At 55.3% G+C, this 136,866-nt stretch overlaps 7 protein-coding genes and 1 long non-coding RNA gene across 14 annotated transcripts; 4 read left to right on the top strand and 4 right to left on the bottom strand.

The window, feature by feature from the left end:
* Positions 1-14,211: 14,211 nt before the first annotated feature.
* IL12RB1 (interleukin 12 receptor subunit beta 1) lies at positions 14,212-32,059 on the bottom strand (the record flags this gene model as incomplete). Its single annotated transcript, XM_080805348.1, has 16 exons — positions 14,212-14,630; positions 15,398-15,479; positions 15,801-15,906; positions 16,835-16,969; positions 18,599-18,754; positions 19,146-19,283; positions 19,997-20,164; positions 21,982-22,225; positions 23,303-23,385; positions 24,574-24,708; positions 25,122-25,155; positions 27,934-28,076; positions 29,180-29,349; positions 29,857-29,971; positions 30,734-30,796; positions 31,999-32,059. 16 exons carry the CDS (start codon positions 32,057-32,059, stop codon positions 14,277-14,279), a joined length of 2,187 nt encoding a protein of 728 aa, XP_080661474.1. The 3' UTR covers positions 14,212-14,276.
* Positions 32,060-47,389: 15,330 nt separating this feature from the next.
* Positions 47,390-76,024, top strand: MAST3 (microtubule associated serine/threonine kinase 3). 4 transcript variants are annotated; one of them, XM_080805268.1, is made up of 27 exons: positions 47,390-47,520; positions 47,809-47,898; positions 56,047-56,135; positions 56,218-56,287; positions 57,023-57,101; positions 57,546-57,706; positions 57,891-57,966; positions 58,256-58,465; positions 58,567-58,668; positions 58,923-59,055; positions 60,646-60,707; positions 61,077-61,162; positions 61,993-62,201; positions 62,877-63,015; positions 65,411-65,543; positions 65,732-65,897; positions 66,452-66,553; positions 67,199-67,321; positions 68,152-68,261; positions 69,086-69,264; positions 69,761-70,005; positions 70,500-70,706; positions 70,981-71,207; positions 71,683-71,805; positions 72,379-72,515; positions 72,634-72,821; positions 73,647-76,024. In XM_080805268.1, the coding sequence occupies exons 1-27, from the start codon at positions 47,474-47,476 to the stop codon at positions 74,177-74,179; spliced, it is 4,026 nt and encodes a 1,341-aa protein (XP_080661394.1). In that variant the 5' UTR covers positions 47,390-47,473; the 3' UTR covers positions 74,180-76,024. The 4 variants fall into 4 exon arrangements, with proteins under 4 accessions (XP_080661394.1, XP_080661395.1, XP_080661393.1 ...); XM_080805269.1 differs by having other exon boundaries at positions 56,215-56,287; positions 74,120-76,024; XM_080805267.1 differs by having other exon boundaries at positions 56,215-56,287.
* A 793-nt stretch (positions 76,025-76,817) lies between these two features.
* Positions 76,818-89,229, top strand: PIK3R2 (phosphoinositide-3-kinase regulatory subunit 2). The gene is made up of 16 exons (XM_080805341.1): positions 76,818-76,966; positions 78,791-79,534; positions 82,238-82,330; positions 82,707-82,757; positions 82,839-82,970; positions 83,060-83,270; positions 83,781-83,866; positions 84,013-84,121; positions 84,210-84,308; positions 84,464-84,644; positions 84,725-84,850; positions 85,823-85,965; positions 86,399-86,575; positions 87,386-87,457; positions 87,629-87,799; positions 88,087-89,229. Exons 2-16 carry the CDS (start codon positions 79,213-79,215, stop codon positions 88,292-88,294), a joined length of 2,181 nt encoding a protein of 726 aa, XP_080661467.1. The 5' UTR covers positions 76,818-76,966; positions 78,791-79,212; the 3' UTR covers positions 88,295-89,229.
* Positions 81,422-106,823, bottom strand: LOC308344259. Its single transcript, XR_013966974.1, has 4 exons — positions 106,631-106,823; positions 104,131-104,236; positions 82,375-82,485; positions 81,422-81,934 (listed from the first exon to the last, which is right to left on the bottom strand). It is a non-coding gene; the product is annotated as an uncharacterized lncRNA (long non-coding RNA).
* Positions 91,746-95,371, top strand: IFI30 (IFI30 lysosomal thiol reductase). Its single transcript, XM_080825566.1, has 7 exons — positions 91,746-92,094; positions 93,108-93,290; positions 93,378-93,452; positions 93,690-93,782; positions 94,607-94,759; positions 94,934-94,987; positions 95,079-95,371. The coding sequence occupies exons 1-7, from the start codon at positions 91,960-91,962 to the stop codon at positions 95,142-95,144; spliced, it is 759 nt and encodes a 252-aa protein (XP_080681692.1). The 5' UTR covers positions 91,746-91,959; the 3' UTR covers positions 95,145-95,371.
* A 619-nt stretch (positions 106,824-107,442) lies between the features above and the next one.
* On the top strand, positions 107,443-113,572 carry MPV17L2 (MPV17 mitochondrial inner membrane protein like 2). 4 transcript variants are annotated; one of them, XM_080797046.1, is made up of 5 exons: positions 107,443-107,749; positions 108,399-108,569; positions 109,512-109,588; positions 109,705-109,833; positions 112,996-113,572. In XM_080797046.1, the coding sequence occupies exons 1-5, from the start codon at positions 107,563-107,565 to the stop codon at positions 113,104-113,106; spliced, it is 675 nt and encodes a 224-aa protein (XP_080653172.1). In that variant the 5' UTR covers positions 107,443-107,562; the 3' UTR covers positions 113,107-113,572. The 4 variants fall into 4 exon arrangements, with proteins under 4 accessions (XP_080653172.1, XP_080653173.1, XP_080653174.1 ...); XM_080797047.1 differs by lacking the exon at positions 112,996-113,572 and adding an exon at positions 110,031-111,234 and having other exon boundaries at positions 107,460-107,749; XM_080797048.1 differs by lacking the exon at positions 112,996-113,572 and adding an exon at positions 110,158-110,463 and having other exon boundaries at positions 107,460-107,749.
* RAB3A (RAB3A, member RAS oncogene family) lies at positions 110,691-115,942 on the bottom strand. The gene is made up of 5 exons (XM_080797082.1): positions 115,698-115,942; positions 114,330-114,557; positions 113,088-113,206; positions 112,452-112,576; positions 110,691-111,544 (listed from the first exon to the last, which is right to left on the bottom strand). Exons 2-5 carry the CDS (start codon positions 114,555-114,557, stop codon positions 111,354-111,356), a joined length of 663 nt encoding a protein of 220 aa, XP_080653208.1. The 5' UTR covers positions 115,698-115,942; the 3' UTR covers positions 110,691-111,353.
* Positions 115,943-119,373: 3,431 nt separating this feature from the next.
* PDE4C (phosphodiesterase 4C) lies at positions 119,374-132,063 on the bottom strand (the record flags this gene model as incomplete). Its single annotated transcript, XM_080805254.1, has 15 exons — positions 119,374-121,523; positions 121,992-122,174; positions 122,430-122,552; positions 124,334-124,488; positions 125,129-125,228; positions 125,315-125,479; positions 125,916-126,014; positions 126,218-126,381; positions 126,906-126,999; positions 127,080-127,192; positions 127,545-127,581; positions 127,873-127,962; positions 128,053-128,089; positions 128,650-128,841; positions 131,918-132,063. 15 exons carry the CDS (start codon positions 132,061-132,063, stop codon positions 121,137-121,139), a joined length of 2,085 nt encoding a protein of 694 aa, XP_080661380.1. The 3' UTR covers positions 119,374-121,136.
* Between the last annotated feature and the right edge of the window lie 4,803 nt (positions 132,064-136,866).

Raw genomic sequence — 136,866 nt, 5'->3', positions numbered from 1 at the left:
CCCCACCTGCTGAATCTATAACTCACTGTTTCCAGTTGGTAAGGGCAAATGTGTTCACCCAGTATTTATAACTTACCATATACCTGGAGAAGGGGATTGGCTGCAAGGGGGGGTGGGCAATAGAGCTTTCTAGGTAATGGAAATCTATCCAGAGTGATTGTTTCAGGATTGTATCCCTTTGTCAATACTTATCCAACTGTACTCTGTTTTATGTGAGCTGTGCCCCAACAAAGCTGACCTTTAAAATAGTTATATGATATTTTATTTTAAAACTGAAGGGAGGGGAAGGCAACATCGTAACAAAATCCAAATGCTTTGATACAAAGTCTTCTGTTTCAGGAACTTGTGTGATAGGTTACAGCCAGGGAAGGATGATAAACATTCCTACTATAGAGTCTAGCTCTCCAGGCGTGCCTGTTCGTGTTCTTTTTCTCACTTCAAAATAAAGCAAATCCGTCTTTTCTTTTCTTTCTTTTTTTTAAAGATTTTATTTATTTATTTGACAGAGAAAGAGAGAGCACAAGTAGGCAGAGAGGCAGCCAGAGGGAGAGGGGGAAGCAGGCTCCCTGCTGAGCAGAGAGCCCGATGCAGGGCTCGATCCCAGGACCCTGAGACCATGACCTGAGCAGAAGGCAGAGGCTTAAACCCACTGAGCCACTCAGGCGCCCCCACATCCGTCTTTTCAATCACGTGAATATTAATGCGATATGTACAAAGCCTTCATGCAATTCACATGCGCATACTATTAGGTAAAGGCGTACACCCCAGCTGTACGATGAGGTTGTAACCCCCTGGCCACATGGGGACCAGGTGGGCTGGGGGTGGTGTAGTAGGTGTCATCGAGGAGGGATAAGTAAACCTTGGGTTGGATTTAATATCTTTTATCCTCTCTGCTGTATGTACTTGCTCTCTGCTGATGGCAATCCACAGAACGGAGATATCGCACATCGAACCATGGCCCCACAATTGAGCTGTTCATCTACAGGACAGGCTTGCTTGTGTGGCCCAGCCATCCCCAGTGTACAGCCGCCCCCGACAAGGTCCACTTGTGGTGCTGCTTCTATTCTAGAACAATCGTGGGGATGCTGAGGAGCCCAAGCCGGCATCCTGAGGCCCCAGAGTCCCTGGGTCATTAGGAGGTTGGACTCCGGGTGACAAATGGGGGAGCTCATGGCCCTTCAAGGGGACCTTTGCAGTGCAGGGTGGGGACTCAGCACTGTGACTGTCAGGATGGGGGTTAACAGGCGGGACAAGATAGGGGGGCCCCTGCTCGGGCACAGCATGGACAACTTTGACCTCATTCAAAAGTCCGGCTCATCAACCATTGACTGGACAGTTGAACAGTATGCCTCTTCCCACTCAGACTAGAGGCCTAGGGGTAGATGCCGGAGTTGGGGGTGGGGGTGGGGCGGGGTGAGACTGGGCACCCAATCCACCTGGGAGAGAGACAGACAAGACAGTGGGAGCCAGATGAGACAGACAGGGAGAGAGGACAGAGAGATGGGGGAGACTAAGAGAGAGATACAAAGAGATAGATGGGGGAAAGAGAGATAAAGAGAGACAGGGAGAGACCGAGATACAAGGAGAGAGAGGGAGAGAGAAAAGGTTTCAAGGGTGACTTAGATTTTGGAGCAGGGCTTGTCCTGTGGGAAGCATCTCAGGTCTCGGGTAAGGAGTGTGACTCTGGGATTAGCGGTACCCTAATAAGGTCGAGGGGAAGGAGCGTCATGGACATGGGTCAGTGCCTCCTGGATCACTGCAAGTCTGGGGACAGCCCATGGGGTCAGTGCGCGTTCTTGACTCCAGGGCATGTTTGAAATTTTCCATAACACAAGCATTTTTAAATGATCTCTGGGCTCCTGGGTCTGATCCCAGGCCTGATGTCAAGGATGGAGGGAAATCTCAACTCTTCCTGGAGACCAGCCCAGAGGCGCTGGAGTGGGGGGTGCCGAGAACAGTCTGAGAATGCCCCAGGCCTAGACAGAGGCACCAGGCAGCCTCAAGGAGGCGGCTCGGAATTCTGCCCCTGGCATCTCCCTGCCATTTCAGCAAGAGGTGGCTCACACCCCCACGCCTGCCGGGAGCGAGGCTGGAATGACCCAGGCAGTGACCGCTCCTTCCTAACCCTGGGGAGGCACTTGTAACATACAGAGTGACCACTCCCCCCGCTACCGTCCTGGGAGAGGCTGGGGGTGAGGGGCGGCCAGACCAGAAGAAAGAGGGGGAGTGAGAAGTCATGGCCTGAGTTTTAGGGGAACTGGGCTCTCATCCCATTCCCTGAGACTGGGGAACTGAGATTGGCCTTATCATTGATGTCCCTGAGGAAATGGGCTAGAATCCAAATGACCAGACCTGGAGAAGCCCCTCATTTCACCAGGAAAAGCCTCTGAACCATGGCCTCCACCAAGAGTGGGAACAGGAGGACAGATAGGCCAGAAGCTTAAAGTGAACTTGATGTGCGCCCCCAAAACTGACAAGGGGAGATGCTGGCCATGTGAAAATGGGTCCCTCTGAAAACAAACAAACAAACAAACAAAACAACTTGGTACTATCAGGAACGTAGTGGGGGAAACCATACCCTGGTCAAACAGAAGGTCAGCTGGAGGACTCCCTACATGGGAAAGAGAAATAAGTGAAATAAATAGTGTTCTCAACCCTTCAGGGAAACAGAAATGGCTGCCTTAAGAGATGCCAAGGAGTACGCCTGGGTGACTCAGTCGGTTAAGCGTCTGCCTTCAGCTCAGTTCATGATCCCAGGGTCCTCGGATTGAACCCCACGTTGGGCTTCCTCCTTGGGGGGGTGTCTCTGCTTTTCCCTCTGCCCCTCTCCCTTGCTCATGCTCTCTCTCTCTCTTTCAAATAATAAATAAAATCTTTAAAAAAAGAGAGAGGAGAGAGATCCTAAGGAAGCAACAGGGAGAGTGATGTACCATATTCATGGACAGGGAGGCTAAGGCTCAAAGGATGCTGATTCTCCCCATCTAAAGGTTTGGGTTTTTTTTCCCCCCATCTGAAGTTTTAACACCACCCCAATTAAAGTCACAGCAGGGGATTTCCCTCTGGAACTTGATAAGATGATTCAAACATTTACCTGGAAGAACAGGCGGTTGCAAATAGTCAAAATACTTAACACAGAACAGGTGGTGTTACCTGTCCTACCAGATATGGGAACCCATGACAAAGCCTGTAATTAAGTCAGAGGGATATTGGCACAGGGAAAGAGAGGTTGACCAATGCTTTGGAATTAGATGCCCGCAGACACCCTATGCAGGTTAAGGATTTGCTCCAAGATAGAGAAGGTCTATCCCAGCAGCAGGGAGGGGAGACAATTCTATAAAAGAATCTGTGAAGTGAGAGTCCCTGTCAAAAACAATTCACTTGGGTCCTCACATCACTTCACACAAAAAGCTCAGTCTTTGGCTCCAGTCTCTGCTTCTGTCTTACCTGGCCTGCTTGGCTCTCAGATCCTCCCCACCTTGCTTTTATCTTATAGGGACACTTATCATTGGATTTGGGGCCCATCCTAATCCAGGATGACCATATCTCGAGATCCTTACCTTACTGACAACTGCAGAGACCCTATTTCTAAATATGATCACATTCACAACTTCTGGGTGGCCGTGTCTTTTGGAGGACACCATACAGCCCACTTTGGGGGACCCCTGATCTTAAGATCACACCCTAACACCCTGAACATCCATCAGCCTGAGGTTCACAGGTCACGTCCCTGGTGCTGCCAATTCTCGCTTGCCTCCGTGTCCCCAGCTCTGGCAAGGACGTGGCCCACAGCAGATGGGAGGTGATTTGAGAGCAGGGAAGTGGACAGATTCAGGCTCCAAACAGCCGGGCTTTAAGTCCTAGCCCTTCACATCAGCAGACTGATCTCTCTGTGCCTCAGTTTCCCCTAAAGTAGCACTGATAATACCTGCCTGGAGAACGTGAGATTGTGGCCCCCAAAAGATATGTCTACCCAGAACCTTGGAATGGGACCATAAAGGGCATTAAAAAGAAAACCACGGGCCTAAAAGGGTATCGCTTGGGCCAAGTCACTAGAAAGGAGCTTAATGCCTAACCTAATTGCAGTTTCAACCTCCCCCAGAATGTAAGTCTTAACCAGTCACCCAAGAATTTTCTGATCAACACCAGTGAGCTGTCTGACATGTGGGCCCTCTCCACCCCACTCCCCTAGGGAAGAGGAGGTAATCCACCTAACTAGACCCCCGTCCTTCTACCTAAGGGAAGGTGGCCTTGCTTGGAATGACCCTCTCTTTTCTTTTGCTGATAACTGTCTTACCCCATCCTCCTTCCTGTAAAAACCTTCCATTTTGTACAACTCCTCAGCTCTCCCCTCCACCTGCTAAGCACCGTGTTGTCCCATCCATTTGTGGCTTCTTAAGGCCAGTGAGATCTTCCGATTTACTTGGTCCAATTTTTACAAGGGTCCCTGCAGATGGCATGAGTTATGGGTCTGGGGACAAGATCATCCTGGACTCCGGGGATCCTAAATCCAATGACAGGTATCCTTACAAGAGAGAAGACAAAGAGAGAGACAAAGGCCACAGGGAGATGGAGGCAGAGATCGGGGTTCTGCAGCCCCAAGCCAAGGAACCCCAAGGGCTGCTGGAAGCCTCCAGAAGCTGGGAGACAGGCCTGGGATGGGCTTTCCCTCTGAGCTCCCAGGAGGAACGCACCTTGCCACCACTTCGATTCCAGACTGCTGCCCAACCCCCCTCCCCCCCCCACCCCCGGCCCCGCCGGCCCCACTGGATTGTGTAAGAATATTGTAGTTGAAACCCAGGCAGGGTTCATGGGCATTTGTTCCAGCAGCCCCAGGAATCTCACACGTTGCCTTAACAGAGCTGTTGGGGGGGATCAAATGAGCCAGCACCTGGGACACAGCCTGCCAAACAGTAAGCACTTAATACATGCTCCCTGGGAGAATGAAATGTGCTAATTCAGCAAAGCATGAAGTAATGGTTGACTGTGGATTGAATGAGTGATCAAAGCTCAGTGGGGAGGAGGGCTCGGTACACTCCCAGGCCCCACCCCTCCCCCAGCTCCACCGCCCACGTGGGCCACCCCTCCGCCTTCTGCCCACTCTGTCCAGGGTTGCCCCGCTCCTCGCTCCCCCTCTGCCCCCCAGCCCACGGGCTGCTCAGCCATCTCGCACACAGACAGTGGTGCTGCAAGCCTTCCCGGGCTGTGGCTGGGGCAGGCAGGCAGACAGGCAGGTGGTTGGAGCCTGACACTATTTGCAAACCGAAACTTGGGCTGAGGCTCTGGCCACCCACTTGTGAAACCAGCCGCCGCTGTTTCCTCCCTGTGAGAAAGTCCCCCAGTGAAGCTGCATCCGGGAGGGGCAAGGGGAGTGGAGGAAGGCTGACTACTGTGCTCCCCTGGGACCTTAGGAAGTGACAGCACCTTTGTGCCTCAGTTTACCCGCCTGCAACTGGGTGGCTCTGGGTGGGTGGAAAGGAAGGAGGGATTTGCAGGCTCCTGGTTGGAGACACTAGATTCGGAGATGCTGGGTAAGTGACTTCATTTCCCTGAGCCTCAGTTTCCCTGCCTGTGAACTGGGGAGACCCACACAGCTGCTCTTTCCTTTTGGAGACATGAATCAATCCTGTCACTTGCCTTGAGACATCCCAGGGTGCCCTGTTGCTCTGAAGGTGAAGAGCAGCCCCCTCCCCGGGCCCCCAGGGCCCCGCGGGTCCAGGCTTGCTGCCCTCCCCACATGCTCTCCCGGCTCTGCCTCCACACAAAGACACAAGCTCATTCTCATCTCAGGGCTTGGGCCTCAGTGCCACCTCTTCCAGGAGGTCTGATCGGAAAAAGACCCTCTCTCTGTCGCATCTGGCCACGTGTCCTCTTTTATTCATTCTGCCCATCTCTCTCCCTGCCCCCAGGCCGTACGTCCCACCAGGGCAGGGATATGTCTCAATTGTCCTCAACTCTGTCCCCAGCCCCCAGCCCAGGGCCTGGCACACAGTAAGCGTCTGGTAAATGACTCATCATGAATGTAATTGCGAGCACAATGATGAAGCACATTGGCTTAACACGGCTGTGAATAAAACACAGACTGCTGATGGCAAGAGAAAAAGGGCAATGTGGGCGGACATCGGAGCTGAGACCCAAATGAAGGAGGCGCTGGAGACACGCGGGTGTCTTGGGGAAGACCGTCCCAGGCAGAGCCACAGCCTGTGCAAAGGCCCTGGGGCTGAGTGTGCCTGATGTGGAAGCGTTTTCAGGAAGTCCACGTAGATCAAGGGGAGAAAGGGTTGCGTTGGAGTAGGCAGCTAGTTAGGCTTTAACAGGATGCCTGGAGGCCAGCAAAGTGTGAGGCCAGTCAGCTATCTGGAAAGTCAGAGGTCTGTCCTGGCAGCTCTCCAAAACAAAGCCACAAAAAGCCAGATTGAACTAGATGGACCCAAAACAAAGAAAAAGGAAAAAAAGCACAAAACCCTGTTCCCCAAAAAGTCTCCTCCCCAAGAAATAAATATTCCACCCCTTAATTAATAACTATCAACAACAGATAGAGACCCAAACCCCAGACCCAAGTGCCTCTCCCTTGAGCTCGCCTGCTCTCACATCCCAGACTGTACTTTTGCTTTAATTATATGTTCCTTCCTGCACCGTTATGTCTGGTCTATCCTTGAATGCTTTCTTGCAGAGACGAAAAGCCTCTGGCAACATCCAGGGTGGGGCTGGGAGGTGGGACCAGCAAGACCAGCAGGGTCCTGTGGCTTCAAGTGAACTTCCGGCTTTTACCCTAAGGGAGATGGGAGCCATAGAGGGTTCTGGAGAAAGGAAGGATAGATAAGTCGGCCTCCGGACACCATGGAGGGAAGATTCTATAGAGGCTGAGAGCAGAAGCAAGGAGATCAGACCTGTGTTGGTCTCAGGGATAGACTGATACTGGGGCACAACCAAGTAGGGAGAAAGGGTCAGATATGTGAGCAGTTCTGCTGGAGAATGGAGAAGAGAGTTAAGGATGTCTGTTTGATCCCATATCACAGGGAGGTAAACTGAGGATTTGGGAACAGAGGGATCTAGGTAAAAGAGAGCCTGAAAGGGACAGTGGGAAGTTAAGAGGTGGCCAGGGTCCGGGAGGGAGATTCGGGGCCACTCCTCACTCACCAGGCCAGTCGGCCTCCTGATACAAACACCGTCGTCATTCCATCTCTGATTTTCTCTATAATTTCAGTCTTGTCAGAGGGAAGCCGCTCACCACTTATGGTTGACGACAGGCCTGACCCAGCTTCGCACAGGTTCATTTACTCCCCTCAGCGACTCTGAGACCAGGGCACAACCCCTATTTTACAAAAGGGGAAACTGAGACCCAGAGAGACAGAGCGGTCATGCAGGTTGATGAGTGGCAGAGAGGGGAATCGAACCCAGGACTTCAGGCTCCAGACCCTATTGTTGGGATGGCACTCCGCCTGGGGGCAGGGCAGCAGCATCAAATGTCCCATCCTAGAATGTACTACTTAGTACCCGGCTTCCGATGGGGACTGGGGTGGGAGCCCCCAGGTGTGTAAGAACTCGGGTTCCCATCTGTACGGCCTTCCAAGGCTGGGGTTGTAGAACTGTTCACTCTTCCATTCATTCATTCTTTACCACCTTCAGGTTCCTGCCTCGAGCAGGGTGAAGTCCAAGGTCCCAGGTTGCGAGGGTTCAGGCCTAGATACTCCTAGTTCCATAGAGCCCAGGCCAGAAGGCGGTACCCAGACCTGGGGGTTCCCAGGGGTCCGGGGGCTTCCTGAAGAAGGGACCCTCAGCCTGAGACCCCCTTTCCTGCGGCCCCACCCCCACGGTTATGATGAAAGGCAGGGAGTGGGGCCAATGAGGCGCTGCGTGGGCCAGAGGCTCCAGCTTCAGACCTCGCCTCCAGCCCCCACTCCTAGCTGGCACCAGGCAGCTTCCAATGCAACCGACGGGACAGACTTGGGCCACCCGCCAGACCACAGCTGCTGGGAAACCAGCTCGGGGAGGTGAGAGTGTCACTGCCCAGCCTTCCCCGGGGTGGAAGCATTTGAAATGACTATTTCTGGGGCAGGCCCAGGGGACAGCACACTTGGAGGATGGTCTGAAGCCACGGAGCCTGGTGGTTGGGCCAGAATGACCAGTGATGTCCCTGGGGCTGGAGGCTCTGGATGCGACTTGTTCCTGATACAGGCCTCAGTTTCCCCATCTAAAAACTTGGTGGCGGGGTGGTGTGTGGATGTTAAGCAGCTGGGTTTCCTAGGTCTGAGAGGGATTCTTACGCAGTCTGGGTGTTCTGGGCGGCAAGTGAGGGTCCCAGGCTTCCTGGAGCTGCCCCTGAGGCCACAGTGGGACAGATGCAGGGACATTAGGATCTGGGCTTTAGGGAGGCGCCTAGACTGACCACTACCCTGCTCCAGCAGGGGTAGTCTGGGCGATCCTCAGGCAGGGTTCTGGGAGAGACAGAAGTAGGGAGAGACAGGGAGTGAGAGAGGTGAAGCAGGAGAGAAAGGGAGAGAAAGGGGAAAGGATGGAGGGGGGTGCAGTCAGGGAGACACAGGCCCATCCCTGTCCTGCAAATCCAGGGGAAACTGGGGGTTCAGGATCAGCCCCCTGTCCCCTCATTGGAACAGGCCCTGAGTGGAGCGTTAAAATCTCTGGTTTGTTGTTGTTGTTTTAAGATGATGATGATGATGATGATTTTAATTTGAGAGATCGAGAATACAGAGGGAGGAGGAGAAGCGGACTCCCCGCGAGGCAAGGAGCCAGATGCGGGGGCTCCATCCCAGGACTCCAGGATTTTGACCTGGGCGGAAAGGCAGACGCTTAACCGACTGAGCCACCCAGGTGCCCACAAATCATGACTTGAATATTATCATGGATGATGTTAACGACAGCTTCATCTTGCTCCCTCTCCCGCCTTCCCACCCTCAAAGAGGACTAACTACCCCCATTTCGCCCATGGAGAAACTGAGGCTCAGAGCGCCCCAGGCTGCACAGCCAGCTGGGGACAGGGCGCAGAGCCAGGGCGGCCCCGGATCCGTGAGGCGGTGTGACCCGCCCCCCTCCCAGCCCCCGACCCCAAGGCACACCCGCGACTGCCCCCTCCCCCCACCAGCCCTCCCGGAGTGTTTTTCTTCCCTCCTCCTGGGTGTTTTGGTTTCGGCAGAAGCGCCCGCGGCGCGGTAGCAGGCGGTTCCCGCCGGCAGGGTCAGCCCAGGGCTGGCGGGGAGCCAGAAGCAGCTCCGGGCCCGGGTAGGGAGGACTCAGGGCGCGACCCACGCCCTCGCCCCAGCACCGGGGCCAGCAAGTCCGGCTCCCCACCCACCGTGTCTTCCTCGGTCCTGGACAGCGGGGCCCAGCCGGGTCGCGGCCCCCACGTGTGGCCATAGGGGGCGCCAAGGGGCGGATGGGTCCGGGCGGGGTTTCCCACGTCCGTGCCAAGGTTCCGTGCGCCGGGTTCGTTATTAAACATTGATGGAGACCGCTGGGTGCCTGCCCGAGAGGCCTCCCGGTTGGGGGACTAGGGCACTGATGCCCCAACGCCAGTGGGAGGGGGGGTTGCCGGCCAGACCGGGGCAGGCGCGGGGGGGCAGGAGGGTGGGAGAGTTGCGCGAGGGCCAGGAGCCTTCTGGGCTAGGACACCTAATCACAAGCAACCAAAGGAACACGTGAATTGGTCTCCATCAAGTTAAAAAAAATTATTATTATTATTTTTTCTGCAAAGGACACTCTTAAGACAGTGAAAAACTAACTCCCAGAGCGGTAGAAAATATTTACAAATCTTGTATCTGACAACGGATCGATATCCAGAAGATCTAAAGAATGCCTAGGACTCGGTAATAAAAGATAAATAACCCAATTAAAAATAAGGAAAGGATTCAAATTGAGATTTCTCCAAAGATATAATAAATGGCCAATAAACACACGAAAAAGCGCTCAACGCCAACAGTCCTCAGGGAAAGGCAGATCAAACCACAGTGAGACCCCACGCCACCTTAGGATGGCTCCCCTCTCCCTAACTGGGAAATAACAGGTATTGATGAGGATGTGGGGAAATCTGAACGCTCACACATTGCTGATGGGAATCCAGCAGCGCCTCGAGAGGGAAAGTTAAACACAGAATTACCCTATGACCCAACAATTGTCCTCGCAGGCATATATCGAGAGAACTGAAAACAGGTGTTCACACCAAAGCCTGTAAACCAAGCTCACAGCCGCACTGCTCACGATCGCCAGCAGGTGGCGCCCACAGGCTGTCATCAAGGAACGGAGAAACAGAGTGATCCAGCCGCACAGCGGAATATGATTCAGCCATAAAAAGGAATGAGGTTCTGATTCATGCTACAACAACGGAGCTGAACTTCTAAAACATGATGCTGTTTCTTCCACAAGAGCACAGACACAGAAGGCCACGTGCTGTGTGATCCCACGGATAGGAAGTGTCCTAACAGGCCAATCCTTAGAGACAGCCGGTATTGGCGGTTGCCAGAGACTGGGTGAGGTGGGATGGGGAGTGACAGCTCATGGGCATAGGGTTTCCTTTTGAGGTCATGAAAAAGTTCTGGAATTACACAAGGCGGTGGTTTCACAACATTGGGAATGCACCAAATGCTACAGAACTGTTCACTTTGCAAGGGTGATTTGTATGGTGTGTGGATGTCTCTTTAAAACAAAACAAAACAGGGGCTCCTGGGTGGCTCAGCGGGTTAAGCCTCTGCCTTCAGCTCAGGTCATGGTCTCAGAGACCTGGGATCAAGCCCGGCATCGGGCTCTCTGCTTAGCAGGGAGCTGCTTCCCCTTCCCTCTCTCCCTACTTGTGATCTCTCTTTCTCTCTGTCAAATAAATAAATAAAATATATTTTTAAAAAAAGACAAAACACGGAAAAACAAAAAAGGAGGCATGAACAAAGGTGCCCAGTTGGGGGCAGGGCAACCCTGTTAAAACCGGGCAGTTATGTGTGAGAGGCCCAGCCACGGCTGTCCTGTGGCATCTCCCACAGCTCAGAGTCCCCAGGGGGCCGCTGATACCTCAGGCCCATCCTGGCTCAAGGGCAGAGACAGAGACAACATCTCTTTCTGACCAAGCCCAGAGGCCACTGGAGAAATAGAGGAGGAATGTATCTGGGGAGGTAAACTGAGGCAGCCTCTCTCTCTGATAGAGACATGCTTCCTGACTCAGGTGGAAGCCATGGTGAGAGGGAGACCAAGAGAGATAGAGACAGAGGAGAGGGAGTGAGAAGGGACCATGGGCTCTGGAGAGGCCACCTTATCCATTTTACAGACTAGAACACTGAGGCCAGCAGGGCTGAGTCACCCGCTCCTCTGAACGGCAGCAGGAAGAATCTTTAAACAACTCAGAAATCGGGTTTCAACAATCCTGCTCTAGGACACCACCTCCCCCAGCACAGGAATAAACCCTCTAAGCCCCCAGTAGGGAGTGATCTCTAACACTCTCCCCTCACCCACTCCCCCATTAACCACACCCACCTCAGGGCCTTTGCTCACTGGTTTTGCTGGCCTCCCCTCACCATCTTGACCCTGGTATCACCCCTTCCAGGAAGCCGTCTCTTGCCCACGTTCTTCACAGGGCTGAAGTTCAGCCCCGTTGTAGCATGAATCAGAACCTCATTCCTTTTTGTGGCTGGATAATATTCCACTGTGCGGCTGGATCTCTTTCTCCGTTCCTCAATGGGCATCCCGGTGGGCGCCACCTGCTGGCGGTCGTGAGCAGTGCTCCTCACTCTCTCAGGAGTTATTGTAACTCCACGCGTGGTGATGAGATGAGCGTCCGCCTGCCCCACCCGGCCAGAAGCCCCTCTTGACCGAACTGATTCCAACCTCTGTAGGACAGGCCTTGGCACAGAGTAGGGGCTCAACACTGACTTCACGAATCAGGGAATGAATAAAGATGTGAAATGGAGTCCACTGCTGTCCTGACAGCCAGAGCTTCCGGGAGGAGATGAGGGATGGACATTCAGAGGGCCCTGGAGTAGTGAGCACACAGCAAGTTCTCAATAAACACCGACCAGGGCTCCACGAAGCAGGATTACCCAACCCATTGATGTAGGGATCCCAAACCAGTGCTCTGAACCCCTTCCTATTATATAGACAGGCAAACAGAGACCCAGAGAGGTAACTCCTATGGGTCATTTCCTAGCAGCAGTAACAACTCAAAGTGACTTCAGTGAAAAAGGAACCTGGTGAATGAATGAATATATATATATATATATATATATAGTCTCCATTCCAGGGTGGTTGGCTTCAGGCATGGCTGGATCCAGGGATAAGGGAGTCATCTGTCTGGAGTCTGGGCTGCTGTCCTCCCTGAAAGCTTCCCTCCCAGGGCAGTTTCAGCCTTCCCCCCAGTGGAAGGAAGTTGTCCATCTTGCCCATTCACAACAGCAGGAGTTCCAGCTGGTGATCAATAAATGTTTATCTCCTTGGACCCAGGGGGTTGTGCCTAGGTGTGGGTTTGTTAACTCCAGGGGCCACCAAACAGGGTTCTGTTGTTCCGTGTGGGTCCAGGACTGGGGCAGCCCACATGGGGGCTTTTAGCTTCCTGGAGGTTTCACAAGGGCAGTAGGGGTGGGTGTGGGGCCCTGGTCTTGAGGGGGTAGTTCTGAGCCCGGGGCTCAGGTCCCTCTGGTTTTTTTCTATGAGGGCGTTGACCCAGCATCCCTTCCTGTCTGCCCACTCGGTCCTGCCACCGAAGAATGAGAACTGATTCACAAGGGAAGGACTGCCAGACAGGGAGGTGGCACATTCAAGGCAGGGAGCATGCGCGGAACAGGGAGCAGTCACTCGTGGTTGGAGCACCGGGCCAAGGCTTCTGTTTCCCCATCTAGATGCATTAATGGAAAACTGGGGCCCCCCAAAGGGGCGGGGCCTGGACCGTTAGTCTCCCAGCCTGTGGGGCCAGACCGCTCTCACCCAGAGGCTTCAGGTCCTTTTGCCACAAAATTCAGTGGCTCTGGGTTCTAATCTCCACCCCCTCCCCGTCCCGTCCCCACTGAACACTGGAAAAGTCTGTTTCGCAAACTCCCTAGCGGGCTGAGAGGGGCGGGGAGGGGGGTGTGCCCCCATGCCCCAGCTAGGCCAGAGAGACACGTGCTGCTGTTGCCACCTGGTGGCCACCGGGGGAATCCGAGACGCCTCGTTTAACAATGGGAGGAGCTTTAGGCAGGAGGGGAGAGGAAGAGGGCAGATTCAGGGTGTGAATGGCGGGGAGGGGGGCGGGCACGCGTTCCTGCTGTGGGGCGTTGGGTGTCAGGAGAAAGGGGGAACCCCGATTCCTGACCTGAGCCCTGGGCGGAGGGCAGATCGACCCCCAAACGGGGCGGAGTTGGGGGGGAGCCGGCGGAGTTGGGGGAATGAACCAAGTCTCCTGTTTTGAGGGAGCCAAATCCCACACCCCCTCGAGCCGTCCCTCCCCTTGCCCAATCCTGACTCTGCCGAGTGATCATCATTCTGTCTCCCCCAATCCGGGTGCTTCTGGGGGCGCCCAGAGAGAGAGATGGATAAATGCGTGTGGAGAATGAATGAACTCCCCTACTGGGGGATTTTGAACATGACGTGCAGGCTTCAGCCAGGGGAACGTTACCCAACAGAAGGCTGATTTATTAAGCCGTACACCCCCTCAATAGACCTGTGAGTTCAATATTATCCTCACCCCCATTCTAGAGGGGAGGAGACTAAGGCTAAGGAGGAAACCATCGCCTCCCTCAGAATGCTTAGGGCTGCCCTTGTTTTCCAACGACCAGACCTTCTGAGCCTGGAGCCTGCAGTGCTGCAGGAGTTCTGGGCCCAGACTCCCCGTCAAGTGCTCCTGGGACACAACGTCCAGCCTAGTGTCCTAGGATTGGCCTAAGCCCCCGTTGGGCCCCGCTCCAATCTAGTCTACCCTGAAAAATTCTGTCCCTTCCCCATGGGTGTCATGGGGTGCGGCAGCTTCCTTCTCTTGGTGGTTCCTAGGGTTCCCACCACAGGACGTGGTGCAACCTGTGTTGGCAGGAGGGGAGGGGCTGGGACCCGGAAATGGGGTATGGGTCTCTCTGCCCAGGTTTGACTCCCGCCTGTGCTGGGTAGCTTCTGGCTACCCACCCTCTCTGTCTGAGCCCCAGTGGTCATATCTGTAAACTAGAATAGCCATGTACCTCTCGAGGTGGTTATGGGGAATCAGAACATCATGGGTGTGTCTAGACGGAACAGGCTGGGTATGCAATGTTTGCTTAATAACCAGCTGCCTTCATTCTTCCTGTCTGAAGGTCGAGGCCGACTTTCCTCTCTCTCACTCAGGCCTCCAAGTCCATGTTCGAAGGGCGACTGAATATGGGGGTCTGTATTAGGTCTCCCAAAGGCAGGGAGAGTCCAGCCCCCTGGGCAAGGTTGCCCTCCAGACCTTCCTGCCTGCCTGGCCCCAGAGCCCGAGGCTCGGGATGGCCTTGCACCTGTCTTCTGTCCTCCAACGGGAGCTCTGTGTCCAAGGTCAGCTCAGGAGTGTCCCGAAGTAGCTGTGTCTTCTCCTTGAGATGCACGGGTGTGTCCAGGTCAGTTCCCTCACCTTTTTCCCAGGACATGTTCACCACCAAGGCCTCTTTTGGGGACACCTCCTCCGGGAAGTCTGCCGGGCTTGTCCACTGCCAAGCCTAGATAGGAAGGGTGGGGCCAAGGCTATGGGCAGGGCCCTATTTTCCTGGGATCAGGTTCCTACTGGCTTAATTCCCTAAAATCCTGAGACCAGAGGATTAACTCTGCCTCAATGACCCCCCCCCCCATTGAGCCCCTTTTAGGAAGCCCTCCCCCCACACACAAACCATTTCTCTTTGGGAAATTATTCCTCCTCTTCTCGTTTTGATGTGATTGTGCACTGACCCCACCACAATTTGACTGATGGATATGTGACATGGCCCAGCCAATCAAAGCACTCTAGCCTCTGATTCTGGCAATGGGCTCAGGGATGAGCATGTGACCCACTCTAGGCCTATTGGTGATGGCCCTGGCACTTTTGCTAAAGTGAATTGAACACCCTTCTTCCACTGGGGAAAGGCTGAACCTGAGTGGGAGGGAAGCCCGCAGGCAGAACAGCAGTCCAGACAAATGGATACCCAGTCTCTAGATTCCTAGACCTAGCCATGCCTGAAGACCACCATCTAGGGAATCCCCCTATCCCCCATCAGTTTCCCTTTTTGTTGAAGTCACTTTGAGTTGTTTCTACTGCTAGGAAAGGACCCACAGGAGGTTCCTCTCTGGGCCTCTTCTTGCCTATCTGTGAAATCGGACAGGTTCTTGGAGTCCCTGTGTCCATGGTTAGGGGAGGATAAAACGAGTTAGTCCATGGCCATTACTCTGTAGAACCCTGGCCCAGAGTATAGACCCAAGAAATAGGACTTTAAATCAGAAAAGGAGTGCTTACCTGCTTTCCCTGGCTGCTAGGGAACTCGATCACAGTGCTGGCGCAAGGCGTGGGCAGGGGCGGGCACAGGTACAGTGCAGCCCTGGGGATGGAAGGAAACTGGTCAGAGAAGCAGCATTTTCTGTTTTTACTTTTTAATTGTTCCAACTTACTCTTTTCATCTCCACTACGTTACAAAGGGAGATTGGATGTGGTTTGGGGGTGGGGGGTGCGGGAGGCTGACAGACCTGGGTTCGAGTCCCAGCTCTGCCCCCCTTGCTAGATACCTGGGCCCTGACTCTCTGGGCCTCAGTTTCCTCATCTGGAAAACTGGTAAACTGGGCACAAATACCAACTTGGCATGAGCGGTTACTATGACCACTATTGGCATTACGGATCATCTTGGGGGAGACATGCAAATTACCTGTTCAGGCAGAGGTACCCAAGGACGCCCAGGAGAAGGATGCTGGCGAAGATCCCCAGAGACACGAGGAGTATGGACAAATCGAACAACCGGGAAACCTGGGCTTCTGGGAGTGCGAGAGGTTGGGTCGGCAGAGGGGCACCTCCTGCCTCTTACTAGGAAGGGGGTTGGGAGGGCTGGACCCTCCATCAACTCACTGCTGACTGTGGCACACCGTGGGTCCCTCTGTGCCTGGTTCCTCATGTTTGAAGCAGGGGACCAGGGAACCCACGTGCCCTGGGTCTGCGGGATAAGTCCTGGCACACAGGGCTCAGGACGTGTTAGCTGCGCATGCCTGCTTATTGTGCCCCTGTGGTTGCTCCCCTGGGCCCGGATCTGCCACCCCATGCCAAGCTTGACTCACACTGGCTCTCTTGAGACCAAACTGCATTATAAGGGCAACAGGCAGAGACCACGGTAGGAACAGGGATCATTTGGTTTCCAAATCTCTTCCGGCCACACACCCCAAGACAACGGAGCCCAACTCCTTATCTTTGTGATAACAGAGATATCCATTCTTTCACTCACTCAACAAATGGCCCCCCCACCTTCATCTCCCCACCACCAGAGCCCCCAGGCCGGACAGAGCCTGGCAGAGTCTGGACAGCCACACCCACTCCCAAGGTGTCAGACCAGGAAGGGAGGATCGTCACAGCTGGGGGGGGGGGCGGCAAGGCACGCGGGGTAGGCACCCTGGAGAAAGCATGCTTGGCTTCCTGGAGGAGGAAGCTTTTGAACTGGGTTTTAAGGTTGAATAGGAGTTAGCAGGGAGAACAAACATCCCAGGCAGAGGAGCCTGCACGGGCAAGGCAATGACAGCATGAAAGGAAGGTTCACGAGGGGACACTGTGTTTCACGAGGGGAGAGCAGAGTGGGCTGGGACTTTCTCCTGTGGGTGCTACATGGGGAGCAGGGCCCGGGTGGGGCTGCTTGCGGAGGCTTGGGATGGGGCAGTGCATGCTGGGTACATACCCAGGCCCTGCCCTCCTGCTCACCGATGCTGAATGGCTGGGGCCGGCTCCAGGCACCCTGCAGCGTCACTGTGTCCGCTCGAACCCGCACGGTATAGGCTGTCCCAGCCTGAAGGCCATCAAGGGTGACCTGGGTCTCTGTGGGCTTCACGGGCAGCTCTGTGGGAGGGAGGCAGCCGTGGGTCCCCAGACTCCCTTTACTGCCAGGAGGCCAGGCTCAGGAGTGGGATGCCCAGGTCCTGGGTGGGCAGCCGCATGCTGAGAGTGGTAGTGGGGACTCAAGGACATTTTGCTGAAAATACTTTTTTAAAAAATAATTTAAGATTTTATTTTAGAGAGAGAGAGCATGAGAGGAAGGGGCAGAAGGAGAATTCCAAGCAGACTCCTCGCTAAGTGTGGAGTCTGATGCTGGGCTCGATCTCATGGCCCTGAGATCACGGCCTGAGCCAAAACCAAGAGAGGGATGCTTGGCCCCTGCTGAAAACTCTGAATGCACCCATTCACCCCAGCTTACTTGGGGGACTGTTCTTCCCTCCAATATTTAGTGAATGATGCTACTTTTCTCAAATTCTGACCTCTGCTGGCTCCTTGCTCTCTCTGCCACCCCACCCCATCCTCCAAGCTCCTTAAAGATACCAGGTTCAGTCGCACCTCAGGGCCTTTGCACTGGCAGTTCCCCCTCCCCCTACCGTGCTCACCCTTTCCCCCAGATAGCCCCATGGTTTCCTCCCTCTCCTCCTTCCCATCTTTAGGGTCAAGTTCAGCATTAACTTTGTCTATCTTGCTTCCTCAGTGTCCCTCGAACCTCAGCACACAGTAGGACCTCAGCACACGGTGTGGAATCGGTTGGTTTTCATTCACAAATAAAGCTCTCCATAAAAGTCCTTAAAACAAGAGTACAGTTGTTGGCTCTTTTCAAGAAGAAAAAAATTCCTAGAACCCTAAGTCTATATGCAAGAAGAATATTCTTCCAAAGAAACTGGAGTGGGGGGAATTGCTCAATTTGGCGAATGGGCATTTGGTGCGTTCATCTTCAACATTTTTGACTTTCAGCAAATCGGTAAAGGGTTGGCTTCCAGCTGCACCACCGGAATACATCCCTGAACCCCACTTGGCCCCACTTACCCCCTCTAAACAGCGGGCGGTCAAGCGGATGGCAGGATGCCTGTGTTTCTGATGCGAGAGTATCCCCCCAGTACCCCTCCCCCACTCCCCGGCATTCACGCCTTGGCCTTGGCCGGTGCTGGGTGCTGGGTGAGAACGCGAAGACACGAACAGGCCAGTCCCGCTGGCCTGGACTGTTGCTGCGGGAGGTGGGCGGGTGAGGCCACAGGAAAAGACTGCATTGGGGGCCCCCAGTGTGTGAAACGACAGGAAACTCCAGCGCTGGTGAGACTTACCATGTACGGTCTGCTCTTTTTCCCTCCCAGGGGGTGGGAAGGAGCATTGACTGAGCCCAAATCCAGGCTTGCTTAACCCTTGGGCAGGAGACCCTCTCCAAGCCTCAGTTTCCCCATCTGTGAAATGGACACCGTCATCCCGCTCCATGGCAGTCAAGTTGCTGATTTGCACGAGGGGCTGACTTCCACACGTGCAAGCTGTGCCCACTGGGCCCTCCTGGGGGTCCGGAAAGGGCAGTCTGGCCTCTTGGAGTCGAACAACTCTTATTTTATGAGTGGGAAAACCAAGGCTCAGAGAGGGCCGGTGAGGTGCTCAGGGGCCCAAAGCCAGGCAGATGTCGATCCCAGGCCCCTTCTTCCCCCAGCAGGGCCCGTGCTGCCCACGTACCAGAGACAAGGTTGCCCTCCTCATCCTCGCAGCGCACGACGTACTCCTTCAGGACACCCGGGCAAGCGCTCAGCGGGGATGGCGTCCAGTCCACGTTCACGGAGCCCTGGCTGAGCTTCTTCACCGACACGTGTTGTGGGCGTCCTGCCCCCGAGGCTGCAACCAGCCCGGTCACCATGGTCAATTCCAAGAGCACGGGCTGAATGTTTCCTGCCTGCCCAGCCTGGCGCTGTCCAAAGACCCAGGGAACCTTGGCAACAGAGTCAGGCGGGCCTGGGTTCGCATCCCGGCTCCACGACTCAGGCCCCATCGCTGCCCCTCTCTGAGACTCACTTTTCTTATCTATAAAATGGGGGCAGTGCCCTTCACGCGGGGGGAGCAGGGTGGGGGGCGGTCTTCAGGATCCCCTGAGACTTCTGCGCATCTGGCTTCTGGCCAAGGCTTGACCTGGAGTAAGTGCCTCTAAGCGTTCATTCCCCTCTCCTGACACCCAAGACCACCACCAAGCCCCTCTGGAGAGACCACCCTGCAGGTGTGGGCTGCTCACCATTGCCCCCGAAGTGGTAGGTGGACAAGACCGTGGACCACGAGATGGGCTTCTCTGGGCGTGGAGAGGCAAAGATCGTGATGTGGTAACATACCTTCTGCTCCATTGCCCCAGATTCTCTGCTCCAGCTGTAGGTTGCTAGAAAGATCGGCGTGGCCCAGGCCGGTGATGTAAATAGGTTGTACCGCTGCCTCTGCCCCTTTGCACTGGCTGTGCCGCCTGCCAGGAACTCCTAAAGCTCTCCTGCTCATACTTCAAAGCCCTTGTGCCAATGTCCCCTCTTCCAGGATCCCTTTCTTATTCCCACCGCCCACAGCCCATCCCCCACCTGCAGCCCAGCCCAGATGCCACAGCGCCAGGTGCATCTGGCTCCAGCTCTGTCTCCCCAGTCTAGGGACCTCAAGGGCCAGGTCTGAGGCTGAGGTTTCTGGGGGCCCTGGGCCAGGCCCCGGGTAGGAAGTGGGAGTGAGAGGCTGCCAGGGCTGGAAGGCTCCCCCTTTTTCTCCAGAGGTCTCATTAGTTTGCCACCAGCATCTTGGGAGCTGTCACCTTCTCTGGCACAGGGACCTGTTTAACAAACACCCTGGGATGTGAGACTCATTACCTATTGGTGTGCAATCTGACCGGGGCTATGGCCCTAACACCTCAGGGTCCTGGCAGGAGGCTTCAGACATGCATGGGCGGCAGGGTCCCAGTCTCAGCCTGTCCCCACCTCTGTGTGACCCTGGGCAAGTAGCAAGACCTCTCTGGGCCTCAGACACCTCACACACACGGCCCCTACGGGCGGGAGCCAACCAGGAGCTCTAAGGGAGGAGGCAGAAGCAGAAGCAGGGCGACAGACATGACGGTACCCATTCCTGTAGGGTCCTGGTCCTGGGACGGAGTCAGAGTGCAGTTGGTGAGGTTCCTGTCCTGGTCTTGGGCCTGCCATTCAATGCAATACGCCTTGGCCCTGGCCTGGGCTGGCCAGTGCATGGAGGTCCCATTGGCTCCGACACTGATATTCAGAGCCCCTGGTTCTGGAAGGAGATGAGGGAGGCAGGTTAGGCTAACAATGGTGGTTTGAATGAGTTAGGTCTCCTGGTCTGACCGTGAGTCCCCTGCCAAGACGCCCACCATCAGGGCTGCCTGTGCTGCTATCCCCTCCCCCAACCCGCTTGGGGAGCATCTCCTGCTCTAGCAGGTGTCTGCAGGGTGGGCCTCCCAGCCAGACAGGAGCTCAGAGGCCCGAGGACACACCCACTCAGTCCCCAGGGCTCCTCCCTTCCTGGGCAACAATCTCAGGGAGGCAGGCACTGCTTCCAATTCCAGGGACAACTACCATTTATTGAGCACCAACTGTATGCACCAGGCCAGTGTGGAGCACTTTACAGGTGTCATTCTGCTACAAAGTGAGAAGGTAATCAGCCCAATAATACAGAAACTGAGGCTCAGAGAGGGAGAGCCACTGGCACAAGGTCACACAGTGGGGCCATGACCCGAACCAGGCCAGGAGCTGACAGACTCGTGGCTGTGCCATCTTGGCACGTGGCTTTACCTCTCTGAGCCTCAGAGGTCTCATCTCTGAAATGGGCATGCCCGTACCAGCCCTGTCCTCACAGGATTGCTGAGTGCTCAGCAGGGACAGGACCAGGGTGAGATGAGTGAGGCACGCATCAGGCACAAAGCTAGAGGCACCAAAGAACTCTGTCGTCAAGACAAACACTGTTCCAATGCCATTTTTTTTAAGAACCAAAAAATGAGTGGAGGGGTGCCTGGGTGGCTCAGTGGGTTAAAGCCTCTGCCTTCAGCTCAGGTCATGATCTCATTGTCCTGGGATCGAGCCCCACATTGGGCTCTCTGCTCAGCAGGGAGCCTGCTTTCCCCTCTCTCTCTCTGCCTGCCTCTCTGCCTATTTGTGATCTGTCTGTCAAATAAATAAATAAAATCTTTTTAAAAATGAGTGGAAAAATATGCCATGAGTGCTCTTTGTGATGGCCCAAAGGTGGAAACAGCCCAAACGTTCATTAACAGATAAACAGATAAACACCACGTGGTCCAGCCACACAGTGGAATATTACCCACCCACAAAAAGGAGGGGAAGCCCTGATACACTCTACGACGTGGGGAACCTCAAAAAACATGACGCTGGGTGAGAGAAGCCGATCACGAGAAACCACAGGGTGTGCGGTCCCATGTATAAGGAATGTCCAAAATGGGCAAACCCACAGAGACAGAAAGAAGATTAGTGGGTGTCAGGGGCCAGGGATAAGAGGCGTTGGGTCTCCTTTTAGGGATGATAGAAATGTTCCGGAACTAGACAGAGGTGACGGTTGCCCGTCGCTGCAAACGTCCGAAACACCACTGAATCCTACCTACCAAACGGGTTCATGCTGAGGTGTGACCTTCACCTCAATAACTTATGTATACGCATTCACATGCATGTATACATAAATATAAATCTTGATTTTTTTCCTCTCATATCTATAAATATAGGGACATCTTTAATCACGTAGATACCTCTACAGAACGAGCAAATATCAAGATTTGAAATGAAGATAGGATCAGGTGCATATTTGCGTTGTCCTGCCTCACTCACCACACCCTGATCTCCGCCCTGGTCCAAGGAAACTTCATTTACAAATGGTTGGCCTGGGCTGTAGTTTGCCAGCTAGAGTTTGGTAAAATACCGCATTCTAACAATATGTACCTTAATTAGTGATTTTGATACATTCCTGAATGAGACACCTACTTGATTTTTGTGCCTCACCTGCCTCACCCTAGTCTGGTAGAGGCTCAGAGGAGGCGTTTAGCTCTGAGAGGCCCTCCCACAGCCCTCCCCGGCCGGAGGAGGCACCTGTGTGGGTGTGGGTTTGGGCAGGAATGTGCCACGTCTGGTTGGGGCCGGGGCCGAAGCGATTCTGGGAGATGACAGCCAGGTCATAAGCCGCACCAGAGAGGTCGAGCGGTTTCTTCAGCTGAAAGTTCATTGTCGACCTGATCTTACACGTGCAGGATAGCATGTGCAGGCGGGCGCGGTAGGTCACCTCCCCGCCAGAGTTGGATCCAAGGCAGCCTTCTGGAAGCTCAACTTGGGGCAGCTGTCGTGAATGTGAGAGATGGTTTGTGGAGCCCTGAACACCGTCATCATCCCCATGGGCCAATATCGGCATGCAGCCCCTGAACAGACTCATCCACGGGCCACAGTCTGTGACATGAGCCAAAAACTTTTTAAAAACAAACAAGCAAAATAACAAAGCAAAACAAACAAACAAAAAAACCCTCGGTGCTGGTGAGGCTGTTGGGAAATAGGCATTGGTGGCCAGTGTCTGCAGGGAGGGAAATAATTTGGCAAAACCTACTGAGTGTCAGGAAAAAAATGTTTTTCCTATCTTTGGACCTAGTTACCTCAAGCCTGGAAGTGTTTCCTAAGAAAGGAAATTCAGGGGTGCCTGGGTGGCTCAGTGGCTTAAGCCTCTGCCTTCGGCTCAGGTCATGATCTCAGGGTCCTGGGATGGAGCCCTGCATCAGGCTCTCTGCTCAGCGGGGAGCCTGCTTCCCCCTCTCTCCCTCTGCCTGCCTCTCTGCCTACTTGTGATCTCTGTCAAATAAATAAATAAAATCTTTTTTTTTTTTTTAAGGGAATTCAAATGAAAGGAATGCCAGGAAGTAAAGCTTCACTGTAGGCTTACTGGGCCAGCCTATTAGGGACCCGGCCAATTAGTTATGGTAAAGCCAGTGGGTGAAATATCTGATGGTTTTGCCCCTGACTTGGGCAAGAGATTTTCCCTCTGTGCTTCAGTTTCCTTCTCATAACTTGGGGGTTAATTAGACTGCTCTTCATGGGTTGCTCGGGAGACTTCAAAGAAATCATCTCCCACCTAGACCAACATTGTCCACCCCTGGCCTGCCCACTTCCACCCTAGCCCCCCACACTCTATTCCCCCCTTGAGAGCTGGGGGAAGTCTGTGAACACTGAACCCAGGGATATGTCCCTCTTCTGCTCACACACCCTTCATTGCTCCCCATTACCTGCAGAGTTAAACTCAAAGTCCTCGGAATCCTCGCCCCCTCCACATCTCTTCTCTCACAGTATCCCCCTTGTGCACCCTGACTCCAGCCTCTTGTCTCCTTCTCCCCATCCCAGGCCACCCTACAGCCCCATGACAGCCCATTACCTGCCCGTGCAGGGTCACCTGCCTCCTCCCATTGAGGCGGAGCTCCTCCACCGAGAACCTCAAGGTGGGCTGTGGGAGATGTTCTGTAATGGGATGGCGAGACAGTGACGCTGGGGGTGGTCCATTGCTCACTGCCACCTCCCACAGACCATGCATGGGGACCCAGGACCTGTTCCTTCCCTCCCTTGAAACACAGGATTCCCATGGGTTGTTAAGAAGTTTTCAAAATCGAAAACATGGAGATCTAGTCTATGACAACGTGACGATACTTAACGCCATAAAACTATCCACTTTGGGGGCTCCTCCTGGGTGGCATTGGACTCTTGATTTCAGCTCAGGTCACGGTCTTGGGGTCATGGAATTAGGCTCCGGGCTTGAGGGGGAGTCTGCTTGGAATTCTCTCTCCCTCTGTCCCTCCCCCTGCCGTGCATGTGCGCTCTCTCTCGCTCTCTCTCTCATAAATAAATACAGTCCTAAAAAAAAAAAAACCAAAACCAAACAAAACCCTACGCTTTAAAATGGTTAAAATGGTAGATCTTATCTAATGCATTTTCTACTACAATTTTTGTTTTAAAGTCTGAAAAGAACTCTGGGAGCTGTTTCGCAGTGGATAATGCACCGGGGGCAGGAAGAGACTCCCGAGTCACAAGGTCAGGGGCAAAATGTTGACAATCACTTCATCCTTCCTTGCCTCTTGGGTCCCACCTCCACTTTGGAGCTGCCCAAACTCCAGCTTCTTGTGCCCTTCGGGAAGCTATGTCTTCACAACACGGCCATTTCCCCCCCTCCACCCGCCGACTCCCTGCGTGGCTTTAAAGAACAAAGCCAACAGGACACACGGGAAGGAAAGAAAGACTGGGAAATGTTCCTTTTCGGATTATGGATTCTCCACATTTTACAAAGTGAAACTCGCTCCACCTCTTTTTTTTTTTTTTTTTAAGATTTTATTTATTGATTTGCAAGAGAGAGCACGCATGAGTGAGGGTGGGGGTTGGGGGATGGAGGAGCCGAGGGAGATGGACAGAAGCAGACTCCCTGCTGAGCAGGGAGCCCAAGGCCAGGCTCAGTCCCAGGACCCTGGGATCATGACCTGAGCTGAAGGCAGACGCTTAGCCCACGGATCCATCCAGGTCCCCCGCCCTAGCACCTTTTACTAATTTCACCATATTTCTCTTGCCGCCTTATTTTTAACACCCGCCGCCTTATTTCTAGTACCCACTGCTGTATTTCTAACGCCTGCCCCGGTTCCAGTGGCTCTGGAGTGCTCTCACCAGGGGGGACACACACGGGGCTGCTCCAGCTGCTCCAGGGGTCTCCTGGGTCTCCTGCGGCTGCTGGCCTGAGTCGCCGCCTGCGGACCTGGAATTCCTGGGCTGCGTCCGCCCGCAGGGGGCAGAGGCAGGACTCTGGCGGGGAGATAGGCCGAACTTCAAGCTGAAGGGCTGTCTCACACCTGGGGGTGCCTGGGGCTTGGCACTCATCATTTAGCCATCAGACACTTAATTGAGTGCCAACTGTGTGCTGGGCCCTGGGACCACTGTGGGACTAGGCCAGGTCCTGTTCTTTTGGGGGACCTCAAGGTGTCCCATTCTTGCCCTGGCCCTAGGTCGGAGTCGTGGCAAGGCCACCCATTGGGATGCGAGCCTGGTCAATGGCTTCTCACTCCCAAGCCTGTTTCCTCACTTGAGTAATGGGAATAATCCGATACGGAACTAAGGATGGGCCAAGCGTACAATGAAGTTAGCACTGGGCCTGGCACACAGTAGGCACTCAATTAATGCTAGCATGCTGCAACTGTTTTTAGTACTATTATTCTCACCGAAGCCAGCATCCTCCTGAGGTCCGCAGTTGCCCTAGGACCAGATCATATATACACAGTTTTACCTTTTGGTAAAAGGTAAAAAAAAGGGGGGGGTTAAAGAAATATTAGCTCTTTTACAATTTTAAACAATTATTCTAAGTGCAATGTGGAAGCTTGGGTTAGAAACAGAAAGAAACAGGAACAGAAAGAGGGCATTTGTTTTTTGTTTTGTTTTTTAAAGATTATTTATTTATTTATTTGACACAGAGAGAGAGAGATTGCAAGTAGGCAGAGCAGCAGGCAGATAGAGGGGGAGAAGCAGGCTCCCCGCTGAGCAGAGAGCCTGATGTGGGGCTCGATTCCAGGACCCTGAGACTATGACCTGAGCCGAAGGCAGAGGCTTAACCCACTGAGCCACCCAGGCGCCCCGAGGACATTTGTTAAAAAAAAAAAAAAAAAGAGGACTTTCGTGGAAAAACAGGTGACTCAGAATAAGCCCAGGGATTTAGTCCCCAGCAACGTGGCAACATTTATCTTGGTTATGGACAGACAGGCTCAAGAATGTAAGATGTTCGCATGTGGAGCAGCTGGGGGCCTTTCTAGGGGAGCTGGCTACTTCTTTGTAACTTTTCTGAAAATCTAAGATTATTCTCAAGGTAAAAGTTGGCTTCAAAGATTTTCAGAGGCAAAATTATTATTCTGTACTTTCCTACAAAAATTATTTTAGGAGGGAAAAGCTGTATGTCAGTGGTGTTGGGAATCAGGAGAGTCAGGTGTAGGACACGGCCTGCCCCCCACACACTGTGTCATGCGGAGAGGTCCCCCAACATCCAGAGCTTCAAATCAAACCAAAAGAGATGCCCCTCCCCCAGCAGGGGTCCCACATCACCTGCCTCTGATGGATCCCATTCACCGGATGGGGTCACTGAAGCTCAGGGGACCCCAACATTGGGAAGGGAGATGGGGCTGAAGCTGGGGTTGCTCCCTGGCCTGAAAATGCCGCCAGTCTGAGGGAGGAGGAGATGCCAGGATTCAGAGGCTGGAGGTCTCTGTCTCTCCCCATCTAGGGGCTTCTTGGGCCCGAAGCAAGGGCTGAGGTTCCTTGCAGACCCAGCTTGCTCTGCGTGGGGGCAACAGAAGGGACAGCAGAAGGTAGCTGAAGAATGAATGAAGGTCTGCGGAAGACATACAGACAGCCAACAGGTAGAAAAACCATGCTCGACAGCACTCATCATCAGGGAAGTGCAAATCAAAACCATAATGAGATTCCACCTCAGTCCGAATGACTATCATCGAGAAGACACAAGACAGGGGCGCCTGGGTAGCTCAGTCAGTTAAGTATCTGCCTTCATGATCCCAGGGTCCTGGGATCGAGCCCCACATCGGGCTTCCTGCTCGGCGGGAAGCCTGCTTCTCCCTCTCCAATTCTCCCTGCTTGTGTTCCACACACACCCCCCTCCGAGCAAATAAATAAATAAATAAATAGTCTTTAAAAAATGTTTACTGCAGCCTCACGTACAATAGCCAAGATACGGAAGCAACCGAAGTGTCCATTCATCGGCGGATGAATGGAAAAAGAACATGGGGTATACACACACACACACACACACACACACACACACGATGGGATATTATTCAGCTGTAAAAGAAGGACGTCCTGACATGTGTGACGATGTGGACAAGCCTCGAGGGCACTATACTAAGTGAAATAATTCAGAGAAGGACAAATGCCATAGGATCTCTCTCGCACACATGGAATCCAAAGCAAAATAAAATGGAACTCATGGACACGGAGAACAGACTGGTGGTCACCAGAGGCAGGGGGTTGGGGGGTGGGAGGAATGGGGGTCAAAAGGTACACACTTCAGTTATAGAATAAATAAGTCCTAGGATGTTATGTACTGCATGGTGACTATAGTTCGTAATACTGTATGATGTACTTGGACGTGCCTAGGAGAGTAGATCTTACAAGTTCTTACAAGACATAAGGTTTGTATCGCAGGTGGTGATGGACAGTAGCTAGACTCATTGTGATCATTTCATGATACATACAAATATCAAATAATGATGTTGTACACCTACAGCCAACATAATGTTATATGTCAATTGTATCTCAAAAAAACAAAAAAACCAACAAACAAAACAGGGGGCGCCTGGGTGGCTCAGTGGGTTAAAGCCTCTGCCTTCGGCTCAGGTCATGATCCCAGAGTCCTGGGATCGAGCCCCGCGTCGGGCTCTCTGCTCAGCGGGGAGCCTGCTTCCTCCTCTCTCTCTCTGCCTGCCTCTCTGCCTCCTTGTGATCTTTGTCTGTCCAATAAATAAATAAAATCTTAAAAAAAAAACAGAAGAAGAAAAAGGAAGGGAGGAAGGAAAGAAAGAAGGAAAGAGGGGAGTGGAAGGGGAGCTTCCTAGAGAGGCTGCCCTTGAGCTAGACCCTGAAGATCAACTGGATTTTCAGCTGCTCATAGAGAAGAAGGCGTGAAGATGGAGGAGACTGTATGGGCAAAGGTAGAGTTCGGAAATTCAGGGCATGGGCAGAGAATGATGGCCATTCAGAGGGTGCCAGAGGAAACATGAGGTGGGTGAGGGTGCCTGGGGCCTGCTGAGGAAAGGATGCTCTCCTGAGGGAAATAGGGAGCTATGGAGGGTGTGTGAGCAAGGGAGGTCCCAATGAGATCTGAGTGTCAAAGAGACTCCAGAGGCTAGCTGCAGGGCAAGAGTGGAGACCAGGCAGGAGGGGTGATGGATGTAGAGATGGTGAAACTGATTTGGGGGTCATGTTCCCCGGGGAGAAGCTTGCATTCTCTCCTGACCTGGGGAATAAACTCACCAACTCCCACAGGCTGCTGGATGTCCGGTGCCGGAATTGCACCTCGGCGCCATCCTGGCGGGCTGGGTTCTCCCACTTCAAGAGCACCTGCCCTGAGGACCTAGACACGGTGATGTCTCCAACCGGCGGAGGGTCGTATTTAACTGGGAACAGAGGTGGAGGTTGGGGAGGGAAGCCAGCATATGTGTAAATTATTGGTCCTGAAAATTCCGGAAAATCTGCCCCACCCAGCCCAGGGTAACCGACTGAGTCTCCAGGATGTGCATCAGGGAAACCCTTACACTTTCCGTCTAAGCCTAGGATTCTATGGCTCAAAGATTCAAGACTGATGCTCCTTGTAGCAACATTGTGGTGAGATGGGCACTTTTGTGAGTTGCTGATAAGAGGATAATTAATTGAATCTATTTTTTAGAAGACTATTAGGGAAATCTTACTAATTTTTTAAACCCTGACTTGAAGAGAAACGTCCATCATTCTTTCTGCATCTTGGTCATACCATGTCTGATTCTACCTCAGGACCTTTGCACTTGCTGTGCCCTTATGCCCTCTGCCTGGAATACACTTCTCTACCCCTGATTCTTGTTGGATCCTTTTTATCCTTCCAGGCTCAGCTTGACCTCCCAGTAACATTTCCTCATATGTAATAGTCCCTCCTGTTCATCACTTCCTCTTGACTCGCCTCCATGAGGGACGGTCGGATCCTGCCTTCATTTTAAAATTTGATACATTGCTCATCATGGATTTTTTTGGCATTAATTTTGATTTTTCAAAACACATCTATTTACAAAATTATTTATATTGACTCCTGAGTTTTCTGGCACTCCTTACAATTTCATGCCCAAGGCAGGTTCCTCCATCACCTTACCCTAATGCCAGCCCAGAGCGGCCAACTTTGTTGGCCTCACTCATGTCTCCTATGACTCAGCGTAGCACACAGGAGCATCTCGAACACTAGGTGTTAAATGTCTGTGGTTGCGTCATGAAAACAGATTTTAAAGACCCAACGAGGTCCCAGAGGTATTACAGTTTCGGGGAGAAACCAGAAGCAACCTAACTGCCCAGCATATGGGGATTGGTGAGGAGACCGTGAAGAACTCTACCATGTCCCATAACAGGGTTTGATGTGAAAATCATTGGCATTATCAAGCCCCTGGCCCAAATCCCTGTGGGTTCTAGGCTCAGGGACCCGAGGCATCTCTGGGTGAGGAAGGGGCGGCACGGAGGAGGAGGAGAACGGGGTGCTGACCTGCACTATGAAGCTTCAGGGTGATCTTAGGGGACTTCTGTGTCCGGTTCTCGGCTCGAGATTCCACCCAGAGCGTGACGGCCTGGAGCACAGCTACGCCGTCCTGGTCAGAGAACTGCAGGCTGGTGGCTGAGCCCGCGGCAAAGTAGCAGCAGCGCCCGGACCTGAGGCTGCATGAGGGGAGCACTGGGGCTGAGTTTGGGGTTGCAGGATCCTCAGTGGGGCTCAGCAGCCCTGGTAGATGGGCCGCGTCACATCCCAGGATCTTCTTCTGCCCCTTTCTGCCCCTGATCCCTTCTGCTCCTTTGACTCCCCCTCCCCAGCCTGCCCCTGATCTAGGGGGATCAGCCTGCCACTGAGGGTTTGGGGGAACCCCAGAATTTCACGATGCAGATGAAGAAATGAATGGTTGGAAGGATGGACAAATGAGTGAGCGGGTGAGGAGGAAGGAAGGATAAGAGGGACCCTAATTGCCACCCGACTTAGATGCCCACCTACGCTGACACGCCCCCCCCAAATAGAGTCCCCACCCTCCCTTCTCACATAAGACACTGAGCCACCAGGAAGGACCTTAGCAAGGACCTTGCTAAGATCACAGCTCTGAGAGCAGAGGCATGGGGACAGGAACAAGTGTGGGATGATGGTTGAAGGTTTGGGGACTGGGGCAGGGTCCTTACCAGCACCTCAGGAAGTGGCTGACCCCAGCCGTGGGGCCCTCATACTGCCAGGAGCATTCATAACCAGCACTGACTATCCGGTAGCAGTTCAGGTCCCTGGGGCCTGAAGCTGAGCCTGGAGGAGATCCCAAAGGTTTTAGAAGGGACCAAGAACTGGGAGGGGGCCCTCCTTGCTGGTGCACACTTGTGATGAATCTTTGTGACATTTAAGTAATCCAGTGTCAACCTCAGCCTTGGCACACTCCCAGGACCCTCCCCGTGCCCTTCCCTCCTGTCTCCTGCCTTCTCCCCTGCTCACCCTCCTCCAGCCACACCAACCTCCTCACCAGTCCTCAAACACAGCAGGCTCACTCCCACCTCAGGGCCTTTGCGCATGCTGTGCCATCTGCCTGGAATGCTTTTCCCACAGATCTTGACATTCTAGTTTCTCCTTCAGCGTCACCTCCTTGACCACTGGCCAACCTGAAGCCGCCCCCTCCTCCATCCTCCCTCCCCTTCCTCTGGTTTCTCATAGCACATTCTGGCATGCTGTCTGTGCATTTGTTTGCCTATTATCCACCTCCCACACTAGGCTGTGGCCCCAGGAAGTCAGTCGGGCTTGTGGCTGATTCTTTCACGCCTAGAACTGGGTCTGCATGCAGTAGGAGCTTGGTAAATAGTTCTTGCACGAAAGGAAGGATGAAACACCTGTTTGGTGGCAGACCCCGGGACACCGGAGCTTGGTGAGGACAGGAGAGTAGGTTATCAGGCTGCTCCCAAGACCTCAGGTGCACCTGAATCTTTGGCTGGGCGGGAGGGAGCTGAGTGAGGAGCAGCTAGGGAAGGGGCAGTCAGACCCCAGCATGACCTCTCCCCACAATAAGGAACTGTTCCAGACCTGCACCTGCATCCGGATACGGCGGGTCCTGAAAACAGCACCCACTGGTACTGCAGGCTTCAGCTGCAAAGACAACGAAGAGAGAATGACGTTTCCAGTCTTTCACTGCATGGCGGAGGTGCTCGGGTGGGGGGCTTGCCAAGAGACCATCCATCCACCCACCCACTCTCCCATCTATGGATCCACCCACCCATCCATCCACACATCCTATCTTCCACCCAGCCACCCATCAGGCATGCACGCATTCATCTGCCCTACGCTCCATCTATCCATCCATCCACCATCCATCCATCCATCCATCCACCGCTCATTCAACCACTCATCAACCTCTGAGGCTGCTCTTCCAAGGCAAGCTAGGGTCCCCTGTCCTCCTCTCAGTCTCTGGTCTCCAGCCCTGCCTGGTCCCTGCAGGCCCTGAAACCTTGCTGATTCTCAGTTTACAGAGACGCACAGAGAGGCAAAGTAGTGGCTTGAGGTCACACAGCAGCAACAGCAGAACTGGAATTAGATTTCAAACCCAGTCACCTGCAGGGGTCTGGGCTTCTTCCCATCCGATCCCATGAGATGGAGAGATTGTATGTACATATATTTTGTCTAGTAATATAATAAAACTATAAACATGTATAGCCATTATATACATACTTGTTCCTTATCCTTTTCTTTTTCTTTTTTTCTTAAAGATTTTATTTATTTATTTGAGAGAGAGAGAAAAAAAACACAATCAGGGGGAGGGGCAGAGGAAGAAACAGGCTCCCCACTGAGCAAGGAGCGTGATGTGGGACTTGATCCCAGGACCCTGGGATCATGACCTGAACTGAAGGCAGACGCTCAACCGACTGAGCAACCCAGGCGTCCCGCTTTTTCTTTTTTTAAAGATTTTATTTATTTTACAGAGAGAGAAAGCACAAGCAGGCAGAACGGCAGGCAAAGGGAGAGGGAGAAGCAGGCTCCCCGCCAACACAGGGCTCCATCCCGGGACCCTGGGATCATGACCTGAGCCGAAAGCAGATGCCCAACCGACTGAGCCACTCAGGTGCCCCTCCTTTTCGTTTTTGGATTTTAGCATTTCTCACAGAACCCCAGGGAGTGGGAAAGATTCAGAGATTTAGCCCATTCCACAGAAGACAATGTCAAGGCCAGAGCAGAGATGCCCAAGTTTGACAGAGGGAAAGACTGAGGCCCAGAGACACAGAAGCCAGGTCCACCGCCCTACACGCACATGCCCCGCAGCAAGAAAAGCCATGATGTCAAGGTGGGGAACTCACCGCCTTGCCCTCCGAGCAGGAGCAGAAGGAGGGGGACCAGCCTGGCCCACAGCTGTCCCATGGAGCCCACGCAGAAGCTCACAGCCCCAGAGGAACTTCTGCCAGCCACCCCGTCCTTGCCCCTGAACATGTTGAAGCTGAGTAAGGAGGACTTAAAAGATAAAAAAAAAAAAAAGAAGTTAGATGTCATGGCCCCTCCTGGCACAAGTCAAACTGAAAGAGAAACTAAGAAGTCAGCGTGGTGGTGGCAGCCTCATCCCGGCCACAAACCCACTTGGAGTCACGGATCTGGGGGTCTACACTGCTGGCCCAAGCCTTAGCTGGACACAAGGTGCCAACCCCTTGAGTGGCCAGTTGCTCTGAGCCCTTGCCCTGGTTTCCGGCCCTTTCTAGCTGACCTCTGAGACTCAGGTGCCAAACGGGAGCCCAGTGTTCTCGGGTGTCTGTGTTCACTCTCCCAACAAACCGTTATGAAGTGTTTGCTCTACGCTGCCCCCTCCCCAAACGCCCACCTCTCCATTTCCCAAACTCCACCCCAGGGCACCCTGGGTCCCGGCTCCTAAAGAGCCCTTTGCTTCCTTCAGACTAAGTTTGGTCCCCTCTCTGCGTCTGTTTCTTGGCATCGGGGGCGGGCGGGTCTCAGTTTCTGAGTCTTTCTCCTCACTGTCTACAAAGTCCCAAAATGTCCATGGAGAAGGACAGACTCATGCTAAAAAGTGGGTGAACCTCAAAAAAGTCCTGCTGAGTGAGAACAGCCAGACACAGCAGCCCACATGTTGTATGGTCCCATGTACGTGAAATGTCCAAAACCGGCAAATTCAAAGAGACAGAAAGATGAGTGGTTGCCAGGGGCTGGGGGATGGGGTTTGGGGAGTGACTGCTAATGGGGACGAGTGTCCATCTGGGGTGATGAGAATGTTCTGGGACTGGACAGAGGAGATGGTTGCAGAACACTGTGAAGTTTCTAAATGTCACTGAATTGTAGATTTTAAAATGGTTTACTTTAGGTTATGTGATTTTCACCTTAAAGAAAAATGTTCCTGGAGCACAGGGGGACTGAGGAGCATGGTGGGAGTCTCTCCTGGAAGAGCATCTGGGGACTGGGACCCAGGTGGGCTGGGAGGAAGCCCAGTCTCAGAGGCTCCCTGTCCCTGCGGGCAGCTGAGCTAGTCAGGGTCAGGCGCCCAGGAGGCCATGAGGTCAGAGACATGGGAACAAAGAGGCAGTGTCCCAGGCCTGGCACAGTGGGGACGGGGACCCCGTGACCCCGCACAGAGCAGCCTTCACTGGCAATAGGGCCCAGGCCAGGCCAGGGGGTGGAGTGGGCTGCAGGACGGATGTGTGAGGCCTGGGGGAGGGGTAGAGACAGAGACAGAGACAGAGACAGATTGGGAGAAACATAAAGAAAGATGGAAGGGACAGACAGAAGTGGGGCCAAATCCTTGGTCTCCTCTTGAAGATCCTGAGACCCCTACCCCAGGAGACACCATCTCTGTGTCCCATTTCACAGATGGAGAAACTGAGCCCTGAGGTGCTCAGACCGCTTGAGTCCCCAGCTGCACATGAAGAGATGGGTTCAGACAGAGGCTCCCCCATTTCCCCCCAGTGAGGGTGAGCTTTGCATCTTCGGGAGCAAGCCTCGTGCCCCAGGGCTGCCCCCCCCCCCAAGGCTGGTCCGTCCAGGCTTCAGCTACACCATCTGCAAAATAGACTGTTGTGAGAGGCTAAAGGAGGGCCAGGCTCCCAGCGGGTAATGCCCACCAGACAGCCGGCGTAATTAATCGTTCTTTGGGGAGCCCCCAGGGGCCTCTGCTCTTGTTGCAGCTCTTTCCCAGTCCCCCAAAGTCACCTGACTTTCCAGAGCAGCCACTGGAAAGACATTGAGGGAGGGAGAGGAGCAGAGGAAGGGACAGAGCTGGACACAGGTGCCCACAGCTCCTTGGCAGCAGGGGTGGGTGCAGGGAGTGGCAGAGGCTGGGGGACGTACCAAGGGAGAGTCGGGAGGGATGCCCAGAGAAGGGGGCTCTTGAACTTGGTTTATAGAAAAAGCATTCCTGGCAGAGGGCACAGCAGAAGCCAAGTTCAGGGACATGCTTTGGGGAATATCAAAATGAACACAGCAATCTGTGGCTCCACAGGAGAGATGCAGGTGGTAAGGCAGATGAGGACCTCAAGTGCCAGGCCAAAGGGCTGGACTTTCTCCTAAAGGGACTGGGGAGCCATAGCAGGTGTGTGAGCACAACACCAGCCACAGGTGAAGTGGTGTTTCTACCCTTATCAAAGTCGGGATCTGAAGCTTGCCCCAAGGTTCACTGCACTTCACCTTCCCCGTGCCAAATCTGCACACCCACCTCCCCTGGTCTGCCTGCTCTCTACGCCAGGAAACCCTCAGGGTGCCCTTATGGGTCCCTCCCTGCTGCCCCAGAAATACAGCCAGGATATGCTTCTAGGGCTGCCCCACTTTCAGATGCCTCGCTAGCTGCGGGGAGGGTGAGGCAGGAAGGACTGGGTTAAAAGGGGCCCGGGAAATAGAAATCGTGATGGGAGGGACCACAGAATTTCCCCACCCCCTCGGTTTCCGTTTTCTTCCAGGGTGAGTGACCTGCAGCCTGAGGAGGGCTGAGCTTCTCTCCATGTGGCCACGAGACCCTAATGCCTCCAGAGGGCATCTAAGGAGAATGTTGAAGGATAAGTAGGAGTTTGCAAGGAGAAAATCTTAGTTTACAAACACATTTGTGGTTTCTTATTCACCAGTAAGATCAGTTTTCATTCATTCAACCAGAACTTTCTGATGCTTCCAGGGATCATTTAAGGATGTTTTAAAGAATACCAAAAGGGGCGTGCCTGGGTGGCTCAGTCGTTAAGCATCTGCCTTCGACTCAGGTCGTGATCCCAGAGTTCTGGGATCGAGCCCAGCATTGAGCCCCCCACCAAGCCCTCCATCAAGCCCCCCATCAGCTTCTCTGCTCAGCAAGGAGCCTGCTTCTCCCTCTCCCTCTGCCTGCTGCTCCCTCTACTTGTGCTTGCTTGCTCTCTGTCAAATGAATAAATAAAATCTTTAACAAGGAAGAAAAAAAGAAGGGGTGTCTGGGTGGCTCAGTTGGTTGAGCATCTGACTCTTGATTTCAGCTCAGTATAGTAATCTTGGGGTCGTGGGATCAAGCCCTGCATCAGGCTCTCTGGTCAGCGGGGAGCCTGCTTCTCCCTCTCCCACCCGCCCCCAGCTCGTGTTTCCTCTCTCACTGTGTCTCTCACTGTCAAATAAATAAAATCTTAAAAAAAAAAAAAAACCTAACACAGAAGGTTATCAAGAAAATAAACTCTTGTATTCCTTCAACAATCACACTCCCTGATGCCCTCTAGAGACATATGAAGAGGGTTTTGATGGATGTGTAGAAGTTCACAGGAAAAAATTTATTCATTCAATAAGTGTTCTCTGATGCTTCTCAAAGAAAACTTGAAGTGGGTTTCGAAGGATGCATAGGTGTTCACCATGGGAAATTTTCACTCACTGATTCATGTGATCAGTCAGTCAGTGAGTCAGATGTCCCTTGTAGCTCATTGAAGGGACATCTTGGAAGTTCTTGTGTAAGTTCTTGTCATCTTGGAAGTTCTATGTATTCTCTAGATGGAGCAGGGGCATTTGATACAGCCCTGATGGTCTCTCCAGCAGGTCCCAGTTTACCTGGTCCAACCACCTCTGGTTCAGGGATCCTGTCTTTCTCCAGGATTCCAGACCAAGTCCCCAAGGAAGACTGATTGGCTGAGCTTGAGTTACCTTTCCTCCATGAGCTAATCACAGTGGCTGAAGTGGATGATCTCTAGAGGCGCCTGGGTGGCTCAATTGTTTAAGCATCTGCCTTCAGCTCAGGTCATGATCCCAGGGTCCTGGGATAGAGCCCTGAGTCAGGCTCCCTGCTCAGCAGGACGTCTGCTTCTCCCTCTTCCTCTGCCCACAGCCCACCCCTACTCGTGCTCTCTCTCCCAAATAAATAAATAAATGTTTCTCCCTCTCCCTGTGCCACCCCATTGTGCGTGCTCTCTCTCTCAAATAAATAAAATCTTAAAAAAAACAACAACAACCATAAAAGCCTTATCTCCAAATGCAGCCACATTCTGAAGTACAAATTGCAAGGATTTCAACACACAAGTTTTGGAAAGACACTACTCAGCCATGACAGTGACTGCTTTGGACTGCCTGTAACAGTCTGGCAGTTTCTGGAAAAGCTGAAATAGAGAATTACCATATGAGCCAGGGATTCTCCTCCTAAGGGTAAAAACCCAAGAGCATTGAAAGCATATGTCCACACAATAACTTGTGCGTGAATGTTCAGAGCAAAACAATTCACAATAGCCAAAAAGTGGGAAAACTCCAATGTCTATTAACAGATGAATGAGGAAACAAAATGTGGTCCATCCACACGACGGAATACTATTTAGCCAAAAAAAGGAAGGAGACGCTGATTCAAGCTATGATACGGATGAACCTTGAAAACGTACTGAGTATGCCTGGGTGGCTCAGTGGGTTAAGCTTCTGCCGTCAGCTCAGGTCATGGTCTCGGGGTCCTGGGATCGAGCCCCGCATCAGGCTCTCTGCTCAGCGGGGAGCCTGCGTCTCCCACTCTCTCTGCCTGCCTCTGTGCTTACTTGTGATCTCTCTCTCTGTCAAATAAATAAATAAAATCTTAAAAATGTAATGAGCAGAAGAAGCCAGACACTCAAGGCCATGTGTTTTATGGGTCCATATATACGAAATGTCTAGAACAGGCAAATCCATAGAGAGAGAAAACAGACTGGTGGTTGCCAGGGGCTGGGGAAGGAGGACGGGGACTACTCCTGGGTCAAGGTTTTCTTTTAGGGTTGATGTAATATTCTGGGGTTAGATAGTGGTGATATGCTAAAAACCACTGAACGGTACTCTTTAAAAAGCTGTATTTAGAAAAATAAAAAATTGGGGCACCTGGGTGGCTCAGTTGTTAAGCGTCTGTCTTCGGCTCAGGGCAGGATCCCAGGGTCCTGGAATCAAGCCCCGCATTGGGCTTCCTGCTTAGTGGGAAGCCTGCTTCTCCCTCTCCCACTCCTCCTGCTTGTGTTCCCTCTCTCACTGTCTCTCTCTGTCAAGTAAATAAATAAAATCTTTTAAAAAAAATTTACAAAGAATGTATTTTACGGTGTGTGAATTATATGTCAATTTTTAAATGTGCATAAGAAAAACAAGTGCTGTCAGGGATTTTTCTGTGTTTTTTTTAAATGTATTTTTATGTGCTCAATCTGACCATTGTGATTTGGTAGGAGCCTATAGAACGTCAAAGACAAGTGGACCCTCCCTAGGGTCTCCTCCAGCCTGAGAAGATACTGTTAATGCCCAGGTCCAACAGTGGAGTAGCCAAGGGAACCTGAAGCTGCAGAGACCAGAGAAAGGAAGTCTCAGTGAAAGAGAGAACACGGATGTCATCTTGGGACTTTGGGATTTTCCCTGCCTCAGTTTCCCTTCTGCAAAGTGAAGCTGACCCAATTATCATCAGATAACCTGTGAAAGGTGGTCCTCATGAAGCACTTAGACGGGTACCCAGTTGGCTCAGCAAAAGCAGCCGTCCTCAAAACAGAAACTGGCAACAACAGTGACTGCCTGTTCTTTTTTTTCTTTTTTTAAGATTTTATTTATTTATTTGACAGAGAGAGAGAGATCACAAGTAGGCAGAGAAGCAGGCAGAGAGAGAGGGGAGGAAGCAGGCTCCCTGCGGAGCAGAGAGCCAGACGCAGGGCTCGATCTCAGGACTCTGGGATCATGACCTGAGCCGAAGGCAGAGGCTTCAACCCACTGAGCCACCCAGGCGCCCCAGTGGCTGCCTGTTCTTGTAAATAAAGTTTTATTGGGACTAAGGCAAGGATTAGGGTGAAAAAAAGAGAGGCAGGGTCACATTCAGGCAGAGTTTGATACTGTCTTTATTTGAAATTGTGATATTTAGTTCATCACGCCTCTTTTGCATTAGTTTAAATTCTTTAAACTATCCTCTTACAATCTTGGGTATCTTAATTACTGATGTTTGTGGGCCCTCTTAAATTTTGAATGGAACTGGGTGCTTCATTCACCTCACCCTAGAACCAGCCCTGTTGTGTGCCCTGGACATATTAACTAACTTCTAGGAGCCTCAGTTTCTTCATCTGCAAAATGGGGATGATAACGTTCCCTTACTTCTGGGAGGTTTCATTGAAAAAAAAAATGTTTTCATCTTGTCTGGTGGGTAGGGTGGGGCCTGGAAGGCGGTCCGGCCATCCGATGGAGGCGGGGCCCTGCCAGGAGCGTTCCGAGGGAGGGGCGGGGCCAGGCCCATCAGCTGACCGGCTTGACCAATGGCGCGGGGTGGCGGGGCTTGGCAGGTTGGGGCGGGGCCGGGGGCGGGCCGGGCGGTGCGGACTAGCGGGCCATGGACGAACCGAGCCTCCTGCGGCGCCGAGGGCTCCAGGTGAGGCCCCTGCGTGGGCGGGCGGAGGGCATGGCAGAGTAGACCTGGACTGGGTGCCAGGGGCGGAGCTTCGGTATCCGGAGAAACTGAGGCGGAAGGCGGGACGCGCGCTCCGGTCTTTCCTTCTGCCCACCCGCTTCTCAAAGTGCTTTTTGCCTGGTGGGAAGGGGCTATACCCCGTTTGACATATGGGGAAACTGAGGCTCCAAGCGCTAGCGTGGGAAAAAGGGGCTGAAGGCTGCGCCCCTTTCCACCAGCTGCTCTAATAATAATATGAGCAACAGCAGCCTTTGAGCGCTCACCATATGTTCATCCTTGAAATAATCTTTTTACTAGTGATATATTAGTATTAATTAATGTGTATTATCACCTGCCTCTTGGTTTCGCTGCGCCACCGCGCCCCAGCCTCAGATCACCCCTAAGGTGAGCCCGGGAGGTTGGGGCTGTCCAGGCGCCCATTTGTCAGATAAGGAAAGTGAGGCTCGAGTCTGGAAAAGTCACAAACTCGAGGCGGCCCAACAGGGATTCAATCCAGCGGCTTTAACTAGCTCTCTCGTGCACGGGGCACTGCCAACTGGCTGCGGTGGTGGGGGGTGGGGAGGAGAGGGAGGGATGGGAGCCACTTTTGCTTCTCCGGACCTCAGTTTCCCCATTTGCTGTAAGGGCTCTCCTTTTGTGACCTCTGGCCCTGGGTTTGTGATTGGGAGGCTCAGTTACCAGGAGGTAAGAACATGGGTGTCAGAATTCGAACCCACGAAGGGGGCCCTGTGACCCCGGTGGGCAACGTCTTTGACCTTTCTGGACCTCTGTGCAAAAGGAATTGAAGCGATTTAGCCAATTCCCTCTGGGGGCTTAGACCACACCCTTAACAAGCTCCCAGGTTGCAGGTCGGGAATCTGAGATGCATCATTTACACAACAAACATTTATTGAGTGCCTGCTGTGTGCCCGGCAGTGGAGAGGCAACGGGGTGCTGACCCTCTAAAACCGCTCTTCGGGATCTCCCAGCCCGTTGGGGGAAACAATGAGCAGCAGCGACCCCAAGGAGTGGTCAGCTGCACCGTGGGACGCTCGGGCACACTTGGAGAAGGCGCCTGAACCGAGCGTTGCTGGGTGGCCTCGGATCGGAGGAAGCAGCTGCGGGTGGCGGGGCAGGGAGGGGTGGGTGTATGGGGAAATAGAAGCGTCTGAGGGAAGCTAAAACCTAGAAAGGACGGGGTGGGCGGTGGGTCAGGGAGGGCAGGGCCAGAGCTGCGGGCAGAAACACCCCCACTCCCGCTGGGCGTTGGGGGGCGGGGGCTGAAAGACGAAAGTCCGAGGCCAGAGGCAGGAGTGAGGGGCCTGGGCCTAGAGGAGGGGGTGGCGAGCCGTGGGGTGTTGTGGGGGGACAGGCCCCGCCCGGAGCCCCAGTTAGACTCGAGCCCCGCCCGCGGCCTCTTAAAATAGAGAAACTGCCATCGGGTAGGCGAATGGGGGCGCTGCTGACGTCAGGAAGTGGGGGCCTGTTCCATGGGGGGGCATCTGTACCCTGATGGCGAGCCCCATGGTACAAAAGGGGAAACTGAGGCTTTGAGAAGCGTAGCCACTGTTCAGGTGTCACAGCATGTAGGTGACAGAGTCAGGATTTGAACCCAAGCAGGTTTGGCTCCCCCTCCAGACCAGCTCTGCACTAGCAGTCCTTCCCCATGGAGGCAGAGGAACACGTAGGGACACCCCCAGATGGGTGCGGGAATTCTGGGCCCAGAAGCATGTAACTCTATGTGTTGTATGGGAAAACTAGAAGCCATTTCTTAGCTCCAGAGCTGGGGATGTCAGAGGGGAACCATCTGCTTCAGGGGCTTCCAGCGCTGATTGGGAAGAGGTTAGATTTTCCCCCTAGGGTGACTGGGAACTACGGAAAGTGCTGGAGCAGGGGAGAACACACCGGCGCTTGGAAGGACTCCTCTGGAGCCGGTGGAGGGCCAAGAGGTGGCCCGAAGCCAGGGAGGGGCCTGGAGTGAACGACCAAGTAGGAGACAAAATTAAGGGGGAAAAAAAATATATATATATATATATATATATATGTATGTGTATATATATCTTAAAAAATATATATGGGTATATATATATTTTTTTAAGATTTTATTTGTTCATTTGGCAAAGAGAGGGAACACAAGTAGGCAGAGTGACAGGCAGAGGGAGAGGGAGAAGCAGGCTCCCCGATGAGCAGAGAGCCCAACATGGGGCTCCATCTCAGGACCCTGGGATCACAACCCGAGCCAAAAGCAGACGCTTAACCAACTGAGCCACCCAGGTGCCCCAAAAATATATTTAATAATCAAATTAAATTTATTAAATTTAATTAAAATCTTAAAAAAAAAAAAAAGAGGGGCACCTGGGTGCCTCAGTCAGTTAAGCGTCAGCCATCAGCTCAGGTCATGATCTCAGGGTCCTGGGATCCAGCCCCTGAATCGGGCTTCCTGCTCAGTGGGGAGCCTACTTCTCCCTCTCCCACTTCCCCTGCTTGTGTTCTCTCTCTCACTGTCTCTCTGCCAAATAAATAAATAAAATCTTTAAAATTATTTATTTATGTATTTATTTTAGAGCAAGAAAGAGAGAGCATGAGTGGGGGAGGAGCACAGAGAGAGGGTCAAACAGACTCCACGTTGGAAGGGGATGCAGGGCTCGACCCCACCGCCCAGAAATCCTGACCTGAGCCGAAATCAAGAGTCAGAGGCTCAACCCACTGAGCCACCCAGGTGCCCCAGACAATGAAAATAACTTAAAAAGAATAATATTAGTATAAATAACAGCTCACATGAACAGGCACCTATAAATGCTAAACACTGACCGTACATTTAATTCTCCTAACATCATCGCAAGAGATCAGTGCTGTTATTTTTTTTTTAAGATTTTATTTATTTATTTGACAGACAAAGATCACAAGTAGGCAGAGAAAGACGGAGAACCAGGCTCCCTCTTGAGCAGAGAGCCCGATGTGGGACTCGATCCCAGAACCCTGAGATCATGACCTGAGCCCAAGGCAGAGGCTTTAACCCACTGAGCCACGCAGGCACCCCGAGATCAGTGCTTATATTAGCCTCCTTTTTCAGAGGCGGAAACTGAGGCTCAGAGAGGGAGAGTAAGAGATTTGGAATTCTAGCCAGTGTGGCTCCTGTGGGTACAAAGATGTTGAGGACCTCCGTTTGGGCCATTAGGGTATACAGTCCCTTAACTGGAGCTCCGTTAATGGGCCCAGGAGCACCACCTCCCGGCCAATCAGGGGGCAGCCTACTGGTCAGAGCCAATCAGATACTCTGGAAGCTGACTTGCTAAAGGTCAGAGAGTCAATTCATAAAAGCTTTAGGAAGCCGCGGCCAGGACTCGGGTCAGTTGCTGACTGAGCAGTCCAGGCAGTGGCTCTGGGCACGCTGGCCAGTCTGGTTGTGCCAGTGTAGGCCGCGCAGCTGGCTGTGCTCTGGGAGGTGGTGAACAGGACCTGGTCTTGCCCTCCGACCACCAGTTTGCGTTGGGTCAAGGCAGGAGCCGGCATCTGGGCCTTCCGGGTTTGGCTTCGGCTCCCTCTTCTGTGCGGTGATTTTAGGGGCTAGTTCGTGGAAGCCATTATTGCTACAAATGCTATTCTTATTATTTTATCATTATTTTTATCATCTCCCACTTGGCCCTTTGCTTCACAAAGGACAGAATTTTTTTTTTTTTTAAGTTTTATTTATTTATTTATTTGGCAGAGAGATACAGAGAGCACAAGTAGAGCGGCAGGGAGAAGGAGAAGCAGTTCCCTGCTGAGCTGGGAGCCAGAGGCGGGGCTCGATTCCAGGACCCTGGGATCATGACCTGAGCTGAAGACAGAGGCTTAACCAGTTAACTGAACCACCCAGGCGCCCCAGGACAGAATTTTAAAACCCCAGGTGCCTAAATCCAGGCAGCGGGGAGGTGGCCAGAGCTGGTATCTGTACTTTGTCTCTCCCGCAGCTGTTGGAGGGCTTCCCTGAAAGGTCCAGCCTTTCTCCTCGTGGCCTGTTTCCACTTACTCTGTTCCTCCCAAAAGCCCTCAGGCTGGTGCTATGTGGTCCCTGCTGACTTCTCTCCCTTCATTGCAGCTGCCAACTTCCCATGGGGCTTGGTGCCAGGCGGGCTGAGTCCCACCTCCACCCTACAGTTTCCCACTAGCCTGACAGCCCCTCCAGGAAGCCTCTTGGCTCCCTCCAGCCCCACCTCCAACCCTTCTCTCCCTCTGGGTCCCCCCTGTTGCCTCCAGTAAGGGGGTGTCCATGTCCTGCTCTGTCTTCTTCAGATTGAGGGTTCCTCAGGATGGAGCTGAGGCTTCTGGCTGGAAGGCAGCATTGCCCAGCCCAGCCAAGAACACAAGAGGATGCCGTAAATATTATCTTTAAAGGGCAGCTTTAAGGGATCGGAGCCCCCACCTACCTCGTCTACGCGGGAGTCACTCCTTGGGGAACAGCCTGCAAAGAGGGGGCTGAAGGCGGAAGCAGATGGCTCTGGGAGCAGAGGGTCCGGGGGCGGTGCCAGGAGAGTTCCATGTGGTCCTAGCTTTCCACAGAGCCTTTGCAGGGGGCTGCCGACCTTCCTTCGCTTCTCTCTGCCACTTCACATCTTTTTGTATTTTGGAAGCAAATTAAAATATGTGGTTCAATTGGTGGTTATTATTAATCTCACGAAATCACTGTCTTGGCTCTGATTTATCAAAACCTCCCCTGGTGCCAAGCCCTTGACTTGCTACCCGATTCCTTCCAGGACCTTGTGTCACCAGGAGGCTTTCCAAATGAAGAAACTGAGGCACAGAGGTGTGAGATTGCTTGGAGGGGGTCACACAGCTCAGATGAGGGGGAGCTTGCCAGAACGCAGGACTGCCGGGCTTTGGAAGGAAATGGTTGGGATAGAGGGAGGGGTGCAGCTAGCAGCCCTGGGCTCAGACGCCAGCTCCTCACTCTTTCACAGGTTAGAGGAGAAGGGTAAGCTGGCATAAGATCCCAAAACAATTGGAGGGGGCCGAAGGAGGTCTTAATGGTGGTGGTGGTGGTGGTGGTTCTGGGACTATGATCGGTTGCCCTGAATGATATTGAGCTCCCAGTCCCCAGAGGTATTCATTCAGGCAGACAGAAACATCTCAGGATGGCAAGTTAGCCTCTTCCCGTCTTGCATGGCTCGGTTTTGTTTTGTGGGCTCAAGGTAGTTGGGGTCAGCCCTCGGGGTGATACCCCAATCCTGTGGACCCTCCCCTTCCCTAGCGGGGGGACCCAGCCAGCCTCTCCCAGCCGAGTCCTGAGCGGGGCAGCTTCCGGCCCTCTGGAATTGGCTGCGGAGGCTGATGACGTCAGTGGTTGCCATGGTGAACGCCCCGCTCTGGATGTGGGCAGCCCAGAGCCCACCTGGGTAAAAATAGTCATGTGTCCTCTACGCGACCGCCCTGGGGGGGGGGGGGGGGGGGGGGGGGGTGTGTGTGTGTGTGTGTGTGTGTGTGTGTGTGTGTGTGTGTGTGTGTGTGTGTGTGTGTGTGTGTGTGTTTGTTGGTGGTGGGGACGGGGGAAGAGGGATGTCCAGAGACCCGGATTCCCCACCTTCTCTCTGCCAAGAGACATGGGCAGCAGGCTTCCCTCTGCGCCTCAGTTTCCCAGCCTGTGAAATGGCCCTGCTCCTGGTCTGTAGTAGGCGGCTCGGTAAATGTAAAATGTATCAGGTATTATAACAGTCCGCCTAGGCCCTGGCTGAGCTCAACAATCGCACAGCCACACACCACAGCAACAGTAATACTAACTGATCCTTATTACCCTGGACCCCTCCTGATGTTACCTCCACATTATAGATGGGAAAATCAAAGCACAGATAGTACAAGTTACTTGCTCAAGGTCCCACAGCCAGGAAGGAACAGATAATAAGTAGATCCTGACCCAGGTCTGAGTATCCGCAGATTCTAAACTGGTGCTACATGACCTTTTGAGAATTTAAAAACCTTCTTGGGTGAGCCACATTTGAGGATGGATTCAGGTCACCGTGGACCCCAAGTTCAGGGCTTTTTGCCCTGGTGAGGACACCCAGGGTTGATGCAAGTCAGCTTGTTGAGCTCTAAAAGGGTCTTCAATAGGGAGTCACAGATCAGGGTCCCCACCCTCCACTGGCTCCCAGGACACAAATCTGCATAGGTAAGGGGGGAAGGGCTTTCAGATCTCGCAGGGGGCAGGGTGAGGATGAGTCAAGGATCTCCCTTTCTGGGGCATCTGGGTGGCTCAGTCATTAAGCATCTGCCTTTGGCTCAGATCATGATCCCAGGGTCCTGGGATCGAGCCCCAAAGCATTGGGCTCCTTGCTCAGAGGGGAGCCTGCTTCTCCCTCTCCCATTCCCCTTGCTTGTATTCCCTTTCTCATTGTCTCTCTCTGTCAAATAAATAAAATCTTAAAAAAAAAAAAAAAGAATCTCCCATTCCTCAGCAGATCGTTAGTATTTAGCCACTATTGGCATACTTCTTTATAAATATAACTAATTTGTTATTTAAAGTTACGAAGCTGTTTTTGGTGCAAGTAGGGTATGAGCTGGGCAGGGAAGTGACTGGGAGTCTGGGAGGGCTTCCGGTAGGAAGGGATGCCTGAGCTGAGGAAGGATGTGCAATTAACTAGCACCAAAGGAGGGGGAAGGCAGTCCTGGCAGAAGACACAGCAGGTGCAAAGGCTCTGAGGCAGGGCAGAGCCCAGTGTGTGGGGCAGTAGAAAGGAGGCATTGGCTGGAGTTGGGTGATCAAGGGGCCAACGGGTTTGGGGGTGGGGGAGCTGGGAGGAGGGCCAGGGATGTGAAGGCCTTGCCACCTCAGGAATGACCCTTGTTTCCTCTCATTTCAGAAGGAGCTGAGCCTGCCACGCCGGGGACGTGGGTGAGTTCATCTAAGGCCAGTGGGCTGGGCCCTATGGTCCTGGATACAGATTTTTTCAGCAGCAGCCTCCAAACTGTGAATATATTTAATAATTATAACAAAGCTTCTCACTTTGATCCTTTCCCCTGGCGTTTGCAAAATGTTTCAGAAGTGCTTTACCTGGTGGTCGCAAACTGGGAGGCCCAGGCCAGTTTGCAATTGAGGAAACAATTGACAAGTGCAGCAGGGTTTACCACTGACACAAGGACATCCAGCCTAGAAAAGGGAAAATTGTCTCACACCTAGAGTCCAAACTATAGAATTCCAGCCAAGTATCCCAGAAACAGCTTGCATGCCTCCCGTGGGGGTCCTCACTCTCAGGAAACACAGTTAGAAAAGTGTATGCTTCAGGGTCTCATTAGCGTTTGTCTGTAGGTTGGCATTTTTGGATCCCAAAAGCTCACAGAACATTTTGGTCCGTGCCTTTGTTGGTGTATGGATGGGAAACCAAAGCCCAAGACAGGGAGGGGTTTGCCTTGTGCTGGTGGTCCGGAAGTGTGTGAGTGCAAGACACCCCCTCTTTGGGGGCTGTGTTGGCCTGAGGGGTGGGAATTCTCTTGCCTCGCAGTGAAATCACCCACTTAACAAACTTTTTTTGAGTGCCTACTGTGCATCAGGCCCTGTTCCAGGCAAGGGGGACCCAGAGATGGGGTCCAATGCTGAACCCTGCCCATGAGCTCATACTCTCTTGGGGAGAGTGATGGTGAGGTGATACTACGCAGGGGAAAAATTAAACAGAGATAGACAGAGGGGCTAGGGGACAGCTTTAGACCTGAAGATATGGGGCCTCTTGAAGAAGGTGACATTTGAGCCCAGATCTGGAAAAGGAGGCAGAGGCAAGGGGGAAAATTCGAGGGGAATGGCCTTCCAGCTAGAGGGAATAAATTGGAAGAATACTGTGCAAACAGGGGTAGCTGGAGTGGAGACAGCACAGGGGAGGTGGAAGGTGAGGAGAAGGGGGAGGTCCTGGGGTTGGATGAGAGTTTGAAATCTGATGGTGGGGATGGGGTCAAACTGGCCCCCAAGCCCAGACCATCTGTTCTTGTTGGGCTGGGGATAGTGCAGCTGGTGGGGAGGAGCCTGAGGGGCCTAGTAGGGGCAGGGCTCCAACACTGACCAGAAGGCGGGCACTGTTTCTGGCCTTTGCCCAGTTTGGGGGTGGGGTAGTGGGCAGGAAAAAGTCAGAACCACAGAGGGCAAAGTCCTGGGCTACTGGGGCAGGACGAGGACAAAGACTCCCTGAGGGTTGTCTACTCTGCTACCTGCCGTGTTCCTGACTGGGTCCAAGTGGGGTGTCAAGGGGGCCATAGCCAGACACAAACAACCCCGGACTCCTGGGATCTGCACCGGGCAAAAGGGAGGATGGGACCCAGGGAGCCATGCGTCGTTGTGTAGGGACGGCTCCGCGAAAGAGGGGCCCGCGGGACTGAATTCGGATGTGGGTGAGGGGGACGACGCTCCTGTGGAGAGGGAACCTGGTGAAGCAAAGGCCTGGAGGCGTGGACCCGGCCCCTGGTAACCGCGGGGATGCTGAGACCGCCAGGATGGGCCCCGAATGCTGTGCTGAGCTGCTGGGGATGGGGAACAGGGTCAAGACGCGCTCAGAACCCGGGGTGCGAGTGACAACCCCCCCCCACCCCCCGGGGGGTGGGGCGGGACGAGGGCAGAGACCCGGCCGTAGCCGGGAAGGGGCGGGGCCAGACGATGGAGCAATATTGCCAATCTGGGAGACAGTGACCGCCCTTCCTTTCCGGCGGCGCAGCCTGCGGGCTCGAGACCCGGCAGCCTTGGCGTCGCTCTCCGGGAGGGGGTGGCACCCGCGACTCCAGCCTCCCGCAACCCGACTTTTCCTGCTGGGCCGGGCCTGCGCGCAGGTGCGGGGCTCCGAGCCCCGCCCCGAGGAGGAGAGAGCCCGCCCCCCGCGCCCCCAGCGGCCCAGCCTCCGCGCCGCGTCGGTAGCGCCGGCCAGGCGTGCTGTCCCCACGTCTGCGTCTGTGGGTCTGTCCGATAGCACGGTTATCGGGGTTCGGGGGGCCACAAAGGTGGTTTTGGCACCCGGCCACGTAGACGCAGCCCCGGCCTCGGCATGAAGTCTCGCAGAGACAAGCTGCACATCCCGGCGCTGACCCTTGAGTGAGTGCTTGTCGGAGAAGGGGGGAAGTAAGAGGGGTGGGGAGAGAAGCAGACAGATAACTACCCTTACCCGTGTCTCGGTTTAAGTCGCCCAGAGTCGCACCGCCGCCTCCGGGAAGCCCTCCAGGGTCATCAGTCAGGCCCCGCCCTCGCGGCCTGCCAGAGACCCAGAATCCCGGGCCTTGGGGCCCCTTCTCCCTAAGGGACTGAAGTCCCTGTCCGTCTCCGGATTTGGCCACACGCAGGGGCCACCACCAGGTTCACCGTCCCCGGCCTCTTTCTTTGCAGTCTGTCTCCGAGCAGCCAGAGCCCATCTTTGCTGAGCCCCAGCAGCCCCTGCAGCCCCTGCAGCCCCTCGCTGGGCCTGCACCCCTGGAGGTAAGTGACAGCATATGGGGGTGGGGCTCGGACATTGCCCTGGCACCCCCAGAGCCTCAGAAGACGCCTAGACCCTCCTCACCAAGGTACTGTGGGCTGGTGACATCACCTCTCTGGACCTCAGTTTACCCCTCCATAAAATGAAAGTGCTATCCACACTAGGACCTTGATGGGAAATTCCATTTTCAGCCCTAGCCAACAGGTCCTCCATCTGACAGGTGGCCAAGGTGAGGCCAGAACTTGAGCTCTTGCCCAAGGACATCCCTGAGACAGGTGTTGGGTTCCCAGCCTGCCCCCTACTGAATCAGCCTTGCCTTCCAGGCTAGGACCTCAGGGACCCTCCCCACACCCAGCTCAGCTGGTCGGAAAGCTCCTCCCTCAGAGTTTATAGACACACGCGCTCACGTGCACATGCGTGGGTACACACACACACACACACCCAAGGCTGAGAGTTCACCATGACGGCCCCATGCACTGAACCAGGCAAAGTGGTGTCAGGAGAGAATCAGCCTGACTGGGGCCAGCTCTACCAAATGCCTTCTGTTTCCTCCCCCAGGAGGGAGGAAAGGTGCCCCAGGAGAGAGGTGCCCTTCCTGACCCCATTTCTCAGCTGGAGAAACCGAGGCCCAGAGAAGAGATACCAGTTCTCCTCGTTTAGTACATCTGGAGACTAAGCATCAGGGCCAGCTTGGCTGCCCAAGTCTGTTGAGGGTCTGAGCCACCCTCTGTGACTGGCGCATCTCAGGGTTCCCCCCCCCCCCGGCCCCGCGCCCAGTACAGGAGGGAATATAAGGGTTATCACGGGCTCTTCGCACAGCTTGGGAAAAGTTCAGGGAGGCGACAGATGTGTGAGTCAGTGATGTCTAGAATTCGAGGGCCCATCAATCATTTGTACCTTAGTGTGAATGAGCTGCTTAGATTCTTTGCACAGACCTTTAATGGGGAGAAGAGAGAACAATTTGGAGCCCACACTGGGTGCTGGGTAACAGACAGTTAACATTAAGTAGGCACCTACTGCAAGCCAGGTGCTAAGGGCATAGATGTGAACAGGACTGAAATAGCGCCTCCTTCAAGGGGCTCTCAGTCAGCTCTAGGGAGGTGGGCAGTAAAGGATTGAGTGGACAAACAGGATACATTCAGGTAGTGATCTCTTGGGGGAGTTGGTGTTTTATTTTATTTTATTTAAGATTTTATTTATTTGTTTGTTTGACAGAGAGCACAAGCAGGGGGAGTGGGAGAGGGAGAAGCAGACTCCCCACTAAGCAGGGAGCCTAGTGTGGGGCTCAATCCCAGGACCCTGGGATTGTGACCTGAGCCAATAGCAGATGCTTAACCACCTGAGTCACCCAGGCACCCCAGGGATGTGCAAGGCCTAGGCAGAGCCAGGGGCAGGGGGGCACCAGACAATGGGAACTGCACATGCAAAGGTCCTGAGGCAGGGCCAAGGTTTTTGTGGGGTTTTTTGAAGATTTTATTTATTTGAGAGAGAGAGACAGACAGAAATAGTGACAGAGAGCATGAGTGGGGAGGAGAGGGAGAAGCAGGCTCCCCGCCGAGCAGGGAACCCAATGTGGGGCTCAACCCTAGGACCCCAGGACCATGACCTGAGCCGAAGGCAGATGCTAACCAGCTGAGCCACCCAGGTGCCCCAGGACCAAGATTTTTAAAGCCTCTGTGGCTGTTTTGGGGGAAGAGTGTCTGCTGGGGCATGTGACAGTAATGGAGGTGGCAGTCAGGGAGGTGGCTAGGACAACATCTGGGTAGGAGTTGGTGGGGGCTGGACCGGGTGGGGGTGTCCTGTGGGAGGCAGGGACTGCTGTACCCCCTATTTAGGAGAGGAGGAAACTCAGGATTTAAGAGTGTGTTGTCCAGGGCCACCCTGGGAGAGAATGTCAGGCCAAATCTGACCCTGACTCTCTGGCCTCTACCACCTCCTTAGCCTCTACCCTGGGTGAGGACCAGAGGACGGGAGGAACCTGTTGTAAACCGCTGAACCAGTTTGACCAGAGCAAATGGAGGCAGTGTTTAGGGTTCTGAGCAGAAAAGTCTCCTCACCCACCACCAGAGGGCAGCAGAACCACATCACTTGGGGCCAGGAAAGGAACTGGGTCCCTACCTCCCCTGCCCCAAGCACCCTAGGAATAAGCCCACATTTGTTCCCTCAGCTTCTGAGGCCCCATCAGTCTGGCCCCTGCAACCCCCACCTCCTCCCCGTCTATCTCCCCATCTGGCTCACCCTACCCTAGCCATGAGACTTCCTGGGCTGCTAGAACACAAGCTGGTCCAACCTCAGGGCATATGCTGCTTGTCTGCCCAGAGCTCCATTTCCTCCATTTCTTCATTTCTTCATTTGTCAAATCTCTATCAAGCCCCCATATAGGAAGCTTTTGCAAACCACAGCCCCCCATTCAGGGTCTCCCAAGCCCCGATTATGTCCATTACACCTGTCCCTTTCCCTCATGGACACTGCATTATAGGTGTGATTTCCATGTTTTCTTGTGTGATTATTGGGTTGTTTTTTCACCCAGAGGCTTGGGAGCCCCTTGAGGACCAGACCTGGATCTGCCCTCTATCCTAGGGCAGGGCTTGGTCTATAGCTGATGCTCAGTTTAATGCTTGTGGCATGGACACATGGGAAGCAGGTAGGGCTCTGCCTGTGGTGGTGGTGGTAGTGGTGGTGGGTGGGAGGCAATCGAAGAAAGCTGTGAGTTTGGCCCTTTCCGACAGGGTCACAGCAAAAGGCTTTGTCAGAAGAGTGTACCCTCTGGGGCCTTGAGTGCCAAAGACAGGAAGAATTAGCATTTTTCTCTCCAGGGTACTAAGAACCGCACAGCATCCGTGACTGGGAGGGGTGTGGACAGGGCGTGGGCAGGTGGGAAGGGCGGTCAGACCAAGGAAGAGCTGGGGGTAGGGGTCTGTATGCTCCCTGTGGCTTTGCCATTTACGCAGTCACGAGTACAAGCAGAGGGAGACAGATCCTGAGTCGCAGACAGTGTTAGGATCTGAGCCCTCGGAGACGAATTCACCCAGAAGTGTGGTTTGGCTGTAAAAGCAATGAGGAGCCATGGAGAATGTGTGAGCTGGGGAGGGACGGGATCTGTTGGGCAGCGAGCTGGCGCCAGAGATCAGCGGCTTGGTCAGGCTTTCATGGGAGGCCTTTGCCGTGGCCACGGGCACTCTGGATTGTCAGCTGCATCCCTGTTCTGCAGAGGAGGAAACTGAGGCCAGATGGCCGTGGGAGAAGTGGCTGCTGGGGATGCCAGAGCAGTGGGCGTAATGGGGCGCATGTAGATGGTGCGGGGTGTGGCCACAGCTGGGATGAAGCAGGGTAGTTCCTTTCCTAACTGCACAACATTGTCCCTGGCACATGTGGCAGGGAGGGTTTGTGGGCACAGCATGTCAGCGGAGGGTGACGCGAGACCATGACTCCGTCCTTACTTGGGTCCCCAGACCTGTGGGAATTTGCATTTCCCCTGAGCAGGAGGCTCTTTCCGTGGCCCATGGCTCAGATGGGACACCTAAGGGTCAGAAGTGACATCCTCCCTTCCACATCTGGCCCTTCAGCGGGGCCCATCCATTGGCCACAAAACAATTCCAGAATCTCCCCCACTTTTCTCCACAGCGTTCCTCTGGTCCAGGCCTCGGGACCAGACCCTGTCACAGCCTCTCACTGGCCTAATGCCATCTGCATTCCTGTCCCTGATAGCTCCTGTTCCACATGGCAGACATGGGAGGGCGGTGACAGTTCAGATCGTGCCCCTCCCCTGCCCACACACCCTTCATGGCACCCCTTTGATTCTACTGTCCAGCTGCACTCCTCTTACAATGCACAAGGCTTACATGGTAAGCCCTGCTGGCATCCTTCCCTCAGTCCTGTCTCAGGACCTTTGCCCAAGCTGTGCCCTCTGCCTAGAACACTGTTTCCATGACTGGCTCCTCTTCCTTCTCAATGTCTCTACTGGCTTTAGTGTCATCTCCTCACAGAGGCCTCTGGGCTAAAGTCATCCTTTGCCATTGTTACCTCTGTTCCTTTCTTTCCTTGACTTCAGTGTTTGAAACTACCTTGATCATTTTATTGTTTCCGGTTTACTCTCTGCCTCCCCCTCCAGACTTGGGGCCTCTTGAGGGCACGGTCTTCAGGGTTCAGCACAGGGTCAGGCACACAGTAGGTACTCAATAAATGTCAAGTGAGTGAATGACCAGTTATGGGTGTTTGAGACCCAGGTTTGGGGGACCTGGAGATGGAGAGCGTTCTGGGGGACACACCCAGGAGATACCTGAGAGTGACACTGGCTGGGAAGACAGGGTGGGGAGTCTCTTGGGAGACCTGAGAAGCAGAATTGGTGGCAAGAGGGTTGGGGAGAGTTAGGATTACATATCAGGCAAGGGTGCCTTTCTGTGCCTTCCCTTCTCAGATGTGGGGTCTGGGCTTCAGCGTCAGGCCCCTTGGGTTAGTTCCCAAATGTGTCCTGTGGCCTGTGAAGGGGCCACTCTTAAGGTGACACCGTCCCTGTCTTCTTGGGACTGTCACGAGCAGAAGCAGCATTAATTCTGCCTACTGCCTACTGTGTGAGACAGTCCTATTCCCATGGTGAGCATGTACCATACTCCCAGCACTTTCTGTCCCTCTGATTCGATTCCATTTTCATGAGGGGACATTTGTAGATGGAGAAGCAGAGGCATGGAAGTTAGCCTGATGCTAACATTGATCAAACATGTATCAGGCACTGTGGGTGCCACCTTGCATCTAATTCGTGTAATCATCCCATTGACCCGGTTCCCCTCCCATTTTACAATCGAGAAGACAGGCGTGAGGCTGTACCTATGAGGTGTCTGTCCTCTGAGTCCTGACTGTAGCCAGGTTGATGGCCTTTCCATCACATAGGCAGAGCATGTCAGATGCCCTGACTCGATTAATCATGCCCTTTCTGCCAGTCCAGTGCTGGGAGATGCTGGGACCCCCAGGAGCCGAAGCCTGGGGAAGACAGAGCCAGACACAAGAAAAGGCTCCATGGGAGAGGGGACGCTAGATTTTGCCAGGCAGGAAGGACATTCCGAGAGCTGAAGCCAGCGTGGGCGCGGTAGCATGAGCCAGGCCAGGCCATTGGAGAGTTCTCAAGTGCCACACTCCGAAGGGGTTAGCGCGGGGGAGTGGGGAGAAAGAGAGAGAGGGAAAAAGGGACGTGAACAGATTTACATTTCGAGGAAAGGGGCCAAGTTCCAGGGCCTAACCTACTAGGCGCCAACGCCCCGCCCCCGCTGCTCGCAGCCCTGGCAACGCCCCTCCCCTCCGCCCGCGGCCCTGGCAACGCCCAGCCCACTAGCCTGCACGCGGGTCCGCCAGCCTCGCTTCCGCGTCGCTCGCCCCGCCCCGCAAGGCCCCGCCCCCGCAAGGCCCCGCCCCCGCGCTCGCCTGGGCGGGGTTCCCGGCCGCGCTGCGGGGCGCGCGCTTCCTCCTCGCCCCCTACCCCAGCCCCGCGGCGCGCACCCTCTGCCCCGCTCCGCGGGGCTCCCGGGGCCAATCCGGCCGCGGAGGTTCGTGCCCCGCCGCCGCCGGCTGCGCCCCCGCGCCTCCCGGGTCTCCGACGGCGGCGGCGGCACAAAGAGAAGCAGCATGTCCGACCCCAGCTACTGGACGGCGGTGGCTGCGCCAGGCCACCGGAGCCGCCTTGCCAAGGGCGCGCTGCTGCAGCGCTCCAAGAGGTAGGGGCACCATGCGGGCAAAGGCTCGGCGGCCGGCCAAGCAAACACGAGTTGCCAGAAGTATATCCCGGCAGCGTGGCGAGGGCCGCTGTGTGCGACAGTAGGGGGAAGGGGGAGGACGCTTTGGGATCAGGGTATTCGCTAGGGGCCCAGACACCCTCCTTTCGCCCCTCGTTACTCGGAGTTGGATGTCTGCCTGCCGGGGTCGCAGTTAGGGTGTGGGACCGAGCCAGGATTCAAACCCGGGTCTCTAGGCCTGGGCAGACCTGGGGAGGATCTTCTTGGAAAAACTGAAGCTCGTCTGTCCGTGCGGCCCCCGTCAGCGGAAATATTGTTTCAGAAGCAGATATTTGCCGCACGAGGCTGTTTTGCAGGTGGTGTGGCAGAAGCGGGTAAATCGGGTAAAATACTGGGTTTAAGCATAGCAAAGCCTCGCCTGTCTTGGAGTCTCTGTTTCCCTTTCTGAAAAGCAAAGGCCAAGTAAGGACTGTGGACTTTACAGGACTCAGCTTCAAATTCCAGCTCCGCCGCTCCCTGGCTGTGTGACCTCAGGCAGTTCCTTAACCTCTCTGTTTTCTGGCCTTTCACTGGGTCTGCGTTGGGGCATTCCTAGAGGGGAGCACAGGCAAAGGCCGGGCAGGGACGGCAGCTGCTAAAGGACCTGGAATACTAGGGTCAGGGCTTAGACCCTTCTCCCAGGTCCTGTGGAGTGACAGAGGGCTTACGGGCACCTCAGGGATCAGGTGCAGGCAGCTGGCCTCAGGCCAGTGTTTTCTGCCATATTCTTACTCTGTGTTGTCCCACGTGGGTGTTTATTGAATGGCCAGGCAGCCTCTCAGGGTCATGGGTCTTCTCCAGGGAGGGCTGAGCGAGTGGATACTGGACAGATGCTCGGCAAGTGAACAAATGATACCCAGGTTCCCCTTGAGACATCAAATATGGCTGTGTTTTCAAGAAGGCCCCGCCTGAGCGCAAGAGGGAGGTGGGGCAAGTGTTTTTCCAAAGGCTGCTGCTGGTGTCAAATGCTGCAGCATGGGGCTGAGGACCCAGATGAGGGCTTGGAGAGGATGTGGCACCAGCGGCTATATGGGTGGGGGGCTGGGTGTTGGCAGGAAGTTTTGCAGGAACCTGTGGGTTTCACTTTTGCTTCTGCACATCAGACTAAAGGCAGTTCCCTGCGGCTGTTGACATCTGTGGCCTCAGTTTCCTAGGCTGGGAAATGGGTGCAGGTGGTCTCTCCCACCTCTGGGGCTGTTGGGATAGGCAGCTGGTGACTGAATTCACTGGGGAGGCGTTGCCTGGCCTCCCGCTTCACGTCCCAGGCCCTGCAGGACTTGTGGAGAGAGAGACAACACCGCCTGTGCCCACTGCCGTCTACCCAGTACTGGGCCCAGACCTGAACACTGTATATACTTCATCAAATCTTCCTGGTGCCTTGCAAGATATACAGATTGGGAAACTGAGGCTCAGAAGGGCAGCTTCTCATGGAGCCTCCCTGCCTGTCTTGATGCCTCAGTCGGTGGCTGACCATGCCGTCCCATGCCTTAACCTGCACTGTGCCTTCTGCCTGGGACACCATTCCTGGCCCCGTGAGGCCCTGGGGTTTCATCTCTCCCTCCCTGAGCCACTGAGCTGCGTTGGCGGCTGGGAGTCTGTGGGCTGATGCAGTTCCAGAGCCGTTGCTGGGCGACTGCACTGGGGAGGGAGGGGAGATGATGTTGCTCTCAATTTCCCTCTGCCAGGGCGGGGGCTGGGGCCGGGGCACAGGTGGGAGAGGCTGGGCCAGGGTGGGAGTGGCCTGGGCCAGGGGGTTCTGGAAGAAGGGAATTGGGATGGAGGGAGGGATATGTGTGGACAAAAGTTAAGGATGGGACCTTCTGCAAGGTGCTGACTTGAGGGTTTTTAAGGGTCAGATTGGCCTTTGGGGGAGGTCCGGGGGAGGAGGGGGGTTGCCAAGACACTTGGGGCCGTGGGCCTGGGAAAGGGTGCATGGGATGGAGTGGACACCTGCCTCAGTTCCCCAGTGGGCTCCAGGGTCCTCTCTGCCATCTGCTTTATTTGCCAGTGCTCCTGGCAGCGGGCAGGACATAGGCAAAGGTGTGGGGGTGGGATCATGAACACGGAAGCCCGAGAAGGCGAGCCAGGGGCTCCTGGCCATGGGCAGGGTTCACCAGGAGGCCGGAAGTGCTCGATGCCACCACTGATAATAACCACAGTAATCTTCATAATAGGTAATATTTGTGAAAAAGGGCTACCCCAGGCCTCAAAGGTGGTGTGAGCAAGGGGCCATGCCAGCGTCCAGCTGGGGTCAGAGGGGCAGTGGTCACACATGGCTTCCCGTCCTGCCCCAAAGCTGGCCAGATGTGTTCTCCAGCCTGGGCATGCAGGTCTCTGTGCCTGGAGGCCTGGGCCACTGCCTGACCCTGTCCCCTCATCTCCCGACAGCTGCCGCAGTGGGAACCGCAAAAGCCTGGTGGTAGGAACGCCCTCGCCGACCCTCTCCCGGCCCCTGTCTCCACTCTCTGTGCCCACAGGTGAGTGTGGGAGCAAGCACGCAGGGGCGGCATCCTGTCTTCACCCCCTCTGACTCATTGTTCCCCGCCTCGTCCCCAGCAGGCAACAGCCCCCTGGACAGTCCTCGGAACTTCTCAGCGGCATCTGCTGTGAACTTCCCCTTTGCCCGAAGGTGAGTGGTCACTGGCTTTGAGGGCTGGTGTCGGCACAGCTGGGGAGGGGACAGGCAGGAGCATGTGCTTGGTGGCTGGGCCTGCCTCCTCATTCACTTTTTCCCCCTCCCCTATCCCCTGCCCTGTGGTGGTCTCTCCCTCTGGCTTCTGCCCCTGGCAAACATGCACGGCCTTCTGCAGCCACATCCCACGCGTGGAAAGGTAATTTCAGGGAGCCCTTGGGGAGGAGGAGGGCACGTCTTCCAGTCTAAAAACCATTAACTCACTAAAAGCCACAAACTCACTTAATGAGAGTTGATGAAGGACCTGTTGGGTAGCAGGCACTTAAATGTCACTCATTCACTCCATAACATTTACTCGGTATTTGCCACATGCCGTACCCTATGCTGGAGGCCGAGGAAAGGGAGGCCAGATTCTGGCCCCTGAGGAGTCCTCAGTCTGGCGGGGTGGGGGGGTGACTAGCTTGTGTCCCAGCAGCTGCAACTCAGAGAAGTCAGAGCTTTGACGGGGTATGCTTTGACAGCTGAGTCAGGGAGGACTTCCCGGAGGAGGTGTGTGAAGGATGAGGAGAATACATGTCACGGACTTGTTGACCTTGAATCTCTGTTCTCAGCCTTTTCAGAAGATTCTTCCTCCAACAGAGCCAGAATCTGCCAGCCATGGTATCTGTCTTTAGTTCCCGCACACCACGGGGGCCGTGCCTTCCTTCTAACTCTTCTGGTTCTCCTCTCTAGGGCTGACGGCAGAAGATGGTCCCTTGCATCCCTCCCATCTTCTGGCTACGGAACCAACACGCCCAGCTCCACCGTCTCGGTACCCACAGTCCCACCTTGGCCAGCAGACAGGCGGGTGCGAGGTGGGGCGGGACACGTCTTTGGTTTTTATCAAGGTGTTGGATAGTTGTCCAGTCAGCCAACATCCTGGCTGCCCCCTTTGTGCCCCATTCTGGGCAACATATGCGTCCCTGAAAAGACCCAGCCTCAGTCCCAAAGAGCCCCCAGTCTGGAGGACACAGACATCCTCATCCTGTGGGGTTAGTGCCCAGCCAGAGGGAGTCTTCGGGTTGCTAGGGAGCAGGCGGGGAGGATTGCTGGAGGAGGGGCATCGGAGCTGGGGTTTTGAGGGATGCATAGGAGCCAGGCAGGAGCATATTACCATCCAGTGACCAGCAGGCAGCCTAGGCCTTGACGGGTAATGCTGGGGTTCTTGCTTTGGCGCTGACTGTGAACTCGTGGTCCTGGTACCCCCTCCTGCCAGTCGAGCTCATCCTCCCGGGAGCGCCTCCACCAGCTTCCTTTCCAACCGACGCCGGATGAACTATGCTTCCTGTCCAAGCATTTCCGCAGCTCAGAGAGCGTGGTTGATGAGGAGGGTGGCCACCGCTCACCCCACCTTCGCCCCCGTTCCCGCAGCCTCAGGTAGGTCTTGACCTCGGACTCCAGCCCCTCCCTGGGCTGGCTTTGGGGCCCACATTGTGACTCCTCCTCCATCTCTGCCCCCAACCCTGTCCAAGCTTGGCCTCTGATCCTCGACCCTCCCCTGAACTGGGTCTCTGGTCCCACATCGCAAGCTGACTGTGTGTCGTCATCCCCCCTCCCCCAGCCCGGGACGCACCACGGGGACCTTCGACAATGAGATCGTCATGATGAATCATGTATACCGGGAGCGGTTCCCAAAGGTGGGCAGTGCCGGTGCCTGCACCGGCCCTAACTCCCCTCTGTGTCATTGTTCCTCCATGGCACTCTGTCTTCCTGGCTCTGTCACCCCCCTCTGTCCCTTTCCTGCCTGTCCTTATCACTCTGTCTCAAACCGCCCCTCCCACAACCTAGGCATATTGCTCCCCGTCCCGCCCCCAATTCCCTGACCCCATCACCACGTCTCTCTCCCCAACTGTCTCTCTTGCCCCCATCTGTGTGTTGCTCCCCATCCCCATCCAATGACCAGGTTGCCCCGTCCACCCTGCCCAGGCCACGGCACAGATGGAAGGCCGTCTGCAGGAGTTCCTGGCAGCCTTTGCGCCTGGCGCCCGGCTGGCACTGGCCGATGGCGTCCTGGGCTTCATCCACCACCAGATCATTGAGCTGGCCCGCGACTGCCTGGCCAAGTCCGGAGAGGCGCTCGTCACCTCCCGCTACTTTCTGGAGATGCAGGAGAAGCTGGAGAGGCTGCTTCAAGATGTGCGTGGGCAGTGGGGGGAGCGCAGGGGTTCAGGGGTCCCCAGGCCGGCCAGGGCCCGGGGCCTGCAGGTGACACTATCACCCACCCACCCCCCCGCCAGGCCCACGAGCGCTCAGACAGTGAGGAGGTCGGCTTCATTGTCCAGCTTGTCCGGAAGCTGCTCATCATCATCTCGAGGCCGGCGAGGCTCCTCGAGTGCCTGGTGAGTCTCTGCGCACGGCCAGGTGACAGTCCTGTCGACGTACAGGAGCCAGTGCCCGTGGGGGTGGAGGTTTGAGGGGCACCCAGGGCGCCTCCGGGCCGGGGTGGGCTTCTTTCCCCGGGGAAGGGTCAGGCGCTGAGACTCAGGGGAGAGCTGGGACCGCCCCTCAGGCTGCTCCAGACAGAGGGAACACCACGTGCAAAGGCCTGGGGGTGAGACCAAGCCCCGGCTGACCTGCCTCTCTGCACCCCCAGGAGTTTGACCCCGAGGAGTTTTATCACCTGCTGGAGGCTGCTGAGGGCCAGGCCCGAGAGGGCCAGGGCATCAAGACGGACCTGCCACAGTACATCATTGGGCAGCTGGGCCTGGCTAAGGACCCCCTCGAGGGTGAGCTGACAGGGGAGTGGCGTGGAAAGGGAAAACCCAAGGCCAAGGCCGGAGCAGACCTGCGGTTCGAGCCCCGGCCCGTTGACTTCACAGCTGCCATATTGTCCTTCATCCCTCTGTGGCCCTGCCCTCAGCCACCTGCGGGGCCCACTGTGGGGAAGTGCCTGGGGTTCCTTCGTCAGACAGCCACACGTCAGACCCTCTGACCTGCCAGGGCCTAGGATCCTCAGGGTCTTCCAATGCAAAGAAAGTTAAGATGAGCCAGGGAGCCACCCTTAACAATAGCATTTTCATCACCCCGCAGACTCAAGAAGTACTTCCCTGATGTCACCTGACTGTGACCCAGGAGGTAGACTGGGAGTCAGACAGGGCGACCCATGGGCTGGACCAAGATGGCCAGGAACTACCCTTCCCCACCCGCCAGATAGCTGAGGCAGGAGAACTGAGACTTGGTACTAGGGGAGCATCGAACTTGGACCTGGCCTGGTCCAGATGTGGTCACAGGTGGCTCTGGGGAAAGGTGACATGTAAGCTGAGTGCTCGCAGATGGAGAGGTGACCAAGTATAGCTCTGGGGAAGAGAAGGGGTGAACCAGGCAGGGGGAAGGGTGAACGCAAAGGCCCTGAGGTGGACCCGTGCCTGGTGCGTGGGCAGAACAGCGGGAGGAGGGGTGTGGCTAGAGCTGAGGAAGGAAGCAAGCTGGGAGGAAGGCGATGGGGTTGGCAGGGCTCCATGCCGTGGCTGGTGTCCACCCAGCATCATTGTTATGTTAACCTTGGGACTGGGCTGCCATCGTCCCCATTTAAAGCTGGAAAGACTGAGGCTCTGGGTAGATGAGGTCGAGCAGGGGTCAGACCTCAGTGGGCCCAAGGCCAGACCGCTTAGAGGCTTGCTGTGTGGCCATGGCCGGACTCGGCCCTCCAGTGAAGATAACACAGGTGGTGCTGTGGGTGGCCCCAGTGTCAGAGGAGACAGAAAGTGCCCAGGTGGTTAGCAGCTGACACTGTGGGGCAGATCATCTGTCCTGTGCCCCTGGCAGGGAACCCTCTTAAGTGGAAGGGGTTACATTCAAACCCAGGCTTCCCTTGCCTGTGAGATGCCACTGTCCCATCCCAGCCATGCCCTGTGACCATGAGACACTGTCTTCATTGCCATCCTCACATCTCATGTTCACCAACCACTCAATTGGGGCCACCCCTCTGCCAAGCCCTAGGGCCAGAAAATGGCGGGGGACTCCCTCTGGGCCACACCCCCAGCTGATGAGGATATTAGGAGCCAAAACCCAGAGGGCCCATGTCACAGCCTATGTTAACAGGCTCGAGGCTGCGAACCAGGATGACAGCTGTGCCATTCAGAGGCTGGGCTTCCCACTGGTCCTTCTAGAAGATTCCCTGGTTATTGCTTCATTTGGCCTCCTGGGTTTGGCCAAGAATTGGATGTAGTAGGGGCTTAATGATGGTATCATGGGATCTGGTCAGGGAAGCACCATGTCCCCGGCCCAGGATGAGCCTTGGAAGCCAGAGGAGATCTCTAGAGGATCGAGGGGCAGGGCATGGAGGCCACATTTCAGGCTCCTCCCTTGGCTTACAGAGATGGTGCCTCTGAGTCACCTGGAAGAAGAAGGACAGCCTCCAGCTCCTGAGTCCCCGGAAGTAAGTCACAGAGCTTTGATGCTCCCACCTGTCTTGTTCTTTTCAAGGTAGACCAGGCGGCCATGGGAAGGGCTGGGTTTGTTAAGCTTTTGCATGTAATAGGTGCTTAATAAATGCCCGTGACTTCAGGGAGAAAGTAGAGGCAAATGAGACTACCCTGCCATGGTGGTTGGGCAGGGCCAGACTGGAGGGGGCATCAGAAAGGGGAGTTTTGGAGGATGTAGAGGAGTTTTCTGGAAGGAGGACATTGCTTGAGCCAAAGCTTAGAAACTCAGAAGCTGAGCTGGAGAAGTTGAGAAGGAGGAAGTAACACCAGGCCCAGTGGTTGGGACTTGAGGGCAGGGACCCTGACCCCTTCTTGCCCGCTAGAGCCGTGCCCTCATCGGCCCATCACGGAGGAAGCCATGTGAGAGTGACTTCGAGACCATCAAACTCATTAGCAACGGGGCCTATGGGTAAGTCCTCTGGTCCCCCATAGACCCATTTCTCAGATGCCCATGGGGCTGCCTGGGGTCCAACGGTGGCCCCTGAATGTGGAGACGGGGAAACCGAGGCCTGATGAGGAAAGTAGAAATACAGTACAGCCAGGCCAGAGCCTCAGACGGTCTCATCCATGGTCTAGGCCGTTACCTGCCCCAGGTAACTCTCCAGGTATAGGGAGTCATAGGCATTTCAGGGCCACGCAAGCCAGCAGATGGCTGCATGGCCGCAGGAGCATGCAGCGAGCATTATCTGAGCGCCCCCCACTCACGGATTTGTGTGGAGATCGGGGGGAGGGACCATCCCCACAGCAGCAGACTATGGAGCGGGTAACCAGAGAGGGGGGCTTCTCGTCTGGGTGACGTCACTCAGCAGCATGGCCAGGAGTCCGGGTCAGACAGCTCCAGAAGGCGGTAGTGGCTCTGGGGTCTTCATAGCCCCCTGGGGTGATCTTATGACTGGCTAGTCAGTTCAAGGCAGTTTTCCTAGATACACAAACCTGGCAAGCTCTAAACGCGTCAAAATCCGGTCGTTTCGGCTCTGTGTAAAGCAGTTTGAGCCTGGTGCTGGGGCTTTTGAGCTAAAAGGTCGCCGTCTGCTATGAAGAAGTAACCTAGAGGCCATCTTGGGCTTCTCTGTGACACCAGGAAGAGCAGCTGAGACCCATAGCAGGGCTGCTTTCAGAGAGGGGCTGGGGAAGGAGAAAGGCTGTCCCGGATGTAGGGTCAGACGGCTTGGGTGAAGGCCTGGCCCCACTGAATGCGGGGGCCTCAGCGTCCGGCCTCAGCAACCCCGGCTCCCCCAGGGCTGTCTACCTGGTGCGGCACCGAGACACACGGCAGCGCTTTGCCATCAAGAAGATCAACAAGCAGAACCTGATTCTGCGCAACCAGATCCAACAGGTCTTTGTGGAGCGTGACATCCTCACCTTTGCCGAGAACCCGTTTGTGGTCAGCATGTTCTGCTCCTTCGAGACCCGGCGCCACTTGTGTATGGTCATGGAGTATGTGGAAGGTGCGGTCACAAGGGCTTTGTATGCCTCTGGTGACGGGGAGCTCACCCTCTACCCTTAAAGAGAGTCCCTCGTTTGACCATGCTGGGGTTTGCTCTGTCCTCCAAGGGGTCCCAGCCTGCCTTGGGGGACCCTCGGTCTGTGGTGGAGGGGCCCATCCTCGGGGCTTGGGGCTGAGGGAGCTCAAAGAGGAGCGTGAGAGTAGAACCCTGGGGGATAGGGTGAGGATGGACATCTTTGGCAGGGGGGACCTGATGAGCAGAGTCCTGAAGGCCAGGAGTTAAAGCAGGGAAGGGAGAGAGGTGTGGGGCGGAAGGGCCGGCGTGGTTGGGGGCCAGGGAGAGGAGTTTGGGGAGCAAGTTTGCAGTTTAAGAATGAGCACTCCAGGTGAGTGCAGGGGTTTTAGGCAAGGAAAGGGAATGACCACTTAGGAGGCACCAGCTGTGTACAGGGTAGGGGACTGGTGCCCTTCCGGAGCTGCTGTCCTGCCTGTCCCACTGTCCTTCCCAGTGGGAAAATCAGGGTTCAAGGTCTGCCCTCCCTCCTGCCCCTCTTGGTTCCCTGCCTTGGTTCAGTCCAGACTGGGGACGTTCTGCAGGAGGTTGGAGTGGTCCTGTAGGCCTGGGGCGAGGCTGTAGAGCCCAGGGCCTCTGTGAATGTGTCTGCGCCCCCCACAGGCGGCGACTGCGCCACGCTCCTGAAGAACATGGGCCCACTGCCCGTGGACATGGCCCGCATGTACTTTGCCGAGACGGTGCTGGCGCTCGAATACTTGCACAACTATGGCATCGTGCACCGTGACCTCAAGCCTGACAAGTGAGCAGCCTGGAGTCTTGGGGGTATGGGGGCAGGGCCTCTGATTGGGGTCTGGGGCTGCTCAGAGCCCCACCTGCCCGGATTCTCCTGGCCCCTGGGGCCCCCGGTGACAGGAAGACACAGAACAGTGGCAATCTTGGGCAGCTGGTGCATACAGAGGCGAGCGGGTACTTAATAGGCACCTGCTGTATGCAAGGGAGAGACAGTACATTTATAGAGGGGCTGCCAAGCAAAGAGAGAATGGATGCACAAAATATACAGGGGAAGGAACTGGGCACTCACAGAGCTGCTGCTCCAGGGGGAGAGAGAACGTGCACTTAGGAGGCAGCATCTATATACTGGGAATAGGGATAGGCCCTTTGCAAGACCTTACATGTGAAGGAAGGGACTGTGCATATCTTGAGCCTGTTCGTGCAGGGAAGAAAGGAAAAGAATATGTTTCTTGAGAGCCTTGGGAGGTTTATTTTACTCTAGCACCTAAGAAGCACCTACTGCATACCAGGTTCTCTATGGGTGACACATGTGTGAATAATCCTTCATGCTCTGTAAGCCATACATAATTTACAAGGCACTCTCGCCTGCATTAATTGAGCACCTGCTGTTTATAGAGCCAGGGGCTGTTTTTATATCAAGTGCCCTGTGGCTACCAGGCAAGAAGTGTTAAGAGCCCTCCCTGGTTCTAGGGCATCTCATAGTTTGCCAGTGGCTCAGAAGATGAAGTGTGTATTTGGCACCTGCTGTATACCTGGGCCTCTATGCTCAACACTCTAAGGAAGCCCTGTGCCCAGCAAAACTCATTGGATCGTCCTAGAGTGGGGTGAGGTCTCCCAAGGGTCTCAGGTCACGTCCCAAGGCAGGACCTGCCCCTCCCAGGCCTGGGACCGTCATCTGCAAAAAGGCACAGGCAAGTGTCTGACCCCAGAGGGCTCAGGGAGGTAGGCACACATAACAGGTGCTTGAGAAAATTTTTTTCACTTTGGAAAATTTCAAATACATCCCAAAGTCAGGAGAAGGTGCATTCATTGGCAAGGGCCATCTGAGCGGAGTAGCACAGTCTAGGCCGCTAAAGCCACAGAAATGTGTTCTCACGGTCCTGGAGGCCAGAAGTCCAAGATCCGGGTATTAGCAAGGGCTGCCTCTGGAGGTGCCAGGAAGCGATCTCTTTCAGGTCTCTCCCCAAGGTTCTGGTGATTTCATGGCTTGTGACAGCATCGCTCCAGCCTTCACGTGGTATCCTCCCTCCGCACGTCTGTGTCCACATGTCCCTTCTTCGTAAGGATACTAGTCCTGTTGGATGAGGGGCTGCTGTGCTCTAGCGCGTCCTCATTTATTTATTTATTTTTTAAAAGATTTTATTTACTTATTGAACAGAGAGAGACACAGCAAGAGGGGGAACACAGGCAGGGGGAGTGGGAGAGGGAGAAGCAGACTCCCCGCTGAGCAGGTAGCCCGATGTGGGGCTCGAACCCAGGACCCTGGGATCATGACCTGAGCCGAAGGCAGAGGCTTAACCCACTGAGCCACCCAGGGGCCCCAAGCCCTTGGTTTTAACTGCACCTGGCGGCTACACCAAAATGGTTTTCCTTGGCTGGTGTATAGAGTAGTTGCTCAGGAAACATCCCTTATGTTTAAAAATAGTGTCTACACGTAGTCGGTGCACAGAATTGTTTCTTCATAGAGTCGAGGTATACAGGATGTGCCAAATGAAGGGTTTATCAGACCACTTGGATCTACACAGTGAGTTCTCTAGAAATGAACCAGCAATGAACCAGCCCGTGTACCAGGAGGTACGTGAAAATGTGACTTTATAAAGATGGTGTGGGGGCATTCTACGACCTAGCAAAACGTGTATGTACTTCAGCTGATGGGAAAACTCCAACAGCAGGGTACACAGTAGGTGTACAAGTTTTCAAAAGTGGGTCCTCTTAGGAAGTGCACAGAAAGATTTCTGTATACAGCAGCTGCTCAAACTATGTTCACTGTTCAACAGAGAATGTAAACAATAAGTGCCTGAAAGGGTTTAGTTTGTTAAAAAGAACAAACACATGTACAAAAATACATTGTAGATCCCCCCAGTAGGGGTGCAGGTGTTTTAACACACAGTGGGGAGACGGAGTGATTCTCAGGAAGTTTATATTTGAAAAGTGTAATATACAGTAGGTGCTCAGTAGCGACAGCAGAAGCATGCAGTAGGTGCGCCAAGATGTTTGCTAGATTTGAAATACCGCCTAAGAATCTACTGGTTATTATGAGAACGTGCCAGCGTTCGGGAAGCTTCCCCGGCTGGACTTCCGCCCAGCTTGGGTGGCACCAGGTTCTGGGGTGGTGTGAGCAGGCACCAGGCACCTCAGGGGGGTCCCCCCTGGTCCTGAGCGCACCATTCACCCGCCCGCAGCCTGCTCATCACCTCGCTTGGCCACATCAAGCTGACTGACTTCGGCCTGTCCAAGATTGGGCTCATGAGCATGGCCACCAACCTCTACGAGGGTCACATCGAGAAGGACACCCGGGAGTTCGTGGACAAGCAGGTGTGTGGGTGGGCCAGTGGCCCCAGGGGTGGGACCACCTCCCTCTGTCTGGACCCCGACCCTCGGGACATGGGGACACCCTGCAGCACCTCCACCCCGTGCACAGCCTGGCCTTGGTCGCTCCGTCTCTCTCGCGGCCTCTCTGGAGTTGGAGGCCATCCCCCTTTTCCCCCTTCTGCCTGACCCAGGTGTGCGGGACACCTGAGTACATCGCACCCGAAGTGATCTTCCGCCAGGGCTATGGGAAGCCAGTGGACTGGTGGGCCATGGGCGTGGTCCTCTATGAATTCCTCGTGGGCTGTGTGCCTTTCTTCGGAGACACCCCCGAGGAACTCTTCGGCCAGGTGGTCAGTGGTGCGTTTCCCCCAACATGGCCGCGGTTCGAGTCTTGCTCCCCCCCGCCCCGGGGCTCTGGGCAGCAGCCCCCCACCCCCTTCAGGGTGCCTTGCCCCAACCGGACACTGGGGACATGGCCAAGGGCAAAACAGACAGTGAGGGAGATCAGTATGCAAATTACGGGACATCAGATACCAAAAATGCCAAGGAAAAGAAGCAGGAAGAAGGGAAGGATGGGGTTCCAGACATGATGGGGGGCTGCCTGAAATAGGGAGTCACAGAGGCCTCACTGAGGTGACAGTGTGAGCAAAGCCTAAAGGAGCAAGAGGGAGCCACAGAAGTAGAAGCGTACAGCCCTGGTAGAGGGGCACAGCCAGAGCAAAGGCTGTGGGTGGGACTGAGCCTGGTGGCATTGAGGGGACAGAGGAGGCTGCTGGTTTGGTGTGCAGTGAGTGAGGGGAGGTGGGGGGATTGCTACGAAGGGCTATCCTCACGCTCTCACTCCCTCTCTTATTTTATTCTATTTTATTTCATTGTATTAATTTATTTTTTTTTCTCGCTCCTCATTTTAGATGAGATCATGTGGCCGGAAGGGGATGAGGCCCTCCCAGCTGATGCCCAGGACCTCATCACCAGGCTGCTCCGACAGAGCCCACTGGACCGTCTGGGCACTGGTATGTGAATGTGGGGGGCAGGGGCCCAGGTGGGGGGAAAGCAAGAACTCTACTTGAGAGGCTGCATGGAGGAGGGGAACTTGGGGCTGGGGTTTTGAAGGATACATAGGAGTTCACCAGGAACTTGCAGACAAGGGGCACTGAGGCCAAGTATGGGAGCCTGCAAGGTCACCACAGCCTATGTCCTAGGGTCCTCAGAGGCCCAGCCCACTGGATCCCACTGTTTGGATTTCCCTAGCCATCTAATTAATGGTTAAGGGACTGTTTGAGACTCTTGGAGCCACTATAGGTCACGTTCTTGATGAAGCTTAGCCACTGGGGAGGAGCACAGGGGCTGCGGCTGGGGAACAGGATACCTTCACGCCATCAGCTCTACTCCATGGAGTCAAAATACATGGAAAAGGCCTGGGAAGGAAGCCCTCCAGGGACTCTGGGGTTTCTCCAGGTGGTGGGAATCTCAGAATCCAGCAGAGGCAAGAACAAGGCCTGGGTTCTAGGCCCAGCTCTGTCCCTCTTCGGGCTATGAAACCGCGGCTGCTCCCATCGCCGTCTTCATGGTTCTGTGTTGGCCAAGTTTGGGCTCATAGCTGGCCCAGGGGGCAGTGGGGACAGGGACCCGCAGGGCTAAGCTGGGCATGTCTGCAGGGGGCACCCATGAGGTAAAGCAGCACCCCTTCTTCTGGACACTGGACTGGGCCGGGCTTCTGCGACACAAAGCTGAATTTGTGCCACAGCTTGAAGCCGAGGACGACACGAGCTACTTTGACAGTAAGTGGGGCTTGAGGGGATGGGCTCTGCCACCCCACATTCTCCTGAGACAGAGAGGGGGGGGTGTCTGCCAGGGTCTCCACCCAAGTGCCTCACCCTGAGCCTGGAGCTTCTGACTTCCAGAGCTTTCTGAGAAATTAGAGCATATCTGCTGGCAGCTGCCCCCCACTTGACTGGTTTCCTGGGCATCTGGGTTCAGGAGGCCACACCATCCTCCTGGTTGTGGGAGGGGAAGCCGAGGTGCTGAGTGGCAGACCCTTGCCTGACAGGTTCAGCCTCCTCAGTGTCCAGCCCTGACCAGGCAGGGAGCCCTGTCTGTCACACAAGAGGGCAGGGCGCTTTGCTTGTGCCCCTCTGCCACTGTGAGTGGGCTGACAAGTCTTCCTTTGCCTACTTGGGGTTCCAGCCAATTAGATGAAATGCCGTCGGTCTCCAACACCTCTTCCAGAACTTGCTGTATGATCTTGGGCATGTCAGAGGTCCTCTCTGAGCATCTGTTTCCTCTTCTGTAAAATGGGGAGCATCCTTTTAAGATGCACAGTATTTCCTAATTCTGGAAGACCCATCCCAAGGGTGAGGATACGTAGGGCCAGACACAAGAATTCCAACCCGCGATCCCACAGATCATAGGAACACAGCTGGGGTTTATTGCCATGTACTCTGCCACTCAAGCCTCCTGTGGTCCCTGAGTACACCAGACACGGTCCCACTTCAATGCCTTTGCCCTGACAGTGTCTCCCTGCCTAGGACGCCCTCCCCACATCACCCCCACAGCCTTTGCAGCCACCTCTGGGCATCGGGTGGGCTACATGCGCCTTTCCCTCCCGCAGCACGCTCCGAACGGTACCGCCACCTGGGCTCAGAGGATGAGGAGACCAACGACGAGGAATCATCCACAGAGATCCCTCAGTTCTCGTCTTGTTCCCACCGGTTCAGCAAGGTGGGCGGGGGCCCCAGACACCGCTAGTGCTCAGGAAGCCTGGCAAGATGTTCATTCTGGGGGTGTGGCGGTGTTCTTTAGTACGTTCAGAATGTTGGACCCTCATCACCTCTGGTCTAGCTCTAGAACCTTCCCATCACCCCAGAGGGAGACCCCTGTCCCCAGGAGCAGTCACTCCTCAGCCCTCCTCCTCTGGCCCCTTGCCCCTGCAACCACTAATCTGCTTTCTGTCTCTGAATTTGCCTGTTCTGGATCTCTCACCGAGGCAGAATCCCACAACACGTCTGGCCGCTTGCGTTCTCAGCCCATCTTCCAGGCTCATCCACAGTGTAGACTGCATATCAGCTTCGTTCCTCTTTATGGCCCAGTAATATTCCACTGTATGGATGGGCCCTACTGTGTTCACTCCTCCAACGATGGACATTTGGGATGTGTCCGTGTTGGGGTCGTTGTGAGCAGTGCTGCTCTGCTGGGTCTCACCTTAGAGCCTCGCCAGCTTCAGTGCCTCCTTCCTTTGTAACTGGATGAAAAAAACCTTCTGTGCCGCTCACGGGCCTGAGCCCCATGCCGAGTGCTTGATCAGCAGCAGAAACCCCCAGCTGGGGCCCCATTGGTAGCCAGGCCCCTCTGAACCTCAGTTTCTCCATCTGTACAGTGGGCTAAAGACTCTTCTGTTCTTAGGGATGTGGCGGGTATGGGTGGAAGGAAATGACTCACAAGAAAGCATGGGGACTATAGGAAGCTTTTGACTCAGCCGGCTCTTCTTTCCCGGGGGTATGGTTGCCTGTCTCCTTGTCCTTACTGGTATGTTCTCTTGCTGCCAGGTCTACAGCAGCTCCGAGTTCCTGGCTGCCCAGCCCACCCCAACCTTCGCCGAACGCAGCTTCAGCGAGGACCGGGAGGAAGGCTGGGAGCGCAGCAGCGAGGTGGACTACGGCCGCCGCTTGAGCTTGAGCACCGGCTTGAGCACCGGCTTGAGCACTGCGTTGAGCACAGAGATCCGGTAGGTGGGCCGGGGAGCATGCGCAGATCCAGCCTTCCAGCCCACCGGGGGCTGGAGCCACTAGAAAGCTTCCCAGTGGCCCAGTCAAAAAGGGTCAAACCCATGGGCCGGCGTGTTCAAGCCCCGCCAACATAGCCGGGGGCTTTGCGTCTCTAACCACACCGAGCATAGTGCGGCAGTGCAACCATACTGTGTTGGCCCTGTTCCCTCCACCAGAATATCCTTTGCCAAAGAACTCCTATTCATTCCTCAAAGACCAGACTCAACAGAAAAATAATCAATGTCTGCTAAAGGATGAGTGTCGGAAGCTGGATTTTAAAAGGCAGAAATTCCTCAGGCAGACAGAAGACCCAGCATGCAGAGGGAACTCACTTGCATTTACAGATTACCTCTGTTTCTAAGCTGGGAGTTAAAATATGGCCACTAAGAGTGACTGACTGGGTGTCCTGGGGCCAGGGTACCTGACAAGTGTGACTTTAGCTCTTCTCTGCTGCAGACTGCGGTCCTGGACATCCTCTGGTTCTTCCTGCCAGTCGTCTTCTTCCCAGCCTGAGCGGGGGCCCAGCCCATCCCTCTTGAATACTATTAGCCTGGACACAATGCCTAAGTTTGCCTTCTCGTCAGAGGATGAAGGAGCCAATACAGCCTCTGCGGGCCCCAAGAGGCCCATCTTCATTCTGGGGGAGCCTGATCCACCCCCAGCAGCCACCCCTGTGATGCCCAAGCCCTCAAGCCTTTCTGGTAGGTGAGGTCCCGGATGGCAGGGATAGTATTGTAGAAAGTTACCCAGAGGAGGGACTATTTGAGATGGGCTTTGAAGGCTGAATAGGAGCTCTCCAGAGAGACCATTCACTTGCCTAACAAAGGCTTTAAGATAGGAAAGGCCAGGGCTTCAGAGAGACCTCAGGTCTCAGTGCTACTCCCGCGTGATACCCCCAGCTTCATGGGGTCAGGATGGGACTAGAGACAGGGAGGAGGCTGGGGAGCTCTGAGAGGGATATAGGGGTGTGAGGGGTGGGGGAAGGCTTCCCAGAGAAGGGGACTTGAAGAGTGGAGCTTTCCAGGGAGAGCAGGGCAGGAAGGAAGTGTAGGAAGAGGGAACTGCCTGAAGAAAGGCCAGGAGGAGGCTGAATGGTGTACACGTTGACTGGAGAGGAAGGGGCTTTGCTCCCTGAGGGCAGAGGGGCAGAGTGGCGAGACTGGCCAGGCTAACCCCCAACCGTGCTGACCCCCAGCTGACACAGCCGCCCTCAGCCACGCGCGCCTGCGAAGCAACAGCACCGGAGCCCGACACTCGACACCACGGGCCCTGGATGCTGGGCGGGGCCGCCGCCTTGGGGGCTCAAGAGAGCCAGCTCCCGAGAAGTCCCGGGTCTCCCCCAGCGGGGGCCGCGTGCCCAAGTCTGCCTCAGTGTCCGCCCTGTCCCTCATCATCACAGCCGGTACCGCGCATGGCCCAGCCTTGTCTTTCTTTGCCTGCCCACGTCTATTTCGACCTCTGGGTTGGGGCCATGCCATGGGACAGGGGGGCACAGCTAGACCTAGGGAGAGCTGGGGGACTGGCATTCCTGTGCAGAGGCGGGATGGGGAGACCGTGCTTGGGGCATTGGAACAGCAGCAAAGCAGCCAGAGTGATCAGCTTGGTGGGGGCGGGGGTTGCCCTCCCAACCCTGGTCCCTACAAGGGAGTGACCCCCTCCCAACCCTGGTCCTGCAGATGATGGCAGCGGCGGCCCCCTCATGAGCCCTCTGTCCCCACGCTCACTGTCCTCAAACCCGTCATCCCGAGACTCCTCTCCAAGCCGAGACCCGTCCCCCGTGTGTGGCAGCCTGCGGCCCCCCATTGTCATCCACAGCTCAGGCAAGAAGTACGGCTTCAGCCTACGGGCCATCCGCGTCTACATGGGCGATAGCGATGTCTACACCGTGCACCACGTCGTCTGGGTAAGTTGGCCGTGGGGTGAGCAGGAAGAGCGGGACCTGGTTTGAGTCTAGCTTCCCCCTGGCAAGGTGCCTTACTTTTGGAGCTGCCCTCTCTAGTCTCAGGAAGGCAGGTTCATTCCCTGCAAGGTTTGGAGTCAGGGCAGGGAGCTGGGGCCACCTGGGCCTTTGCTGTCCCTCTTCCTTATGGGCAGGGGGGTTGGGCAAGACGGACAGGGACGGACAGAGAGATAGAGACCTCAGTGGGGCACGAAGCTCCCACCCCATGCCTGCAGGTGCGGAGTGGGGTGTCGTCCTGCCTCCCCCCAGCCCAGGGCCTGTTCCCTCCCCACTGGTCACTCTCTGAACAGCCCCCAAGGTCAAGGAAACAGCATGGGCAGGAGCAACTCGCTGAGCTCCCGCAGCTGACTCAGGTGGCATGGGGTCTCCAGTCGCGGGGCCCCAGACCACTGACGCTGCCATCCACCCTCACCCCCAGAACGTGGAGGAGGGAAGCCCCGCCCAGGAGGCGGGCCTGCGAGCTGGGGACCTCATCACCCACATCAACGGGGAGTCCGTCCTGGGGCTGGTGCACATGGACGTCGTTGAGCTGCTGCTGAAGGTGCAGCCCCCTACCGCTGCCCACCCTTGCGGCTCCCAGAACCCCTGCCCCTGTCCTCGACACTCCTGTGACCCCCTGACAGCTCTAGACTCTGAGGTTCTTGCCCCAGAACCACACCTTTCCACACTTGGTCCCACCTCCAGGCCTTGCAGGTCCCCTCCCCTCTGCCCAGGTTGTACCACCTTCTCTGTCCCCCCTCCCCCCGTCCCGTGCCCCTGCGTTTGGCTCTCCCTCTGGCTTACCCCAACCATTTGAGGCTGGGGGTATCTGTACTGTCTTTGTCTTCCTCAAACCATGGGTCCTTAGGGGCTGAGGCCTGGGGGTGGGGAGGTGGGCATAGGCCAGGAGGCAGGACCTTGCTTGGATAGCTCCTAGGACCGGCAGGTACTGGGGTGGGCGGCTGATTGCATGGGCACACAGATGATGGACATGTACCTTTGGTCCACCGGGTGGTGGGCATTAGGCGAAAAGTGGGTAGATAAGATCGGGAGCTTCGATGGATGAGGAGGCGGGTGGGCGGGTGGCTCGCTAGATGGGAGGCACCCGGGTCAGCCCTCGCTATCCCGCCCACAGAGCGGCAACAAGATCGCCCTCCGGACCACCGCCCTGGAGAACACCTCCATCAAGGTGGGCCCTGCCCGGAAGAATGTGGCCAAGGGCCGCATGGCACGCCGGAGCAAGCGGAGCCGCCGGCGGGAGACGCAGGACCGGTGAGCGGCGGGTGGACCCTCCACGGAGTGTTGGTGGAGGACCCGGGCCGGCTCCCCGGGCTGCTGGGTGTGGGGAGGTGAGCGCAGGTTCTGAAGCATCAGGGCCTCTCACCCTCAGGCGGAAGTCGCTCTTCAAGAAGATCTCAAAACAGTCCTCTGTGCTGCATACCAGCCGCAGCTTCTCTTCCGGCCTCCACCACTCCCTGTCGTCCAGCGAGAGCCTCCCAGGGTCGCCCACCCACAGCCTCTCCCCCAGCCCCACCACGCCCTGCCGCAGCCCAGCTCCCGATGTCCCAGCAGGTACAGGTACGTGTGCTCCCCGGGGCCAGCTCAGGTCTGTGGTGCCTGGGCCATTGAGGGAGCCAGCTGGGTTTAAAGGAGGGAATGACATGAGGTGGGAAATGAGGCCCCCAGAAGGGCCTTTCCAGGCAGCCTGGAGGTGGTAGGAGACAGGTGTGAGAGCAAAGGAGAGTGTACCCAGCCAAGGGAGCATCACGAACAGCAGACAGAAGGGTTGTGAAAACAGGGGAAGGCTGGGGAGGGAGGAAGTTGGGAGATGGGTCAGGCCAAGGAGCTGGGCTTATGTTGGTGGGCAGTTGGGAGCCATGGAGGGTGTGTGAACAGAAGAGGGCATGTTTTAGATGGATCTGAGTTTTAGAAAGATCATTCTGGGCCAGGAAAGGGTGACTTGGCCCAATGCTGAGCACCCCAGTCCATGAGACAGCCAAACACAGACACCCCCAGCCTCACTGGGTTAGCATTCAGCTGAAGGGAGGAACAGGCTGGGGCAACCCAAAGGGGAAGCAGGGAAGGCCTCCAGGGGGCCGGGGCACCCCAGCTGCTACCCCTCTGGCTCACTCTGACTTCGTGGGGTGGGGCATATCTTTGGCCTTTTGAGAGGTAGGTCATTAGATGGGAAGTGGGTGGATAGGAACTAGGGCTTTGATGGATGAGTAGGAGTTCACCATATCCAAGACAAGGGAACAACTTGCACACAGAATAGGAGGCAAGAAAAGCAGACATACTGGGTGGCCATGGGGAAGGATGTGGGCTTTGGCAGGTGAGCTTAGCCCCACCTCAAGGCTAGAGACATTGAAGCTGGTGGCCCTGACCCTCATCTGTCCCCCACAGACACCACATCCCCTCCCAGTGTCTCCCCGAGCTCCAGCAGCCCTGCCTCTCCTGCCGCCGGTGGCCACACCCGCCCTAGCTCCCTGCATGGCCTGGCCGCCAAACTTGGGCCCCCCCGCCCCAAGACCGGCCGCCGCAAGTCTACCAGCAGCATCCCGCCCTCGCCACTGGCCTGCCCACCCGTGCCTGTGCCCCCACCCCGCTCACCCTCACCCCTCCCCGGGCACCCGCCGGCGCCGGCCCGATCTCCGCGGTTACGCCGGGGGCAGTCAGCTGACAAGCTGGGTTCTGGCGAACGGCTGGATGGGGAGTCAGGGCGCCGCGGCCGTGGGCCAGACTCAGAGCTGGTGGTCATGCGGCGGCTACACCTGTCCGAGCGTCGAGACTCCTTCAAAAAGCAGGAGGCTGTGCAGGAGGTGAGCTTTGATGAGCCGCCCGAGGAGGCCACCGGACCGCTCACCTCTGTACCACAGATTGCCGTGGAGGGCGCTGAGGCTGTGCTTGGAACTCTTGGACCTGCCGGAAAGGACTGATCCCTCCCACCTGGCCTCTCCCTGGCCTAGGAGTTGGGCTTTTTTTGTGCAATGTGTTTTCCATAAAGTGACTTCTGGATGGAGACTGAGCCACCAGACTAAGACACCTGAAGGCGAGAACCCATCTCGGTCCTTACTGGAAGGCAGAGACCGCACCTCCCTCGTGTTCTGGTGCAGATCAGGGGCCGTAGGGGCCGGAATGGGGGACGAGGGTGGCATTGTAAATAGCAGCAAATCCCTGCGACTAATTTATTACTTTTTATAAGCGCTGGGTAGACTGAGCTGCCACTGTGAAGGCGGCTGCCCGGGTCCTGCCCCTTGCACCTGGGACCCCATTTGCAGACGCTGCCCCCTGGGCTGAGAAGGAAGCACTTTGGACAAGTCATGTATGTTCGTGTTTTCTAGGTTTCCTGTATTTTTTTAGTTTTGTGTGTGTGTGTTACTTGATCCCATCCTGGCCCAAGACCCATTGATTTGAGGGGATACAGGCAAGCTTACCTCTCCGGGCCCAGTTTGGAGAGTCTACAAATGATTCCCCTCTATCACAAAACAAGCAATGGCGATGATGGACTGGATTCTGGAAGCTACTTCTCACTATCAGCCTCCATCCTTAGGCCAGTCTTGCTAGAGTTTGCTTCTAGTCCTGAAGGCTTCAGCTTAGAGGAGGGGGTGTGGGAACTGGGACTTTGATGGATGAGTAGGAGTTCGCCAGATCTAGGCAGAGGGGTCATCCATCCCACAGGGTGACACAGATGCTCTGGGAGGGAGACTCAGGACTCCAAGGGTACTGCCAGGGCAGAAGAATGCCCACCCTGCACAAGATTTCATGTGCTTGATGCCCACCAGGATGAGCCCTTGACCATGATGTGTCTGAAACACCCCATGGCAGGGGGTGGTCCCTCCATGTGTCACAGCCTTCCTAGATTGAAATTCAAATGAGAAAACCCAACTGGGGGGCAGTGGGGCCCAAGTTTGAATCTTGGCTTCCATGTGTGGTTCTGGGAAAATGGCTTTCCCGCTCTGTGCCTCAGTTTCCTTGTGTTTACAAAACTAATCCCAATGACTATTTATTCAGCATCTACTCTATGCCAAACGCTTTTACTTGTGGCTTCTTCCTCAGCCAGCCTTGAGAAGGCTGCAGGTGGTGTCGTCGTCCCCATTTTACAGTCAAGTAACTGAGGCCTGGTGAGGAGTGGAGACTTGTCCCACAAATCACCTGGTAAAAATCATGCAGCCAGGCCCTTTGATGGGCCTAGTCGACAAGGGAGCTTGAATGGAGAGTCTGGTGCCAGATACAGCTGACTCCCATCTCCAGCTTTCTTCCCTAGGATGCTGTGTGACCCACTGGGCATGTCAGACAGAACCTCCATTTCCTATTTGGAGGTGCCTGGCAAGATCACTGTGCCCCACATGGTGAGGGCACTTTCCAGGCACTGCAGCCCACTCTGCATCCCTCCCAGAGACCCCCACCCAGCACTGGCTGGTGTTGGAGCTAGACCAAGGCTGTGCATGACTTGCTCCCTCTTTCCATCCTGGAGCTGACCGTGAATAAAAGCCCACATTTACAAAGAGGTCCAGTGTCTGGATTTGTGAGGGGCAAAGGAAGGGGTAAGGGAAGAGAGAGTGCGGTGGGGACCGGGTGAAAACTGGCTTCATTTACAGGGGTTCTGAAGGCTGCATAGGAGTTCACCAATGAGATATCTCCCTGATGCCTTCTCAGGTCCCTGGCCTCCTGCTGCCCTCTCCCTGAATACCCATCATAGGCTCTGCCCTTAAAATCTTCATCCAGACACCGATCTGGGGCCCTGAGCTGTGTTAAATAAATAAATAAACCATCTTTGTGCCCTTCCTATACAGGTTTTTGCTTGGACTGTACCCCACCACCACACACACCCCACACACACCCAACCCCCCCCCCCCCCCCCCAGCTCTAGTGCTTTGGGTTACTTCCTGAGCTCTGGGTAGTATCAGAAACCTTTGGCCACGCCCCCGTCCCCGCGTGTCTTCGGCTATTTCCGGAAACACTCGTCCACATCTAGGCTCTTGTTGGGCGTATTCTCGCGCTCGCACGGCTGCATTCGTTCAGCTGTTCCCACAAGCTCTAGGCTGCCATGGAAACGCTTTCAACCCCGGCCTGTTCTCAACCCCGGCCTGTTCCGCTTTCCTGAAAAGCTCAGCTTTCTGTGGCGAGCTCCTCTTCCACCCGACGTCCCTTCCCTGAGCTCCGGGCCACCTCAATCGCCCTCTGGAGTTATCCATTCTTGGCAAGTTCCGGAAGTTAGTGGTCAGCCTGTGGATCTAAACTTCCAGGGTCTCTATCTGGGTCCGAGCACACTCGGTTCTTTTCAAAACTCTCCGCAGTCTGGAGGCTCAGCCTCTGTTCCATCAATCCCGCTGGAAGGCGCTCGGCGATTTCCGGAATTGCTCCGTCATCTCAAAGCCCGGCCGAGCCGGGGATAGGCTTAGCTGACCCGATTGTACTCGGCTGTTTCCGGAAATAATCGGCGATCTCGTGGCAGCCTCTACCCGCCAGTCCCGCGGGAGTATGTTCGGCTCTTTCCGGAAATACTCGGATGTCCCCGAGGCTCCGCCTCCGCCGCGCTTCGCCCGCCTGGCCCGAATGCGCTCGGCCATTTCCGCCGGGGGCGGGCCCGGCTGTTCGGAACCGCGGCGGCGGTGGCGGAGGCGGGGATCCCGGGGCTGCGGCGACGGCGGCCGCGGTGGAGCCACGGGTCGGCCTCTGCTCGGTGTGACGGCGGCCTCGGCGGCGGTGGCGGCCGCGACCAGGTAAGTCCAGGCCGGCCGGCGTGGCAGGCTGGGCTGGCGTGCGCTCAGATGCGGGGCTCCTAAGCAGAATGTGGGGCCGAGGTGGAAGTCAGAACGCAAGCGCCGAGCTGCATCGCGCCCCGCGGGAACTGGGGGCCTCAGGGGACGGGAGGGAGGCCTCGGGCTCGACCTGGCAGCGGTGTTGCCTGCCCGGGACTGTGGGAGGGGAACGGAATGCTCGCAGGCCGAGATAAGGGGCTGGGGCTGCGGCCCCGAATGGAAGGAGGCCCTGCCTGAAGTGGGGCGTCGAGCAGTAATGAGGGGCACCCAGGCATTGTGTGGGACATAGTGGGATGCAGGAGGGTCGGGGGTCGACTCCACTTGCGTTCCCCGGGCTAGGCTGCTGGGTCCACGGAGGCCCGCGTGCGCGTCTGAACACGCATGAGCGCGCGCGGGCCCTGCGTCCAGCCGCCAAGCCCCTGGCCAGGCCTAGCCCCTCCACCCCGCCTCTTGGATTCGGGGAGCGCTGGTTCCCGGGCGCACACACCGGGGCGTGTGCAAACCTGTGCATGCTGGAGCGCGGAGGCGGGCAGGCAAGCGGATCCAGGCGCTTTCCCGGATGTCCCCTCGCTGGGCCTCAGTTTCCCCACCTGTAGAATGGGAGTACGGGGCGGGTGGAAGACCAGGAAGCGGGTAAGTTTGGGCACCCCGGAATGTGGAGCCTCTGCTCCCTGCTCCGACAGCTTCCGGGCTCTTGTGGTCGGGGGATATAAAGACCCGACCCACTGTCTGGTACTGGAGCACCAGCGTGGTCCACGCTTGGTGGCTTTATAAAAGCCAACCTGAAGTCTTGGCAAGCAACTCCCCACTGTCAAGCCTTTGCAGGGACTATTTCCTCTAGCCTGCTCTGTCTCCTTGCCTCTATGAAGACCTACCCTCTAAAAAAGCATGCCCTCCCCCACTACCCAGTCTCGGGAGAACTGAATCTGCAGTACTGAGATGGGGAATGCTATCTGTGGTGGGCTGTTTCCCCAAAAGTTGGGACTCCTGGGGCTTGAGCATCGCCCTGCATCCAGCAGCCTCCCCCCTTGGCAGCTGTGATGCCCTCCTCCCATTCACTCTCTCCTGGCTCCATGTCTCCCTTGGGGCCAAGATCCCCTTGATCTCCCATGATCCCCCCCTCATGTTTTGAGATCCTCCTCTAGGCCCCTCATTTAGCCAAGCCGGGACATGGTCCCCCCTCTTCATTTCTCCCCTGAAGAGACCTTGGACTCACTTCTTAGTCCTTTGACTGCTGGGGCCTCTGCCTGGACCGGCTTTCCTACCTCTTTGCTTCCTTACTGCCTCCTCCTGTGCTTAAGTGGCCCAGCCCCTCCTCGGGCTCCCACAGTACCCTGAGAATTCCCCATCACACTCCACCCACTGTGGGTATAACCACCTGGCCATGTGGCTGCTGCCTCCTGCCTCCTGCAATCCATTCTGGGCCTTGAGGTTAGGTGGATCCCGGTCTTTGAGTCCTGGCTTCCTGGCACATTGAGACCTCCAGTCTCCAGCTCTGAGCCTCAGTTTCTCCATCTGTAATAAAGGGGCAAGGAAGAGCTGGTTTACTGAGCATGCATTATGCCTGGGGCAGGTTTCTCAAAGCTCTGCTCACAGGGACCCCCAAGGCAGGGCTGTTGTTACACCCATTTTACAGCTGGGGAAACAAGCCTAGAGAGGGGCTGGGACTGCCCCAAGGTTACCTAGTGAGTCAGGGGATTGCGACCCCGTATTGGGGCCCATCTCTGGGGCGGGGGTGGGAGGAGCCCAACCTGGCTGATGCCACCCTGCCCATCTCCCCCCTAGGTCGGCGTCCTGGCCAAGCATGGTGACAGCCTGTGCCCTCGGCCCCCTCGTCTGGCGCAGCCGGAAGAGCCGCCAGCCTCGGGCGCCGATGGCCCCCCATGTGAGGGAGTGAGCAGCCTGGCATTGCCCTACGGATTGAGGGGGGACGCAGCGGCTGAGTGAGCTGAGACCACGCTGCCGACCCCCTCCCACCAGCTGACGAATGGTGGACCGAGCAATGAGTGACCCATGTCAGGGTCATGGAATAATGGTGGGAAGCAAGGCATGAGTGACCCCCGCGGGCACCTGTAACTTCTCAGTAGAAATAGCGGTCTCAGTGCCCCAGGCCGACTCAGCGGACCCTCCCAGCCCTCGGCCCAGCTGATGGGGCCACTGGGGCCCCGAGCAGCAGCTTGACCGTCCAGACCCCACCCGGCCCAGCCATGGCCGGTGCCGAGGGCTTCCAGTACCGTGCACTGTACCCGTTCCGCCGGGAGCGGCCAGAGGACCTGGAGCTGCTGCCGGGCGACGTGCTGGTGGTGAGCCGGGCAGCCCTGCAGGTGCTGGGCGTGGCTGAGGGCAACGAGCGCTGCCCACAGAGCGTGGGCTGGATGCCTGGCCTCAATGAGCGCACGCGGCAACGAGGTGACTTCCCCGGCACCTACGTCGAGTTCCTGGGTCCTGTAGCCCTGGCCCGGCCTGGCCCTCGTCCACGTGGCCCCCGCCCACTGCCCGCCAGGCCCCGGGATGGGCCCCCTGAGCCAGGTGAGCAGCAGGCAGGGGCCCTGGCAGGGACGGGGTCCCCTCAGACCCTCAGTTTCCTCTTCTTTCTAGTGAGGCAATGGCATGTCTTCCAGGGGAGGAAGAATAAGCTCATTTGGTCAGTTGACAAGTGTTGACTGTGCTGCTGTCAGGGCTGGGCTCAATTCATGGCACTGGTGGGGGGCATAGGCCTGGCCCCACCCTTGCGGGGCTCCCTGTTCAAGAAGTGACAAGGATGTGATTAGGTGATGAAAAATGCTGTGAGGAAGGAGGCTCACACGGGGAGAGCTGAGGGTGAAGGGCTCCAGGCTATGAGGTAGGAATGTAATGGCAGGTTCGGGGAACAGCCAGCGGAGTGGAGTGGGAAGGGAAGGGCAGCGGGGGCTGTGCCTCAGGGACTCTGTGGGATTGATTTTGATGACAGTGGGGAGCATTCAGTAGGATTCAGAGGTTCAACTTAGCTTCATCCCTCAGTTTGCAGTTAGGGTCCTTTGAGAAACCCCCTTTATTACCTGGTTTCCAAAGTGAAGGGAGCCACAAGGCCAAAAAGGATGGACTGACCCCTCGAGGCCATGCAGCGTGAGGACCCCATATCCCTTCCCGAAGATCCTTGGCCATCTACACTTCCAAGGGACGTGCTGGGAGGGAAGAATTGAGGGCACTCAGGGTATGCAGAAGTTGCTGTGTGCTGGGCAGAGCGCATGGGCTCCAGCCAGGGAAACTGAGGCTCAGCTTGTGGGGAGGAGGCCAAGTTCCCAGTGCCTGGTAGTCTGCGCCAACCTTCACAACAACCGAGGGAGGCCCCATGTACGGATGGGGAGACCAAGGCGCAAAGGGGTCAAACCATGCACTCGGGGTCCATCCCCCGGTGAAGGCCAAGGCCCTGGGAAGCACCATGGCCCTGACCTTTGGCCTGCCTGGTTTTGTGCCAGAGGGACCCTGGTGCCCCAAGAGGGTCATGCCAGAGCCCCACATCGTGGGGCCGGATGGGAGGCATGGAGGCGACGGTTTGCAGCATCTGGTGCCTCCAGGGCCGGGGCCTGTGTCCCGCCTCAGCCTGGAGGAGCAGGAGGCGGCCCCATCCGGGCTCCCAGCCAAAATCTGCCTCTCCCCCTGGTAACAGCCGCCTCCCTCCTCTGCCTGGCCTCCGTCCAGCCTCCACACACATGCCCACTCCGGGTGGCTGCCTGGCCCCGCCCTCCAAATCCTCCAGGGCTGTGTGACAGCCGCTGGGGCCAGCCCTCCCTGGGCCTCAGTTTCCTCATCTGGCAACTAGAAGGCTTGGTCCTTTGCATGCTCAGGCCCAGACCCTCCAGGGTCCTAGGACTACCCAGCAACATGCTGTGGCTGCCTGTGTTTCCTCCACTCAACCCCACACCGGGAGCTGAGTGCAGAGCAGTGTCACCTGGGCCCCCAGAGGGAGGTTGCTCCCTCTCTCAGCCTCGGTCCCGATCCACAAAATGGTCGTGACACATGTTCTGATGAGTCTTCCCTCCCCGTTTTGTAAACTCATCACGGGCAGATTTCAGAACTGTGCCTTCCCCTCCATCACCCACCTCCTCTCCCTTGTTCTCTCTCTCCTTTTTTTTTTGTTCCCCTTCAGTGTTTCGGACTTAGCTGGGCCTTTCTCCAGCTTGAGGCACCACCTGGCCCGTCACTCAGGGACGCCCCGCAGGCCTGGGCTTGCCCCTGCTCTATGCCAGGGCGTCCCTGCCGAGGGCCAAGCCGCATCAGACGGTGGCCGGGCAGGCAGAGCGCGCCTGCACACAAAGGGCCCAGTGGAGCGAGAAACGCAGAGCCATGGAGGCCCCTGGCACCCGCTGGGAGGGCTTTCAGCATCGTTAAAATGGGGGAAATACTTTGTGTTTTTTTTTTTTAAGACAAGATGACTTAGAGAATGAAGGAAGGTCCTCGGAATGAGGTGTTCTGACCCGCAGAGGGATTTCGTCCTTTTATTCTTTTCAACCACTTTGTTGTTCACACTGAGGAGGGAGAGAGCTCACCATCAGCAAGTTTCTTACTTGAGGAGACTGAGGCACAGAGAGGGCGAGTGCTGGGCCCCAGGTTGCACAGCAGAGCCCTGGCAGGCCCCTGAACCTGCTCTCCTGAACGCCCACAAGCTCGATGGCTTCAAGCAACAGTTTACTTCCTCGATGTTCTGGAGGCCGGAAGCCCAAGATCCAGGTGTCGGCGGGGCCCTGCTCCCTCTGGAGGTTGTCGGAGTGGATGGTTCTTTGCTTCCTCCGGCTTCCAGTACCTCCAGGTGTCCCTCGGTTTGTGGCCGCATCACCCCAGTCTCTGCCTCTGTCCTCATGTGGCCTTCTCTTCTTATAAAGATACCAGTCATTGGATTGAGAGCCCAAAATCTAAGATCTTGTCTCAGAATTCTTACTTTCATTATATCTGCATTGTAAGGTCATAGTCACAGGAATCAGATTAAGATGTGGACATATCATTTTGAGGGACACTAATCAACCCTCTATACCTAGTCTCTGAAGTTGTGTAAACTGATATTTTAACCCAGAAAATTGCTGACCACCAACTCACCCCTCCCAGCCCCTCCAGCCAGGTTTTGGCTTCCCTAGGATGGTGGTACAGATGCTTAGAACAGACCCTACCTGGAGCTGCCCAAGCTGAGATCCACCAGGCAAAGAAAGGGTCTGGGGTCCTTCCAGGGACCCCACCAACACTGTCCCCTTCTGCCAGGCCTCACTCTCCCCGACCTGCCAGAGCAGTTCTCCCCACCTGATGTGGCTCCCCCGATCCTGGTGAAGCTGGTGGAGGCCATTGAGCGGACAGGTGAGCCTCAGCCCCCTTACAACCCCTGTATGCTGCTTGCTTACCTCTGGTGATGGGCAACTCATTCCTTCAGGGGGCTGCCAGACACTCTGCATGGAAAGAAGCTGAGCTTGGATGCTCTGGGTCTCCATGTTGAGTTGGGGCAGTAGTGACTCCTAGGGTGTGGATGGGAATGTCACCAGACCCTCCATTGCATGTACTGTGCCCTCTGCACCATCTTTCTCCCCTCCCCGCTGCCACCCCCCCATCCCCGCCGCCAGTTATTCCTGGGAGGTTGAATAGCCATCCCAGGCCCCACAAGGGGTCCAAGAACCATCTGCGAGCTGGGCTTGCCACCCGGGGTAGAGCTGATCCACCCCTTCCCCTTTCTCCCCAGGTTTAGACAGTGAATCCCTCTACAGGCCTGAGCTGCCTGCCCCGCGCACAGGTGAGGGGAAGCTTCGGTGGGCAGGGGTGGGGGGACAGCTGGCCTGGACATCACAGCCGACATGCCCCCCTGCACCTGCAGACTGGTCCCTGAGCGACGTGGAGCAGTGGGACTCCGCAGCCCTGACAGACGGTGTCAAGGGCTTCCTGCTGGCGCTACCCGCGCCCCTTGTGACTCCCGAGGCCGTGGCCGAGGCGCGCCGGGCCCTGCGGGGTGAGCCTGGCGGGAAGCCCGGTTGGGGAGGGGGCCGCGGCAGACAGGAGCCGACTCCGGCTCACCCTGCTCCGGCCGTCTGTCCGCAGAGGCCGCGGGGCCAGTGGGGCCGGCGCTGGAGCCCCCGACGCTGCCACTGCACCGCGCGCTCACGCTGCGGTTCCTGCTCCAGCACCTGGGCCGGGTGGCCCGACGCGCCCCGGCTCCGGGCCCCGCCGTGCGAGCCCTGGGCGCCACCTTCGGGCCGCTGCTGCTGCGCGCGCCGCCTCCCTCGCCGCCGCCAGGGGGCGCGCCCGACGGGTGAGCTGCCAGAGGGGGCGGGGCCTCGGCCCGATTAGCAAGGGGTGGGCTTTAAATGGAGGAAGGGCCGAGACCCTCTGCCTGCCAGGAGTCCAGACCTAGTTAAAGGAGTGCGAACAGGGCCCTGGGGGGAAAGAGGCCAGAGCTGTTGTGAGAGCAGGCCAGAAAGGATGGCGAGGCTGGGACTGGGCGCCAGGAAGACCCCAGCAGGTCTTACACTCCTGAGGCGGAGTGATGGAACCCAGACCAGAGGGAAGGCACGTGGGTTGTACGTGTCCCATCACTTCTGCTCCCCGCCACCCCAGGTGCTGGACTCCTGTGCGTTCGTTGTACGAACGTTCATTGAGTGCTTGCTGCATATACAGAAACAGGAGTTGTTCTCCCACACCTGCCTGTCATCTGCCCTTCTTCCCTACACCTGCTTTCCCGTCCAGCTGCCCCAGGCGTGCAGACACAGTGCAGGACCAGGCGCGCGTCAGGCCCTACCCACTGCACTCCCCTTCCCCCCAGGACTGAGTCCAGCCCTGACTTCCCGGTGCTGCTGGTGGAGAAGTTGCTTCAGGAACATCTGGAGGAGCAGGAGGTTGCGCCCCCAGGTGACCCCTGTCCCCATATTATCTCTTATTGTTGGGAGCCTCGAATGCTGACTCAGGGCCTTGCCAATACCCACAAGGTCTGTTGCAGTAGGAGCTGGCCACAGTATACAGTCCGTACTCAATGTGCATTTTTTCCTGTCCCTCAGCGCTGCCTCCTAAACCCCCCAAGGCAAAGCCTGTCCCTGCAGGCCTGGCCAATGGGGGAAGCCCACCCTCCCTGCAGGACGCAGAGTGGTACTGGGGTGACATCTCCAGGTAGGGTTTGGGGATGGGCCACGTGGCGGGCAGGGCCCAAAGGGCAGGGTTTCTGGGCGGGCGCCCCCAATCCTGGGTATCGCCACAGGGAGGAGGTGAACGAGAAGCTCCGGGACACGCCTGATGGGACCTTTCTGGTCCGAGATGCATCTAGCAAGATCCAAGGGGAGTACACGCTGACCCTCAGGTGGGGGCCTGTCCCTTCAGGGGTGACTGGGTGTGAGAGCTGCAAGGGAGGCTACCAGGTCAGGAGGACTGGGGGTGGCATGGGGAGCGGGACATGTACAGTTATCAGGATGGCTGGGGGTCCCCCTGGTTGCTGACCCCCCCTCCTGCCCCCAGGAAAGGCGGGAACAACAAGCTGATCAAAGTCTTCCACCGCGACGGGCACTACGGCTTCTCGGAGCCTCTCACCTTCTGCTCCGTCGTGGACCTCATCACCCACTACCGCCATGAGTCGCTGGCCCAGTACAATGCCAAGCTGGACACCCGGCTCCTCTACCCCGTGTCCAAGTACCAGCAGGTCTGTGGCCAGGGAGGGCGGCTCCAGCCGTGGGCCTGAGTGTCCCTGGCAGCTTCTCTGATCACACCGGCTCTCCCTAGGACCAGATTGTCAAGGAGGACAGTGTGGAAGCGGTGGGTGCCCAGCTCAAAGTCTACCACCAGCAGTACCAGGACAAGAGCCGCGAGTATGACCAGCTCTATGAGGAGTACACCCGCACCTCCCAGGTACCACAGGCACCGAGGGGCAGTGGCGAGGCCCTGGGGACAGACATCTGCTTCCAGGTCACAGAGCAGCCACATAGTGCCCAGGACTCCCCTACAAACAGAAATCAACGTTTTCAAAAAAACACAAAAGAACTGATCAGAAAGCACCAGCCAACGCCCTGGGGAACAGCCAAGTCAGGACCTTGGAGTGTCTCCTTGAGCCTCTGTGTCTTCCTGGGCCTCACTTTCCCCATCTGGAACTGTAACTGGGGCCACAGGTCTATTTCTCCTGGCCCTTCACCCTGGATGTTATTCAAAGTGCTAGCTAGTAACCAGAAACAAAGAGTCAGGAGTTCATGGGAAAGGGCAGGGTCATTTAAAACAGGGAAGAGGGAGGACGGTTTTGTCACACGATGACTTTGTTAATAAATTACCTTTCAAAAGTTGGGATGTAGCTTATTCAGACCAGACATCCCATCTCAGGCAGAGAATATTTCTGTCTCCCCTGTTATCCCCAAGAAATTTCTTTCTTGTCCCCGTTTTACGTGATGGATCAACTGAGGCTCTGAGTGGACAAGACACCTGTCCAAGATTGGTTATGAACATCAGGATCTTGGAAGTGACTTAGGGTCCCTGAGTCTGTTTCCCCATGAATAGTTCTGATTTTGTAGGAGGCTGTTGGCAGGTTCTACAAGATGATGTATAGAAAGTACTCGGCAAAGCGTCTACCCTGAGAGGCCCCGTGAACTGTATGTTGCAACCAGACCTGTCTTTAATACTTAGCAGTGCTAAGGAGGAGTGGGTTTGGGGAGTGGGGTTCTGAAGGCTGAATAGGAGTTTGTTGAGTACAGTAGGGGCTAGAGGAATGAGGCACCTGCTAGAGGGAACAGCTTGAGCAAAGTCTCCATATCAGAGTTGGGATCTGCCTTCGCCCCTCATGAGGGGCTTGTCAGGAGTCTCAGCAGAAACTGAGATTCGCCCCCGTTCCCGCAGGAGCTGCAGATGAAGCGCACAGCTATCGAGGCCTTCAATGAGACCATCAAGATCTTTGAAGAGCAGGGCCAGACGCAAGAGAAGTGTAGCAAGGAATATCTGGAGCGCTTCCGACGTGAGGGCAATGAGAAGGAGATGCAGAGGTGAGCTGCCTCCCCTGCCCTACCCTGCCCCACCTGATCTGGCATGGGCAAGTGGGGAAAAAAAGGAAACACTGGGCAGCCCGAGTTCCAGGAGGAGGGGCGTCATTTAAAAATGGACTTTGGGGTACCTGGGTGCCTCAGTGGGTTAAGCCTCTGCCTTCAGCTCGGGTCATGATCTCAGGGTCCTGGGATCTAGCCCCACATCGGGCTCTCTGCTCGGCGGGGAGCCTGCTTCCCCCCTCTCTCTCTGCCTGCTGCTCTGCCTACTTGTGATGTCTCTCTATCAAATAAATAAATAAAATCTTAAAAGGTAAATAAAAATGGGCTTTGAAGGATGAATAGGAGTTCACTAGCAAGCAATCAGGGAAATCGGCATGTGCCAAGGCTTGGAGGCTAGGAGCCTTCTAAGGCCTCAGAGCTGCCCCTCTGCCAGGATCCTGCTGAACTCAGAGCGGCTCAAGTCTCGCATCGCCGAGATCCACGAGAGCCGCACAAAGCTGGAGCAGGAGCTGCGGGCGCAGGCCTCAGACAACCGGGAGATCGACAAGCGCATGAACAGCCTCAAGCCAGACCTCATGCAGCTGCGCAAGATCCGAGACCAGTACCTCGTGTGAGTGCCCGGCCCCATGCTCACCGGCAGGCCCCTCGGTTCGGGGACATCTGGTGAGGTGATCTCTGCCACTGTCTCATTCATGTTTTCTCCACCAAGTGGTCCCACCTTGCCCCTGAGACCCCTCAGCTGTGAAGGAGCCCCCTCCCTCTCCATCAGGTCCCTCCTGGCCCCCTCGCCAGGGCTCCCTGTGGGTGGGTCTCAGCCTCCCAGGTGTCTGTGACATGGGAGCACTGCTGCCCTGGGGCTGGGTCACTGGGAGCCTCCCACAGGATGGACTCCGTGAATGCTAACTGGAAAGTCTGGGCTCAAGTCCTGCCTCGGCCCACTGGGAACCTCCCTGCCTTAGGTGCTCACATGTACCTGCCGTGTACCAGGCACTGTGCTGAGCACCCCATGCACATGAGCTCACTCTGTCTTCTCAAAGTTCTTTGCAAAGTTGCCCCCTTAATAGCTGAGGGAAACTGAGGTACAGAACAGACAGCTGCCCTGTGTGAAGTCACACTGCTGTGCAACCCTCAGGTGAGACTGGTGGTGATAAGACCTTGCTGGAATGGTGCATTCTGGGGGTTCAGTAAGAGTGAGCAGACACATAATAGTAAGTAGTAAGTCAAGCTTTCCTTGACCAAGCCAAGGCTGACCTCTTGTGGCAACTGGCGTCATTGCACCGGGAACTGGCCCTCGGAGGTCCCCCCACCCCTTGCCTCCAGCGAGGCCCACTGCGGCCCAGTGGGGGCTAGTCGGCCTGTGCTACGGCTGCTATTCCCCTACCAGCAGTGTGGAACAAGCCCACCTTTCCTCTTCCTCCAGGTGGCTCACTCAGAAAGGCGCCCGGCAGAAGAAAATCAATGAGTGGTTGGGGATCAAAAATGAGACTGAGGAGTAAGTGAACCCCTACCTGCTGGGGGCCAGGGAAGCCTTCCCAGAGGAGGGGCCATTTTCAGGGGGTTTTGCAGAATGAGTAGGAGTTCGCCGTGAGCGCTGTCCAGACGGCAGGGGAGCCTCAGAGGCTTGGGGGTGAGTAACCGGGTCCCCTCCCTGCTTCCCCCACAGCCAGTATGCGCTGATGGAGGATGAGGACGACCTGCCCCACCATGAGGAACGCACGTGGTATGTGGGCAAGATCAACCGGACACAGGCCGAGGAAATGCTGAGCGGCAAGCGGGATGGCACCTTCCTCATCCGCGAGAGCAGCCAGCGTGGCTGCTATGCCTGCTCTGTGGTGTGAGTACCTGGCGGGGGCTCCGGGAGCGAGCTGAGGGGTGGGGGATCTGCCCCTCTGGGAAGATCGCCGGGAAGGAGTCCTGCCCCCCATGGCTGCCACAGGCAGAAGTGATTGTTGGGGGACAAGAGAGGAAGCTAGGGCCGCGTTTGGGCAGGAGGTGGTGGCTTCTGGGCCAGGTTAGGGTCCTGGGCGGAGGTCACTGGAAAGAAACGACAGGAACTCAGGGGAACCCTGCGGGAGCGCCCCCCCAACCCCTGACCGCCGGTCCCTCTGCCCGTGCCTGCAGGGTGGACGGCGACACCAAGCACTGCGTCATCTACCGCACGGCCACAGGCTTTGGCTTCGCGGAGCCCTACAACCTGTACGGGTCGCTGAAGGAGCTGGTGCTGCACTACCAGCACGCCTCGCTCGTGCAGCACAACGACGCGCTCACGGTCACGCTCGCCCACCCGGTGCGCGCCCCCGGCCCTGGGCCCCCGCCCCCTGCCCGCTGAGCGCTGGGCGCAGGACAGCGCAGAGCGGATACACCCCAGGGCCTGGAGGCTGGGGAGGCAAACCCCCGCCCCCCTCCACCGAGGGCTCCGTCTTTCGGGTTTTCTGTCTGCCTCTCTCCTTTGTGAGTCTCTTCCTGTCTCTTTCTCTCCATTTCTCTTTCTGAGCCTCTCTCTCAGTCTCTCCCTGTCTCTTTCCCTCCCCATCCATCTGTCCTTCTCTCTGTCCCTCCATGTCTCTGGGTTGGGACTCCTGCCTCCCCTGCCCCATATGCCCCTCTCCTGTAGGCACTGTCCTCTGGCCACCCTGAACCCTGTGCCCTACCCACCAGAGGCGCCCCGTCCCCAGGGTCCCCGAAGACCCACCTGGCTGCACCTGCCATGTTTACAGAGGCGCCTGGGCTGTGCGGCCCCAGCCTGGGTGCCCCAATTTTTAAGCCATAGACCTGGAGTCACGGCAGGAAGGAACTTTACTTGGCCACGTCCAAGAACCACCTTGGCCGGGACATTCTGGGCCGGGCGGGACCCGCCCCACAGACCCCAACTTCCCCTCCAAACCCTGAAGTGAAACCACCACTTGGTCGTCCCCACATAGGGGCCACTGCCAAGAAGTACCCCCCAAAAAAGAAAAGAATTAAAAATAAACAGACGAGCCGGCCCCACCCAGCAGCAGGCCTCCCAGAAGTAGAGGTGGCCTGGCCACACCGCTGCCCACGGCACTTCTACCCCGTGCAGAGTCAAGGCTTCTCCTCGATCACCTGGGTTCTGATTTTATTTCTTCTTGACTGTAAAGCCCTTTTTTCTCTCCTCTTTTGGGACGAGAGCCCTGGTTTTCTACACTGCCCGTGGACCCCCACCCCCTCTCCTGCCTGCCCAGCTAGGCTGGCGGGCCGGTTTTGTATGGTACGTTGATACTGATACAGATATAAAACACGGAACATGTGGACGCTTCTGTTGGTGGTGCGGCGGGGGGGGGGGGGGGGGCTTCTCTATGGCTGCGGTGTGCTGGGGAACCTGGCGTTCCCAGGGTCACACACACATCTGGCCCCTGGGTTTATAATTCCAGGGATCCAAGGAAGGCTGACAACCCTCCCCAAGCACCACCCAGTTTAGGTGCTTGTGACCAGAGAAGGTGAGAGACTTGTCCAACCAAGGTCACACAGCAAAGAGGTTCAGACCCTGAGCTCTGCTCTACAGTATGGCCTGCTCAAGGTACCCCAGACATCAGACACCAGCTTCTCACCAGTACCCGGGCTGCCCCCCACCCTGGCCCCAGCCCCCCAGGCTTGAGTCCCAGCACTCAGACACCACCAGCCAGGCTGTTCAGAAAATCCCTTCCCCTCTGACATGCAGCTTCATTATGGTCGGGTGGAGGCAAGAGCACAACCCCTCCCCCCGCACCCAGAGAGGCCCCCCCATGTCTTTAATGCCCTCAGTGCCACCTCTCCCTGCAGACCCCCCCCCATACCTGTCCCTGAGGTGCAGGCCGCCAGGTCCCAGGGGGACATTGACTTGGGGCCTCATGGTGTCTTTGACCTGGAACATTCGTCACCCTCCCCTCCCCAGAGTTCCTGTGTCTTGACCCTTCCGTTCTTAGAAGACTAAACCTGCCCCCTCCTCTCCCCATACGGCACCTGTCAGGGCCCAGCATGCCCACAGCAGCCCGGAGGTGAACGAACAAAACTGCCCTCTCATCTTTTCTCCTCCGCTGGGATCTCAGAAGGACAGGACCTGGCCCCCTCGCCCCCAGCCTCAGAGACCACGGGCCTTCCCAAGTGCTGTCCCTGCTGTGTGCCCAAGTCAGGAGCTGCCCCATGAGGAACCCCAGCCCGGATGCTATCTCCCCTGTGGTCTTCACCCACCGCAAGGGGGGCACAGGGTAAAGGCCACTTTCTAGATCCCATGACCCCAGTCGGTGGAGCTTGGAGACAGAAGATAACAACAGCCCACGTGGCCTCACATGGCCTCTACAGGTGTCTGTCCACCACCACCGGCCTGGGCATGTCACCTTGGGGAAAGTCACCCCCCACCTCTGATCCTCAAACTCCTCTTATCAAATAGGGTCAATATCTGCTTCCCCCACCCCCCAAGGGGAAGTCGCTCAAGGATCGAGGATCGGACAATCCAATGAGTGAAGTTACCTTTGGGAAGCCATCCATCAGGGCTGTGCTTAGTGAGCCCTGGGAAAACTGTAGCCGCCGATGACAGCTTCTGTCCCGCCCAGCAACGGGGCAAGCATGGGCTAACTGCGTGGTCTTAGACGCATCACAGAGGACCTGGGGTTTGCAAAGGAGGGCAGGACCCTCCGGCCGTGGGGACTTCAGAGAAACCCCAGTCTAGGGCTGCTGCTCTGGACAGCAGGATGGGGCTTCCCCCAAACCGGAAGAAGACAGGAGCTGGGGACTTGCCTGTAATCTGGGCCAGGCGTGGGTGTTTCCTCCCGTGGGATCAGGGGCCGGGTAATGCCCGGCATTTGAGGCCCAGCAAATTCTGAACATCTGGGTTATTCCCTCACCACCCCAACCTTCCACGCCTAGGTCCTTCTCTGCCGGCCTTACCCTCGGCTGTCAACACCTCTCCACTGGCTTCCCCCACCCCCACCCCAGCCTGGGGCAACTCTGCTTCTGCCTCTGAGCCTTCCCTGTAGCTTCCCTCCCCAAGCTTCACTCTTGTGCCCACGGACAGAAGGGGAAGCTGAGGGTCCAGCACTTGAGGTGCCTGGTGCAATCCCGAGGCAAACATGGTGACTCCAGGAGGTCTGGGTCGCACATCACCAACCTCCTCCCCCAGTCTACGCCACATGCACAGTATAGGCTTCGCCCCAACCCGGGCTTCCCTCTGCCGTGGGAGTTCCCTGAGGTCCTGGATGCCCCCCACCCCACCCCAACCACCACCTCGAGCTCTGGATGCTGGAAAGAAGCAGCCCGGCTTTCCTTTTACCCCCCACCCCCACCCCAGACAGGCCTGGGAGGGCCAAGAGAAGTGAGGCGCCCTCCCCGCGCTGGCTTCTGCTTTCTGGCCTAGCAGTGACGACGCCTGAGTCAGCCCCACGCGACCACGCTTGGTGGGACTGGAGCGTCGGGGCGGAGGACCCCGAGAGGAGGACCGGGCGCCCGGGCAGCTCCGATGGGTGGAGGGGGAGGGGGTGGGAGAGGGCCGGGTCGCCGCAGTCCCTGCCCACTATCGGTCAGGGGATCAGCCGCCGTAAGAGGGCGGGGTAGGGAGGCGAGGTTCCCAGGCTAGGAACTGGGGGCTTGGATCACCCCGGCCGCCCCAAGATCGATCCGCGGGCGGTGCGCGCGTGGAGACCCGTCTCAGTCTGCCTGCCTGTGTCTCCCTGTCTCTGAAGCCGCCACCTAATCTCTGCTCTTGCCCCAGACTCACATGACCTGGCAGCCCTGACGGCCCGGAGGGGGCGGGCGGGGGAGGGGGGGGAGGGCGGCCCCACGGCCCCGTGACTGCGGGCCCCGCACCTGGCGGGAGTGCGGCTGGGGGCCAGGTTGGAAGAGGACCCAGACCTGCCAGTAGACACCGAGAGACGCCCGCCCCAGCCCCCAGGGGCGTGGGCACCGGGAGGCGGATCCGGCCCGGGGGCTGGGCCACCGCCGGGTTAAAGGCGGCTCCTTCCCGGGCCGCTGCTCCCGCCTCCGCACCCTGGCCCCGCTGTGATGGCCTCGTCGCCACTCCTGCCGGTCCTGCCGCCCCTGTTCTTGCTGCTGCTGCTGCTACTGCCGCCGGAGGTCCCCGCGGCGGCGCGGGCGTCCCCGCTGGGGACACTCCCCGAGGGGGCGGCCGCCTGCAAGGTAGGGATGGCAACGCGGTGGGAGGGCCAGCGGGACGGGCGCCCAGACAGCGGGTGCTGCGGGACCCGCGCCTCCTCCCCTCTCCCCAGGTTTTGCCGCAAAAGACCGGTTCGGAGAGGGGGACGCTGCCCCGCTCGGGACTGAAAACCCCCCGGCACTGTGGCCTCGCACCGAGTCGTTTCACTTCCCCATCTCGCGTCTGACACTCAGCTGTCCTCTACCCTGTCCCCGCCAGCCCCCCGTGGGGGCGCATTGAGCTCCTGCTGTGTACGTCTGAGGCGGGAATGGAGTCTCCTCTCGGAGGCCAGGGGAAGCCCAGAGAAGTCGGGCCGTGGCACCGACCCTCTAGGTGCTGCTTACTGGGTGCCTTTTGGCCAGGGAAGAGCTAACTTGTTTCTGGTGCGGGGGGCAAGCAGATGCCCTGGAGGCTGAGCCACTTGCTCGGGGCTGCACAGACACTGGCTGCCTGCTGCCAGGCAGCTGCAACCGGAAGTCAGCACATATTAGGCGCCGCCTCAGCAGCAGGGCTCGGGAGAGGTTCACCTGGGCCCCTTGAGAGGAAGAATAAATAAGGGCTCAGCGCAAGTGTAGGGCCTTGCTCAGGTCAGGGCCAAGGCTCTGGGTATGAAGTGGCAACAAATGAGCATGCATTAGTCTCCAGTGGTATGCACCTTGGGAAGGCAGGATGGAGAGCAGTGACCCAAAATGTGCATGTGTTGAGTCCTTACTGCATACATTTCCGGGGGCGGGGAGGGGGGGGCGAGGGGTTTCACCTCAACTGAAAGAAAGCAAGAGCTGTTCATAAATTAAGTGCCTACTGTTTGCAAGTCTTTGTCACATGCGTTTTGCAGAAAAACTGAGATCGACGAAGATTGAGGGATGCGATAAAACCTTAGAGTCAGGATTCCACCTGGTCTTGTCTGGAAAGAGTGCAAGATAGACCACCTACAGTTTGTAGCTGCCAGAGAACCAAGCAGGGCTAAACTCCCTTCACACCCCTTCCTCCCGCATAGGCTGGGGGCCTGTGCCTGCCAGTGCCCCTCAGGAAGTCACAAGCACCTCCTGTCAACGTAAGCCTCTACTACGAGGCGCTGTGCCCCGGCTGCCGGGCCTTCCTGGTCCGAGAACTTTTCCCGACCTGGCTGATGGTACTGGAGATCCTCAATGTCACACTGGTGCCCTATGGAAATGCCCAGGTATGTTGGCACTGGGAAAACCGAGGCTCTAAGCCAGGGAGAGGGGCACCTGATGGGCTGGCCAGCACTCACCTAGCTGCCTTGCAGGAACAGAATGTCAGCGGTCGGTGGGAGTTCACCTGCCAGCACGGGGAGCAGGAATGCAAGCTCAACAAGGTGGAGGTGAGCGGCCCCCCAGGAACCTGAGTGGTGGGGGGCACGGAGGCTGGGGGGCCTGCCCATCGTTGAGAAAGGCTAAAGCCAGGCTCAGAAGGGACTGGAAGCAGCCCCATCCTCTGCGTCTTCAATCATCTCTTCATTCATCGCTTCATTAGGGAACACCCGTGATCACTCCCAGAGCGGTCTAGGGCTGCCCTGGGCCCGCTTTCTGCCCTTGCCTATCCACCTGCTATCCCACAGGCCTGCCTGTGGGACCAGCTGGAGAAGGACACAGCCTTCCTGACCATTGTCTGCATGGAGGAAATGGATGACATGGAGAAAAATCTGAAACCGGTGAGCAGCACCCCTCACTTGGCCCTGGGTTGGGAGACCCTGATCTTCCCTGTCCCCAGACAGACCCAGGTTCGGGTCCTGGCCTGACCACCACTCTCTGTGTAGCCCCAGGAAAATGGCCTTCCTTCTGGAAGCCTCCGATCTCTGAAGCAAGGGAACAAAGATCTTTGGGAAGCATGAGTAGATCAAGGAGGGCTTCCTGGAGGAGGTGCCTCTGAGCTGGGCTTGGATGAACAGAAACATGCAGGGATGTAGATGATGATCCTCACCCGGGGTATGGGGATGGCAGGACAGGCCCGCCTGCTTCTCTGGAGGGTTATGAAAAACAACTCCCAGTGGAGTGACTCATTGACACCAATAGCTTATTCATTTGTCAAACATCTGGACCACCCAAAAGGCTCACCCTGGGACACCCTCAGCAGCCCTGCAGAGTCATAGAGGGGCCAGAGGCGGGTAGAGGAGGAGGGAACACTGGAAAGATTCTGGGGGAAGGAAGTGGAAGGGCGTTCCTGGTGGAGGGAATAGCACGGACGGAAGCTCTGAGGAAAATGAGAACCCCGTAAGGGGTCCAGGACTGCGGTCTTCTGAGTCTGGTCTGAGAAGCAAAAGCAGCCTGAGCCCTTGCCTTGGGGGCGTCCACTTAGGTAAGTGTTAAGCATGTGCTGTGTATGCTGTGGACCCGACTGTCTCCTATTCCCCGGGAGGTACAAGCTTGGCCCTGGTGGCAGGGGGAGGGGGTGGCTGGAGGAGGGAACACTGGGGAGACAACGCCTAGGAAACTGAGGCAATGCTCCCGCTCACCAGGCACCCTTGTCCGCCCTCAGTGCCTGCAGATCTATGCCCCAGAGGTGTCCCCGGACACCATCATGGAGTGCGCAATGGGGGACCGTGGCATGCAGCTTTTGCATGTCAATGCCCAGCTTACTGATGCCCTGCAGCCGCCCCACGAGTATGTGCCCTGGGTCGTCGTCAATGGGGTAAGAGTTCTTACAGCCCTCACTCTGGCTACCGGGCCAGCACCAGCATGACGGGTGTGCCCTCTGGCAGGAGGCCAGCCATGGGGCCATTTGCCGTCCTTCTGGGCCGGGCGTGGATTGGCCGGGGGCGGGAGGCAAAGGAGACTGTGTGACTTCCTGTCTTGCTTTCCGCAGAAACCCATGAAAAATCCAAGTCAGCTCCTAAGCCTCGTGTGCCACCTGTACCAGGCAAGCCGGAAGGGGAACGGAGGGATCCACTGGGGGCAGGGGTGGGCAGCAGCTGCTTTCAGGACCCCCAGCTCACGGCCCTCTCCTCCAGGGTGAGAAGCCAGACATCTGCCAACCCGTGGCCAGCTCCCAGAGGGAACAAGTCTGCTTCAAGTGATAGCTGGTGCCCCGGGAGGGACCTGCTGGAGGAAAAGCAGGAGCGCACCTGTCCCTGCTTGTCCGGTCCCTGACTCTCAGCAGCCCCTGCCTACCATCCAGATAACTTCTACACATTCCACGAAAGCCCAGACTCAGACTCCTGCCCCAAGATCAAACATCTCGCCCCACTGAGAATGGTGCTACATTGAAATGAGTTTAATAAACACTTCTGGATTTTGTGATTCATTTGATAAGTTAACAAATTCCCCTTGGACGACGACACGCTGCTGGGACCCTCCCTTTCTCGGGGAGGCAGAGGCCGACAGACACTCCTCATCCCACGGGGAGCAGATATGGGCCAGAGGGAGGCACCAGGGCTGGAGGAGCCCAGAGAGCAAGTGAAGGCTCTGCTTAGGGAATAGGAGCACAGGGGTTGGGGTTGGGGTTTTGAAGGGTGAATAGGAGTTCATGAGGCAGAAGACATACTCAGTAATTCAATAAACAACCCTAACTACTCTCTTTTGTGGACCCCACCACTGGGTGATGGGAGTTGAGCCAGAAGATGGAGTCGAGGATTCTTGGTTGGGAGTTTCAAAGAATGTGTTCACTGGTGGTGGGGGATGGGTCACAGAGCTCCCGGAAAGAGGAACAGAGTGCGCAAAAGACAAGCCAGCAGCAAAATCTGAAGCTAGAATGTGGGGCTGGGACATCTGAGAACACCAGGGCATGTTATGGGATACTATTAAAAAAAAAAAAAAAGGTGCTCGCTTCGGCAGCACATATACTAAAAAAAAAAAAAAGTCACGAGTCTTAAACTGATCTAGAATGATTACCTGCCAAAGATTTTATTTAATCCATGACTAATGAGGAAAACTGGTCAAATGGTTCAAAAAACAGATAGATTTATAAATGAGAAATCTTGAAATGGTGCAAAGAGAAGCAAAATCGATCCACTTTTTCGCAAAGCAGTGGGGGCAAGGGTGGGGGTAGCACTTTCTTCACTCCAGCTTTTTTTTTCTTCAAATTTTAATAATAGGTTTTATGGAGGTAGCGCAGCCGGTTAAGTGCCCAACTTGATTTTGGCTCAGGTTGTGACCTCCAAGTCATGAGATCGAGTCCTGCTTCGGGCTCCCCGGTCAGCAGGGAATCTGCTTGAGGTTCTCTCTCCCTCTCCCTCTGCCCCTCCCACCACTCTCCCTCTCTCGAATAAATAAATAAATCTTTGCCCCTCCCCCCAAAAAAGAAGAGATTTTCTTTAACCTGATACAAATCTGATACATTATCATTTCAGCCCATAGGCAATACGAAAGAACTTAATGAGAGCCTCCTCATTCTTTTTTTCTTCCTAAGTCCTTTTCTCATACTAAGTCTTAACTGCTGTGTATTTTATAGCATCTCTCAACTCAGACTAACCACACTGCAAGTAAGCGCGAGCCCAGTGGGTGACTGATTACCGTGCAGGGCAGGAAACATCACTGCCCCCATCCTGGGCTCTGCAGCGAGACTCCTGTAATAAAGATTAGCAAGAGAAAGACAAATTTAATAACACGTGTCATCATGAATACATGGGAAATACCCACTAAAACTGCGTAAACTCCCCAAAGTGGCCAAAGCCACCACTTTAATTTTGGTGGGTTTTTTTAGATTTTTTTATTTTGGGGGCACTTGGGTGGCTGAGTCATTAAGCGTCTGCCTTTGGCTCAGGTCATGATCCCAGCCTCCTGGGATCGAGCCCCGCGCTGGGCTTCCTGCTCATGGCCCCTCTCCAGCTCCTTCCTGCTGTGCTCCCTCTCTTGCTGTTTCTCTCTGTCAAATAAATAAAATCTTTAAAAAAAATTTTTTTTTAATTTTTTTATTTTAGATTTTATTTGAGCGAGAGAGAGACAGAGCATGTGCACGCATGAGCAGGGGGAAGGGGCAGAGGGAGACACAGGCTCCCGCTGAGCAAGGAGCCCAACCTGGGACTGGATCCCAGGACCCTGGGATCATGACCTGAGCCAAAAGCAGACCACTTTTAACTGACTGAGCCACCCACACACCCCTTTGTTTTTATTTCTCAGTAATCTCCACACCCAATGTGGGGCTCGAATTCACAGCCTGGAGATCAAGAGTAGCTCCACCAACCGAGCGAGCCAGGTGCCCCCTGAGTTGCTATTTTAAATACCACCCTCCAGGGGCTCCTGGGTGGCTCAATGGGTTAAGCCTCTGCCTTCAGGTCAGGTCATGATCTCAGGGTCCTGGGATGGAGCCCTGCGTTGGGCTCTCTGCTCAGCAGGGGGCCTGTTTCCCCCTCCCCCTCTGTCTGCCTCTCTGCCTACTTGTGATCTCTCTCTGTGTCACATAAATAAAATCTTTTAAAAAAGTAAATAACTAAATAAATGCCATCCTCAGCTAAAGCAAAAGAAAGGGGGGTGGTGTTCCCAGCTTTATTGAGGTATAATTGAGAAATCTGTATATATTTGAGGTTTACAGTGTGATGATTGGGTATGTGTATATCCTGATCAAGTTGATGCCCCTATCAGCTCACACAGCTACCTTTTCGTGTGTGTGATGAGAACACTTCAGAGCACTTGGCTTAGCTACTTTCAAGTATACAATATGATACGGTTACCTAGAGTCACCCTGCTGTATGTTGGATCCTCAGAAAGCACTCCTCTTATAATAAAAGTTTGTACCCTTTGGGGCGCCTGGGTGGCTCAGTGGGTTAAAGCCTCTGCCTTCGGCTCAGGTCATGATCTCAGGGTGCTGGGATCGAGCCCCACATTGGGCTCTCTGCTCAGCAGGGAGCCCGCTTCCTCCTCTCTCTCTGCCTGCCTCTCTGCCTACTTGTGATCTCTGTCTGTCAAATAAATAAATAAAATCTTTAAATAAAAAAAAAAGTTTGTACCTTTTAACCAACCCATTTCCCCGATTCCCGCTGTCCCCGGCAGCCAATGTTCTTCCGTTTCTGTGAGTCTGTCCTTTTAGATTCCACACATAAGTGAGATCACATAGTATTTGCCCCTCTCTGTGTGGCTTATTCCCAGCGTAATGTCCTCCAGGTTCCTCTCTTGTTATCATAATTAGCTGGATTTCCTTCCTTTTCTTAACGGCAGAGTAATATTTGAGTTGACCCCTTTTGTTCCAAGTCATCTCAAAGGAAGACCTCCCTTGGCATGTCTCACTGGATTTGCCCTGGTTCTCTACACAAGGGCAGCAGGCATCCAGTTGGGTTTGCTGGAAGTTTCCATAAGGAATTTCAAGTTTGGACTCTTGAAAACCTCTAACATCCGTTCACTCCAGGCAAGAAACTTCACCATGCCACGGGGTTTCATCTGCAGTATCTCTTCCTTCTGGAAAATTCCTCTACTCTGGACATCCCTAAAGCAGCCCAAGAATCTTGGTTGACCAGGACCAACCTGTAAGACTGACCCTGCCAGCCAGGCACAAGCCAGTTTTCTCGTGAGGATTTTTTCAGCATTAGTTCCCAAAAGCCGAACTTAGTTTCTCGAAATTGGTGGGTCAAATCAAGTATATGGATAAAGCGCTTTCGGCTTCAGGAGGAGCCTAATTCTAACCCCTCCCCCACCCGCAGCACCTTGAGAGTGGACTGGATTTTGTTACTTGATTCCAAAGAGCAGAGAAAGGGAAAAAGAATAACTGTATGGGGGCGCGGGGGTGGCTCAGTCGGTTAAACCTCTGCCTTCGGCTCAGGTCATGATCTCAGGGTCCTGCGATCCAGCCCTGCATCAGGGAGCCTGCTTCTCCCTCTCCCTCTTCCGGCCGCTCTCCCTGCTCATGCACGCGCTCTCTTTCAAATAAATAAATAAAATCTTAAAAAAAAAAAAAAAAAAAGACACTCCATCTCTGTAGGATGCTCCCCAAAAACCCAGAACACCAGCCCAACCATGAGAAAACATCATTCCAACACAGACTGAGGGACATTCTACGAGATATCTCACCAGTACTCCTCCAAAGTGCCAAGGTCATGAACAACAAGAGAAAACGGAGAAAGTGAAACTGACCTGAGGAAACTAACTTAGCGGGATCCTGGCTAAAAAAACATTTTAAGGACTAACTGGAATTATGACTAACATGGTACTATTCTTCTTTTCTTTCTTAAGATTTTATTTATTTGACACACAGAGAGAGAGACAGTGAGAGAGGGAACACAAGCAGGGGGCGGGTGGGAGAGTGAGAAGCAGGCTCCCAGCTGAGCAGGGAGCCTGATGCAGGGCTCCATCCCAGGACTCTGGGATCATGACCTGAGCCGAAGCCCGACACTTAATGACTGAACCACCCAGGTGCCCCAAACACAGAACTATTCTTGCCTCAAATCAGCCAAGGCTCCTCTAGGAATCTGACAGATAGAAATGTATCACAGACAGGAAGGGCACAGACAGTGAGGCCCTTTAGATGAACTGATTAGGATAATTATGCCTGCAAAATCCTTCCTGGAATATCACCTATTATCACATTCACATTCTATCATACTGACAAGATCTGCCTGTGCTGGAGGCGGGCACGCAGGTGCACACCTGCAGTAGAAACCTTGGGGCCAGCCTAGACTCCTGCCTCTCACACGTCCTGATGTAGAAAAAGATGACCGACTCACACAGTGAGAAGAACTTTCTGAATTACAGACCAGTATATGGGCAGAGAGAGTTTATGGCTTCAATTCTAAAAATTTTCAGCCATTGGGGCGCCTGGCTGGGTCAGTTGGTAGAGCGTGCGACTCTTGATGTCAGGGTTGTGAGTCAAGTCCCATGTTGGGTGTGGAACCTACTTACATAAATAAGTAATTAATTAAACAAAATAAAATAATATTTCAACCATGGGAGAAGACAATACACGGTGAAGGCAAGGTAAAATTTAGAATTTGATTTGGGGAACTTGGTTGAAAATGTCAATGGTTTGAACATTTGATTAAATAGGAGGGCAGGGGGCGCCTGGGTGGCTCAGTGGGTTAAAGCCTCTGCCTTCAGCTCAGGTCATGATCCCAGGGTCCTGGGATCGAGCCCCGCATTGGGCTCCCTGCTCAGCGGGGAGCCTGCTTCCCCCACCCCTCTCTGCCTGCCTGTCGGCCTACTTGTGATCTCTGTCTGTCAATAGATAGATAGATAGATAGATAGGAGGGCAGGAGCCTGGCTGACCCAGTCAGTGAAACATCTGACTCCCGGTCTCAGGGTTGTGAGTTCGAGCCCCAATTATGAAACAATACTGGATTACTTATTGTTTTTTATTTTATTTATTTATTTAAGAGAGAGAGCTTGAGCGGGGGGAGGGGCAGAGGGAGAGAGGAGCAGATTCCCAGCTGAGCAGAGAGCAGGAGGTGGGGCTCGATCCCAGAACCCTGGGATTAAGACAACAACCTGAGCAGAAGGCAGATTCTTAATCGACTGAGCCTCCCAGGTGCCCCTAATCTGTTACTTATTTAACCAAAGTGACAACAAAAGGTTTTAAAGACAAAAACAGTAAGTTCTACAGTTGGGTGGGAGGGGAAGGCTTAGCTCTTTTAATATTGAGGAGACTCAGTTTTCCTAAGTAATCAAAGACCTCTGAGCAACAGCATTTTGGTAAAACATAGAGAATCTTTGTTTTCCGCGTGAATCACTCAACAGGTAAAGAAAAGCCTTTTACCATAATCCAAGGTAAGGTCATTCTTTTAACAGAGAAAGCAGATCAAATTCTAGTCTGCACAGTTACACTGATATTGAAACTCATTGTTACAACCCTTATAATAAAGCCATGTGATTTGCAAGACCTTGCCCACACAAGATAAAATTTTCTCTCGCTCTTTCTCCCTCTCCAACTTTCTCTACCTGCTCAGATTTTGGTCCTTTGTTTTCCTCATTCTTATCTTGAACCAGTCTTTAAATACCCTTAAGTTAAGACAAAATTACTCTCTTTCCACCCTTCATATTTCCTTCATTTCCTACCAAACCACACCCTATTTTCCTTGCATATTTTATGAGTTTTTTTCCTGTACCCTGATTAGTAATAATAGTTTCATTTTCTTATATTGATTCGAATATATAACACTTATTTCCAGTAAAACCAGGAAGCCAGCAGTTGTAAACTGCAGACATGCCAACACTCTGCCCTAGGTCAGCCTTTGAATCCGCAGTTTTGTCATTCCTGAAGACATACGCTTTCTTACAGTACAATATTTCAATGTGTCAGGGGCCCCCTGGGTGGCTCAGTCAGTTAAGCATCTGCCTTCGGCTCAGGTCATGATCCTGGGGTCCTGGGATCGAGCCCTACGTCTCCCTGGTCAGCGGGGAGTCTGCTTCTCCCTCTCCCTCTGCCCCTCCCAGCACCCCCCCAACCCCCTCCCGCTCATGCTCTCTCCCTCTCTCTCTCAAATAAAATAAGATCTTAAAAATTTTTTTCAAAAAAGAAAAAACAATATTTCAATGTGCCAAAGGACACGTTCACAAACTAACCAAATATCTTTTAGTCGATCTGTAAAAATCAAGAAGCCAAAGGAGACAAACTTCAACTTATGTTTAGTAAGTTTGTTTCAGCATTTTATCTTATTTGGAAAGGATCTAGATATTCAACGATTATCCATCATCTAACTTAGCCAAACTTCAAGGTTCCAAGTTTCCCAAAGGATTTGGCAAACTATTTTTGAGCCAACTTTTTTTTTTTTAAGATTTATTTATTTATTTATTTGACAGACAGAGATCACAAGTAGGCTGAGAGGCAGGCAGAGAGAGGGGAGGGGGGAAGCAGGCTCCCTGTGGAGCAGAGAGCCCAATTTGGGGCTCAAACCCAGGACCCTGGGATCATGACCTGAGCAGAAGGCAGAGGCTTTAACCCACTGAGCCACCCAGGTGCCCCCCCCTTTTTTTTAAGATTTGATTTATTTATTTGACAGAGAGAGATCACAAGTAGGCAGAGAGGCAGACAGAAAGGGGGGGGGGAGCAGGCCCCCCGCTGAGCAGAGAGCCTGATGCGGGGCTCAATCCCAGGACCCTGGAATCATGACTTTAGCCAAAGGCAGAGGCTTAACCCACTGAGCCACCCAGGCACCCAAACAATTCACTTTTAACATAGGTTTTGTTCTTAGGGTTGAATTTATAGTTTTATAATCTTAAACAGAGAGATAATGTGTTTGACTAATCTTATGTAAGCACTTTTTTAACAAGTCAATTAAATATTTAGAGCTCTTGACAATGACTTTTTAGCAATAGCTTCTGGAGGTAGAAAAATATTACCTAAACATGAGAGACACAAACAATCACAGATCTTATAGCCCTTATTTTTAAATTTTAGGCCATGAAACAGGTACAAGAATACAAAACTCACATGTTTAAAAAAATAGAGTTGAGGGGTGTCTGGCTGGCTCAGTCAGAAGACTGTGTGAGTCCAACTCGGGGTCATGAGTTCACGCCCCATGTTGGGTGTAGGGATTACTTAAAAAAAATGTTTTTTTAATTATTTTTTAATCTTTAAAAAAAAATAGCTGAGGAGGCCCTGGGTAGCTCAGTCACGAGGGACTCTTGATCTCTGGGCCATGAGTTCAGGCCCCATGTTGGGCATTGAGCTTACATTTAAAAAAATTAAATTAGGGGTACCTGGCTGGCTCAGTTGGTAAAGCATGCGACTCTTGCTCTCTGGGTTGTAAGCTGGAGTCCCATGCTGGGTGAAAAGATTACTTAAAAAAAAAAAATTAAAATCCTTAAAAAAATTTTTAAAATAAATTTAAAAAATTTTTTTAAAGTAGTTGAATTGAAACTATGTTTCTGGCAGATGGAACAGGTTACTAATATTTGCAAAGAAGACTTTTAAGAGATTTCACATGCTAGTTTGTTCCCAAATAGCCTTCTGACTAGGTAGTGCCCTCTGACTAGGTAGTTCCTTTTAGCTTTGGAGAGAAGGCTTTGGAAATAGTTCCTGTCAGCCTGGGAACATTAGCCTCCAATTAGGCCGATTTCTGTAAGAATAAAAAAAGTCCTGGGGTACCTGGGTAGCTCAGTTGGGTAAGCGTCTGCATTTAGCTTAGGTCATGATCCCAGGTTCTGGAATCAAGCCTCACGTCAGGCTCCCTGCTCAGCGGGGAATCTGCTTCTCCCTCTCCCTCTACTCCTCCCCCCTGCTCAAGTTCTCTCTCTCTGTCTCTCTCTCTCTCAAATAAATAAATAAAATCTTAAAAAAAAAAAAAGAATTTAAAAAGTCCTTTCAAATATCTTACAAGGTTTCAGATCAAACAAACTAAATTTTCTGGCACTACTGAACTTTTTTTTTTAAACCGAAAGTATACCTATTCCAAGTGATTCAGAACCCAAACCCAAACCAAAGCCTTTTATGATCTAACCAGGGACACAAGAGATGCCTCCAAGAGCGTACAAAAGATGCATTCTTCCCAAGATCCAGAGCCACTCCCAAAGACAGCCAAAAGACAGACAGACAGACAGACAGACAATTCTCTGGAGAGCTGACAATGACCCTAGCCACAGTGGAGTACAACTCACATTTCTGTCTGCTCATCGACTTATTCTCAGGGCTCCTAACCTGATGTCTGGTCCCCTGCAGCACACAGAAAGCCAAGCTAAGCTTTCAGCACACAAAAGGAGACTCATACAGGGGCTCCTGGGTGGCTCAGTGGGTTAAAGCCTCTGCCTTCGGCTCAGGTCATGATCTCAGGGTCCTGGGATGGAGCCCCGCATCGGGCTCTCTGCTCAGCAGGGATCCTGCTTCCCCCGCCCTCTCTCTCTGCCTGCCTCTGCCTACTTGTGATCTCTGTCTGTCAAATAAACCAATAAAATCTTTAAAAATGTTTAAAAATTTTTTAAAAAGAAGGAGACTCATACAGAAAGCAACAGCTGTCCCTGGAGGCGGGGACCAACAAGTGGGTACCCAAAACCAAATTTACAAGAGTCACAAAGTTTCCAAAGAACTAATCCTTACAAATGCTTGTCTCTTGCCCATCTAAACCCAGAGGGGATGGACAAAGAAACTTTTACCATCCTCTCCCAACAGACAGAGATCCAGAAAGCAAACGAGGCAAAAATTCTTACCTTATCTGCGGGCTTCCTCAGGCCCCAGGACCTGTCAGCTGCCGATCCCAGAGCCAACAGAGCCCCAGCCAATGCGATCCCATCCTCATTGCCAAACCGGGGGAAGCTTTACAAGAAAAAAAGAAGATCCAAGAAGTAATTGGGCCTCGGTAATTTACCTACTAGGTTCAACAGAGGGAGACAATGATGGAAAAGCGACTGAAGGATATGCAGAGACTACAGAAAGATCAATTATTTTAACAAGGTCTGTTTGGGGTGCCTGGGTGGCGCAGTGGGTTAAGCCTCTGTCTTCAGCTCAGGTTGTGATTCTTAGGGTCCTGGGATCGAGCCCCACATCTGGCTCTCTGGTCAGCGGCGAGCCTGTTTCCCCTTCTCTCTCTGCCTGCCTTCTTATGATCTCTCTCTCTCTGTCAAATAAATAAAATCTTAAAAAAAAAAAAAAACAAGGTTGGGGCGCCTGGGTGGCTCAGTGGGTTAAAGCCTCTTCCTTCCGCTCAGGTCATGATCCCAGAGTCCTGGGATCGAGCCCCGCATCGGGATCTCTGCTCAGCAGGGAGCCTGCTTCCTCCTGTCTCTCTGCCTGCCTCTCTGCCTACTTGTGATCTCTGTCTGTCAAATAAATAAATAAAATCTTAAAAAAAAAAAAAAAACAAGGTCTATTTGTACGGATCCCTTCAGCCTCAGCTTCCCCTCTGGTAATAACGGTGTTTCTTTCTCCTGATACAGGGGCGGCACCTTCCACTTGGGGAATTTTATCTCCTGCTCTTAGGAAGGGAAAAGCAGCTCAGTATGTCCTTTGTGCATGTTGCCATCTTTCAAAAGAATCAATCTGCCAGAGCGGCGTATTTTGGGGTGGCCTATCTTGACCACCTTCAAAAGAAACACTAAATACCACAGGTCCAGATACCAAAGTCCTTCTTCCTGATGGACTCCTTTTTTTTTTTTTTTAAAGATTTTATTTATTTATTTGATGGAGAGAGAGAGAGATCACAAGAAGGCAGAGAGGGGGAAGCAGACTCCCTGCTCAGCAGAGAGCCCCACTCGGGGCTCGATCCCAGGACCCTGAGATCATGACCTAAGCCAAAGGCGGAGGCTTAACCCACTGAGCCACCCAGGTGCCCCCGCCCCCCTTAGGATTTTTTTTTTTTTTTAAAGATTTTGCCCCCTTAGGATTTTATTCTTAAGTAATCTCCACATCCAACGTGGGGCTCGAACTCACAACCCCGAGATTAAGCGCCACCCATTCTGCCAACTGAGCCAGCATATAGTAAATAGTTTAGTTACAGATCATACGGTCTTTGTTGCAATCACTCATTGTAGTGAGAGAGGAGACAATACAGAAACAAATGGGCAAGGCTCTGTTCCAATTATAGCTTTATTTATGGATTCAAAAATTTGATTTTCATATAATTTTCATGTCATAGAATGTTATTCTATTTCCCCCAACCTTTTGTCAACTAAGAAAAGGAGGCAAAACTGAAAAGGAACAAATGTTTCCTTCGGGGGCTCAGAATTACAATTTGGGAGTCCAGATTCCAGAGTAACCAGAAAAGTGTCTCCTTCATGGAGGGAAAGGGTTCTTATGAGAAAGAAGGAAGGGGTAATTACCTGATTTAGATAAAGAAGAAAGAAACCCTACTAATTTGGTGCTGACTGATGTTGGAAAGTTGTTAGGGCTCGAAGGTGACGGCCAAGAAGGAATTCTTGAGACATCTTTGGTGCAAAAAGGTGGTTTTATTACAGCGAGGGGACAGGACCCGGGGGCAGAAGGAACTGCACTGTGGTCATAAGGAGTGGCCGGTTATATACTTTCAGGTTGGGAAGGGGTTAGGGATAGCCTAAGTCTCTAAGCAATTCTGGAAGCAAGGTTTCCAGGACCTCCAAGGGGCTAGCTCTTGTTGGGAAAAGGTCATTTATTACCGTCTGGTAAAACCTGAGTCATGAGAACCTTCTGATGCATATCGGTGGGTCATATGCTTGGGGGATGATTGCCAACATGTATCTTGGAGGAGTAGAGATAAAGGAAATTTCCGAAGGAATTTTTATGTTAAAGTAGATTTACAGGATCCTGGGGGTCAGGTTAAGATTGCCTTCTGCCCTTAGCAAAGTATTATCATCAAGGCAGCTGAGTCCCTAGAGGAATGTCACTTTGCCTGTTTCAAGGACTTGTCAGTGGGCTGTAGGTAGTAAGGAAATTAAATTTTCTTTTGCCTTTGTTTCCCACATCACTGACCAGCTGAGTCACTTCTGATTATTATAATTTTATTGGTGCTATCAAATGAAACTGTCCATGATATTATTAACTTTACTTCTCCGTATGATCCCAATGCCAATTGCTCTGTTGAAATTTTATGAGCAACTGCTTGTAAAATTATTGCTGCTTCTGGCCAGTTCATGAGCTCATCCGTTGTAAAGGAAACTGGGGATTCAAAACGGATTCTCTCATGTCCAGAAATTTTATACTATTTCACACATTTAAAAAATATAAGAAACATTTTACCTCTTGAACCTCACAAGAACAGCAACGGGATTTGGACTTCTGGCCGCAGTTTGCGACACCCTCGTTCCCTGTAAATAACGCATAGGTTTCCATGGAAACTCCTATTTTCCGCTACAGGAACACAGGAGGTAAAGTAGGGATATAGCTGTTTGCAGAGGTGCCTGTGGGGTGAGTTAATGCACGCAACGTGCCCAGATCACCGCCGAGCGTTTTAACTATTACTATTTTGGAACCGAGGTCAGATACGCCCAGATCACCGCCGAGCGTTTTAACTATTACTATTTTGGAACCGAGGTCAGATACCCAGCTAAAGGTCAACGGCTGGGCCCGATCCTACGCGGCCGCGGGCGCAGCCAAACCATAACCCGCCCCGACTTCCGTGAATCTTTGCGAGATTAGACTTCCGCCGGGGGTGAGCCGCCAAGGCCGCAGCTCAGGTCCTTTCTCTAGGATTCCGGAAGAATCAGAGAATCTGGAGGGCAACTAGTCTGGAGGGAGCAAGATTGGCCACCTCCACAGGGGAGGCGGGACAACAGGCGGTCGCTGGCGTAAAGCTAGCCTGCGATTGGTCAGTGCCGTATCGGGCTGGTTGGTTAGAGTCCGGCGGCGCTTGTCCATAGGCCGGTGCAGAAAGGGGCGGGGAAACGAGGTGGCGAGGCGGCCATTGATCCGTGCGTTGTGGTGAGACGCTTATTTGCGATTGGCCCGTAAGTGGGGAAGGCAGGGTTTGGCCTCGTTCAGCGATTGGCCCGGGGATGGGATGCCGGCCTTTTATTGGCTACTACTACTCTAGAGCCCGGCAAAGTGGAGCGCCGAGCGGTCCGCGATCGGCTGGCGAGGGCTGGAGCGGGCGTGCAGACCGCGAAGACCGCGTGCGATTGGCCAGCGCCGGGAGGGCATCCCCGGTGCGGGGTCCTGCGGCGCGGTGGGCTATGGCTTCCGGCGGCTGGCGCTGGCTGCGCGCCCTGCGGGCCGTGGGGCAGCCCCTGTTCCAAGGCCGTGCGCTACTCGTCACCAACACGCTGGGCTGTGGTGTTCTCATGGCGGTCGGGGACGGTGTGCGCCAATCCTGGGAGGTCCGCGCCCGGCCTGGCCAGAAGTTCAACCCCCGGCGCTCAGGTGAGCAAGTCTGGAGCTACTGGCCCTTGACCCCGGGGGACCTTTGAGCCCAATCTCAGAATCGGAGACCCCTGACCTGTGGCCTCAATTCCCGGCGGGACCCTTGACCATGGTGTGCATCCAAGACCCTCATAGCCCACGCTCGGGTCTCCGTCCCTCCTCCTCACCCCGGGGTCTCAGTCAGCTCCCCACCTCAGGTCTCCATCTCCTTCTACTTCCTGGTCCCTGTTCCCTCCCGGCCCCAGTTTCCGTCCACCCCCTCGTCCGCTTCCCTTACTCCAACACTAAGACCAGGCACTGAGCACTGGAAACTACACCAAGGATAGTCAAGGGCTCAGCGTCTGGACCCAGCCAGCCTAGGATTGTGCCTTGGCCCCACACTTCCCAACCTGTTGTGCCTGTTTCCTCCTCCGGAAAGCAGAGCAGTGGTAGAACCCGCTACCGGGTAGAACCCGGTAGGGTGGTGAAGGGGATGAGGAGAGAAAATGGGAGAGGAGCCACTGGAACGGTGCCTGGCAGTGGGACTTGTAATGGAAGAACTTACAGGTGGGCTCGGAGAGGGCTTCGGGTTTATCAGGGAGGGAGGGTACCTAGGGACGGCATAGACTGGGGACTTGCTGGCCTGACCTGACTCTTGAACTGCTCTCAGCGAGCATGTTTGCAGTGGGCTGCAGTATGGGTCCCTTCCTGCACTACTGGTACCTCTGGCTGGACCACCTGCTCCCGGCGTCTGGCCTCCCTGGCCTCCCAAACGTCCTCAGGAAGGTCCTCATTGACCAGCTGGTGGCCTCTCCCATGCTAGGCGTCTGGTACTTCTTGGGTAAGGAGCCTTGTGAGCTTGGGCTCTGCCCCCCCCCCCATATCAGGAGGGGCAGAGCCAGCTTTGTGGTAAGAGGGGTGCTGAGTTGGCATTTCTGATGGGCCTCCTGTGTGTGTGGCTCTGGATTGGGTGCCGGGTCACAGTAGCACCAGGACAGACCCACTGGGGGCAGGTATGAATGGCAGAGTCGGACAGTGGTGCTTTGTGTAGGAGGGATGAAGCAGTGTTGGGTGGGGCTCCCCTGGGCAGTGGTTGGGAGGACTGCCCAGAGGAGAGGCCACTCGGCTGAGACTTGAAGAAGGAGCCAGCAGACATGAAGAACGGCCCATGCAAAGGCCCTGAGGCTGAAAGAAGAGTTGCTGAGACTAGGGTTGATGGGGTCCAATCATCCAGCCCTTGGCTCTGAGAAGAGTGTCAGCCCCGCCCTCCTAAGCTCAGTTTCCTCCTTTGCGAAAGAAAGGAAATAAAACAGCCTCAGCCTCAGGAAGGGTGCATCTACCTTGGGGTGCCTGTGTGTCTGTCTGTCTGTTTGTTTGTTTTTAGAGTAAGGGAAGTGGGAGGGGCAAAAGGGAGAGGGAGAGAGAGAATCCTAAGCAGGCTCCATGCCCAGTGTGGAGCCCAATTTGGGCTCAGTCCCAGGACCCTGAGATCATGACCTGAGCCAAAAACCAAGGGCCAGTCGCTTAAGCTACTAAACCATCCAGGTGCCCCTAAGGGGGTGCGTGTTTATCGCTGACCTCTCCCTCACTGGAACCAACTTGTTCTGCCTTGTTCCTCCACACCAGCCACTCTGCTGTGTGTGGCCCTTCCCACCCCAAGGCTTTTAAACTTCGTGGTTTGTCTGCCTGGGACACCACTGTCCCTCAGGGTTCCTGCCCTATCTGCTCCATCACCGGTACTCCCCAGCCTCTGACACTCTTAATTTCTTGGTCTCCTTCCCAGGCCTGGGCTGCCTGGAGGGCCAAACCCTGGATGAGAGCTGCCAGGAGCTGCGGGACAAGTTCTGGGAATTCTACAAGGTGGGCCCTGCCCTTCGCAGCTCCCCCCGCTCCCCCCACCCCCAACCCCTCCACCCCCCCCCGCCCCGCCCCTGGCAAGGCCCCAGTCCCTCACCACACTCTGCCCCGCCCCGCAGGCCGACTGGTGCGTTTGGCCAGCAGCCCAGCTGGTGAACTTCCTCTTCGTGCCCCCGCAGTTCCGAGTCACCTACATCAACGGCCTGACGCTGGGCTGGGACACGTACCTCTCCTACCTGAAGTACCGGGTGAGCTCGGTGGGCGGACCGGACACCCAGGGGGCTCGTCAGGGGCCACATGTGTAAACTCCGAGTGGCAGTTCAGCTGCACTCTAGGGTGAGGTCCTCCTGGGCCTGTGATCATCTGCCAAGCACAGCAGGTGGGCGTGGAACTGATCCCCAGCAGGTTGAACACCCAGCCTCTGCTGTTTGATGACCTTGGCCAGGTCCCTGCTGCGTCTGTCCCGCAAGACTGAGCCCAGCGAGAAGACAGGTGGGTGAGGACTCGCTTGGGTGAAGAGGAGTCCACAGGGGTGGACGGGGTGTGTGACCAGATGCCTCTTGCACGGACAGATCCGGGGGTCATCCACTCCTGGCTGTGTGGCCCTGGGCACCATGTGGACTGAGCTGCCCCAGCCCTCCCAGCTGGGTCCCAGACAGGGTGAGACTGACTCTGAGCACAACAGGCCTGGTTCCAACCTCTCCCCAACCCCTGGGCATCTGGCTGGGCTGCCCCTTCCAAGCCCAGTATAAAACCTCAGTTTCCCCATCTGGAATACAACCGTGAAGATGGTCATCCAAGAGCCCCTCTCACCACAGGCCCTCCATGAACCAGTGACAGAGGTGTTCCCATCTGCAGCACCTGGCCCAAGCCAGCCAGTCCCAAGCCCCAGCCCCTCAACACTGTTATGAGCTGGGCGCTGGGCACAAAGTGGGGACATAGCCTGGAATTAGCCCCCAGAATCCAGAGCCTAAGGCAAGGCCCGGTGGCCTCCAGTCTCATACTCAGGTCACAGACTGTAGAAATTCTATTAAATTCTCTTGTCATTGCAATTCCTGCGGGTGACCAAGGCCACCGTGGCAGGCTGGCACTCATAGGGACACAGTGTCATCCATTCGCTTTATTGGGTGTGTGTAGTGTTGTCATGACATCTCCTGGGGATCTGGGGGGCACGTTTGACACTCATGACGTCAGAACAGGTCTGGTGTTGGGGGGGAGTCCCAGGGTGGCGAGTACCCACAGCAGCCCTCACCTCCAAATAAGGGTAAAACATAGGGGGTGAGGAGCCAGGCAGGCCATTACCTGGCTCTGGTCCACCCCGTGGTCCATGCTGAGATCCCCCCACAGTGGCCTTGGCCCACCAAGTCACAGCCGACAGGCTTGCTGACCTGACTACCTCCCCTCACCCAATCAGCCTGCCCTGGGGGGGGTCATCGGGCCCCCTCTGCAAAACTGGTAACTGTTGATAGGGGTGAATTTTTAAAAAAGGTGGGGTCTTGAGAGGAGGGGGAGCGGTGAGTTCACAGGGCCACGACACGCCACGGCAGAGTGGGGACAGGGCTGTATGTACAGGGCGGGACGCGGAGGGGGTGGGCGGGGAGCCTGAGCCCCTGGGGGACCTCTCCAATAAATAAATAAATAACTACGATAATAAATAAGGGTGAGGGGCTAAGTTGGGGGTGGGGGTCTCACGCCCTGGGCCGGTGCGGGGCTGGATCGGGCCCAGGGGGTGGGCAGGGGTGGGGCTGGGAGGGGGCAAGGGCAGCTCTCAGCAGGCGCAGTCCTGGTGTGGGGGCGCCTGCTGGTCCGTGAGCTGTGGGCCCTGCTTGGCGCCCGTGACTGCGGGGTCGGCCGTGTCCAGAGACTCGGACATCTTCTCACAGATGACATCCACCAGGCGCTCAAAGGTCTGCTTGACGTTAATGTTGTCCTTGGCGCTTGCCTCAAAGAACTCAAAGCCTGTGGGTGGGGAGGGGAGGGGTGAGGACCCCACCCCCACCCCCACCCCATCCCAGAGACGCTTCTCAGAGGGCAGGGAACATCTGGAGATTCCCGGTGCTGACCACTTGTTAGAGGCGCCAACAAGTTCGGCAGGGAGGCCGCTCAGCTCTGTTTCTCATACTCTTTCCTTTGCTCTAAAACTGTCCCCTTCTCGTCTCCAGGCCAACCCTCCCCCCACCCGCCCCACCGCAAGACCTGTTTCCCTGCTCCTGCCACCAGCTGTAACGTGTGCACTGGCCCCTGGCAGCATCTGACACTCCCATTCGCCTGGGCCCTCCCTTGCTTACACACCCTGTGGCTCCCAGTCGCCTTTACAGGAGTCCCAGATCTTTGCCGTATCATTCAGGCCCTGCGTGATCAGCCAGGTTTCCCCCAAGTGCCCCTTGTGTTCCAGCCCTAGAAAATTACCTGCCAGAACGCCCAGGATCTTCCCCACCTCTGGCCTTTACCTACAGTTTCCTCTGCCTGAGAGACCACCCTTTGCCTGAGCTCCAGATCCAGCACCTTCCTCCAAGTCTTACCTACACCAGGCAGAGCACCTCGCTGCCCCCATCAGTGCATTCCCCCAGCCCGGGTCTCTCCCTCTACCCCACTAAATGAGGCCTCTTGGGCCTAACAAACCAATACGAGGCTGACAGTGAGGGTGTCAGAGTGAGTCAGTAACTTAACTGCACAGCGAACTCCTATACATCCTTCAAGATCCAGCTCCTGGCTCCAGGCCATTTGCAGAAAGTGTGAATTGTCTGGATTCAAATCCAGGCCCTATCCTGGCTTTGCTGGGAGGTCTTAGGGGTGTCCCCTCCCCTTACAGGGCCTCAGCGTCCCTTTTGCAGTCTGTTGGTGTGCAGCCCCGCTAGGCACTCACCGAGGTGGTCAGCCAACTGTCGGCCACGCTCCGATGACACCACCCGTTCATCCTCCATGTCGCACTTGTTCCCCACTAGCAGCACCTGGGCATTGTCCCATGAGTACGTCTTGATCTGGGTCGACCTGGGGGAAGCAGCAATGAGTGGGTTAGGCCTGGGAAGATTCAAGCTCCACTGATCTCTGTCTCCCCCTCCCTCACTGCCCTCTAGCCCCCAACCTCCCGATTATTCCTTGAACTTGGCAGGCTTGGTCCTTCCTCCCGGCCTCTGTCCTGCCAGGAATACGGTCCCACGGCTCCCTGATCTTCAAAAATCCCTTTCACGCAGCCTTGCCCGCCCTTCCCAGATCCCCATCCCCCAGACACAAGACCTTCTCCCTCTGCTAATTCAGAAATTTCCCTAAAATGTATCATTACTTTGGACAGAAATGTAAACGTTCCTGTCCTTTCATCCAATACAAACTGACCTTATATTTTCTGCCCCTTCCCTGATTTTTTTTTTCTTAACCTATAAATTTACAATGAGCTCCTTTATTCCCCTTAGTTGGAGCCAGTGCCACCACGTTTTTGTTACTACAGAGCAGGTCAGAATCCAGCTCCGAAGACCGTCTTGGGAGGGCGCGAGGCTGTGCTCACCAGTCCTGCACGGCGTTGAAGGACTCTTCATTGGTAATGTCATACATGAGGATAAAACCCATGGCTCCCCGGTAGTAGGCAGTGGTGATGGTCCTGTACCGCTCTTGCCCTGCTGTGTCCTGGGAGGAAGAAAAGACGGGGGTCAGAGAATTCCCACACGTGAGTGAGCTCCTCAGAGCAGAAACCAACTCTGAAATTGTCCAGTCCAGCCCCGGTGAGAACCGGAGAGGAGCAGGGGCCAGCCCCAAGGCACAGTGGGTCAGGAAAGCCGGCTGGTCACCTACATGGAGAACATGGGGCTCAACCACCCTCTGGAGGCAGGTACCTACAGAATCATTCCGTCATTCATTCAACATACCTGCGCGTTGACCTGTGTGTGCCACACCCCATGCTGGGCACTGGGGACACAGTTGTTAACAAAATGGACAAGAATCACTGCCTCGTGGAACCAACTACCCAGTATAGGAAACAGACAATAAACACGTAAAAAGGAAGAAAATGGATCCCGTGTTGGAGGGTGATGTAGACAGAGGAGAAAAATAAAGTTGGACAGAGAAGGCCAGGCAGTGGGCGAGGGTCTGGTTTTAGAAGCTGAACGGAGTGAGGAGGGAACCATGTGGAGATTTGGGGAAAGACAATCCAGGCCAAGGGCACAGCAGGGGCCAAGGCGCTGAAGTGGGTCTATGCTGGGTGCATCTGAGAAACAGTGAGGAGGTGGAGGTAGAAGGAGACAGACCAGGCAAGGTCTCCCAGGCCAGGGGACGGGTGAAGTTGGAGCCATGGGAACAGTGAGCACAGAAGGGACAGTTCCAACTTGGGATTTAACAGGTTCCTTCAGGCCTCCATGGGGTTAAGGGAGGTGGCCAGTAGACCCTACGGAAGGTGCTTGCTCCTGTCCCAGAGGATGAGGTTGGGGCCAAGATCCTGATGAAACTTCATGAAGACTCACAAGAAAACATAGTGGGGGAAACTGAGGTACCGAGCTAAGTGATGCTCTCCACAACAGCAGGCAGAAGAGAGGACCCAGCCTTTGCTCCTTCCTCACTCCTGGAGAGCAGTGATGAGGCACCCATGGGAGAACAGGGCACTGTCTTCGGGGCCTCTAGCCCCTGATACACAGTAGGCACCCAATAAATGCCCAGTGTGTGAATGAATGAATTGAGACAGGAAAGAGGCAAAGCAGGGGCTGCTTTTCTGGGAAGGTAAACTGGTAAGAGACAGGAGCTCTCCAGCTGGACCCACCCAGATCTGCAGTTTGATCCTCTTGTCGTTGCGGTAGATGGTCTTGACCTTGAAGTCGATGCCCACGGTGCTGACGAAAGCAGGCGTGAAGGAGTCGTCTGCATAGCGGAATAGGAAGGATGTCTTGCCCACGCTGCTGTTGCCAATGATGAGGATCTTGAACATGTAGTCAAAGTTCTGGTCCGAGGACTCCTTCTGCCCATAGCGTGAGTCTGTGGCGGACGCCATCTGGGTGTGCACGGTGTAGGTAAGCCTGAGGAGTCCCCTTCCAGACCCCAACTGCCCAAGCCCCAGGCACAGGGTGCAGAGAACTCCAGAGCTCTTGAGAGGGACTAGTGTTTATAGAGATTACCCTCATCTGGTCAGGAGCCCCAGTACCAATGGTGGGGCTCACGGCAAAGGGTGGGCCATGACCTTGAAAGGCCGGAAGTGTCAAGGGAGGAGCTCAGAGAGGTGGGGATGGGGACAGCCCTGTAGCCCCCTCCAGCACGCCTTTCCCCCCAGGTCGGGCTGTAATCCTACACTCTAAGGCTGAGCAGGTAGGGGTGACTACGGCCGGCCCCGCCCCCCATCAATCATTCATGTTGCTCAGAACCGAGCCGCGCAGGGCGCAAGTGCACACGCGTGTACGTTCCCGCGGGGATGTGCGTCGCAGCTCGCAAGCAGGGAAAGATCGGGCTGAGACAGCTGGTCATGTGCTAGGGGCGGGGCGTGCACACGCTCACGTGCACGCAGTAGGGAACACACCCGTACACGCGTGTGCACATCAGAGTCGAATACACTTGGTGCACAGGAAAGAGACACAAACACTTGTCCGCACACCAACACACATATGCAAATGTACAAACCCACCCGTGCTCAAAGCCCCCTCCACGCATGCAGGCGTGAACACGTCACCCACGCGGACACGCATTCCCGTGCACGCACACGCACAGTCCATGCGTCTCCTTCCATCCGCGTGCGGCACTCACTCCCCGGGGTCGGGACACCCACAGGGTCATACGAGCATACCCCGGTACATAAGCAAAAGGGTATGCACACAGACCAGCTGGCACAGGCGGGCGCGCACACGCGTGTTCACACCACACGCACGCGCACGCACAGAGCCTCCCGCGCGCACAGCTTCCCGCAAGGCACTAGCCTCCCCTCCCCCTCCGCCGCAGAGGCCAGGGGTGTGGGGGGGGGTGGAGGTGAGGAGCAGGCAGTTAGGGGGAGCCAGGGCCCTACCCCTACTAGGGCTGTGACCGCCGCATCCTTCCCCCATTTAACCCTAGTCAACCTCGTCCCCTACTCGGGCAAGCCCATCAGTCAAATGAAGGTTATGTAGGTGTTCGGAAAGGCGGCGACCCAGGCCGCCCCGGAACTCACCTTGCCCTGCACCGATGCGGTCGTGACCCTAGCGGCAGAGACTTTTTGGCGGCGGTGGTGCCGGGGCCCCCTGCGTTGATGTGGGGCTGCGCTACAGGGGCAGCGGCGGCGGCAGCAGCGGCTCAGGCCCCTGCAGTCCGCGGTGACGTCCTGCAAAGAGTGAGGCGGGGCCTCACATGCAGATACAGTCGTGACGCCATCCTGGGGCGGAGCCGCGCCTGGAGAAGTAGCCCGCTGACGCACGTAGAGCCAGGAGGGGCGGGGCTCCTGCGCAGATTGACGCACGAATGGGGCGGGAGCCAGTGTGCTTATCCAGTAGCGCGCGGGGGAGGTGCCTACTTGCTCCGCCTCCTGCCTGTGTCAGGGAGGAGGGACTGTGTGCCAACCTCTCACTGGCTTAAACGCCCGAGCAACGGACTGACTAGCCAATCAGAGATCACCACCTTTCTGTTCTTGTCCAATGATGGCTCCCAAGTGGTTGCAGGGATGAAGGGTTGAGGCCTTCGCTGAGCCTGGGTCTTCAGGGGGCGTTCCCTTTCCCCGCCCCCTCCCACCTTTGGTGTGGGACTTCCGCGGTCCCCGCCCTGTTTTGGGTGCGACGACCTCTGGTTAAAAGCGCTCCCAACTCCCAATCTCAGAAAAGAGGAGCAGGCATCTGAGAGACGCTCCACGCACCCTAATTATGGGTTCAAAATACGGATAAATGAAGAAAAAGCGACAGTAGGGGTCAAAAGAGACCCCTTGCAATTTCTGAGGTTTAAGATCTCCAAAGGGGACCGGGTTGGTAGATGCCCGATCATGTTTCTGAGATGAAAAAGAAGAAGAAAAAATTGGGATCAAGAGTACTATTTTCTAGAAAAGAAGGAAAGGGCTAACCGACACAAGAACCCCACCTCTCCCTGAGCCCCACCTTCCGGAGAAAATTTCGAAGATAATGCTGAAGTAGGGCAGAGAAACGGCTCACCTCCTAAATCCCCGCAAACCTGCAGGAAACAACAACGGGAAACAGGGAGGGTTTTAGCGAGGTTCAAAGACCCCAAAATAAAGATGGGGCTGGGAGATGCTTAACGGATCCTGGTTCCTGACTTAAATGACAGGGTACCCATTCCCTCCATCCTGGGTAAACAAGACTCAGAGAGTGGAGACTTTGGAGGCTGAGGGGCTCAGTCGTTTATTTCCCCAAATCTTGAGGGGGGAAATGTCGGAATGGCGGAGGGGGGCGGGAGAATGAGATCGTTACCCCCTTTTTTGATCCCTCCCCCTCAACTCCGGTCCCCAGACCAGGCAGGAGGAGCGTGGCCCCCAGAGAATCCTGATCTCCTTGCTTCCTCCCCAGGCGCGGGGCGGGGAGGGCGGGGGGTGTTCGTCCTGTTTATAAAAAGCTCGCCAGCTGCGGAGGCGCCTAGAGACCAGAATAACTTAGCGCCTCGAGCCCGCCTCCTCCCCTCGCCCCCTGGAAGTGCGGGACCGTCCCTCACTTTTCCGCAAGCGTTTGGGAAACCTATTTTTATTAAGGGTAACATTTTTGTCCCTCTCCTCCACTCGAGACTATTAAAGTATTAAGAACCTACTGCGGAGAAATGAAAAATTGAGAAAAACATGAAAAATAAACAAAAATAAATTCACCCCCAATCTCCCCCTCCAGGGAGACGGGCAGTCGGTGGCGCCCTAAACACGGCTGGCCCAGGAACCGGCCCGCATCCGGGTGGTGGAGGTGAGGACGTGTAAGGCTGCTCAGCTTCCTCACTTCCCAAACGCTTGTTTTGGGGTTTGTACGTGGGTGGCACTCAGAAATACCTGTTTTGGTGTCTCCTCCCCCCACCCCCGCAAGGGGAAAAGGTCTACAATAATGCACGTCAGTTGCTGAACAGAGGGATTTTTTAAAAATTTATTTTTTAATGTATATTTGAGAGAGAGAGCACAGCAGGGGAACGGGCAGAGGGAGAAGCGACTCCCCACTGAGCATTGAGCCCCACATGGGGCTCTACCGCAGGACCCTGGAATTATGGCCTGAGGCAAAGGCAGACCCTAAACCACCTGAGCCACCCTGGCGCCCTGGGATTTGTATTTTAAAGTAAAAATAATGAAAGGCCTTTATTGTTAAGAATCAACATTCCACTCCAGAATTAAGGACGGTTGAATGGGGGACTGTTGTGCAGGGGTGGACACCAGAGCTGGTGAGAGAAAGGGATTAAACCCTTCTAAGTCCCATCCCACTCACAGTAAAGCCCAGACTCCACCTCACAAACCAGGCCCCCTAGCCACCCACTTCCCACCAGCTACCTCCCCATCTCATCTTTCTCCTCCAGTTAGCTCCCTTTGGTTCCAGGGGCAGTCCTGCCTCAGGACCTTTCTACCTGTTGTTCCCGCTGCCTGGAGCACTGTTCCCCAACCTCCTTCTAAATCTGGCTCTCTCATCCCCTTCAGATCTCTGATGGACACCCACCTCCTTTCAGAGGTTCCAATTCCATGTCACCTCCTATCACATCACCATATTTTTCCTTCCTGGCACATCCCCTATCAGAAATAATTATTTGAGGGGAGACTGGGTGGCTCCATCAGTTAAGAGTCCCACTTGATCTCAGCTCAGGTCTTGATCTCAGAGTCGTGAGTTCAAGCCTCGCTTTGGGCTCCATGTTGGATGTGGAGTCTAATAAGAAAGAAAGGAAAGAAGGAAAGAAAGAAAGAGAGAGAGAGAGAGAAAGGAAGGAAACAAAATAATTAATTGACTTATTTATCCATTAGCCAACTGAGACCTCTGAGAGTTAGGAACTGGTGTCCCTAACACCTAGACCTGTGGCCACAGTAAGTGCCCTGTGATGGTATGACATGTATGAATGAATGATTGGAGAGAGGGTAACTTTGGTCAGGGAGGTTAGGGCAGACCTCCCTGGAGAAGTTACATTGAGCAGGAACCTGAAGGAGAAGGAGTTGGCCAGAGGAAGAGGCGGGGGAACAATGCTCCAGAAAGGGGGAATGGCAAGGTGGCTCAGTGCCTGGCTCAGGACGCACTCTTCTCAGATGTTACCTGTTGCAATTATGTGATCCTTAAAAAGAGCCCATGTTACCCATGGAACAATAAAAGCTCAAAGAGGTTAAGAGATTTGAAATTGTCCATATCCATCTCTAGGGGATAGCAAGGATGGTGTGGTGGACGTGGCCCAGACCTATGGGGATCAGGGTGTGGGGAGGGTAGTGGACATGAATTAAAAGAATCCCTGAGAACTTCTACTAGTTCCAGCCTGGGATGGGGGTGGGGGTCAAAGAGGACTTTGCAGGGGAGCAGATGCTGAGCTGAGACCCAATGGGTGAGGATGAGGTGGAGGAAGAGTAATCCAGGTGGTGGGGACAGCATGTGCAAAGGCCCTGAGTTGGTGCCACAGCTTGGGGTATGGAAAACCACCAGCATGGGTGGAGTGCAGTCAATAAGAAGGAGATGGACAGATGCCTGTGGCCCGAATTAAAGGGGCACATAAGAAAGAAACAGGGAAATAAGGTGAAATGCTGAAGGCAGATGATCTACAGGGAGGTTATAGCAGAATTTTCTTTTCTTTTTTTTATCTGCATTATTTCCAAATTCTTTATAGTAAACACGTATTACTTGTAACAAAAGGGGGAGGGAGAAAAATTATAAGTAAAAATCCCCTAAATCTCTGCCTTTTATTTTTTTAAAAGCTTTTATTATTTATTTTGGGTTGTGTGTGTGCGCGCGGTGGGGAGGCGGGGCAGAGGCAGAGGGAGAGAGAGAATGTCAAGCCGACTCCATACTGAGCGTGAGCCTGACGCGGGGCTCAGTCCTAGGACCCTGAGAGCAGGACCTGAACCAAAATCAGGAGTCCCACACTTAACCGAGTGAGCACCCAGACGCCCCTAAATCTTTGCCTTTTAAAAGTCTGGAAGGAAATGCACTAAGTTTGTGACCCAGATGAATTTTAATTCTCCTTCTGTGGAATTTGATCATTACTTGTGATGATGCTGAATTATCAGTGGAATGGAATTATCAATGGAATTATTTAGGAATGAAGCCGGCTGTTCTTGAAGCGAGGGGCTGCTCCACGACTTGAGTCCCATTATAATTCTTCAGGCACAGGAGAGAGGCCGGTGGGGGAGATACTGAGGCTTCTGGAAGCGGGAATAGAACAGGATACTTAAGCAGAGGCGCCTCTTTTGCTGCGGGCGAGGAAAGCCCCTCCAGCGCCAGCCGGGAGCTTGAGGAACAGCGAGTAAGGCAAGGAGAATCCCAGGGTTCACCCCGCCTCCCCTCCGCACCTCCCTCCGCCAGGGGGCGCTGCTGGCTAATGTCCTGCTCCTAGCCGCATCGCCTTGACCAGGCAACACGCCTATTGGCACTCAGTTTCCCCATCCCTGAGGTGGGCATGGTATTAATTTCGGGTAATAGGGTTTATTTAACCCCAGAGACACGTCCAATGCCCCCACGTTTCTAAGATATTTCAGAAAGGTCACAGACACCACCCTCCAACCACAATTTACCCAAGTACAAGGATCAGGCCGTAGAGGAGAAACTGAGGCCCAGAAGGGGCTATGACTGGGAAGAAAGCCTCAGAGGCCTCCTTTCCCCTATTGGGAGTCTGGGGGCAGCCTCAGAAACAGAGACCTGCCGGGGAGAGGTGTGGGGAGAAGGCTGTGCTTTTGTTGCTGTTCTAGAAGAGGGAGAAAGTAGGAGGGGGACCCAGCAGGGAGTCCTGGGGCTCGGGAGAAAAGAACCAGAGACCCCCAAGACAGAAACTACAGTGACTTAGAGCAAGAACCCGTACACAGGCAGCCACAAGCTAAGTCAGTCTTGAGAGACAGTTCCCGACACAGAGCTCTGTCTTTCCTGCCCTTCCTGCTCTGCATCAGAGCTCTTGAGCCAGGTTCCGCTCTGGACAAAGCTTTGGTGCTAAAAATTCTCCGATTCAAGTTTCCATTCTCTCGCATGGAGCTGCTTGGCAGATGAAGGGGAGGTACCTGGGGTGGGGGACAGGTAGGTCTCCTGGGGGCTGACTCACCACCACCTAGTGCAGGGCAACCCTAGAAGCACACGACAGGCGCGAGCCTGGCACATAGTAGGTGCTCAATAAATACAGGATCAAGACTGAAAAGATAAAGTGATGGCTGTACCTCCAGAATGACCACTGGAGAAGGTGGACAAGGGGCCTGGTAGACACCCTCTTTCCACACCGAGGGTGGAAGCCCAGGAAGGAGATCCCAAGGGTGCTGGAAGAGGCTGCCTGCAGTCCAGCCCCTTGGAGAGCTCTCTCGGCAAAGCCCGGGGTCAGACTGGACCCCAGCCAAGTGCCTCCAATTTGATCCTAAGGTCTGCCTCTAACTAAAAGCCTGGTTGTCTCCCTTGGTGGGGAGGGGGATGGAAGTGGGGGAGGCAAGGCAAGGGCCACCTGGGACCTCTTTCTGGAAGGTCCACTCATCCGCCAGGAGCCATTAGGTGCCAAAGGGCTCGGCCATCACATTGGCCTCATGGTCCACGCAGGGCTTGCCCCCAGTCCTCTGGTTGTCCAGGAGTAGGGCCCCAGGGTCTGGGCTGGCTTCTGGGGCTGGAAGCTCAGTGTCAGGTGACTCTGAGACCTCTGTGTCTAAAGCTCCTTCCTCCTCCTCCTCTTCTTCCGCCTCCTCCAGAGTCAGCTCAAAGCGGAATCGGTCAGGGCTCCCCTGCTCGGGGCTGGTGAGATCCACAGGACTGCGGGGGATCTTGCTCTGGTACCACTCACGGTTGTCCTCCAGCGTGTCCAGCAGGTCCTGTGCATCTGGGTGCACCAGATCAGCCCACGTCTCCCACAGTGGGTGTGCAATGTAGTCAATGAAACCCACCTACAGGTTGATATGGGGGGGTAGCTGTGTGGTGAGTCACCATGGAATCTAGGCCTAGAACAGCCTCCAGGCCTTTGCCCAGCTTGTTCCCTCTGTCTGGAATCCCATTTCCCAACTCCTACTCATCCCTCAAAACCCTCTTCAAACAACCCTTCCTCTAGGGAACGTCCCCAGCCCCTTCTGGACTCCCCTAACTACTAAATCTTTCCTTGTATCCCAGCCCTGACCCCCACATCACCCAAAACAGACATTTCCAAACTCCACGAGGGCAGATCCCTCCCCCTGCAGTCCAGAGAGAAAGCATCCCAGGCCTGACTCCACCCAGCCCAGGGCAGACCTCACACTGAGGCCACTCCCCTTCCCTGGCCAGCTGTGGTCAAGCCAGGACTCCCGGGGGTTGGTTCACCCACCATTTCCCTCCCTTTTCCCCCCTTGTCTGCTGGTGGCTCAGCCTGGGAGCTCTCAGACCTGGGACTTCTCCACCGAGGCGGTGTGCTTATCACACATGGGGCTGATATCCAGGCCTGATTCGCGCTCCCGGTCGCCCTGCTGGAAGAATTCAGCCATGATGCGGTCCGTCCACCGGCGGTACAGCTCCAGCGGCTTGGTGGGATTGCTGAGGTCTGCACAGTGCACCAGGTTCTGCAAGACCTGGGGAGACCAAGGTTCAGGAGGGCTCTGGCCATAGCACCCCATCCCCAAGAGACTGGGACCATGAACATACCCATCTTACAACTGGGGCTGGGGAAGGCATGGCTAAGGCAGAGGCACGGGACTCTAGGTGCCTCCGTTTCTTCAAGTTTGGTGCACAGTTGGTGTTTCAGAAATAAATGAAGTGAGAGCCATGGGCACCAGGGCGGCGGGGGCCGGGGGGGTGGTGTTCCTGGGGCCCGCCTGGCCACACACCTGGATGCGGTCAGAGTAGTTGTCCAATAGCAGGACTCCAAGGCTTGTCACCTTCTTGGTCTCCACCATGGTCTTGAGGTCAGCCAGGAGGTTCATGTGTTTGGACATGTCTGTGGCCAGGACCTGGAGGGTTAGGATGACAAGTATGAGGACTGTGCCTGCTCCACCCCTCACTCCCCACCTTCCAGACACCACACCTACTCTGACCCTTAGTCCTCTGAACCTCAGTTTCCTCATCTGTGAAATGGGGGGATGTCACAAGATTCACAAGGGGAACTGAGTTACTGGTCCCTTCTCTGGGGTTGTTGGGATCACGGGGAACATCTCACATTTGCGACAGGGCAAGGGAGAGGGAGATTAAACTGGGGACTGAGGTGAGTTGTGCCTGATGGCAGGGGTGAGGCCCAGCAGAGGGTACGGCTTATGCAGAGGCCCTGGGGCTGGATGTGCTGAGGAACATAGAGGAGGCAGTTGTAGCTGGAGCAAGTGAGTGCGCAGTAGTAACAGACGGTGAGGAGTGCAGTGGGTCTCAGAGGGGACTGGGGGCCTTCTCCAGAGGGCCATGGGAACCACAGATGGATCTAAAGTCAGAAAGGACCGGCCTTGGTGCTCTCCAACCACCTTCCTGTGGCCACAGTGTGGCCAAAAGGGCTGTTTTCAGCCATTTGGAAGGAAATTCAGCTCTAAGCACCATTTAAAACTCAACTGAAAAAAAAATTTAACTGGGCGCACCCAAGCAGAGCCAGTGCAGGAACCATCCACAGGCAGCCCAAGGGCTTCTCTGTGGATCAGATAAAAATCTGAAAAATTCTCCCCAAATCTCCCATTTGCCTCAACGTTGCACCCACTGGGGGTACCTATTGCCCAAGCCCCTAACTCCACCTCCTTAAACCTTTAATTCCTCTGCACTCAGAGCCTTGGTTTCCTCTGAGCTAACCCCACATGCTGTTCCCTCTGCTGGGAACACTCCTCCCCACCTCATGGCCCTCCACACCATGCAGGCCCCACTGACTGTGGTGTTCCCTCCAGGGAGTGGGGGGGAACCCCTCCCCAGCTATGAACAGCCCCGCCCCCAACTCTGTCTCCAGGTCTCCCATCATGACTCTGCCTGGGGTTCCATCTCCCCCACAGTCCATGAGTCTCATAAAGGCCAGAACTCTACTGGTCATTGGCGCACAGCAAGCACACGATAGGGGTCCAGTAAATGTGTGTTAGGTTAATAAATGAGGGGCACCTGGCTGGCTCAGTTACTAGAGCATGTGACTCTTGATCTCAGGGTCATGAGTTCAAGCCCCATGTTGGGTGTGGAGCCTGCTTAATTAAAATAATAATAATATTCTGGGGTGCCTGGGTGGCTCAGTGGGTTAAGCCTCTGCCTTCAGGTCAGGTCATGATCTCAGGGTCCTGGGATGGAGCCCCATGTTGGGCTCTCTGCTCAGCAGGGGGCCTGCTTCCCCCTTCCCCTCTGTCTGCCTCTCTGCCTACTTGTGATCTCTCTCTGTCAAATAAATAAATAAAATCTTTTAAAAAATAATAATAATATTCTATACTATTATATAATAATAACATAATAATACATAAGAAATATATAATAAATAAATATTATTATTATTAATAATGAATTGAGGCACAAAACACCAAAACTTACTCTCGTCTTTGAATCTGAAAAATATCAAATGGGCAGACTTATGTTTCAGAAAAAACATAAGTTTCTGAAACCCCAGAAACTTGGTGTATGAAGGGCAGCCAGGACCTAATTCTGGCGAGCCTCACCCAGGGCTTGGATGGTCATTACCCCATTTTACAGAGGGGGAAGCTCAGGTTCAGAGAGGAGACATGGCCAGGTCCAGCTAAACCCGCACCAGCCCAAGATCACCCCGTCCAGTTCCTAGCTGTGGCCTCACCATGTCAATGACCATCCTGCGCAGACTCAGCCGCTGCTTGGCGCTGAGGTTCTGGAAGATGTCGCAGTTCTCGGCTTGCAGCAGCTTGAAGCCCACGGCCAGGTGGTGGTTCTCCAGCACGGAGGCATCGTTGTACATAAGGGCAAGCTCTGAGTCTTCGGGGGAGGCGGAAAGCATCAAGACCTGTCCACCTGCCCACTCCACCCAATGGTAGGTTTCGCAAGCCCTCGGCAAACTCCTACTCATCTGTGGAGGCCCCGCCTCTAATGCCTTTCTACACTGGGAAGCCTTCTAGAATTCTGTCTTTCCCCTTAGCTAGCCGAGCCCTGCCTGCAGGGCTGGGGGCATCTGCGTTCGGCTCTGCTTCCTTGAGACTGGGGACTCCTCAAGGTCTTGGCATGGCCAAGGAGACAGTGTATACTGAGCTCTGGTTGACTGAACAACTGAGTCGTCATCTTATTAGACTCTGGGGTCGTTGAGTAAGAAATCTCTACTTTTGTCCCCAGCTCTCCAAGGATGTCCTCATGAGACACCCAATAATTATTTGACTGAGTTCTTCAGAAACCTCAAAGGACTGTGAGCTTTAACATCTTTGTGGCCCCAGGTCCGTTCTTCCACATTGGTTATTTTCTCATTTATTGAGCACCTACTGTGTACCTGGAACCGCTCTGAGCACCTAAGGGAGGGATGGGCTCAGCCCTTTCAACAAACAGGGGAACTGGGCTCACAACAGGAATGGGTGGGCCCGAGATCACATGACTGACAGGGGAGGCAGGGCCCCACCCCATGACTCACTGGTGTTGATGAGAAACTGGTTGGAGACCCCGGGATGGTCCACATCATGGATAGCGCTTGCAAAGATGGCAGCCATGATTTCCAGGTCTGTGAAAACAGCCTGCGCAGGCGCGTGGCATAAGAGGTAAGGGGAGGGCTCTCTGCCCCCAGCACCCACCCTGGCTGCCTCTAGCCTCAGGGTAGTACCTCGAGGGCGGGTGTGGCCAGTAGCACATGCGTGGACTGGGCCACATCAGCGGCATGTAGGCTGTTGTGGTAGGCCACATCGGCATGATAGTGACTCTCCAAGGTCAGAAGGTAGGTGACAAGTGTGTCCGCTGGGATCTGAAATGTCTTGAGCAGGTCCCGTTCCTGGTCCATCACAGGCCTCCAGTCAAGGCTTTGGCCTCTGGGCAGCAGCACGCACTCTGCGTTCTCTCCTTCTGAACTCCTCTCCATCCCTCAAATACCCCCTCTTCCAAGATGCCCTCCCATCTCTCCCTCTGAACTCCCTTGGTCCCTGTCCTTCCCCTCTGGTCTAGCCCTGACCTCACAAGGCTGAGGGTATCTTTGTCCAGCTGTTTCCTCCAAGGCTGGGTCTCTTCAGGGCCGGGCTCGGGGCTGAGGTTTGTTGACAATGAATTTTTCAACCCAGTGACCTCCTATCCAACCTTCAATATGCAGCTTAAATTATGCCATCCAGGGGTGTCAGGGAGGATTTGAAAATGAGTGTCCCCAGAGGTCTTGGGGCAGGAAGATGAGAAGGAAAGAAACTCCAGATGCCCTGGAAGCCAAGGGCAGTAGGTACCTGAAAGATGCTGAACATGACGGTTGTGAGGGGACGGTTTCCACTTAGCTCTGCCACCTTGAACACATCAAGTCCCCACTTGTTGGTGTCTTCCAGTTCCTAGAACGTGCAGAACTGGAGCTTAACTCCAGCTCCCCTTCCTCAGCCCCTGGACCACTGACACCCCCCAGCACGCCCCAGGTCCTACACTGAGCCCCACCTGCCCAGTAGACAAGCAGGCAAACTGAGGCCCAAGACAGGGCACCCAAACAAGCAGAGTCACGACTCACACTCGAGTCTCGGGATTCCAGCTGGGGACCCACCTTGGCCAGCTGCCCCTCCTGGTCAGTCTGGACCCCAAAGCGTGGGACAGTGGCTGCAGAGAGGCTGGCCCTGTGGGGGAGCCCACGGAGGCTGCTGATCTGGGACATGGGCCTTGGGCTCTCCATGGGGGTCACCCTGGGCAACTCCATCTCAGTCTGCTGGTCTGTAGACAGAGAAGAGTAGGGCTCAGGGAAACTGATTCCTGCCTAGAGTCAGGTCCCGGATCTTGCCAAGCCTCAGGGTCAACCTGTTGCCTTTTTACCTAGATCAAAGTAAGCTTGGAGTAAAGTCTCTCTCACCTGTAACTACCTTTCTCCTCCATTCATGGCTGACTTCAGGGACCCCCTTTTGTTTGACATTGCCCTTGGGTACCTGGGGTTCAGTAGTTCCCCCAAACAGCCAAATGTTCTTTCCATCTCCCAAACTGGAGACCTAGCTGTCTCCATATTCACTTCATGTCCCCCTTGGAAAACTTCTACACATGCTTCAGAACCCTAGCTTTAATCTCCTCCTCCTCCTGAAAGTTCCCTCTGTTCTTCCCTGTGGTCCATCTCTGACCCGTGGGGTCGGAGGTGTCCATGTCTGGCTCTGTCTTCCCCAGATTGAGATCTGTAATACAAATCTTTCTCTTTCTTCCTCCTTCCTACCTCTATGATCTTGCCCAAGCAGTGACCCACCACAGCTCACCCAGGAAGGTTTGAGAGATGTACTCGGACACCTGGTTCCCAGAGCGGCTGGTTTCGGACAGGTGAGTTAACTCCCGGTTCAGCATCCGCTTGAACTGCAGGGGAAGGTGAGGGCAGTGATGATGGGGACACTGTGGGCAGAGGCAAATGATCTCGGCTATCTGGTCCTCCTCACCTTGTTGGAGGCCATTTCCCCCACTGAGTGCCGTGTCTGCAGTGTCTCCAGCTGATCCAGACACCAGTCCAGCTCGTCCAGTGTCTCCAAAGCCAGCTTCTTCCCAGTGTCCTCTGGGGGCCAAGCTGGTCAGGGGCTGCCTCAACCCCCCTGGGGAACCCTGCGCCCCTCATGCCTCTATCTCTACATCTGGACCCTGGAGCCCTTCCCAATAAGACCATTAAGGACCCCAAGATCTGAGTGATAGATCTATCCTGAGTAGCTGTGTGACCGTGAGCAAGTCTCTGCCCCCCCGGGCCTCGGCCTCCCCATCTGTAATATGGGTGTGGAAGACTCCATCCCCAAGGGTGTTTTGGGGACTACAATTAGCAAAGCCTAAGGACTCATGCGCGGAGTAGGTCACCATGGAGAGGAGGTTCACAGCTGTCCAGCAGTGGGAGGAGGGAGTGGGAGCAGGCACATTACCTGTAGGTGGAGGGGGCTGACTGCCAGTTGGGGGGTTCTCAACCGATGCCTGCCTGCGGTAGGGATGGCCTTCGTCACTCATACAGCCCCGCCTTCAAGTCTCCCAGGCCCCGCCCGCACCCAGCATACCCCATCCCTTCCCCCCTAGAGTTGCTGGCCGTGTTCTTTCGGGTCCGGCCCTGCCTCAGCCTGCCTCACCATGTCTTCAGGCCCCGCCCCTCTAGGCCTGGCCCCACCCCTCCGCCAGCCCCGCCCATCTCTTCTGCAGGCCCCGCCCCGGTACCTGCGCCTGTCGGCCCCACCTCTCTCCGCCAGGCCCCGCCCCCACCCCGCCCCCTGCGTACTTGACTGCCCCGCGGCCTTGCAGGTGGGCGAGGGCTGCAACGTTGCTCCGAACTGTCCTCAGACTGGCTAGGACCTGTCGGAAGGGGCGTGATCAGCCTTGGAAAGCAGGGGTCGGCTCTGCCAGCTTGGCTCACGGGAGGAGGGACAAAGGGTGGGCACCCACCTGGGCAAAGGGCGTCACAATCATGTCTTCTCCGTGTCTGCGGGGAGACGGGACATCAGGAAGGGCGGCCAGAAGAAGCCCTCACGTCGGTTCCCATCTTTCAGTTTTACCCATACTATGCCCTCCGCTGAGCGCGTCCTCCCCTCATGACTCCTCTTTTGGGTGTCCTTTTAGTCCCTGAGCTCCCCTCACCTAACTCTTCTCTGAAAGCAGCTCCTCTGGCCAATCCCCATCTCACAACTAGGGAACCAGGGGCAGCAGAGATCTTAATAGAGGCAGAGCGGAAATTATTGTATTTCTCTTTTCATTATGGCTACCAAGAATCTCAGACCAAGGTGTTTTTCGGTTGCCTCTAACTGGATTTAATGTCTCCGGATCGCCACCCAACCCCAACTGCAAGTCAAGCACAGATAATTCTCGGATATCATTCTCCCCATATTCCACGGCATGAGTGAGCTGTCTGGAAAACACCTCCTTAAACGTCAAAGCCCAGTTCAAATGACCACTTGAAGGAGGTGTGCAGAGTGGAGGAATTAAGGAGGAAGGGAGGAACCGGGAGGTGTCATCCTGCCAGGCTCCGACTCACAGATCACTCACAGATCGCTAGCTGCAGAGGAGTTCCGGGACATGGCCTTGGGCGAGAGTTCGTAGTCGCTGTCGGAGCGGTACAGGAAGGACTCTCGCCTCTGGCTGTGCTGAGCAGGGGCCTGGATGACCCGGCCAAGGCCAGGCGCAGCCTGAGGGTCCAGGGTGCTTCTCCCGCATGAGAATCCATTTTCCAGGTCAAAGCTGAAGGCAGATTAGTCTTGGTCAGAGCCGCAGGTCCTGGTGTGCAGATGCCTGGCTGTGGCCCACACCTGTTGTGTCACATGCTCCCTGGGGCTTTGGTGGGTTGGACAGAAGTAGCCTCCAGGTTGTCCACCCACCCCACAATCACACCCCCACCCAGGGACCCTGTGCCCGGCATTCCTCTCTCTCCACATCTGTACCCCAGAGCCCTTCCCCCTGGGACCAATCTGGACCCCAGAACATGAGTTTCAGGTCTGTCCCCAAGTTGGCTGTGTGACCATGGGTAGGTTAAGCCTTTCTCTGGACATCAACCACTTGCTCTCTAATATGGATGTGGCATACTCCTTCCCCGAGAGCGCTTTTAGACAAGCGGACTGCCGCTGTGGGCCTGTACTACTGAGTAAACTAAGATATATATCACATGATAAATTCACCGGGACTGGAAATGACTTCCTGGGCTTTCCTTTCTAGAGGGGGCCTGGGTCCAGCTTGGATCTGACATGCTCCAAGGCTCCCCCAGCCACCTTTGGCCACGTTCCGGATCACTTGTCCTCTCCCCCAGCTTCCAGGCCCCACACTCATTCTGTATGGCCCTGTCCCAATTGTGTCACCACGCTCCCAGCTCACTTGGCCTTGTCCTCAGTTTCCCCACCTCTGCTTCACTTTAGGCCCAAAGAATCTGCCTATTATCTTTTACCTCCCGGCCTTTCACAGGCTGTGCCCTCTGCCCGCAGCTCTATCCTCCCCCAGTGCCCCTTGCTGCCATAATTCCCGACACCCCTTCCCAGCTCTCAGCCCTGTGTCTCTGTCAGGCCACACCACACCCGAACTGGCTAAGGGGGACTATACCCCTATCCTCTAGGATTACAGATCAGAGAAAAAGTGGGAGGGGCGGGAGGAAATAGAAGTTCAGGAGAGGAGTTAGTAGGAGAGAGAACACTTAGCAACCGGGGAGAGGAGCTGCCTGTGTGGGAGTCATTGGCTTTTGAGAAGGGAGAAGGGGATAGACAGGAGAGGCGAAACCAGCAAGACACCTGGGACCGCCCAAGACACAGGGCTCCTGGCCAAGGGCCAGTGTCCCCCTGGTCCCCTGTCAAGTGACCCCATCCCAGTCCACCGGCCGGGATCGGCACCTGCCAGAAGACTCGGGGCAGGGGATTCGGCTCAGATGGCGGTGGGAGTGGGGAATTCGACAGGATTCTGTCCAGTTCGGCTGGATTCGGTCCGTCTCGGTCACGTACAGCCACGTTTGACCTGAGCTGGGTCTGATCACACATGTTTAGGCCTGATCCTGACAGGTTCGGCCTCGCGAATTCGGTAAGGTCCGGCTACGTCGCCCGACAGCGCTCAGGCAGGTTCGGATGCATACGGGCATCTTCGCCGAAATTCGGCTGCGCTGGGTTTCCGAGCAAGCCCGTGTAGCCCTCGGCCCCGAGTCGGGCATATTCGGCTTCGTCCGGCCTCACTCGGGTATCTTCGGAAGTAGTCGGCTATGTCCGGCCGCTCTCGAGCCTTTTCGAATTCGGCGCTTCCCGGAGAATCCCCTGACAGCTGGGGCTTCCGAGCCCGCTTCCTGACGTCACCCTGAAGAGCGGGTGCCTCTTAACCCTACCCTGCCCAGGCCGGGGCTCGGAAGCTAGCAAAGAGACACTCGGGAGGGCTAGCGGCAGCGGATACCCAAACCTGCTCGGAGGGGGAGCCCTGGGAGTGGCGACTCCCTACACCTCCCTTGCCTCTCCCCAAAGTTTCTGGAAGAGCAAACCTATGGATCAATAGGGAAACTGAGGCCAGGAGAGGCAACAGGGTGCTGGATTAGAATCCAGGTAATGGGTGCGGAGGGTTAAGGGCCAGGCAGGGATTTTCGCGCCGCGAGAAAAGCTGTTTTTCTTTCTGCTCTAAACTTAGCCGAGAGCGGTGGGGTCAGACCATGGTTCCATGACGCGGGCGGCTCGGGGCGAGGTCGCGCGGACTGTGGGAACCCTGCGTCTGTCTACCGACTGGATAGGTAAACTGAGGCAAGGGGGCCTCGGAGGGACCCACCCTCTTCCAGCCTCACCTTCTGGGACCGAGGGCTCACCACTGACGCCCCTGAACTCTCTCCGGAACCCTCCGCAGGGACCCCTCTTCGCAGGTGTCTGGTGCCCTGGCAGCGCTCTCTGGGACCTGGGACACCGCGCCCCTCCCGGACTGAAAGGGCGCCATCAAGGACCACCGTCACGACTGCCTCCACCCTGCCAGCTGTCACTGGCCCTGTGACCTTGGTGAAGGGACCTTCAGTCCCTGAGCCGGCAGGTGCCAAATTATCAAGTGGATGCCAATGTGGCACGAATCCAGAGCAAAGCGCCAGACACGGTCGGCGCCCACAAGGCCACACCTCCGACCACAGCCTCGCCCCCGCGCCCCACGAGGTCACAGCTTCCTGAAGGGGTCGGGATTAGAACCCAGAAGGATGGATGGAGTTTTTCTAGGACGCAACCGAGTGGGGCTGCGAGGAACCGGCTCCCAGTCAACGCGGGTCCACTTTCTGCGTGGGACATGCAACTCGCGCTCTTACACTGCGAACAGCCTACTTCGAAGGGCCCCAGTCAAATCCGGTCCTCCCCTGTGGACACCGGAGGCTTAGTGTTTGGCCCCCGGGGCCATCTCCTTGCTGGCTCCGGGATTGATTGGGGAGCGAGAACAAGGGGAGGAGTCACTCCCTCCTCCCCTCACTCGCAGGGCGTTCAGCCCGCCTGCCCCTGGCAGGCTAAGGTTCAGGAGGAGACGTGAGCCTCAGCCCGTCCTGCTCTGGGCCACACAGCTGGAAAGGGACAGACGCTGGTCCCCCGGGCTTTTGCACAAGCAGCGGGTGGAGGGAGGTGGAGGGGTGGAGGGAGACAGAGATAGAGAAAGACAGAGTCTCCAAGTACGGGAGACGGAGATAGGGCAGGAGGAGAGAGATACCGAGAAAGAGAGGGCAGGGCAGAGCGTCCCTACCCTGATTCGCGACCCGGCTCCAGCTGTCCCTGACTTTGCCCTTCCCACCTCCAGCCTAGCCGTTCTGGTGACCCCCGGCGGGCCCTCCGTCTCGCCTCACCACAGCGGATGGGCCACAGTGAAGCGCCGCTGCAGGCGGATGCTCTGGTTCACCAGGAGTTTCCTGAAGAGCCCGGGGGAGCCGCGCGGGGAGCCCCGAGGGGAGCTGGGCCCGGGGGCCGGGGCGGGCGCGGGGGGTCCCTGCATCGCCAAGACCGCGTGGAGGCTGAACCCAGCGCAGGCTGCGCGGGACCTTTTCTGGACGGCCGCGGGGGCGGGGCCCGGCGGGGAGGGGGCAGAGGGCGCACCGGCTCCGCCTCGCCGCTGGACCTCTCCTGGATGCCCCTACCGACACAAATGGGGAAACTGAGGCACTGGGCTGGACGCGACTCTTTGCTCCCTCCCTTCGGGGGTGGCCCCGTGGGTCCCAGAACCCGGATCTTAGACACTTCCCTCTGTCAACATGGCCCTAATTAGGGCAGCTTGTTGGGTTGACAACTTGGCTGGAGAGTGAAATGCGGAAGTCAGAAAGGGAAGTGGCCTCCATTGCGAGAGGGTCACCGAGGCACGGAGTTTGCCGAGGGGCTGCCCAGATCCCACGCAGTGTTTCCAATATCCCTCTGCCCATTTTCCATATGGAGAAAATGAGGCCTGAAGCCACCAGGGGCTGCCCCCCAAACTACAAACCCTTAACCCTTTACCAGGTGGGGAAACTGAGGCTGGGAGAGAGGTAGTAACAGGCACGTGGCTTTGCTGCAGGACAGCAGGGGTTTGAACCCACCCAGCTCCCCCTCTCCCAGTCCCCCTCCACAAGTCCTCACGTGACCCCCACCCGCTCTGACATTCCCCAGGCCCTGTCTCTGGATCCTTTTCCCTCTCCCGCTGTCTCTACTGAACAAACATCCGCACTCCACTCCCGCCAGCTCTTCCGTCTGTGAAGCGTCAGCCGCCTCTCCCCCTGCCCCCGGGAAGGACCCAGGGGGCCTGGAAAGGGAGATTCTGGAGGGTTTTCTGAGGTCTGTAGCACGTGCTCTATCCTCTGAATGGCGTTGGGGTGGCCCTGCCCCATGCCACAGAAAAGGAAGCCAAGTCTCAGGGTGTCACACCTGAGGGCAGGATCTTGAGTGCCTATGTCTTAGACAGAGGCAGCTGAGGCCCAAGGAGGCTGGGCCTCTCAGCTGAGGCCACACAGAAGCTCTAAGTCCAACTATGTCCCTGCTGTGGGATGATACCCCCTCCCCAGCCTGGACTTTGTCCCAGGGGACTTCACATATTTTGGGGTCCCTAGGCAAATGGCACCCACACTTCTGCCACTCTGAGGGGAATGTGATATACAATGGGGGTGATTAGAGCTTCAGTGGGGGAACCTGAGATGCCACAAGGAGGAGACTCTGACTCTCTTCTGACTCCCAACCATCCCATTGTCCCCATTGTACAGGTGAGAAAATGGAGGCTCAGAGAAGGGGCATGCTGGGGCCCAGGAGTACAGAGAGTCTCAAGGACCTGGCTGGGAACCCCCTTCTACCCCCATGGCCCTGCAACTGGACACCTGGTGGGAACCAGACTCGCTGTCCCAAAGTCAAAAATACCATCTCTAGTTGCTGTGGCTGGACCTAATTATAGCCAGTCCCCAGGGGATAGAGGCTGCCAGGATCCGCCTGGTGGAGGCACTGGGGACAGGGTCAGAGGAGCCTCCATACCACCTCAGCCCCATGGGAGGGGCTTGTAAGGGTCCCATGTCCTCAAGGAGAAACTGAGGTACAGAGAGATTCAGTCGCTCCCCAGAAGTCACAGACATGAAATGGAAAACTAAGACAAAATGCATCAATACAGACCACTTTCTACTTGCTTGGAGCTGAGCCCAGGGCAGAGCATGTAAAAGTAATTTGATTTTCAGAGCAACTCTACGAAGTGGGGACTATCACGCTCATTTTGTGGATGGGGAAATTGAGGCACAGGGAGGTGGTGGTCACTCGCTCGGGGTCACATAGCCCTGAGTGGCAGTGCCAGGGTCATTCAAGCCTAGCCTAGAGGGCTCCCTAGCCTGACCCCTCTCCCACTTAATGCTTAACTGACTCCATCCCCTCTGAAGTCCCAGAGGCTACTCTGACATTAATGTTTTATCAAGAGTTTTAATAGTTTAATGGTTTGAAACATTAATAGATTCAACTTTAAATATTTTATTAAAAGTTTTAACAGTAATGTTCTATTAATAACTTTTGGGATGGAGAAAATGAGCCACAGAGCTAAGACTCAGCATTTGAAGCCTGGTCTGCTTGACTCTGGGAGGCCCCAAACCCAGCCGGGTAAGGGGCTGAGGCTGAAGAAGGGGTGGAAAGAGGACCCCCATCCTGACTTTGTCCCTGTGTCCTGCCTGACCTGAGGAAGGGCCCAGCGGTCTAGTGTCCTTAGCACTGTCTCGAATTTCCATTGAAACCGTTCTTCTTTTGGCAGATGCTTTCCTCCTCTGCCACCAAGTGGCCCCAATGAGGCGGGAGGTGGGTGTTGTTATGTCCATTTTACAGACAAGTAAACAGGTCTGGAGAGGAGAAATGACTTGCCCAAGTCCCCATGGAGAATCTATTTTTCGAAAAGAGTTTGTTTATTTGTTTGAGAGAGAGAAACAGAGAGCATGAGCAGCGGGAAGGTGTAGACGGAGAGGGAGAAGGAGAAGCAGACTCCCTGTTGAGCAGGGACTGGATCCTACGACCCTGGGATCATGACCTGAACTGAAGGCAGACGCTTAACTGACTGAGCCACCCAGGCGTGCCTCCCCCCCCCCCCGCCCCGCCCCCATGGAGAATAGTCTAGACAGAGAGGAGAGCAGGGGCTGAGTCAACGTATAGATGCTCACATGGGTCAGATCTCAACCTCCTCTGCTCCAGGCCCTTCCCATGGCTCTCTTTTGCCTTCCATCTCAATCCATACCTCTCTGAGGTTTTGAGGTCTGACCCTCCCTGACCCATTCCTCTTTCTTTGCTCACTCTGCTCCAGACTCATCCTCCTCCTTACTTTTCTTTGAACCAGCCAGGTTCATTCCCAACCCCTGCCCTTGCCCATATGTTCTTCTCCTGCTGACTCTTCATGTTTCAGGTCACAGCTGGAGTATGACCCCTCCAGGAAGCCCTCGCTGACTAGCTGGATAAATAGTCTCAGAGCACCCTTCTCTCGTGGGCACAATTTCACATTTCCTTGTCATGACCACCTGATCTGGATCTGCCTGGCCCACCAGGCCCTCTAAGGCAGGACCGGCATTTGCTCACAGCTTCGCCCTCAGTGTCTGACACTCAGTAGGTGCTCAATAAATGCTTGGAAGTCAATAGAGATCCTCCTCCTCCCACCCTTCAGCCACAGTGATCTGTGTTCAGCTCTTTATATACCTGATCCTCTTGACTCTGAGTCTTTGCACATTCTGTTCATTCTGCTCGGTACACCGTTCCCTTCAGTCCTCCTGGCTAAATTTTCTTTGGCTTAAATCCTTCTGTTTGGGGCGCCTGGGTGGCTCAGTCTTTAAGTGTCTGCCTTTGGCTCAGGTCATGATCCCAGGATCCTGGGATCGAGCCCCACATCGGGCTCCCTGCTCAGCAGGAAGCCTGCTTCTCCCTCTCCCACTCCCCCTGCTTGTGTTCCCTCTCTTGCTATGTCTCTCTCTGTCAAATGAATAAATAAAATCTTTAAAAAAAATAAATCCAAGAAAAAATAAATCCTTCAGTTTAAGCTTAGATGTCACCTCTTTCAAGCCATCTTTTCCCATCTTTTCCCACCTCCTCCTTGCCCCGTGGTGGATCAGAAACCTCCTCTGGTCTCCCCTGGTACCCTAAGCTCTCCCCATCACAACACAGATCACACTGTGCTATCTCCACCTGCGATAAGCATCTCCACCATAAACCTGTCCACACCTGTTTGCCCACTGCTGGGTCTCCAGTACAGGGCCTGGCACAGAGTAGATGCTTAATAAGTGCTTGCTGAACAAGATGCTAGGATCCCAGACCACATGATCTGCCTGGGGCAGTGGGGAGGGCAGCCAGATCTGGAAACCACGCTTCCACACAGAAAGTTCAAGACAAAATGTAGAAAATACCAGATCCATGTTTGCATCTCACTGTCGACACTGATGTTCAGAGAAGCACTGTCACTTTTTCGGGACCACACAGTAGGTAGTCCTTAAATCCGGCTTCTCTGAGGGCTGAGTCCCTCCCCCCACACCAGCATATACATGCACACGCACATGTGTGCACACTCACAGGAACACGATCTCCTGCCTTCCAGAGTCACCTGGGGTCTCCCCCTAAGACGGGAGCAAACCTATCTGTTTGTTCTTTCTTGAAGATGGAAAATCATGAGTCACTGGGAGTGGGGGCAGGAGGAGCTGAGGGATGTGTGGGGTGGGGGGGGGTGCTGAGGACCAGGCTGGGAGTGTTAGGTCAGGGTTGTTGATTAAGTAAGAAGTCGGTGGCCCCAAAAGGTCCACGGACCAACGTGGGAGAAAATGAAAACCAAGATCCAGAGAGGAAAGGAACTTCCCTGACGTCAGCCAGCCTAACCTCAAACCCCAGACTCTAGATCTTGCCTAGGTGGCTCCCCCTCCTCTCCAAGGAGGGCCTGGGACTCCTAGATCCTGCTCCTCAGTCCTCCAGCCCTGGGACTCCCATCTCTGGTCCCTCTAAGGCCCCTGTTTCCCCTCTCTGTGTTTCTTTTTGGTCTCTTATTCCCCTGTCTGCCCTCCTGGGTTTATATGAAAAAGGAGGCGCAGCCCTCCCCCCCTCCCCGGCTCCCCCCTTCTCCATTCCATCCCTTCTGATGTGGAAAAAACATCCTGTGCTCAGGCTCCCCAAGAGGCTTCCACTCCTCCCCAAGTGACAGGGGCCCAGACAGACCACAGAGAAGGCTCCTTCCCCAGTGCTGTGGCTGGCCTGCCCTGGTCCTCATATATCCTCCGCAAGGTGCCCTCAGATACTCATCATGGCCACAAACCCCACAAACATCCCAGGACATTCCAAGATCTGGAGG

This window comes from Martes martes (genome assembly GCF_963455335.1).
Source record: "Martes martes genome assembly, chromosome: 1".
Classification (NCBI taxonomy): Eukaryota; Metazoa; Chordata; class Mammalia; order Carnivora; family Mustelidae; genus Martes; species Martes martes.
The sequence above is the reverse complement of the archived record's forward strand: the minus strand, read 5'-3'. Positions and strand labels throughout refer to the sequence as shown.

Coding starts and splice junctions, on each gene's coding strand:
- RAB3A (XM_080797082.1), bottom strand. CDS start 114,557: ATGGCGTCCGCCACAGACTCACGCTATGGGCAGAAGGAGTCCTCGGAC. Junction 112,577..113,087: donor TTCAACGCCGTGCAGGACTG/GTGAGCACAGCC, acceptor TGCTTCCCCCAG/GTCGACCCAGATCAAGACGT. Junction 111,545..112,451: donor ACAGTTGGCTGACCACCTCG/GTGAGTGCCTAG, acceptor CCCCACCCACAG/GCTTTGAGTTCTTTGAGGCA.
- MAST3 (XM_080805267.1), top strand. CDS start 47,474: ATGAAGTCTCGCAGAGACAAGCTGCACATCCCGGCGCTGACCCTTGA. Junction 56,288..57,022: donor AACTTCCCCTTTGCCCGAAG/GTGAGTGGTCAC, acceptor TCTCCTCTCTAG/GGCTGACGGCAGAAGATGGT. Junction 65,898..66,451: donor CTTCGGCCAGGTGGTCAGTG/GTGCGTTTCCCC, acceptor TCCTCATTTTAG/ATGAGATCATGTGGCCGGAA.
- PIK3R2 (XM_080805341.1), top strand. CDS start 79,213: ATGGCCGGTGCCGAGGGCTTCCAGTACCGTGCACTGTACCCGTTCCGC. Junction 83,867..84,012: donor GCAGGAGGTTGCGCCCCCAG/GTGACCCCTGTC, acceptor CCTGTCCCTCAG/CGCTGCCTCCTAAACCCCCC. Junction 84,122..84,209: donor TACTGGGGTGACATCTCCAG/GTAGGGTTTGGG, acceptor GTATCGCCACAG/GGAGGAGGTGAACGAGAAGC.
- MPV17L2 (XM_080797048.1), top strand. CDS start 107,563: ATGGCTTCCGGCGGCTGGCGCTGGCTGCGCGCCCTGCGGGCCGTGGGG. Junction 108,570..109,511: donor AGGCGTCTGGTACTTCTTGG/GTAAGGAGCCTT, acceptor TCTCCTTCCCAG/GCCTGGGCTGCCTGGAGGGC. Junction 109,834..110,157: donor TCTCCTACCTGAAGTACCGG/GTGAGCTCGGTG, acceptor TTGCACGGACAG/ATCCGGGGGTCATCCACTCC.
- IFI30 (XM_080825566.1), top strand. CDS start 91,960: ATGGCCTCGTCGCCACTCCTGCCGGTCCTGCCGCCCCTGTTCTTGCTG. Junction 93,453..93,689: donor GCAAGCTCAACAAGGTGGAG/GTGAGCGGCCCC, acceptor GCTATCCCACAG/GCCTGCCTGTGGGACCAGCT. Junction 94,988..95,078: donor TCGTGTGCCACCTGTACCAG/GCAAGCCGGAAG, acceptor CCTCTCCTCCAG/GGTGAGAAGCCAGACATCTG.